The sequence below is a fragment of the Schistocerca serialis genome, chromosome 9 (genome assembly GCF_023864345.2).
Source record: "Schistocerca serialis cubense isolate TAMUIC-IGC-003099 chromosome 9, iqSchSeri2.2, whole genome shotgun sequence".
Classification (NCBI taxonomy): Eukaryota; Metazoa; Arthropoda; class Insecta; order Orthoptera; family Acrididae; genus Schistocerca; species Schistocerca serialis.
Genome location: NC_064646.1, coordinates 292,346,355 through 292,490,533, shown reverse-complemented (window position 1 = coordinate 292,490,533; position 144,179 = coordinate 292,346,355). Strand labels below are relative to the sequence as shown.

At 45.1% G+C, this 144,179-nt stretch overlaps 1 protein-coding gene across 1 annotated transcript; it reads right to left on the bottom strand.

The window, feature by feature from the left end:
• Positions 1-27,501: 27,501 nt before the first annotated feature.
• LOC126419560 (fibroin heavy chain-like) lies at positions 27,502-118,875 on the bottom strand. Its single transcript, XM_050086748.1, has 6 exons — positions 118,842-118,875; positions 47,152-47,397; positions 46,211-46,577; positions 43,401-43,751; positions 38,693-39,000; positions 27,502-30,047 (listed from the first exon to the last, which is right to left on the bottom strand). Exons 1-6 carry the CDS (start codon positions 118,860-118,862, stop codon positions 29,832-29,834), a joined length of 1,509 nt encoding a protein of 502 aa, XP_049942705.1. The 5' UTR covers positions 118,863-118,875; the 3' UTR covers positions 27,502-29,831.
• Between the last annotated feature and the right edge of the window lie 25,304 nt (positions 118,876-144,179).

Sequence of the window (144,179 nt, the reverse complement as noted above, 5' to 3'; positions counted from 1 at the left end):
GTTCCCGAGGCGAATTTAGTTGATAATGTCTTGGAAGATTTTCGACCTGAAGATAGGTCTCGTATCGCACTCTTTCCTCGCCTGGTCACTCTTCGTGAGCTGTAAATCTTGTTAACTCCGTTATGAAATCGTCTTTTGCCGACAACCAGCGAAATGAGTTAACGGGGTGGGGGGCATCAAAACTTAACTACGGTCCAGAGGGTAGTATGACAGGTAGAGCACATGGATCAATGGAATCAGGGGCTCTTTTTAGATGCAGCGCACGTGACCATTTAGTACGATGATGTCCGTTTCCAAGGACGCCTCGCGCTGAGAAATGACGCCAGGCGGGGGCGGCGTCGCATCCGCATCCTCGTCCTGAAGTGTCGTTGCACTGTTATGACTGACTGATGTGAGTGCATTTCAAGCACGACATACGCTTTCTCGGCTCCTGTCGCCATTTTGTCTCACTGTGCTCTCGAGCGCTCTGGCGGCAGAAACCTGAAGTGCGGCGTCAGCCGAACAAAACTTTATGAGTTTTTCTACGTATCTGTAGTGTGCCGTGACCATATGTCAATGAATGGAGCTACAGTGAATTTATGAAATCGCTTCAATCATTTGTAATAGCCCTGTATGTATCTATACAGCTAATCAGAATAATTATTATTGTAAAAATCTTTGTTATTGGGGCTGTTAAATTAGTTTCTAAGTGTGCACAGTCCATCAGAGTCATTGTAAAAGCTATGCTACTGGAACTGTGGAATGTAGTTGTAATAAGAGTATCACCACATTAGTTTTTACCGTAGATTTATAAAAGATTGTAAACATTCTCATCCAGTGCTACTGGAAAAAAACTTAAAAAAGTATTCTGGACCAGTGTTATTGTTGTAGCGTGCAAGTTAAAAGTCTCTCTGCATTGAAACAACAGAGTGAAATTGTACCTCAAGAACTATTTTGTAATCTCAAGAACTAAATTGTAATCCCTTTGTTGTTAAGTGAAATTCGCACACTCAGGCTTCACAGTGCGACTCCTCACAGGACAACAATAAAAAATGTCTGTCACAAAATTTCTTCCGGTGAGTACATCCAGCAGAAAAACGACGTTAAAGAGTGGCAATCTGGCAACACTGTAACCACATGTATTGTAACTATCTCTGTCGGAATGTACCACTTGTGCTATACAGTTGGTGCAGTGGACAGAGTTTTGTGTTAGCATGCAGGAGGTCGATGGTTCGATCCTGTGTTAGGGTACTTTCTTTTTAAATTTGCTAATTTCATTCTGACATTTCCTTCTGTAATATACCCAGTTTCTTAGGTCACATGTATCCTAAATTTTGTACCGCTGAACATAACAAATATGTGGTTAGAGAAATAAGAAACAGACAATTGAAACAAATAATCTGTCATACGACTGAATAACTACAAAATCAATATCTGTTTCGAGATGTTAAAGATGATAGCACAATACAGTAACATAACATCTACTTAATATTTATAGTCTACTAAGTGTAATAAGAGCGCTCAGATATTGTACATTAGCAACCAGTGACAATAATAATGTCCATATTAATGGCCGCATGACCTTCACAACAGAATACGTTGTCCTCAGAACAACAGATGCTCAAAGCGATCTCCCTGCACATCCAAACATTGCGCAACCCGCCGAATCATACAGCTCTGGACCCTTTGCAGCAAAGCTGCGGCCACAGGAACAAGAGCAGCCTGAACACACCCTACCAATTCTTCCACATTCGTAGGCGGAGTAGAGCACACATGCTCGTTCAGGAGTCCCCACAGGAAGAAACCCAGGTAATTTAGGCCACGTGAACGTGGTGGTCATACAACTGGACCTCCATGTCTGAGCCATTTTCCTCGGAAATGTTCTGTCCAAATACTGTCGCACACTAAATCCAGAGTGTGGAGGTGTAAATTGTCATATGGCTAGAATTCTGAATTCGAGTAGACCCTGACATCAGTTAACTTGCAGCTGTCGAATACAGTGGAATCATTTGCTATATTCCCTCTTCTGTCAGTCTGAAACGCAAATATTATGAATCTAGGCGTCTCTAGCCGCGAAAAGGTTTTTATAGCCCTCGGTAGCACTGGGCACTCGAAAATCTCCCATGAGTGGAATGTTAGCGATAGATATATACCGGAATTCAGAACGTTTGAAAGCTTCAAACGCTCCTAGTCTAATACACTGATATGAGGCATTTTTCATATTATCTTGCTGATTGTGATCATATTCTTCTCTTGGGCTCCTTGAATGCATGAGTTATTATCCATCGCACTCTGTACAAGAATGGGTTCCTATTTAGCATTGATAATAATCTGCCTCATGTCATTAAACTGGCCCATAAGCATTTTTAGAGGTGTGCACGCAGTAAATCGTTTGTACTCTGCAACTGTTCTGTCCACCGGATCGCCTATGACCATCGCGCATTTTATAAACCATTCAGATCCGTGGGTGATGCAGAGACATATTTTTCAAGGGTTGATGTTATGCCGACATTGCGTGTGTGATCGATCTCAGACCCACTGAGTTCATAGCGTATCTCTTGAAACAGGAATGCTAAAGCATTAGTATAAGCTTGGATCCCAGTATAGCGCTGCCTTCGGTTTTCTTGAATGACCCCTCTAAATATAAGAAGCTATTGCATGGAAGTGTCAGCGTGACCCCTCCAAATATAAGAAGGTCTTGCATGGAAGTGTCAGCGTGACCCCTCCAAATATAAGAAGGTCTTGCATGGAAGTGTCAGCGTGACCCCTCCAAATATAAGAAGGTCTTGCATGGAAGTGTCAGCGTGACCCCTCCAAATATAAGAAGGTCTTGCATGGAAGTGTCAGCGTGACCCCTCCAAATATAAGAAGGTCTTGCATGGAAGTGTCAGTGTGACCCCTCCAAATATAAGGTCTTGCATGGAAGTGTCAGCGTGACCCCTCCAAATATAAGAAGGTCTTGCATGGAAGTGTCAGCGTGACCCCTCCAAATATAAGTAGGTCTTGCATGGAAGTGTCAGCGTGACCCCTCCAAATATAAGAAGGTCTTGCATGGAAGTGTCAGCGTGACCCCTCCAAATATAAGAAGGTCTTGCATGGAAGTGTCAGCGTGACCCCTCCAAATATAAGAAGGTCTTGCATGGAAGTGTCAGCGTGACCCCTCCAAATATAAGAAGGTCTTGCATGGAAGTGTCAGCGTGACCTCTCCAAATATAAGAAGGTCTTGCATGGAAGTGTCAGCGTGACCCCTCCAAATATAAGAAGGTCTTGCATGGAAGTGTCAGCGTGACCCCTCCAAATATAAGAAGGTCTTGCATGGAAGTGTCAACGTGACTTGGTGCTGGATGACAAACTTAATTTCATCTTTCTTGTTAAATGTGGTTGAAACGTAAGGTTTATGTGAGAAGTATTCCTGACGTATAATTCGCTCGGTTATATTGAGTGAGAACGTCGTTGCATGGTTTCAAGCCAACGGAGTTAAGAAACTCGTAGTTCGTACGAATTATGACTTTGGGGCTTATCAACGAAGTGATGTGCTGTGAATTGCATGCACTGGTTTTATACCGTACGCCCTTCCTGCTTTAGATGTAATCATATAATGATTTCCTCATCACGAAAATCGATTGATTATTCTGGTCCACAATACGCAACTGCAAATAATCCAATGTCTGAACTGTCACTGGAAGGTATATTGAATTAATGGGAGGCTCAACAATTTTATACCCTGTTACAACTGCGGGGGAGGAATCCATAAATAGTATGAATCAGACTGTCGTTGAGATAGGAGTTCGTTGCAATGTTACACTCGACTCGGATTGTGCTGACTGGCAGTACGTCCACAGTCTGATCTGACGTGTAAAATTTACTATAATCTTTCTTCAAAACCAGTCCTTTTGTGAAACCCAGCCCAGTAGGTGTCCTACTGAACCATTCTGGTTACTCAGAAGTTTCATTCACAGCTCGTATTTCTGATTTAAGTGTATTGATGTTTGCAGGTAGCTCAATACCCTTTCCATACTATTTTAAGACTTGGTTTAAATCGTGGATATCGTATGCACCAGTTCTATTTCCACATGTCTTTTTCACCATTAATAAGCAGATGCAGTTTGATGTTAGCCTCGGTGGCATTGCGATGCTGTTGTATGTCTCCAGTCCAATCAATGCAATACTCCATTCACCAGTGCTCAAATCAATTGGTGGGAAGTAATTTGCACGTATACTGATGATTTTTTTTGTTTAAGTCAGTGTATGATATTGCATCTGAACCTCAACTGATGAAGGAATGTTTAAAGCTCCTCCTTATATATTCTTCGTCTTTGTAAACGTCAAGAGAAGCATGATACATAGGTGTCTGCAGAGCTGTGCATTAAAGTCCCGATAGCGCCGAAAATTGTAGCACACGTGTCTTCAGCGAGTGAAGTATCGTTGCAATTGTTCTGGCTGTTGCAGGTCATCAAATGAGTATTTGCATTTATCATAAAAAATGCCACCCAGTGGATGCCGGGACCTTCAGCAACATCTAAATTCACAATACCACGTTCACCAGTTTTCCACATAGTCTTCGGTATGCCGCGTAAACACACACGGAATCTTGGAAAATTGAATTTTTTTCTAACAAACTTAAGAAGCTCTCTATTTTTGAGTGGCCGTTCTGTTAGGACTGATAATGTTTTTTTTTATTTATGAGTAGACCATATGGTTTCGGGTACAGTCCTTTTCCGGTGGCTGCTATGTCCAGCGCGGTAGTAAACACCGCGCTTTCACCAGATAACGGGCGGGCTGCAAATCTGGACATCTTGTAACCATTGTCATGTTGTTTGCTGTTTTGATTTATTTTGCAATAGCGTATTTAACTTACGGTTTAAGGTCAAAAGAATTTTACAAATTTATTTATTTTGTTAAAGAAAATTTTATGGTTGTATATTGTTAAATAAGTAAGTTGTGTGAAAAGAAAGTCATATTGGTGGGCCCTCCCTTCCACGTTTTTCTTAATTTCAGTAAGTACCACGTGTCATTGGTAGCAGAGTGTGGTCTTCGACCTGTTAGCGAGCGGTTGTCACGAGTTTCATTTCACGCAACCTGCTGGAGTTTAAATTCTGTACTTTATTCTTTTTGGACATTGTTGAATTATTTTCTTTTATCGACAGCCGCACCATGGATCCACGTCAGTTTCCCGGTATTTCGTACCTAAAACGGGATCAGCTCCAGTATGAACTGAGCATTAGGCAAGAAAATGTTCACGGTACAGTGGGGGAACTGGCAGCCAGGTTATGGGCAGCGTTGTCAACACCACTCTCCATTTCTGTCAGCACGGTTGGCGCGAGGTGAGCCAAAATTTACAGACTATCATGCTAGGATTGAATCAGTTACAAGAGAATCTCTCCTTTCTCCAAAATAACCAACCAACCGTGAGGCAGGTGAAGCGCATTCATTCACAATTAGTCCACCTGGGCAGTAGAGTAAAGGATCTTAAACTTCTAAAGCCGAGCCCTGAGCAGCTAGCACCTGTCATTCAGTTAAATAATCTTTCGTTTGATTTGCAAATCCAAACTGCTGCTTTAGAATTAGAAAGTGGGGCTGATACAAATAATATAGAATCTGTTTCTGACAATCCAATAGCTGAATGTGGATCTATCGCCCGAGGTCCAAGTGATCGATTAGGGGAATATTTTGCCCACCTCCCTAACCTGATGATGTGTCTCTTAAATACCATTCCGAAATTGTCAATTGAAACCTTAGAAAATATACAACAGTTATTGTGGATGCCTGTTTGAGTGGCATGATGAGACATTAAGGACTCCCCATCACATAGTACTTATAGCACTCTACCCGTTATCATGTGCTGGCTTACCTGTAAGTAATCTGCTATCTGAAACCTTACAGTAGGGTAAGACGATCGGGCAACTGAGGCAATCGGTTGTGGAGGGTAAGCTATCAGACAGTATGCGCAAAGAGCCATCATCATCATCATCATCATTTAAGACTGATTATGCCTTTCAGCGTTCAGTCTGGAGCATAGACCCCTTATACAGTTCCTCCATGATCCCCTGTTCAGTGCTAACATTGGTGCCTCTTCTGATGTTAAACCTATTACTTCAAAATCATTCTTAACCGAATCCAGGTACCTTCTCCTCGGTCTGCCCCGACTCCTCTTACCCTCTACTGCTGAATCCATGCGTATCAAAGAGCCAGAGTGTAGATATTATTGGCACATGCAGGACTCCCACGAATCGTTGTTTGAATACGCAGAGCAGGTTCGTGAGGCAGTATCGACGCTACGTATGGATGTTCCCGAGGCGAATTTAGTTGATAATGTCTTGGAAGATTTTCGACCTGAAGATAGGTCTCGTATCGCACTCTTTCCTCGCCTGGTCACTCTTCGTGAGCTGTAAATCTTGTTAACTCCGTTATGAAATCGTCTTTTGCCGACAACCAGCGAAATGAGTTAACGGGGTGGGGGGCATCAAAACTTAACTACGGTCCAGAGGGTAGTATGACAGGTAGAGCACATGGATCAATGGAATCAGGGGCTCTTTTTAGATGCAGCGCACGTGACCATTTAGTACGATGATGTCCGTTTCCAAGGACGCCTCGCGCTGAGAAATGACGCCAGGCGGGGGCGGCGTCGCATCCGCATCCTCGTCCTGAAGTGTCGTTGCACTGTTATGACTGACTGATGTGAGTGCATTTCAAGCACGACATACGCTTTCTCGGCTCCTGTCGCCATTTTGTCTCACTGTGCTCTCGAGCGCTCTGGCGGCAGAAACCTGAAGTGCGGCGTCAGCCGAACAAAACTTTATGAGTTTTTCTACGTATCTGTAGTGTGCCGTGACCATATGTCAATGAATGGAGCTACAGTGAATTTATGAAATCGCTTCAATCATTTGTAATAGCCCTGTATGTATCTATACAGCTAATCAGAATAATTATTATTGTAAAAATCTTTGTTATTGGGGCTGTTAAATTAGTTTCTAAGTGTGCACAGTCCATCAGAGTCATTGTAAAAGCTATGCTACTGGAACTGTGGAATGTAGTTGTAATAAGAGTATCACCACATTAGTTTTTACCGTAGATTTATAAAAGATTGTAAACATTCTCATCCAGTGCTACTGGAAAAAAACTTAAAAAAGTATTCTGGACCAGTGTTATTGTTGTAGCGTGCAAGTTAAAAGTCTCTCTGCATTGAAACAACAGAGTGAAATTGTACCTCAAGAACTATTTTGTAATCTCAAGAACTAAATTGTAATCCCTTTGTTGTTAAGTGAAATTCGCACACTCAGGCTTCACAGTGCGACTCCTCACAGGACAACAATAAAAAATGTCTGTCACAAAATTTCTTCCGGTGAGTACATCCAGCAGAAAAACGACGTTAAAGAGTGGCAATCTGGCAACACTGTAACCACATGTATTGTAACTATCTCTGTCGGAATGTACCACTTGTGCTATACAGTTGGTGCAGTGGACAGAGTTTTGTGTTAGCATGCAGGAGGTCGATGGTTCGATCCTGTGTTAGGGTACTTTCTTTTTAAATTTGCTAATTTCATTCTGACATTTCCTTCTGTAATATACCCAGTTTCTTAGGTCACATGTATCCTAAATTTTGTACCGCTGAACATAACAAATACGTGGTTAGAGAAATAAGAAACAGACAATTGAAACAAATAATCTGTCATACGACTGAATAACTACAAAATCAATATCTGTTTCGAGATGTTAAAGATGATAGCACAATACAGTAACATAACATCTACTTAATATTTATAGTCTACTAAGTGTAATAAGAGCGCTCAGATATTGTACATTAGCAACCAGTGACAATAATAATGTCCATATTAATGGCCGCATGACCTTCACAACAGAATACGTTGTCCTCAGAACAACAGATGCTCAAAGCGATCTCCCTGCACATCCAAACATTGCGCAACCCGCCGAATCATACAGCTCTGGACCCTTTGCAGCAAAGCTGCGGCCACAGGAACAAGAGCAGCCTGAACACACCCTACCAATTCTTCCACATTCGTAGGCGGAGTAGAGCACACATGCTCGTTCAGGAGTCCCCACAGGAAGAAACCCAGGTAATTTAGGCCACGTGAACGTGGTGGTCATACAACTGGACCTCCATGTCTGAGCCATTTTCCTCGGAAATGTTCTGTCCAAATACTGTCGCACACTAAATCCAGAGTGTGGAGGTGTAAATTGTCATATGGCTAGAATTCTGAATTCGAGTAGACCCTGACATCAGTTAACTTGCAGCTGTCGAATACAGTGGAATCATTTGCTATATTCCCTCTTCTGTCAGTCTGAAACGCAAATATTATGAATCTAGGCGTCTCTAGCCGCGAAAAGGTTTTTATAGCCCTCGGTAGCACTGGGCACTCGAAAATCTCCCATGAGTGGAATGTTAGCGATAGATACATACCGGAATTCAGAACGTTTGAAAGCTTCAAACGCTCCTAGTCTAATACACTGATATGAGGCATTTTTCATATTATCTTGCTGATTGTGATCATATTCTTCTCTTGAGCTCCTTGAATGCATGAGTTATTATCCATCGCACTCTGTACAAGAATGGGTTCCTATTTAGCATTGATAATAATCTGCCTCATGTCATTAAACTGGCCCATAAGCATTTTTAGAGGTGTGCACGCAGTAAATCGTTTGTACTCTGCAACTGTTCTGTCCACCGGATCGCCTATGACCATCGCGCATTTTATAAACCATTCAGATCCGTGGGTGATGCAGAGACATATTTTTCAAGGGTTGATGTTATGCCGACATTGCGTGTGTGATCGATCTCAGACCCACTGAGTTCATAGCGTATCTCTTGAAACAGGAATGCTAAAGCATTAGTATAAGCTTGGATCCCAGTATAGCGCTGCCTTCGGTTTTCTTGAATGACCCCTCTAAATATAAGAAGCTATTGCATGGAAGTGTCAGCGTGACCCCTCCAAATATAAGAAGGTCTTGCATGGAAGTGTCAGCGTGACCCCTCCAAATATAAGAAGGTCTTGCATGGAAGTGTCAGCGTGACCCCTCCAAATATAAGAAGGTCTTGCATGGAAGTGTCAGCGTGACCCCTCCAAATATAAGAAGGTCTTGCATGGAAGTGTCAGCGTGACCCCTCCAAATATAAGAAGGTCTTGCATGGAAGTGTCAGCGTGACCTCTCCAAATATAAGAAGGTCTTGCATGGAAGTGTCAGCGTGACCTCTCCAAATATAAGAAGGTCTTGCATGGAAGTGTCAGCGTGACCCCTCCAAATATAAGAAGGTCTTGCATGGAAGTGTCAGCGTGACCCCTCCAAATATAAGAAGGTCTTGCATGGAAGTGTCAGCGTGACCCCTCCAAATATAAGAAGGTCTTGCATGGAAGTGTCAGCGTGACCCCTCCAAATATAAGAAGGTCTTGCATGGAAGTGTCAGCGTGACCCCTCCAAATATAAGAAGGTCTTGCATGGAAGTGTCAGTGTGACCCCTCCAAATATAAGGTCTTGCATGGAAGTGTCAGCGTGACCCCTCCAAATATAAGAAGGTCTTGCATGGAAGTGTCAGCGTGACCCCTCCAAATATAAGTAGGTCTTGCATGGAAGTGTCAGCGTGACCCCTCCAAATATAAGAAGGTCTTGCATGGAAGTGTCAGCGTGACCCCTCCAAATATAAGAAGGTCTTGCATGGAAGTGTCAGCGTGACCCCTCCAAATATAAGAAGGTCTTGCATGGAAGTGTCAGCGTGACCCCTCCAAATATAAGAAGGTCTTGCATGGAAGTGTCAGCGTGACCTCTCCAAATATAAGAAGGTCTTGCATGGAAGTGTCAGCGTGACCCCTCCAAATATAAGAAGGTCTTGCATGGAAGTGTCAGCGTGACCCCTCCAAATATAAGAAGGTCTTGCATGGAAGTGTCAACGTGACTTGGTGCTGGATGACAAACTTAATTTCATCTTTCTTGTTAAATGTGGTTGAAACGTAAGGTTTATGTGAGAAGTATTCCTGACGTATAATTCGCTCGGTTATATTGAGTGAGAACGTCGTTGCATGGTTTCAAGCCAACGGAGTTAAGAAACTCGTAGTTCGTACGAATTATGACTTTGGGGCTTATCAACGAAGTGATGTGCTGTGAATTGCATGCACTGGTTTTATACCGTACGCCCTTCCTGCTTTAGATGTAATCATATAATGATTTCCTCATCACGAAAATCGATTGATTATTCTGGTCCACAATACGCAACTGCAAATAATCCAATGTCTGAACTGTCACTGGAAGGTATATTGAATTAATGGGAGGCTCAACAATTTTATACCCTGTTACAACTGCGGGGGAGGAATCCATAAATAGTATGAATCAGACTGTCGTTGAGATAGGAGTTCGTTGCAATGTTACACTCGACTCGGATTGTGCTGACTGGCAGTACGTCCACAGTCTGATCTGACGTGTAAAATTTACTATAATCTTTCTTCAAAACCAGTCCTTTTGTGAAACCCAGCCCAGTAGGTGTCCTACTGAACCATTCTGGTTACTCAGAAGTTTCATTCACAGCTCGTATTTCTGATTTAAGTGTATTGATGTTTGCAGGTAGCTCAATACCCTTTCCATACTATTTTAAGACTTGGTTTAAATCGTGGATATCGTATGCACCAGTTCTATTTCCACATGTCTTTTTCACCATTAATAAGCAGATGCAGTTTGATGTTAGCCTCGGTGGCATTGCGATGCTGTTGTATGTCTCCAGTCCAATCAATGCAATACTCCATTCACCAGTGCTCAAATCACATTTTACCCCAACGATCGAATAGCCTACTGTTCACATACCCATGTGGGGATGGGACGTGACACCAGTAGCAACACATGCGTGCTTGGGATAGACCACCTCTCTAATCTACAAGGGAACCAGTTAAGTGAACTGTTGGGAGTATTTCCTGATGTACCTTTTGACAGGTTCAGGGTCACAGACGTCATTAGATACCACGTTCGTGTTATGGATGACGTGCCAGTTCGCCAGTCTCCACATCGCTTGTCACCACCTAAGATAAAGATATTGCGGCACAAAATTGAGGGCTTGTTAAAAGACGGAGTCATAAGACTGTCTACCACCCCTTATGCTTCCCCTATGATTCCCCCATTTTCTTAGTACCCAAAGATCAGGGGCAGAATTTCCGTCCTGTGATTGATTACAGGCTTCTCAATAAAAAAGTGATCTTGGAATCGGTGCCACTGCCTGATCTGCATAACTGTTTCACCTGGTTTTCTGGAGCATCCTGGTTTATGGTGCTAGATCTTTATCAGGCGTATTAACAGATACCCTTAACGGATGGATCTAAGCATGTCACCATCTTCACCACAGAGTGTAATTTATATGAGTTTATCCGGGTTCTGTTTGGTTTGTCAACCGGTTCATCAGTTTTATCCCGTTTATTGGATAAAATTTTAGGTGATTTAAAGTTTAATTGCGTCTTCAATTGTTTGGACGACATGGTCATATTTAGTACCTCCTTTGAAGAGCTGTTAGAGCACATCCAGACTCACGGATGCGGGGCTCACTATGAAACCCTCAAAGATAACCTTGGCTAAGCGCCAGGTGTCATTTTCAGGTCACTTGGTGTCTGGGGACGGAATTAGTATTGATCAGGAACGCAATAAGGCGCTGAGAATTTTTCCGCAGCCGCGAAATAAGAGGAGGTTACCCAATTTGTAGGGATGGCTAATTATTTCGTCAGATTTGTCCCAAACTTTGCCCAACTTGCAGCTCGATTAAATCTGTTATGCAGAAATAATGAGAAATTCGTTTGGGCTGAAAGTCAGCAGGCAGCCTTTGAAGGAATTAAAACTGCGATTGCTAACCGACTGGTTTTAGCCGTACCTGACTTTAAGAAAAGATTTGTGGTCCAGACTGATTCTTGCAATACTAGTGTGGCTGCAGTTCTTTTACAGGAAGATCAAGATATCAGGTGTCAGTTAACATTTGCTTCCCGGCGTCTGGAGGGGCCTGATTACAATTATTTGGTATATGAGTGCGATGCGTTAGCTGTGTTATTTGCCCTGGAAAAATTTCGGTGACCTAGAGATGGATAACCAGGCCCTTAGTTGGGTCCTAGCTCGTGTTGGAAGAGAGGACGTATCGCCAGATGGGCGGTCAGCATTTTGGCTTTCCATTTTAAGGTTCGGCACGTTAAGGAATCTGATAACCAGGCTGCTGACACCCTTCCCAGGATCTTCCAACAGCACGAGCTTGATGAGGAAACGCCGGACAGTCACCTAGTATCTACGATCCTTACCAAGGATTTTGAAAACTGAACGAGAACAAGACCCATTGTGAGGGTGCTCAGGAAGCAAATACTAGATGGACAGGAATCCAGTGACTATTTTCTGATGAATGGCATTCTGTGTAACCACAGGGGTGCGTCTGGGGAAGCTAGAATTTGTCTCCCACGAACCTTAGTTATTCGTGTCTTCCGGTACTTCAGTGACTCTCCAGTATGAGGGCATTTAGGTCATTATAAAACCTCAGAGAAGGTCAGGGAGCAGCTGACCTTGCCGACCCTATATAAAGACATTAGAGGTTTAGTCAAAGAATACCGAGATTGTAAGAAGGGAAAACCAAGTAACTCTCCGGCGAGGGGATTGCTGCAGTCGGAACGGGAAGAGCATCCATTGGAAAAATTGTTTGTAAATTATGTGGGCCCACTACCCCGGATGAAAGAGGCAATTTGTATTTTCTCGTAGCGGTGGACGCTTTCACCATGTTCGTTTGGTTGATATCTAGCGGGGGTGTGACCTCTCTTAACACCATCTCTTATCTTACTAATATATTTAGGTAGTTTGGGCCACTGCGGGCGTTGGTTACGGATAACGCTCCTGGCTCTCTGGTAAGGTCGTTTAGACAATTCTGTTTTGACAGTGGGATGAAACATGTTACCACCACACCTTATTATTCTCAGGCTTCCTTTGCCGAAAGTATTAACCGCAACTTGAAGTCAGTGATGATTATTTACCACCATAAATCGCTCAAGAAGTGGGATACCACTTTGCCCTGGTTAAGCTTAGTGTTTAACTCCGCATGGCATGAAGCATCCTAGGCCACCCCAGCTAGCCTAATGCTCGCATATCCCATGAATTCCCGCTCTCAAATCTATGGGAGATAAATGATCTTTTACCTCCATCTGTCACTGTGGAGGTTTTTAGGAAGAAGTGGGGGCGAGGTCAGGCAAATATTAGGATGGCTTACGATCGTCAGGTCTGTCGCTATAATAGAAACAAGCGCCCCTTGCAAAGGAAGATAGCGGATCTTGTCTACATCAGGAACGTTTCTGGGCGTTTTCTGTTTTGTGTAAACTCGGCCGGCTCTTTGGTCGTAAAAATAGGCCTTAGTTTTGTACTAAGACACTAGTTGTCGTTTGAAAATTTGTCCCGCTATTATATTGCCTTTCCTTCTGGTTTGTACCTGATCATTAATGTTCTAATAGATCAGCTCCTGGTCCCTGGATAAACGCTTATTGAAGCTCGCCCCACGTTTCCTAGGACCATATTTCGTTGTCAAAATTTTAAGCCCGGTCAACCTTCTGGTCAGGGACACGGGAAGGGGGAAGCTCATAAGGGTTCGCCTCAGTCAGATTAAACATTCCAGCAGAGTGAGGGGTTCTTATCCCCAGGGGAGGCCAGGTTTGAGAGGGGGAGGTCGAGCTGTCTGTCTGACACAACCGGCTCACGTGTAGTACTGACTACCTCTCTTGCGGCCCCGTTGCCAATATCTATGAGGAAGAGTGGGTATCTGTGGGTTGTGCCCTTAGAAGGTTCTTGGTTTCCGATATATGTATACAGGGTTTACTGGCTCGAGAGAGAGGAACGCAGTTTGAGCATTGGTGGTACCGACGCAACAAGAGGTGGTCATGAGGTCCGAGTGGCCGAAGCCACGAGCTGCACAAGGAGGGCCTGCGCAGAGCGGAGATATCGCAGTACTTCACCGAGGGTAGCATCGACTACAAGCAGCAGGCCGACATCCCTTCGGTTGGTTGGCAATATTCGTGTCGGACGACCGTTCGTGACCAAGCTACCCTCTTCTACCTGGCTTTCATCGGCACCGTGGATCCATGGAACTGCTTGATGATAAAGGGGAATAAGATTCTGTAATCCTCATGGTTAGTTAGATAGTTAGAGAACCAACTCGTGAAGCTAACGTTTTAGACCTCATAGCAACAAATAGACCGGAACTTTTCGACTCCGTGAATGTAGAAGAGGGTATCAGTGATCATAAGTCAGTGGTTGCATCAATGACTACAAGTGTAATAAGAAATGCCAAGAAAGGAAGGAAAATATATTTGCTTAACAAGAGTGATAGGGCACAAATCGCAGAATATCTGAGTGACCACCATCAAACGTTCATTTCTGAGGAAGAGGATGTGGAACAAAAATGGAAAAAATTCAGAAACATCGTCCAGTACGCCTTAGATAAGTTCGTACCGACTAAGGTCCAAAGCGAGGGGAAAGATCCACCGTGGTATAACAATCATGTACGAAAGGTACTACGGAAACAAAGAAAGCTTCATCATAGGTTTAAGAGTAGTCGAATCATAGCTGATAAGGAAAAGCTGAACGAAGCGAAAAAGAGCGTAAAGAGAGCAATGAGAGAAGCATTCAACGAATTCGAACATAAAACATTGGCAAACAATCTAAACAAGAACCCTAAAAAGTTTTGGTCATATGTAAAATCGGTAAGCGGATCTAAATCCCCTATTCAGTCACTCGTTGACCACGATGGCACCGAAACAGAGGACGACCGAAGAAAGGCAGAAATACTGAATTCAGTGTTCCGAAACTGTTTCACTGCGGAAAATCGTAACACGGTCCCTGACTTCAGCCGTCGCACGGACGCCAAAATGGAAAATATTGAAATAAACGATATCGGAATTGAAAAACAACTGCTATCACTTAGTAGCGGAAAAGCATCCGGACCAGACGAGATACCCTTAAGATTCTACAGTGATTATGCTAAAGAACTTGCCCCCTTTCTATCAGCAATTTATCGTAGATCGCTGGAAGAACGTAAAGTACCTAGCGACTGGAAGAAAGCGCAGGTCGTTCCCATTTTCAAGAAGGGTCATAAATCAGATGCGAATAATTATAGGCCTATTTCGCTTACGTCAATCTGTTGTAGAATAATGGAACATGTTTTGTGTTCTCGTATTATGACGTTCTTAGATAATACAAATCTCCTTCATCATAACCAACATGGATTCCGCAAACAGAGATCATGTGAAACTCAGCTCGCCCTATTTGCCCAAGAAATTCACAGTGCCGTAGACACTGGCGAGCAGATTGATGCCGTATTCCTGGACTTCAGGAAGGCATTTGATACGGTTCCGCACTTACGTTTAGTGAAAAAAATACGAGCTTACGGAATATCGGACCAGGTTTGTGATTGGATTCAGGATTTCCTAGAAGAAAGAACACAACATGTCATTCTTAACGGTTCAAAATCTGCAGATGTAGAGGTAATTTCGGGAGTACCGCAAGGAAGCGTGATAGGACCTTTATTGTTTACAATATACATAAATGACTTAGTTGACAACATCGGTAGCTCCGTGAGGCTATTTGCAGATGACACGGTTGTCTACAAGAAAGTAGCAACATCAGAAGACTCGTACGTACTCCAGGAGGACCTGCAGAGGATTAATGCATGGTGCGACAGCTGGCAGCTTTCCCTAAACGTAGATAAATGTAATATAATGCGCATACATAGGGGCAGAAATCCATTCCAGTACGATTATGCCATAGGTGGTAAATCATTGGAAGCGGTAACGACCGTAAAATACTTAGGAGTTACTATCCGGAGCGATCTGAAGTGGAATGATCACATAAAACAAATAGTGGGAAAAGCAGGCGCCAGGTTGAGATTCATAGGAAGAATTCTAAGAAAATGTGACTCATCGACGAAAGAAGTAGCTTACAAAACGCTTGTTCGTCCGATTCTTGAGTATTGCTCATCAGTATGGGACCCTTACCAGGTTGGATTAATAGAAGACATAGACATGATCCAGCGAAAAGCAGCGCGATTCGTCATGGGGACATTTAGTCAGCGCGAGAGCGTTACGGAGATGCTGAACAAACTCCAGTGGCGGACACTTCAAGAAAGGCGTTACGCAATACGGAGAGGTTTATTATCGAAATTACGAGAGAGCACATTCCGGGAAGAGATGGGCAACATATTACTACCGCCCACATATATCTCGCGTAATGATCACAACGAAAAGATCCGAGAAATTAGAGCAAATACGGAGACTTACAAGCAGTCGTTCTTCCCACGCACAATTCGTGAATGGAACAGGGAAGGGGGGATCAGATAGTGGTACAATAAGTACCCTCCGCCACACACCGTAAGGTGGCTCGCGGAGTATAGATGTAGATGTAGATGTAGATTTGTGTCACTGTCTATCTGCCCTCCTTATTATTTTCTGTTTTGTGTAAACTCAGTCGGTTCGTTGGTCATAAAAATAGGCCGTAGTTTTGTACAAAAACACTAGTTGTCATTTGAAAATTTGTGCCGCTATTATATTGCCTTTCCTTCTGGATTGTACCCAATTGTACTAGTGCACGGTTGCCGTTAAACAAAAGAGAGAGTTTGAGGTTAGATTTAGATGTTAACCGTTCAATTCTTGGTTGTAATTACATTTCTCAGTCATTAGTTATATTCTGAACAACCTGTTGTACTAAGCTGTTCGTCGCTGTGTTTGAAAGACTGTGTCACAATTGATGTATTTTAGTGGATCTTATGGTTCCGCCGAATGAGTTCTCTTGTAATAAGTGTTCACAAGTAATGTTTTAAGATGTGATTCTTGAGTTTCTCCCGGCGTATTTGATAATCAAAATATCCACCGGTGTACTGCCAGTCTACAGTGTCCAACGGGCACAATATTTCGGCGATCATACATGTCGCCATCATCAGGGGAACTGACGGACTGAGCTCCTGTGAACGTGCCGGCACGGAGATCCGTACGCTATGGCTGCTCAGAGGGAACTGGGTTCGGTCGCGGCGTCGGCCAATTTAGATACCCTCCGCCCGCGGCGCGCTCCCGCCGTTGTCCGCGCCCCGCGCCACGGTCGAGCGGTGGAACAGATTGCGACGGCGTCTGAGATGACGTCGGTGTGATGGCTCTGTCCGCCGTGGTCGTCATAACTATACGTTTGCTCGATTTACTCTTGGTTAACCCATTCGCTGGTTACCAAGCCTTGCTAAAATTATAGCCACAGTCACGGTTTATGAGGTCGTCATTGGTGCGAATTTCGATGGCCTCGCTAACAACGCTGTCCCAGTATCTCGACGTCTGTACCAGAATCCTCGTGCGTTCATACTCCATAGCGTGATTTTCCGACAAACAATGCTCAGCGACCGCCGACTTGCTCGGATACATCAGTCGAGTGTGCCTCTGGTGCTCACGGCATCGATCCTCGACGGTACGCATCGTCTGACCAATATACGACTTGCCACATTGACACGGAATATGGTACACGCCGGCCTTCTTCAAACCGAGGTCATCTTTGGCGCTCCCCACCAGTGCACGAGTTTTATTCGGAGGACAAAACACAGTTCCGACCCGGTGTTTCTTCAAAATGCGTGCAATTTTCCCCGAGAGTGCGCCTGTATATGGAATAAACGCAGTGCCTACCTCCTCCCTCGTGATTTCATCCATCTCCACAGGTTGTGCTGTAATGGTTGGGCGGAGAGCACGTTGAATCTGCCACTTTGAGTACCCATTTTTTTCGAAATACAGTTCTCAGATGTTCCAATTCCTGGGGTAGATTCCCTGCGTCATAGGTAGTGCGCGCCCTATGTACTAGAGTTTTAAGTACCCCATTCCTCTGTGAAGGGTGGTGGCAGCAGTCTGCGTGCAAATACAGATGAGTGTGCGTTGTCTTCCGATACACCCCATGACCTAGGGTGCCGTCAGCCCTTCTCTTGACCAAGACGTCAAGGAAAGGTAATTTACCCTCCGTTTCAGTCTCCATAGTGAATTTGATGTTGGGTGTATGAAGTTTAGATGTGTAAGGAAGTCAAGGAGTTTATCCATACCATGTGACCAGATGACGAACGTGTCGTCCACGTAACGGAAAAAGCAAGTAGGTTTCCATTCGGATGGCGACAGGGCTTCCTCCTCGAAGTTCTCCACGTACAAATTCGCTACCACCGGTGAGAGTGGGCTACCCATGGCGACTCCCTCCGTTTGTTCGTAGTATTCTCCATTAAAAAGAAAATACGTGGATATTTTGATTAATGTTTTAAGATGTTCCTTCAGAACGGTCTTAATAACTGAAATCAGCTTAACTTTGAAAATATTAACAACAACTCTCACCGGGGATTTAGTCAAAATAAGATTGTCAGAAGGGACAGGTTGGGATCCAGTCGTACATAGGTTTCCGATTGAAATTAAGAGGTGAGGTTGGTTGCTTTGAACTAAGGCTTATCATTGTCGCATTGTTTCCTAATCTGTTTAACCAGTAAGCACCGGTGCGCATCTTAACTCCGCACTTTTCGATATACAGTTTTTGAATTAAAAGTTACTTCATCTGTTTTGAGTAATTGAATGATTCTTGTCATCAGTGGTGCTTGTATAGTTCTCATGCATTGCAGAAGGGAATTTAATAAGACACACTGTGTCCAGCGGGGTAGTAAACACCGTTTTTTCACCCGATAATGGGCGGGCTGCAGATCCAGACATCTTGTAACCATTGTCATATTGTTTGCTGTTTTGATTTATTTTGCAAAAGCTTAAGGTTTAAGGTGAAAAGAATTTTGCAAATTTGTTCATTTTGTTAAAGAAAATATTACGGTTATATATTGTTAAATAAACAGGTTGTGTGAAAATAAAGTTACATTGGTGGGTCCTCCATTCCACGTTCTCCTTAATTCCAGTAAGTACCACGTATCACCTATTATATAGCAAATCATCAGCAACAATCTAGCTGTTTTGCACTGCAGGAATTCCGAGCCATTTAACTAGTGCTCTACTTCAGCATGTATTTCACTCAAATTTCTACTTTTGACACCATATTTATGTACTGTTCTATATCATCTGCATGCACACTATATGTATGGAAATAGTTCATGATGTCTTTATACATAGTTTGAACACACAGCAGCCCGCAGCTGAATCTTTCCAACACAAGGGACAGCACCATCTTTTGTATCCCGGCTGGAAGACGGCGCGTGAGTCTGCTCCTGTAAGCTGAAGGGTAGGCCGAATGTAGGAAGCGAATAGGAGCAGGAAAAGGTGAAGTACTGCTGTACTGCGTATAAGTTAAAACTCTTTTACTTGTATATGAACATGTACAAATTATAATATTACTTAACTTTGGCTGAGAAGAGCACGTAGGTGCGAAGCCGTACATTAAGCTATAAAGGCAAAATCTGTAGTGGCTCGCCCACTATGAAATAGAAACAATGTTGCTTGGTCGTCTACTCGAAATCAAATGGTAGAATCTGGAGCGGCGCTCGTAGAGCTGCACAGGGCCGGCTAGAGGGCGCTGTCTTCGGTGTCTGTGTCGTAGTGCCAACCTAAGAACTTGCACCTACGCCGTGGCATTGTAGCTGTCGATACCACACCATCCATAGACCAAAAAAATCTGTAATACTGGAGTGTTGCAGATAAATGGATCGACCTCCTGATCTCCCCATGAATGTCACGCCATCGTAAAATGATCTTACAGAAAGCATCAAACGTGCACAGTAAACGTCTGGAGATGAAGAATACTCAGAGGTCATCTGTTGGTTGATGCAGTGTCCTTCATGGCACAGTTACTCCCATTCCATCTCTGGAAAGAGCAGTTTAACACTTCTTATGCATTTTCAATCTCTAACACAACACACCAGTCACTGTCCACTGACGCTTCTTTATCAATATTTGAGCACATTGAACACTAGCTGTTAAAATATAAACTGAAGTGAAAATCAGTAGAGCACTGGGAGGAATCGGCAGTTTCTCATCCACCACACTAACACTCTGCTCTGGGATGGTGCGTACTGACCCATAGATATAGGTGTAGGTGTAGGCCCCCTACACAGTTCTTCTGAGAGTTGGGGACTTGCTGGGTGTCTAAATCAATGAGTGGAATGGATAATAGCAGTTTGCTGCCCTGCCGCAACTTGCTGGTCGGGTGCGCTACAGGCTCCCATGGAGCTGCTACTGCAGCTGATCCTGACAGGCCAGAGTTTGCCGCAAGTCCCGACGAGGCGATGATGGCTGCTGCTGGCCCAGACACCCCAGAGATCGCTGAACAAAGAAGGAGAAGGAGATACACTAAGAACCCACAGATAATGACATAGAGTTGAACAAATAAGAGGAACTGCTACATAGTAATAGTAGCAACGAAATGTAATGAGTACTTACTTGTACACTTCTTCTGCGATGGAGGGGCAGATGAGGATCTCGACTGCTGGTGACACTCCATTGTCCTTCTTTTTCCAGAAACTGGCTGTGAGCGGCAGTGGTGAGCTATCACACTCACCTTACCTGCTATGTCAAGAACATGTGACCAGAAATTAATTATTTATTGACTTCAGCAGTATATCTGGAACGATTCCCAATCAGGCATTTGCCTTGACGGAAGTTCTCACATGTGTCAGTAATCCACAGGGGATTACTGGGTAAATGCTGCTTTGTTTGTGGTTTGGTCCAGCAGTGGGACCTCACAGGAGGAGAAACAGAGACAGCACAAGTTTTGACAATACTTTCTTGGGTGCTTTTGCTCAGGGTTAGCGTGGCATATAGTCCGTCTGTTGTGAGGCCTGAGCACCCACCTCTTAGATCCCTGCACATGGCGCGGCCACTGACAGTCATGTGTCTTTATGGAGGTCCCCAGTACTCTCCGCCTCCCAGCAGCCTATGCAGATGGCATTCTGTGTGGGACAGTGGATAGCACATGTTTCGTGATCGAAAGATTTGTAACAGTGTAATTACTTGTGGTGGGTGTTTCGTATGGTATTCCTTGTGCGATCGGGATAAAAAAAAGAGCGATCGATGTATTTTACAAGACCTTCAACTCCCCAGGCAGCAGAGAATGATGAGCAAGAGAGATACAACCAATGCTATGTAACTGAATTTCCTGTTGTGAGAGCCTTCCTCTCTAGCACAGAGCCACCAATTTCCAGGTAGGTGAGGGGGGTGGGGGGCAGGGGAAAGTGGAGTTTGGGGGTTTACCAGCGGGGGAGGGGTTAATTAATTGTTCAGTTAAGTAGTAAAGTTGATAGAGTGAGAGTGGGCTAACTCAAGCTTGAAAATGTACCTGTACCAGCGAGGGGGTGGGGGAGGGTTGGAGGTTTCCTTGAGAGGTTGGGAGGAGGAGTGGGAGAGGGGTTGGGGAAGGTTTCTTGGGACAGATTATGCCCAGTGGGTAATAATCCTCTTAGCAGAACAATAAGTTAAGGACCTGTCAATTAAAGGAGAACAATAGGTTTGCCCCTAAGTGTATACTTGCCTCGATGTAGACAACAAATTGTCCTATGCCCCTCTTGTCCCACTACTGCTGTTTATCTTGATGATGGCGCTTGTGGGGAAGGCCATTGACGCAGTGTAGCAAAAATGTGATTCACCCAAAGAGCAGACAAGTTTCCATTAATAGACAGTCGAATCCCGATGCTCCCGTGTCCACTGCAATAGTAACTGACAATGTCATTGGGACAGCACGTGAACACGAAGACACTGTCTGCTGTGGAACCCCATGTTCAACAATGTACAAAGAACGGTGTGCTTCAAAAAATTGTGCATGCACCAGAATTGTGCCCTTTCGGTAGTGATGTCACAGATCACCATCTATCCTACTTTAAGCAGCAGATAAGCCTTCAAACCCTACATTCTGTGAAGAGTCGTCGACGTCCAACCATTCAGCGCATAGTGGAAGTGTCACTGTCTTTCTGCCTGTTTCTGTAGATGCTAACAACAGTAGCACGTGAACATTCGACCAGCTGCTCCATTTTCGACAGACTCGTTCATGGACTCTGCTTAATAATAATCTCCTCTTTGTCAAAGTCGCTTATCTCAAAGGATTTCCCCATTTTATGCCTATATCTTCGCTAGTGTGATCCCAATCCACGTCTGCTCCACTTACATATGAATAATTCTGTTACCGCCTCATGTGCGCGCAAGTCCATCAGGCGATAGCCAACGTCACGGTGGGCAGTGGTCATAATGTTTTGGCTGATCAGTGTATTTTATCACCTTAATTTTCATCATAGCTGACGTAAAGTAAATGAACGAAGATAAAGTTAAGATAAAGTTAACAGGTGATATCAGTAACTCTTATGAAGTAGATACAGCTTCCTTAAGTCTATCACTCGCCAGATCTGGAATAATTCCAGGTCGCCGGCCGAAGTGGCCGTGCGGTTAAAGGCGCTGGAGTCTGGAACCGCAAGACCGCTACGGTCGCAGGTTCGAATCCTGCCTCGGGCATGGATGTTTGTGATGTCCTTAGGTTAGTTAGGTTTAACTAGTTCTAAGTTCTAGGGGACTAATGACCTCAGCAGTTGAGTCCCATAGTGCTCAGAGCCATTTGAACCAATAATTCCAGACCTTGCGAATGATTATTCATGGTAAGAACGGGTGGAGAGTGGGGTGTAGTAAAAAGCTGTAAAGAAAGTGCTGTCACTGCAGAGTATTCATTCTCCCCCCACCCCTCTCTGTCTCTCTCTCCCTCACTATATAACTTGCCATGCACCTGTCTTGTTACGAGTGCATCACGTCACGTGAGAAGCAGTGATTTGGTTGACTGGGTGGAAGTAGAAGACAAGACCATTGGTCGAGACAACCCTTCTGCAGTTATGTCTTGCTGCGGATGTAGAATATTACAAAAGCGCACTGACGAAAAAAAAACTGCAGCACCAAAAAATAATTAATGTATAGTAACGAAATTTTGGGAATACATTTGTCTACGTAACTTACGTAAGTGATTAGCATTGCAAGAACATAGGTTATAATGTAAGCGTGAGATGAATCATTGAATGTGAAATGCTGGTACATTAATAACCGGTGTAGCCGCCTGACTGTTGGAAGCAAGCCAGCAAACGTGAATACATTGTGTTGTACAGATGCCGGAAGTCAGTTTGTGGAATGGGAAAAAAAAAACGTTCAAACGTGTGTGAAATCTTCTGGGACTTAACTGCTAAGGTCATCAGTCCGTAAGCTTACACACTACTTAATCTAAATTATCCTAAAGACAGACAACCCATGCCCGAGGGAGGACTCGAACCTCCGCCGGGACCAGCCGCACAGTCCATGACTGCAGCGGCTTAGACCGATCCGCTAATCCCGCGCGGCTTGTGGAATGGAGTTCCACGCCAGTTGCACTTGGTCCGTCAGTACAGGGTAGATTAATGCTGTTTGTGGATGATGCTGGAAGTGTCATCCGAAGATGCTCCATATATGCTCGGTTGTAGACAGATTTGATGACTGATCAGGACAAGGCAGCATGTCAAGCTTGTTGGCTTACAATAGCGGTATGTGGATGAGCGGTATTCTGTTGGAAAATACCTCCTGGAATGCTGTTTATGAATGGCAGCAGGACAGGTAGAAGCACCGGACTGACGTACAAATTCGCTGTCAGGATGTGGGGGATAACCATGAGAATGCTGCATGTGTCATACGAAATCGCACCTCAGACCATAGCTACAGGTTGTAGGTCCAGTGTGTCTAGCATGCTGACAGGTTGGTTGCAAACCCTCAACTGGCCTCCTTCTAACCAACACACGACCGTCAAATGCACCGAGGCAGAACCAGCCTTCCTCAGACAACATAACAGACCTCCACTCTGTCCTCCAAAGAGCACTCGCTCGACACCACTGAAGTCGCTTATAGCGGCGGTTTGGGGTTACAGGGCATTTGGCTCAGAGCAGTCCTTGAAGTAAGGAATTTGTAACAGTTTGTTGTATCACTTGGTGCTAACCGCTGCTCAAATGATGCAGATGCAGTACGATGCGATAGAGCCTTACGCCAAACACGATGATCTTCTTTCTCGGTAGGGCCACGTGGCTGTTTGATGCCCTGTCTTTCTGCAACTGTACATTTTCGTGACCTCAGGTGCCAGCAATCATGTACTGAGACTACATTCCTGCCAAGTCTTCCTACACTATGGCAGGCGGAACATCCAGCTTCTCGTAGCCGTTACACGACCTCATTCAAACTCAGTTAGATGCTGATAATGCCGTCTTTGTCGCCTTAAAGGCCCTGCTGTCTAACACCAATTCCGCACGTCCAATCTCAAAGATAACTAACGCTCACGACCGTTACAGCCTGTATTTAAATTAAACCTGATCTGAATCCTCACAGTGGCGCTTCTAGCACTTTTATGCGATTGGTGCGGATCATGAACGGTCACCGTCTTTCAGATGTGGCGATGTGGCGTTGTGGCCGAGTGGTTCTAGGCGCTACAGTCTGGAACCGCGCGACCGCTACGGTCGCAGGTTCGAATCCTGCCTCGGGCATGGATGTGTGTGATGTCCTTAGGTTGGTTAGGTTTAAGTAGTTCTAAGTTCTAGTGGGCTGATGACCTCAGCTGTTAAGTCCCATAGTGCTCAGAGCCATTTGAACCATTTTTGAGCAGCCGTTCGATCATGAAATCCAAGTTTTCCCACCTCCCGCCTAACTGTCATAGTACTTGCAGTGGGTTGTGATGCAGTGTGGAATTCCTGTGTTATGGTCTGGACAGATGTCTGTTTATTACAGTCCGCAGCTCGTGGTCGTGCGGTAGCGTTCTCGCTTCCCACGCCCGGGTTCCCGGGTTCAATTCCCGGCGGGGTCAGGGATTTTCTCTGCCTAGTGATGACTGGGTGTTGTGTGCTGTCTTTAGGTTAGTTAGGTTTAAGTAGTTCTAAGTTCTAGGGGACTGATGACCATAGATGTTAAGTCCCATACTGCTCAGAGCCATTTTGTCTATTACACATTACGACCTCTTTAACTGTCTGCAGTCTCTGTCAGTCAACAGACGATGTCGGCCGGTACGTTTTTGTGCTTTACGTGTCCTTTCACGTTTCCACTTCACTATCGCATCGGAAAAGTGGACGTAGGGATCTTGAGGAGTGTGGAAATCTCGCGCACAGACGTATGACACAAGTGACACCCAATCATCTCACCACGTTCGACATCCGTGAGTTCCGCGGAGCGCCCCATTCTCCTCCCTCACGATGTCTAATGACTACTGAGGTCGCTGATATGGAGTGCCTGGCAGTAGGTGGTAGCACAATGCACCAATTAAGAAAAACGTATGTTTTTGGAGGTGTTCAAAAATGGTTCAAATGGCTCTGAGCACTATGCGACTTAACTTCTGAGGCCATCAGTCGCCTAGAACTTAGAACTAATTAAACCTAACTAACCTAAGGACATCACACACATCCATGCCCGAGGCAGGATTCGAACCTGCGACCGTAGCGGTCACGCGGTTCCAGACTGAAGCGCCTTTAACCGCACGGTCACACCGGCCGGCTTTTGGAGATGTCCGGACAGTTTTGATCACATAGTGTATGTCCCTACCAAATAACGGACTCTTGCGACATTTTGTATCATGCCACAACATCGGTCGGAAACTAGTAGCAGCCGGGCTAGGGAATTACCTTTCCACGTGTAGGCTGCTGTTAACACCACAACATACACAACTGCGTCTGGAACAGTGCCGTGACCAGGAAGCGTGGACAGCGGACGAGTGGCGTCACATTGTGCTCAGCAACTACACAGGATGACCGTCGGCCTGTGTCGCGGCGACTTGGGCAGAGACCTTATAATTCCAATGTTTTTGAGAGAGACAGCGGTATTACTCTTGGCGGCCTTGTGTGAAGAGCCATCGGGTATGACCTCAGGTCACGGCTGGTAGCATTTGAGGGAATCTGAGGGCACAACGGTACGCCATAGACATCCTGCTTCCTCACGTGTTACCCGTTATGCGACCGTATCGTGATGCCACGTTTCAGCAGGACAATGCACGTGTCTGTATGAATTGTATGCGTGAAACTGAGGATCTCTCGTGGGCAGCAAGATCCCCAGATGCGTCCCCGAAAGAACATGTGTGGAACCAGTGTTGGTACACAGGATGTTAAGGACCAATTATTACAGCAGCCTTGGGCCAGCTTGCCTTAGGAGAAGATACAAAGACTTTATGCCACCACTCCTGAGGGACAAGCGAATCCACGCATCATCAATCCGGGTCAGAGTCGTGTGGGGGAGGGGGGACGACGTCATTCTGATAAGTGAGTGGGTTCATATTGCCAACTTCATCATAAATTTGACTCGATTTTTTTCATAACTGTAATAATATCACAGACCTTCTCAATTCCAGGATTTTCGTTTTCTTTTCTTCTCCTCTTTTGGATGCTTCACTTTTTTGTCAGTTAGAATATTATTTTTTGAGCAGTAGTTTTACTGACAACATGACTCGTGCATGTGATGTGATTTATATGTATTTGACGATGCTGGTGCTGATTCCGCATCTAACAGTTGACTATGCCACTATGGCTGCAGTGCATTAGGACTTTGCTCTTATGAGACAGATCTGATGATGGTCATTAAAGACCGAAACCTGTAATATGTTAAACAGAAAAGATTGTGACCATAGACGTAAATTAAAGGAAACTTATTACATATACGGGTCACTGTGTTTTTTCGCGACGATGTCGCAACTTGTGAGTATATTATTTTATTTCCTAACGAGCTTGTCAAAGCTGCAGAACAAAAGACAGCCTCTAGAAAGCTGTCTCCCTTCAATGATCACTATAGCAAAGTGTAATTTGAAAATTCCCATTCGTATGGCTTTCAAAAGAAAACTTTCTGTTAGTATGAACATACTCTTAATTAAAAATATGCTTCAGTTTTGTAATTTTCTACCCTTAATAGAAAGACCTGGAGTACAGATTATCAACGAGCATCGAATTTGCATTCTTGAGAAGTCTTTTAATTTAAATTTTTCCATTTGAGTACGCATCCATGAAATAATTTCCGCCAATATTTAGAGTTCCTGAATTATGATTGACAGTATAGTGTCTAATCTTGCACTATAGCTTCTCACCTCGTCTAATTATATTCCATAGAGAAGCAGCTCTCTCGTCAGAGTTATTAATTTTTTTATAATACTCTTACGAATAGACATTTTAATGCCTTTTCTTATTACAGTTTTCTCTGTGAGCAACAACTAAAGAACATTCCATGTTTTGTGTCTGGGAGACTCGAAGAGGTACTCCTTCAAGAATTCATAATAGTCCTGAAAAACTCTTTGTCTTATACGAACGTCTTCAGGAGTAGGAAAGAGAATATTAGGCATCTTCTTAACTGAAAAATGTGATTACAGCTTCAGTGCAGTGTTTATTGTCTGTATGTGTTTGTCGCAGAGCCCTTCTGTTTATTCTGATACAAGATAAATCATTCTCAAAAAAGCAAGTATGGTAATCGACACGAGGGTAGAGAAGAAATAATGCAATATCATTTCAAAAATTTATTTGACGCATGTACTTACATACATTTATATAAGTACACATAATATGTACAGTTATATGTCATTTACATTTCAAATTGTACTTATTATACAAGCATATTGTGTTACAAGCTTGTTCGCTGTGAAGCTGAATTATTACTTACAAATGATATCGCTAATGAACAGCACCATGGTATAAAAAAACTACATACGATAGAAAATGATATGTGCACATCCTGGAACAACACCAGTGTGAGTAAAATTGATATATGAATGTACTCTGTGTGTATGGGTATATAAATGTATTTGGATTGCACGTGAAAGCGATAAGAGCACAGTATATACAAAAATTAGGACTAGCGCTTCGAAGTTCCTGCTGTGAAAAGAACCACTTAATAAACATAAAGTATTTTCCATCGACCAAATACACCTCGAATGAAATGCAGCAATACTATTAGCTGGCTTTAAGCTGACAGCGAGCTCTATACTATGCGGCAGTTCTCGAAAAACGCTGCAGAGAAATATTTTCTGCAGCCGAGAAAAATATAATACTGTCTAGAACATTATTCTTGATGTCTGATGACGCAAAACGTAGTCCAGAAAATAATGAAGTGAATATAAATATATACATGTAATACAATGATATGATTTAGACTGTATGTTGAATCTTTAGGTTCGTTCTCTGCTCAAAAGGAAGACCCACAAATCGTTTGCAACGGAAGATATGCGGGAATTGTGAGGTGAATGGTGCTGAATAGGGGAAATTTCCGTGAAGAAGAGTTTGTGGGAATAATGAATAAGATTTCAAGACAAAAAGCATTGGCAGACTGGTAATCTACATTCGTATAGTAAAAAATTTATCGTTTGCTACCTCCAGAGGCTATAGGAAGAGAGAATATCAAAATGAGAATTTTACATATTCTCTTGTGCATTCATCTTGTACCACACAGTAAAGGTTTCTCTCAGCAAAATAAGGCACGCTCTGTGAAAAGTGAAGATGTTCCTCATCGTGAAATGAAGCCAAGTTCCCATCATACGAACATCTTTCCCACGACGTTAGAAATGTGGAGAATTGTTGGGTAATAATAATGCTGAGAATGAGCTTTTACTTTGTGCGGCAGAAGCTCACATCATTTACAGCGTCTGATTATACACAGTATGTGGAGCAATAAAATAGTACAAAGTGCTCAAGAAATGAGAAAGGCGCTTCGAAACAAAGAGTGTATATACATTCGAACACGCTGAGAGGTTGGAGGTAAGACATCCAAAGAAGGGAGAACGCCACTTCAACATTACAGTCATAGTTATTTACACATTTCTCTTTCCTGCATTGAATAGCATGTCAAAGGTTTCACGTTTGTCAGCACTGATAAACAAGTTGCAGCGGAACGCATTATATTTTGTGTTGCTTCGCTGCTTCCCTCTCTGTACGCCACTTTTTAAAGTTAAGAATACATTATTTCCAGAACCCGAACAGTATGGAAATCGGGGCGACATTTCGCATTCTAAATGTTCTGGGAGTAACGATAACGGAAATTACTATTTTTCGGGCAGATACCACAGTCGTGCAAAATTTCTGAAACATTTCCATTATTGTCCAGTTTCTGCTATTATACCATTTTCAAGCGGTCTTCGTGTTGACACGATCGAAAATAATGACTCAATGTGCACTCTGTTATTGATGTCGTCACTGGTGATCGCTGCTACGACAAGTTAATTTATTACAGTTGGCTTGCAGTGTGCAGTGCTCTATTTCTGCCACTACTTTTAAACGTTTTGCACACCACTTGTTTGCCCGACTACTTGTCCAAAGTTTCATGCTTGTCCGCTATATGCAGATGGCTGGACTGCTTGGTGGCTTATCCTCACGCACGTTAACTATCGCTTGAAAATGGCGTATAGTGGAAAATAAACAATAATTACAGCCGAAAGAGGAAACATTGCTGTTTTAAATATAGCAGAAATATTTCATGGCGCGAGGTTAGTGGCTTAGTTGATACGATGGATCTGGGGTAACATTCATGAATTATTTCCAGTGTCAGAAAGAGGAGTAGTTACCCAAGGCTACTATCTACAGGTATTTGCACCATGCAGGCAAAGAATGATCATAAATACTTTTTGAGCCACATGTGCACCTGGAATCTGGCCTTACGAACAACTTGTAGACTGAGATATGATAGTCGATGCCACGAAAAGAGGCCGGCCAGGCAAGAGTTGTCTCAAGATTTTGGACGACCGAAGGTGGGCAGAAAGAAGGTTCCGGGTGTCAGTAGACTTGATTTAGACACGAGAAAGTCACCTGGTCAAAAATACACCAGGAATTTGGAGAGAGTAGTGGAACAACGGAGAACATGACGTGCACGGCTGTGGCAGACACGTGACCAGAGAGGGTGAGCGAGGCTCGTGGTAGTCCGGCGGCGACCTTAGGGGTGCGCCTGCGGCCTGTCCTTGTGGACCGTGGCGTGGAAGCCGGTCTCCCAGTCTGCGACGTAGTCCACGGTGCGGACCGAGCCGTCGGGCTCGACCAGCGAGTACTGTCCCTTCACGACGTCTCCGTCGCGCTGCTCCCACTGATGCTTGATGTCTCCGGTGTGGGCGTCGTGCACGCTGTACTCGAACGCGTAGCGGGGGTGGTCGTCCTGCGGGCAGAGTGCAAGTGGGAGGGTGAGTCAAACAGCTATGTGTGCACAATAGCTGTTGAGGAAGACAGGGTAGAAAAACGATGTTTTGGAATACTGGAAGGAAAATAACGTGTGGAAAGGTACTGTTGTACTCTCCTCTTTCCTTTTCCCGTTTGTCAGTAATAACAATTCCCTCTCTGCCTGCTTATCGTCGTGGTCTTGCAACTCTCCACCCTAGCCTATCCTCTGCAAGCCATTCATCTCTGCAGAACTATTGCAACCTATACCCACTTGACCTGCTTACTGTATTGGTCTCCCCCTACAATTGTTAGCCCCCGACACTGGTCCCCACCGATAGCTCAGTGGTCAGCATGACGGATTGCCGTCGTACCGGCCCGGGTTCGATTCCCGGCTGGGCCGGGGATTTTCTCCGCTCAGGGACTGGGTGTTGTGTTGTCTTCATCATCATTTCATCCCCATCCGGCGCGCAGGTCGCCCAATGTGGTGTCGAATGTAATAAGACCAGCACCAAGGCGGCCGGACCTGCCCCGTAAGGGGCCTCCCGGCCAACGACGCCAAACGCTCATTTCCATTTTCCCCCACACTTCTCTCCATTACCAAATTGATCATTCCTTGATGTTTCAGAATATGTCTTATCAGCCGGCCCCTTCTTTTTTTTGTCCAAGTGTGCCATAATTTTTTTTCTCCCCAGTTTAATATAATACCTCTTCGTTACTTACAGCATAGACCCATATGGTCTTCTGTTTTGTTCTGTTACACCACATTTAGAAAAGCTTCTATTGTCCCCTCGCCTGTAATCTTTATAGTAAACATTTCATTTCGGTAGAAGGCTTCACTGCAGACAAAGAACCTCAGGAAAGACTTCCTGTCACTTAACTTTATATTCTATGTATGTATGTTAACTGGGGGCCTAGAAATGACGGAGAGGCTCCTTCTCCACCGCAGCCGCAGTGGTCCACAACCCCACGACGACTACTGCAGTCCACTTCACCCCTCCGTCGCCCCACACCGAACCCAGGGTTATTGTGCGGTTCGGCCCCCGGTGGACCTGCCCCCCCCCCCCCCCACCCCAGGGAACGACTCACACCAGACGAGTGTAACCCCTATGTTTGCGTGGTAGAGTAATGGTGGTGTGCGCGCACGTGGATAACTTGTTTGTGCAGCAATCGCCTACATAGTGTAGCCGAGGCGGAATAAGGGGAACCAGCCCGCATTTGCCGAGGCAGATGGAAAACAGCCTAAAAAACATCCACAGACTGGCCGGTTCACCAGACCTCGACACAAGTCTGCCGAGCGAATTCGTGCCGGGGACCAGGCGCTCCTTCCCACTCCGGAAGGCCATGTTTTAGACTCCTCGGCTAACCGGGTGGGCTTAACTTTATATTAATTGTTAACAATTTTGTGTTTTTCAGAAACACTGTTCTTATTACTTGCCAAATTTATATAAATTCTGAATCGGTTGTCGTCAGTTATTCTGCAGCATATTTCCTAATCCAGTTTCCTGAGTATCGCCTGATGTAATTTCGACCACATTCCATTACCCTGGTGTAATTTTTATTTGTTTTCGTCCTATAACCTCTTTACAAGAGACTTTTCTCTCAGTAGCAAAAATAATGTAAGAGAAAAATAACAAAACATGGAACTCCATTATTTTAAAAAGAATGAAATCTATATACATAATTGAAAAGTATTAAAATGGTTGTAAAATTATGACTATGTGTTTTGAGTGGTGACGGAAGTGAGTTGTTGCTTTAAAATGATATCGATAAATCAGATAACTTGTAGAGTAAATGCTGCAATATAAGAAAGGAAGCGCCTTGGTGATGGATAATTTGGAAGAGAAGTGGCTGTAGGGTATGGACTAGTAACCGAGCAGATCGATATGGGTATCGTGTTAGGTGGAGCGTTTGAGATCCATGACTACTCTGGGAAGGAAGTGGGTGAGAAATATATATATAGGGATACATTAGAAATGACAGCAAGAAAAGATGTGAGTCAAGGGAGACAGGAAGAGGGGAGTAGCGTGGTAGACCACAGGTAATGTAGGCAGGGAAAAGGAAGCGACTGAGAGACGAAAAGAGAAGAAAGCGTAACTCGTCGAACATGACAACATTTGCTCTACTGTTTCGCTGAGAAACTGGCTATTATAAATTAGCAGTTTAGGGAAAGAAGTTCATCTTTTAGTTTAATACTACAGGGAACCGAATTGTGCGTAGAGTGCACGTCAGCTTGTACGAGACGCGGATAGCTATAGGGAGGAATTTAATGTGCCTTTGTTTTGTGAATGAGTGCGGCTAGAATGTTAGGTAAGTGAGATCGCGCCTTGCGATTATGACGACACGAGGAGTATTTGATTTTTGGTGCGAGGTACTCGGGAACATGCGCAGTGTGCAGCTGATGAAGGCGCAGCGTGTTTTACTCACGTAACCACCACGCAGCCATCCTAATTGCGTGTATTAAGCACTGGCACGGTCAAGTAGACGGATGTTGCAGAAATAGAGCACACAAGTATTCATTGTGAGTTCTAGCAGTGTAGAGTTTTTGCTACTCGTGCCGTTTTGGATCACGAGTGCTTGCTCTAAAAAAATGTGTGTGAAATCATATGGGACTTAACTGCTAAGGTCATCAGTCCCTAAGCTTACACACTACTTAACCGAAATTATCCTAAGAACAAACACACACACCCATGCCCGAAGGAGGACTCGAACCTCCGCCGGGACCAGCCGCACAGTGCATGACTGCAGCGCCTGAGACCGCTCGGCTAATCCCGCGCGGCTGCTTGTTCTAGTTTACGTCCCTCACCATATGGAAATATGTTTCGAAACTTCTGGAGGGCATAGAGACAAGCGAATATCTTGGTACATTGACGAAATTATTTTCTACTTAGTTGAGGTGCTCATTAAAAGCTACAAACAAGTTCTTCGTCGTTACCGTATATGGTACTGCGATTCCTTCGAAGAAAATAGAAGGCAACTGTTCGACGAATTTAATTTTGATACAATTATTATGATGCACAGATTTATATATTTGATCTCTTAGACTACCTGAATACGCTCTGTGATGGCAACAACGTAAATCCTGAAAGTGCTGTAGCAGTACGATGTCCGGACAGGGGAGCGAGTTAATCTGGTAGCTAGTGGGCTGTTAGATGAGACGGACAGAGCTATGAATCACGGGTGATATTCCCTCACGACTTGTGGACCGTGCCTCTGCCGCGCAACTGCTGTGTTATTTACAGTTTTTAAATGGAGCTCTTAATTACTGCGGCAGAGCCCGTGGCGTCGCGCGCCCTTTGAATTAGCGGCCGCGCGGCTCTTCTGGATGTTTATTACGCGCGTTCAAAGAGCGGCGGCCTCCTCTTCCAAACAAATGTGCGCTGCTGGAGCGGCGCTCAGGCTTTTTCCTCGTTTAGTGAGCCATATTTTTGCTTTACAACTGGCCGCGTCGGATTATGAGAATTATGCCCGGTGTAAATTGAAAAGAACACGCGCCGTCCATTTCTGTATGATCAGGCGAACAAAGTTGCGCAGGGCTGTTTTTTTGAAAGCCGAAAGAATAAGACGACAAAGATATGGTCGGACATGGAAACCTGAAGTATGACGTTGTTTTACAGAACGATTCCATAAAGCAAGCTGCCCAAGATTGGATTATTTTCTAAGGAACTAACTTGCTGCTGGATTATGACAGATGTCGTGCTCTCTTGCTCCAGCCTCGTATTCATTCGCGAGAGTTCGTTAAATTGTGTAGTTACTTAAAATCCCGTACAGAAACCGAAGCTTTATTCTTCGTTTCCTGTAGTGTAGAGGGCTGACTCGATTTCATCAGTGGCGCTTCATCCCTAACACGTCACTGTCATTCGGAAAACTCATTAGCCATTTGCTACACGTTTTGCTGAAGTAATGGCAAGTTATTGCTTTCGGCATCAGTCCACAGTTCTTTTTCTTGCTCTGACGATTGTGTAATACTGCTGCGACCTTGGAAAGGTTACACATGCAAATGCCTTGATATTTCATTTTTCTGGTACTTTTTAGAAACCGCCTCCATAGCCGAGATCGCTCACGCAGGCCTTTGCAGTGACGTTCGACTCGGAGATGAACCGATCAGAACCATGGTGGGAGAAAATTTTCACTGCCAGTATTTGGCTAGGAAGGGGAGAGGAGATGGTGGCGTTAAGTTCCTGATCACCACTATTTGCGCCAAAGTCTTGGATTAAATTCCACATTGCCTTGCAGGAAGCGAGCTCACGTGACATCTTTGACGGTGAGGACGATAAGTTCGGCAGCCCACTTGGTGCTACTGGAGAGGATTAGGTTATGTGCTGGCACTGGGTTTCACACTCTACTGTCCCCTTATCCACAACAACGCGAACGCAACACTACACTGTACAGTCAGACACATGACACAGATATACATTTGACACCTCGTAGAATGTTGGAGGAAGGCGACGGCAAACCACCTCCGCTTGGACTTCGTCTAGAACGGCGATACAGGATTCCCACATCTACTCGCCTATGCTCAGTTCCTGAATGTAGGACTACTTTGAACTGATAATTTTATAGCATCGTCCCTATCGGGAATTGCTCTGAGGTCACTTTATTTATCAGGCAAGCAGTTAAAACAGGATCGTGTTGTAATGATGGATACGATTTTCTTCTCAGTGTCTTAGGATTACCGCAACTCCGTGTTTCTCGGGACTCTAAATGATTCTCATCCCTTTGGAGAGCGATATTTTTCAAGAAAGATAATGCGCCTTGCAATTTAGCGTTCTCCCAATGGTTTATTTAAAATAATCAAGTTTCCTAAGTATTTTTCTCCCCCCTAAGTATTTTTCTCTTCCCCTTCTCCTCCAACCTTAACCCAGACGTACGTCTGTGGAATTGCCTGAATCATTTTAACTGTATTACTCCTTTATCTCGCTATGAGCAGCATTGCAAGCAGACACCCATGCAGGTACGTAGCGGCCTGTCAACACCAGATACTGATCTCATCTGTTTGATATGTGTATTCTACAGGGTGATTTCTCGGTATACCAGCGTCAGCATCATCGTCGCCATAAAAAATGGTTCAAATGGCTCTAAGCACTATGGGACTTGACATCTGAGGTCATCAGTCCCCTAGACTTAGAACTACTTAATCCTAACTAACCTGACATCACAGGCCGGCCGAAGTGGCCGTGCGGTTAAAGGCGCTGCAGTCTGGAACCGCAAGACCGCTACGGTCGCAGGTTCGAATCCTGCCTCGGGCATGAATGTTTGTGATGTCCTTAGGTTAGTTAGGTTTAACTAGTTCTAAGTTCTAGACGACTAATGACCTCAGCAGTTGAGTCCCATAGTGCTCAGAGCCATTTGAACCATTTTGAACCTGACATCACACACAGCCATGCCCGAGGCAGGATTCGAAACTGCGACCGTAGTAGCAGCGCGGACCAGGACTGAAATGCCTAGAACCGCTCGGCCACAACGGCCGGCATCGTCACCATCAGCCACTTCTAAGAGGCTGAGAAGTCCTCTCACTGCCATAAAAAGTTATCACCATCACTGTAGATCTGGAGGCGCTTCCTTCCATCTTCTACGACGTGCATCTGGCTTAGATTGTTTTACACATCTCCCTGCTAACGGGCCAAGCAGGTCGAAAGTTTTCTGTGGATTTGCCTCCGATAGACTTCTCAGCCACATACTTGAGGTCTTCCTGTGGCTATTGTGGCAGAAGGAGGTCGTTTGTGATCTCCAGGGGAAGATAGCCTTGTCCACTGCAGAGATAGTACGCCAGACTCTTCGTACTTCTAAATGAGCCAGACATACTAGGCTGACATAAGGGTTTGCGCCTTTCCATCATGGAGGTCGTTTTCCTGCACATCTTGGAAATAAACTTTTGATAATTTCTGGCACGGTGCAGTACCTCCCAGAGAAATACTGTTAGCGGGAATAGCATATGCGTTTTCATTCTGTGGTATGTGTGCAAACCCTGTGGACACAGCTGTTGTCATCTGGGACACGGGAGTGAAAAGGCCCAACACTTGGCCATCGAGAAACAGAGGATGACACGCGTAAAGCTGAAATACTAAACACCTTTTTCCAAAGTTGTTTCACAGAGGAAGACCGCACTGCAGTTCCTTCTCTAAATCCTCGCACAAACGAAAAAATGGCTGACATCGAAATAAGTGTCCAAGGAATAGAAAAGCAACTGGAATCACTCAATAGAGGAAAGTCCACTGGACCTGACGGGATACCAGTTCGATTCTACACAGAGTACGCGAAAGAATTTGCCCCCCTTCTAACAGCAGTATACCGCAAGTCTCTAGAGGAACGGAGGGTTCCAAATGATTGGAAAAGAGCACAGGTAGTCCCAGTCTTCAAGAAGGGTCGTCGAGCAGATGCGCAAAACTATAGACCTATATCTCTGACGTCGATCTGTTGTAGAATTTTAGAACATGTTTTTTGTTCGAGTATCATGTCGTTTTTGGAAACCCAGAATCTACTACGTAGGAATCAACATGGATTCCGGAAACAGCGATCGTGTGAGACCCAACTCGCTTTATTTGTTCATGAGACCCAGAAAATATTAGATACAGGCTCCCAGGTGGATGCTATTTTTCTTGACTTCCGGAAGGCGTTCGATACAGTTCCGCACTGTCGCCTGATAAACAAAGTAAGAGCCTACGGAATATCAGATCAGCTGTGTGGCTGGATTGAAGAGTTTTTAGCAAACAGAACACAGCATGTTGTTATCAATGGAGAGACGTCTACAGACGTTAAAGTAACCTCTGGCGTGCCACAGGGGAGTGTTATGGGACCATTGCTTTTCACAATATATATAAATGACCTAGTAGATAGTGTCGGAAGTTCCATGCGGCTTTTCGCGGATGATGCTGTAGTATACAGAGAAGTTGCAGCATCAGAAAATTGTAGCGAAATACAGGAAGATCTGCAGCGGATAGGCACTTGGTGCAGGGAGTGGCAACTGTCCCTTAACATAGACAAATGTAATGTATTGCGAATACATAGAAAGAAGGATCCTTTATTGATGATTATATGATAGCGGAACAAACACTGGTAGCAGTTACTTCTGTAAAATATCTGGGAGTATGAGTGCGGAACGATTTGAAGTGGAATGATCATATAAAATTAATTGTTGGTAAGGCGGGTACCAGGTTGAGATTCATTGGGAGAGTGCTTAGAAAATGTAGTCCATCAACAAAGGAGGTGACTTACAAAACTCTCGTTCGACCTATGCTTGAGTATTGCTCATCAGTGTGGGATCCGTACCAGATCGGTTTGACGGAGGAGATAGAGAAGATCCAAAGAAGAGCAGCGCGTTTCGTCACAGGGTTATTTGGTAACCGTGATAGCGTTACGGAGATGTTTAATAAACTCAAGTGGCAGACTCTGCAAGAGAGGCGCTCTGCATCGCGGTGTAGATTGCTCGCCAGGTTTCGAGAGGGTGCGTTTCTCGATGAGGTATCGAATATATTGCTTCCCCCTGCTTATACCTCCCGAGGAGATCACGAATGTAAAATTAGAGAGATTAGAGCGCGCACGGAGGCTTTCAGACAGTCGTTCTTCCCGCGAACCATACGCGACTGGAACAGGAAAGGGAGGTAATGACAGTGGCATGTAAAATGCCCTCCGCCACACACCTTTGGGTGGCTTGCGGAGTATAAATGTAGATGTAGATGTAGAGAATTTTGAAATAACCTTGTTCATGTATACGGTAATTGAATAAGTGGGATCTATTCATGGGGCGCAAAACGTTCCAACAACATGACAGAATCACCTCTGGCTTGAACTACACCCTCCACACACACTGAGTGGTAAAAATTCAGTGGGACGCCGGTGCACTCCACTCCTTGAATCGTTTCCAAAGGAACAAAATTGCGATACGTTAGAGTGGTAAAAATTCAGTGGGACGCCGGTTCACTCCACTCCTTGAATCGTTTCCAAAGGAACAAAATTGCGATACGTTAGACAGCACTGCATGCCTACAGGCAGCTACTGTTGAATTTCTATGTCATTTGAATCACTGAAGACGTGTAGCTACATGTGCCAATGTGAGAAATGTTCTTTTGCGAGATACTGAACTCCGAATGTCAGTCGTATCAAATTACGAAAATGGTTGAGATGGATCTGCGTTGACTGACAGCACAAATTCCTGTCTAGTCTGAAAATGTTTGTGAGTGACAAGGTATGACAGTGGTCTGTGGCCCCTGCCGCTTTTCTTTTCACAACTGTACTTCGGCCGAGTTACATGACTGCGAGCAGTATACCTTTCCTCATAGACCCGATGGAGAATCTGTATTGGCACACCCACAAATCGGGCCGACGTCATTCACGATATGGTCACGGGCACATGTCCATTCGCGGTAGCTCCTTTCTGCCATTCTGTCAAGTCACCCTGTTAACCTGTCTTAATGCAACGACCACATACGATTGTCTGTCACATACGCACTACTCCACCACCACCACGACTTGCGTCAGCGACGGAGGGTCGACGACCGCCTGGGGCCAGTTCTACACCGTTTACAGTGTTCCAAGGTGACCAGTGTGCACAAATATTTTGTGTGGTGCATCGACACAAGAAAAGTCTACAGTATAAATGCTCGAGGGCACGAGCAAATTAAGAGCTGGGCTTGCGACGGTACTCACGTATTCCTTGACGATGGGCTTGACGACGGCGGCGGCCACGGGCACCTTAGCGACGGCGGCTACTGGCGCCGTGGCGACGTAGGCGGGGGCGGCGGCGGCGGCGTAGCGCACGGCTCCCCCCTGGCCGGAGTAGCCGGCGTAGCCGCTGGCCGCATAGCCGCTGGAAGCATAGCCCAGGCCGCCCGCGGCGGACGAGTACCTCACGCCGACTGCGGGGGCGGCGGCCACCACGGGGGCGGCGGCGACGTACTTCTGCACGGCGATGGCGGGCGCCGCGCGGTACGCCGACGCGGCACTCAGGCTGGAAGCTGCAGAAACAGGCACTGTCAGACGCCAACAGTCGGCTGCTGATGGGAACTGCACCTCCACACGTGAAGGGCTGCCACAATAATCGCGTTACGGAAATCAAGTTACTGGCGCATATTGAGAATCCGTCTCCTCCACTATCCTTCAGATGAAATTCGCTGACACAGGGGCATCTATGCCTTCGCTGGGGCATTTTATGTATATCTGTTGCTTGTTGACAATGTCCTGTGCGAATTCTCAGGTTTGTGCGGGTAGCAGGGGAAGCAAGGTGTTTTGGACTGACTCCCAGCATATGACCTGGCAAGTGGCTTGACCGGGTATTGGGGGGGGGGGGGGGGGGGGGAGGGCGAGGAACAGATCGCGCTTTCGTCATGCAGTGCTGGCATTATATATGTACTTACAGTCACTACTTGAAGGTTAAGGTACACGCAGCCGCTGTCCTTTTCAAAGAGTGTCAAATTGTGTAAAAGTAACCACGAGAGGCGTTTGAAAAGTCAAGTCCGAGAGATGGCACCACCGGCGCGTATCGAGGTCATGTTTAGTTAGTAGCATCTTTGGAAAGAACGCACACCAAATTTCAGCCATATTGGTCTATTTCTTTGTGTTTGACATTCGTGTGAATCAAGGAAGCTGAGTGATTGTTAAACAATGGACGAAGAAGAATTTCGTGTGGTGATTATACATTACTGTATGAAAGGCAAAACGCCTCAGGAAACTAAAGAGAAGCTTGATACACATTAAGGTGACTCTGCACTTTCGATTAGAACAGTTTATAAGTGGTTTCAAAATTTTCGGAGTATCCATATGGGCACAAATACTGAACGTTCTAGACGCCCTGTGGAGGTTACGACTCTAGATATCGTTGATAAAATCCATGATGTGGTGATGGATCACAGAAAAGTTAAGGTGCGTGAGATTGCTAGCGCTGTGGGCATCTCGAATGAACGGGTACATAATATTTTGCACAAATATTTGGACATAAGAAAGCTGTCCGCAAGATGGGTTCCGCGATTGATCACGCTTGACCAAAAACGGAATCGTGTGAAGTGTTAGAAGGATGGTTTTCAGCTGTTCAGGAAGAATCCGCAAGACTTTAAGCGTCGTTTCGTCACTGTGGATGAAACATGGATACATTACTATACTCCTGAGACCAAACAATAATTTAAACAATGGGCTACCAAGGGAGAATCTGCAGCAAAAAAGGCGAAGACCAGTCCTTCGGCCGGAAAGGTTATGGTGCCTGTCCTTTGGTATTCGCAATGGATAATCCTCGTCGACTATCTGGAAAAGGGTAAAACTATTACAGGTGCATATTATTCATCGTTATTGGACTGTATGAAAACCGATCTGCAAGAAAAACGCCGGCGATTGGACCGCAAAAAAATTCTTTTTCCATCGCGACAATGCACCAGCACACACCTCAGCAGTTGTGATCGCAAAATGAATGAAAATAGGATTCCAACTCGTTTCAGAACTGAAAATGAATGATTAAATAATCTCACTATACGCTACCTGATAAGATTCATGCAACTAATTTGAATGGATAACTTGCCGAATTTGGCTCCTACTAAAGGATCGCTATATTCTTGAATAGATATCTATAACTTCGTGTTTTTTGATTCCGACCTAATACAGAAAGCTAAGAAACTAGGTTCATTCAAGAATAACAGACAGACGTCATTGCTCAGTAAGAGTTGTGAAGAAAACATCCTTTTATTTTGTTCTTTCTTTTCATTTCGTTGTCTCTCATACATTTCAAACCGCTAGGTCAGTAATTATATTCGTCCCTATAAATAGAGGATCAATTCGTGAACACTTGCATCACTTCTCTGTTACGGCGTGGTAGGAGCTTGGTAGTGTTGGGGTGACTATGTTGGCAGTAGCCGGATACAAAATATTACCAGGCGGAAGCCGACTGACTTCCACTGATTTGTGCCGATTCAGAACTATGGAGCCCTGGTTCAGGAAGTTCTGAACGAACTCTGCACTGTCGACCATTAACATTGCAACACCGGGAAGGATCGAAGATCGAAATTTTAATTACTAAGTGCATACAGTATACTAATAAGAATACATGATTAAATTTTGTAGGTGAGTTTGTGTTTTATATTTTGCGGATAAGGCCAACAAATGTTCTGGGTGCACTTGTAGCGTTATTTATCGATAAAAATACGAACTTTCGACAGTATCCATCATAGTCATAGTAAAAGAAGCAACTGACTGACGAAGAAGTAAAGAAATTACTCAGATGTAACTGGAGCAGTAGTGCCCGCTGCGAGCAAGGTGTTCATTGCTGCCTACGATGAAACCTCACTCGCAACCTCTTAGTTTCGATCACGATGTATAATGCAGCACGTACTCAGGAGTAGCAACGAGACTGACCAACATGGAAAGTGTCGATGTTGTCGGTTCCTTGTTAGCCAGCACGTCCAGGCTGTCCGTGGCAGCGGCATCAACAGCAAAGAAATTCGGAACTCAATTTCTTCGTACTTCTCGCTGTAACCTGTGCTACTGAGTTCGCCTTACAGAATCGTAGAAGCCTCACCACCTTTCTCCTTAATTTGCTGTTTACTGCGTCCATTGAGCATTAAAGTAATAAGCGGAATGAAACAAAGAACATGAAGAAAATGAATTAAGAGGTACTTTAACGGTCGGAAATGTAGCCCATAGATCGACATGGCAACGATGAAAAAACAGAAGGCGCTTCCTACCTTGTTTTCTGGTTAGTTGTTGCTACGGAAACACTTTCGTAAACGCCTAGCTCCTAATCAGTTTGTTATTCTGATTCACGCATCGATACAAAGTGCACGTCCACAAGGACTACTGAGCCACAAACACAAACCTTAATAAAAATTGTTCAACCACATTCTAATTCCCTTAGACTCGTAGGACTCGAAGTCATTTATGACTGTGGAAATAAGACCGAGAGTGAAGTAGTGTGTAAGGCGTGTACTTTGTACCTCGAGACTGCACCTACCCCTAAGAGTAGAGCAGGGTTATCTGAGCAAGTAATGGCCCACTGAAGAGCCAGCAATTTTCAGTCAAATGCCAGGCAAACTGGTGGAGAGCCATAGGGAGTACCAGTTGGGAATACTTGGGAGAGGATGTTCAGTCCCATCCTTTGCCTTCAGCTAAGGACAAGCTCCAAAAAATCTTGGTGAGATCTGAAAGGTGGGGAACTATTTTCGATTTAATACTCTGAAAATACGTTCCAGATGAAGAATATGAATGCTTAGTACATGCATAGGCGTGTTTTTTAAACTGAGTGCACAGTGATGTCGATAACCTACTTGACATAATGCAGTGTACCTGTGACCACACAGGATTATGTCCCGTATTATACATCGTGATGGGAACAAAGATACTGTGTGAGGCTTCATCGTTGACCCAATGTAATCTTGATCGCAGTGAGCACTGCTACATCTGTTACATCTGAGAAATTCATTTATTTCTTCAACAGTCAGTAGCTTTCCTGACGATGACATTGGCGGGTACTGTCAAAGCTAGGATTTTCATAGGTTATTTACGCTACAAGTGGACCGAGAACGTCTAATACAAAAGGTCTATCACACAAGGTTTAAATGTCCTGTTTGCACCTATTGTGTACCAAGCAAGAGGCAACAAAAAATACTGTGAGAGACTGCCAACACACAGGCACAACAATTCACCTAGTGCTGCTTAGGACCGTGCAGCACTACTTCTGTACCAGTTCCTTCACTAAGTCGTGTACGTCCATCAACAGTGTTGACAATCTGTAGGGAACACTGTCATCAAGACTATTTCGCTTCCGTCTTGTGCTGTCAGACATGTAAATCATTCCTCTGACTGACTTAAAACACGATGTGCTGCAGACCCTTACACAGTTAAGAACCAGACTGCACTGTTTAGTGCGTGCAGTCAGCTCAGTACAATACTCTCAAGACGACCTTCCGACTTATTAGTCACTGTTTACAGAGAACTTGGACCAACCCAGAGTTAAGATCAAAGACTGTGAAGAGAGAGCGAAATTATTTTAGATATCACGGTGGTAGGTTGGGACATCAAGTGCCACAAATCAAACTTCATCAGAGTTAAGAATCATTTACAACATATTCTTAATAAATATTATTTGTTGTTTCGTATTGTGTTACCACTATCGCTTGTTATAGTGCTGCCCTATCTAACAAGTGTTTATTTCCAAATCTGCAAATCAGCTACCATTAAGGAACTATAGAAGAGGAACAGTTTTCTCTACCGTGGGTGTTTTGGGCTGAATTAATAGTAGAATTCAGTTACTACATTCGCATCAGTATCATTACGTCATATAAACGTATCTGGTCAATAGCGCCTTAGTTGAACCTAACAACAAAAAAGTTATAAAGTGCGACGTCTGTAGCGGCGAAAGTGCTCAGTGTCGTCATACCTGCAGAGTATGAGGCCAGCCTGGAAGCGGCGTAGCCACCAGCGGCGTATCCACCAGCTGCGTAGGCGGGGGCGGCGACGGTGGCGACAGCGGGGGCGACGGCGACGGCGGGGGCGGCAGCGACGGCGACTGCGGGGGCAGAGTACCTGGCGGCGGCGCCCAGGCGTGCTGCGGAGTAGGAGCTGCCGCTGGAGTAGCCGGAGTATCCGGAGTAGCCACCGGCCGAGTAGGCGGCCACTGCCGGGGCGACCGCCTTCACAGCGACTGCGGGGGCGATGGCCTTGTAGGCGATGGCGGGGGCGGCAGTGGCGACTACTGCGGGGGCGGATATCACTGCGGCGGACTTGATTCCTGCAGCAGGCGAGGGATCCCCTCAGTGACAGAACAACCTCTCGCTCTTATTTGAGACTCACAGGGTAAGTACCCCAGTTAGGATGGCTACACTGAACAACACATGATGAAAAACGTGTCTATTCCACCACCTACCCAGGTCTTATGTCTGTATGAGGGGTAGTCATAAAGTTTCATCACCTCTAAAAATCCAACTGTGTACTTCGCTATGTATTCACATTTCAAAGTGAAACATTTTTCCCAATGACGGATGACTTAATTACGACTTTGGTTGCAGAAGTATCAGTGTAACCAACAACACAAACGCGATGTTACATCGTGTGAAATTTCACCATGATTACAATATATAATGACGGAAGTAATACGTCTAATTCCATATGTCTTATTTGTCCACTTGTTTAAATTCACCTTCAAAACATCCAAGGTTGCGTTCGGTGACCCACTGGCGAGAGAACTACCGAAGTTAATGTCTGAACAATGGTTTTTATGTCATCCTTGATTCGCCAATTCTCACCTAGTCTGTTACTTTGAAATGTTTTATTTTATACATTTTATTAATGTGTTTTAATTTACGGTTTATTTTCGTGCTAGTCTTCCCAGTATACTCCCTTGTGAAATGTTCCCTCCTTGTAGCTTTACCAACGACAGTCATAAAGTTTTAACTGTCACCTCAAAAACTGAAGCTGTGACCATGAAGCTTGGCGACGGCGTTCACAGTCTTCCCCACATATTCACCCTGTAATGCAACACATATCTCCCAACGATGGATGACCTGACAGAGACATTTTAACTGTTCAGACAATGTTATTCCTCGAAAAATCATCTCATAATTCGGACGCTTCTGTCACTCAATGGATTCTTCATACAAGGAAAGGGGAAAAATTCACTCAGTAGCTTGTTAGGAGAATGTTGTGTGGGTGGAGGGGTGGGGTGGGGTGGGTACAAAATTTGATAGCCCACAGAAGCAAGTGTGACTGTGAACTGTGCAGATTTGGCAGGCACCTTGTCATGGCGCCAACCCACCTCCTTTGACACCTTCTCGTCATCCCACCATGATATTTCTTGATAGTACTCATAACGTCATCAGGAGATTTCAGTAATATGCTGCTCTGACAGTTTGCCCTTTATGAATATAATCTGTTAGCTCCAAACCATGCCAGTCCCAAAACAGGTTCAGCATCTCCTTGCCTGATGATGGATTGCTCTTTGCCTTTTCTCGATGCTGGTGTGAATCCAAGTGTTTCCACAGTCCTTTCTCTCGGGGTCATAGTGATACACCCAGCACTCCATAGTGATTTGGCGACTGGCGAAGTCATCTGGTTGACCTGACGCAACTGCTCTCGTTGCTGACTCAGTTTGGAGGGCTTTTTATATGGGTAAGCAGATGTAGGGGTGGTAAGAACAAACATTTAGTAATGCATACTTTATTCATAGCATCTTTTTATAATTTTGGTGAGTTCGTTGCATGCCCTGTTTCTTACATTCCTGTTGCAATGGGATTTGGTTTCTCCTTCCCATAAACATGGCAATTCTGAGTAAATATTTCTAAAAGCCTCCTAACGTTCTTTTACTGTTAAGTGAAGATGATCGACGGAATGACAAGCCTGGTGTGCAGTGAACGTCAAAACGTGTGACTCTGCTAGTCATCTGTGACTCGTCAGCAACTACACCTACATACTCTACAAGTCACTTTACTGTATATTATGGATAGTACCTTGTACTTATATTATCAACTTGCTTTCCTATTCCATTCGTGTAATAAGCTACAGAAAAAATACTGTATCTCTCGTACATACATCTGCATATCCTCTAATCTCTCTTGTCATATTCTCGTTATAAGTATATGAGATATTCGATGGTGACTGCATAATGGTCGCACAGTCTTCTTCGAATACAGGATCTATAAATTTACCGAGGAGAGTTTTGAGAGACGCCCATTAAAGTTTCCTGAGCATTTCTATTACACTTTCATATGGAGGATACCGACCTGTTACAATCTTAGCAGCTTGTCTCTCAATTCGTTCAAAGTCTGTAGTCATGACTACTTGCTAATGACTCCAAACACCGGAACAATAATTTATAATTGGTTGAAATAGTGTTTTGTATGTGATTTCCTTTACAGAGGCACTGAATTTTCCCAGAATTCTTCCAACAAATCCAAGTCTTCCATCTGCCTTCCTTAATATTAATTTTGTGTAATCGTCCCATTCCATCTTGCTTCTTGGTATTACCACCAAATACTTATAGAGTGTGATACAATGAAGTTCCTAGAATTGGGAGACATTCAGTCCAGCTGCAAGACTGACTCTGGACACTTTTGGACATGTCCAGGCCACTATGATCACAGACAAGACTGAGTGTGTGGTCTACTCGTGAATAAACGGGTAGTGATATCAAAGGCCTTAATGTATAAGCTCGAATACGGCAAACGAAAACTTTTCTTGTTGCTGCACTCCCACCTGAACTGTAAGATGATCCTGAATAGCCAGCAGAGTAGCCAGACGAATAGCCCCCAGAGTATCCTCCAGAGTAGCCAGTGGCGACGACGGCAGGTGCAGCGGCGACTACAGGAGCGGCGGCGACCACAGGGGCGGCGGCGACTGCGGGGGCGGCCACCACGGACTTAATGGCCGAGGTGTAGGAGGTGGCAGCAGATCCCCCATAGGCCCTGCTGGCGCCGGAGTAGCCAGAGTAGCCCGCACTCACCACAGCCGGTGCAGAGTAGGAGGCCACTGCCGGTGCCGAGTAGGCGGCCAACGCAGGTGCTGCGTAGCTCGCCACTGCCGGCGCCGAGTAGGCTACTGCAGGGGCTGCTAGAGCTGCCGTCTGCACACAGATGTGCATTGGGTAAGAAGGGGAGGTGTCCATCACCTAAGTTACTATAGTTAATAAAGGCAAGAACTACAATGTTCACTAATGGTCGTTCAGGCTGTTTGCTACACAGTTTTACATACATTGCCATGAGAATATAATTATGATGATCAAAGTGGATTATTCAGTTGCTACCTGTAACTAATTGGGGCGCAATTGATAATGTCTGATGCAGTCATATACTTTCTTTATGATCTGTTGCTGGGGAGAGAGACAGACAGTAAGATGCTGAGTTAGAGGTTGGGAACTTGCTTGTCCTGTAATTTGCAGCTGGTGTTCGTTTTACTCTTGAAATTGCAATAAAGTTGTAACATCACCTAACTACACAAAAGTCAGTGCAGCCACTGTCAGCACGGGAAAATAGATGAGTGGTGCCTCTAATAGAAGCTGACACAAAGTAACGACAGCTGTGCTGCCGAGACAATAAAGACGTAAACTGTAGCTCTTCTTAGTACATAATGAGGATGACTGATATCTGTCAGGTGGGATCTATTAGAGTGTTGAACAGGTGCAGTGGAACTGAGCTCACCCTGAGAGCGGCGCCGGCCGAGTAGGCTGCGCCGGCGGAGTAGGCGGACCCAGCCGAATAGGAGGAGCCTGCCGAGTAGCTGGCCACTGCGGGAGCGGCGACGGCGGCGACTGCGGGGGCGGCGACAGCGGCGACTGCGGGGGCGGCGGCCAGCGGCAGGTGTCCACACTGTGTCGTGTGCGTGTGGTGCGCGAGGTCGTGGTCGTAGTAGGCCGAGGCCAGCGCCAGGGCGCAGCTGAGCATCACCTGCAACAGCCACGATGCAGACAGAGGTCAGCGATCGCCACCAGAGCCGTAGCAGCAGTGCTGGCTTACTACACACTACAAGATGTATGCGCTGGAGCTAACTCGTGTTACACAGGACTGTATATCTTGCCCACATAGAAAACGCCTCCATTTTTCTCACAGTCGACGAACATTCGAGCTCGCCTTGTCGTGTGTTAAGCTTCAATAGAGTCTATAGGAGTCTTCCTCCATAACTAAGCTTGACTGACTGGCATCCAGAGGACTGCAGTTCGATTCCTGGTACTGTCTCTTTCGTAGGAAGACTGGAATGTTGCGCACTCAGCCTCATGATGCCAACTGATGAGCTATTTGAATGAAAAATAGCGGTTCTCAGGTCTGCAAATCCGATGCTGGCCGAGAGAATAGTGTGCTTACCCTGTGTACCTCCATACCTCGTGCAAATGATAACATTCGCAGAGTATAACACGTCGGTCGGTCGGTACCTATTGGGTCGTCTGACGCCAGAACGGTGGTGCTACAACACTAAAACACTGTACGCAGGGAGAGCTTCGAAGATTCTATAATTCGTGCAGAGACTTGCAGCTGACTCTGCACGTAAAGAAACTCAACACAGTCCTTATAAATAGGCGAAGAGACGCGTTACTTATCGATTACGCTGTTGCCGACAAACCTCTGGAAACAGTAAGGTACCTAGATTGACCACGTAAAATTAATTGTATTATAAGCAGATGCGAGACTACGAGCGATTCTTGAGTATTATTTTTTAGCCTGAGACCCTTCATAGGTGAATTAACAGAAAGAGAAAATCGAACGAGAAACGGAGTGTTTCGTCACGGGATCGATTGCTAAGCGATACCGGGATGCTTAAAAATTCCAGTGGCAGACCTTCAAGACAGAAATTTATGTAGCACTGAGAGATTTACCGTTGAATTTCTAAGAGCATGTGTAAGAAGGAGAGTCGGGCCGGGCAGCATGTTACTTTCTCCTACATGTCTCACGAAATGAGCACGACGGCAAAATCAGAGAGTTAGAGGTCATACGGAGATTTATTAACAACCATCCTCCCCACGCAACACTAGTCTATGGATCTGGGAAGGGTGGGAACTGATAGTGATGCCGGAAGTTCCCTCTGCCGCACACCGTAAAGTCTCTTGAAAAGTATTGATCTAGATGTAAAGTAATTTGAAGGGTGTGTGCACTACAGGATTTAAATTAGACGTAACAATTTTAGTTAATATACGAGGGACGTTCCAAAAGTAAGTTTCGTCCTTGTTTTTGAAAAAAACAAAAAGATGGTACACTAGGTGACAAACAAACGCCATATGAATCCTCACCCATTGTTGATTCAGCAACGGAAGGGGCGTCAGCTGGGGAGGAGTGACGCATGCTCAAAGCGCTGAAGAAGAGAGAGCAGCAGCAGACCGCCGTGTCCGAGACTATTCGAGGACAAATCTTGATGGTATACCGATGTATGCCGACAACACTTGTCACTAGTGGAAGTGCGTACTATTATCCAATATGACTGGGCATGTGGGACTAATGTATTCATCATCTATGCACGCCTACAGACTGTGTATGGTGAAGAGGTCATGTCTCTTCAAATGGCTTGTCACTGGTATTGCATGTTCAGAGAAAGAAGGTAGAGTGCGGAGGATAAAAGTCGAAGTGGGCGTCCGTCCACATCCACGAATGAAAGCAACATTGCTGCAGTAGCAGTGGTGTTAGCCGATAGGCTCATAACGGTGTCAGACGTATTGGCCGTGCCCATCACATGGTCCATGATGTTTTGGGTTACCTAAAAGCATCTGCAAGATGGCTGCTGAGGCCTCCTGAACCCAGATCACAAGGATGCAAGAATAGGGCTCAGCCTCGATATTTTGAAGCGGTACGTGGGAGAGGGAAATGAGTTGCTTTTCGGTATCATCACAGGGGATGAGACGAGGGTGCACCACTTTACCCCAGAATCCAAGGTCCCTCCGACGATGTGAAAGCATCTCACTTCACCAGCGAGGAAAAAATTCAAATAGTTATCCTCCACTGGAAAGGTTGGTGTGATTCTCCAGCACTGGACCATCAATGCGGCACGCTACTGTGACAAGCTCACCAAACTTGGATCCAACATTCGACGAAAGAGACGAGGGCTCTCGAGTGAATGTGTTGTGCTCTTGCATGACAACGCAATACCACACACAGGAAGGCATACAGAGGACCAGATTCGACGCTATTTACGGAAGAGACTGGATCGCCCACCCTACAGTCCCGATATTACCCCATAGGAATTTTACCTGTTCCATGTACTGAAAGCTGCACTTTCGGAGTGTCATCTGCGAAACAGTGCTGAGGTTGTGCGGCAATTCCTTGCATGGCAGGGCGTCCGATCTTACCAGAGCGGTTTCTTCAAACTGATTGCGCGCTACGATAAACGTCCCAATGTCGGTGGCAACTGTGTCGGAAAAATTGTGCAAGGTTTATAGTTCGTGGTGCCACGGCGTGTTTGTTTTTGGAAATAACGTTTCCATATGAAAAACCAAGGCGAAACTTACTTTCGTAACGTCTCTCGTACTTGGGGAACTTTTGGATACCACCTCGTGGCAGAGCGTCGGTAGCTTTGCTATCGTTTACGGTCCGTTCGACCTCCAGCGACAATCAGCCTTGACAGCCAGCTGCCACAGCACGTCAGCGTGGAGTAAGCGAGCACATTGGCCTTGCCTCGCGACTTCTCAATTCATTTGCGCGTGTGCTGGCGGTGACGGCGCAGGTGCGCCCACCACCGGCGGCCACAGTGGACAGTCGGCGTCTCTGGAATGTCGCTCCAGTCTCGCCGCCGCATTCCGGCTCGCCGCACACCACCTGTCTTTCCGCCTATGACAGACCACCGCCTGCGATGTACTGCCCTATCCCCACTCCCTTTCCTAATGCGCCTACGTGGTCTAAAGGGGAAATTCCTTCTCCACAAAGTACGTTTCTCTGGGGCAGTAAACAGAATGAAAATATATATGATCAAATGTATTCAAACACTTGGATGTAATGCAAAATTGATCACTAGATGTCTCGATAGGTGGACCCACCAGTACGAGGAGTACTGTGTTGCCATTAGAGGAGCAGTAATACCAAAATGGGCCGGTCAGTTGAGTTCAGTAACTTCGAACGTGGAGTAGTTATTGGAGAGCTCCTGAGATACAAATCCATCAGGCACATTTCAACCCTTCTAGAGTTATTTAAATCGACTGTTGGTAACGTGACTGTGAAGTGGAAACACGAAGGAAGAAGCACAACTAAACCGACATCTGGCAGTCCTCAGGCACTGGCGCACAGGGACCGTCTAGCAGTGGAGAGGGTGTCTGTAAAAAATGATGCCACGAAATGAGCGAAAGGAATCACCCGTGACTTCCAAAGTGCTACCAGCGGACCAGCTAGCACGACGACTGTGCATTAAAGAATACGTTAAAGGAATGTGGTAGAGTGGTGCAACAGCTCGTCATAAGTCGTACATTCTGTAGTCAGAGCTGGTGTATAGCGCTACACCACTGGACAGAAGTCTTTGCAGTGGTAAAGCACGCTATAGCCTGTGGTAATCACATGGAAGGGTTTGGGTTTGGTGAATTCCTTGAGAACGCTACCTGCCACCATGTGTAGTATCAGTAGTGAAGAATGCATTGTGTTACGGTATGGCGGTGTTTCTCGTGGTTAGGGTGTGATCGCATTATCGCGCTTAAGCAAACGCTAAATCAGGAAGAATATGAACACATTTTAAAGCACGGTGCACTGCTTGCAGTAGAGAAGCAGTTCGGAGACGATTATTGTTTGTATCAGCAAGACAGTGTACTTGTCATGAAACAGTATCTGTGAGGCAGAATGTGGAGAGCAACATCCCTGAAATGGACTGGCCTGCCCAAAATTCCGACCTGAACCCAATGGAACATCTTTGGGAGGAATCAGAATGTTGACCTCGCTCCAGACCCCAGTGTCTAATACCGCTACCTTCTCTGCTTTCGACTCTTGAGGAAGAATGTACTGTCATTCTCCAGAGACATCAGACGCATCATTGAAGGTTACGCCAGCAGAGTTCAAGCCATCACAAAAGCGAAGAGTGCACACGCCCCATGTCAATGTCCACTAATAGCTGTACAATTACTTTCGATCATATAGCGCACTTTCCTGGACAAATAAATATTGGAACAGATACAGCAACCGTTAAACACGAAGGAAGAAGCACGACTAAACCAACACCTGTCAGACCTCATGTAATGGTGGACAGGGACTGTCTAACAGTGGAGAGTGTTGACATCGCCAATGTCAACATCTTTTCATGTCCACAGCTAGATAAATGCCTTTTTATACTTTTCCGTGTTGTGCAGTTTCCAGCTACACCCATCCATGTTGGTCTTGTATGTTTTCTACTGTCAGCTACCCACATTCCAATGAGACGTTTTTTCTCATTTTCTGGAGTCCAGCAAGGACCTACCTTGCTCCATTTACTATCCATTTCCCAGGCTACACGTGACACTCACCGTAGTTTTTTATCAGTGGTCATATTTACTTTGGATATAAAGTGGAACGACCTCGTAAAACAAATCTCTGGGAAAGGAGATTCACTGGAAGAATCCTCAGGAAGTGTAGTGCTCCCACGAAGGAGGTACTTTACAAAATCCTCGTTCGACCGATACTGGAATTTTTCCCGTCAGGATGGGACCTGAACGACTTAAGATTGATGGAAGAAACAGCGAAGATTCAAAGTAGTGCAGCACGTTTCGACACAGATTCATTTATTGAACGCGAAACCATCCCGGAGATTCTCAACCAACTCGACTGACAGACGCGATAAGAAAGGCATTGTGCATTTACTATTAAAATTTCGGGAGTGTATGTTCCCAGAAGTGTGAATCAATATATTGTTTTCTCCTGCGTATATCTCGCGAAAAGTGCATGAAGACAAAATCAGGAAGATTCGAACCCACTCAGAGACTTATCAGCAATCATTCTCCCCTCGCACCATTCGCGCAGTCTGTGTCCTGTTCCACCTTTTTCCCCAGGCTCTCTCTGCAACTGCCAACCTAGATCTCACGATTCCTCACTGATCAGTCCTCGGGTCTCAGTGTTTGTTTGGTTTTCACACGGGATGTCCATGTCACACTGCTGTAAGTAAGAGCCGGTAACACGCATTCATTGCAAACTTCCCCTTTCAGCCACATCGGAAGTGCAGTTTTCGAAACTCTATTTACTTTCCCCAAAAGCGCTCCAAGGCAATCTTTACATTTCTGTTTATTTATTTTACTGCCTACCTACTTGCTCTCTTCAACTGCCCTAAATACAAAACCTCACCAACTGTTTCTGTGGTTTTACTCTTAATTTACAGAATTTTCCTTTTTGATACGATGATTACACACTATTTTAGTCTTATCATAATTGATTTTTCACGCTTACTTTGAAGCTTGATGTACTTTATTTGTTCCATTAGTTTTTGAAGTTCACCTATACTAAAGGCAAATAGAAGGAGATTATCACCAGCAAAATTTGCACCATGACAACTTCTGTTTAGCGGCACATGCCCAGAACGTCAGCTCTAATGCATTTTCACCAATAGTAATCTATATGTAGCACATATTCTACAATCTATTCTAATATCAGCCACTCCCTGTACGATTGTATTCCCTTATTGAGCGGGTAAAATGTAATTGCTTACATTGCTGTACATGCTCCGTCACTTCTCCTATTATATTTGTCATGATTGTCTCGTGAGATATAGATGACACTGTATAATTCTTAAAGAGGCCACCTCGAATTCCTCTCTGAGTAGTTGCATGAGCACAACTTTCTTATCGTTCCAGGTATTTCAGTTTAAGTTTTCCGACCATCTGTGTCGCAATTTTATATAGGTTCTATGACCGCTTTACGGTGTTAAAGTGCGCCTTTTGAGTCCATCAAGCACAGCAGGCAGGCTACTTAATGAGAACCGCAGATGGTGGAGCAACAATGGTACTGCAAAATTTTCTACACAGTCTGCACTTTCTCAGATTCCTCCCAACAAATCTATGTCTCTCATCGGCAGCTACTGGCCTCACATGTTAGCTCGTTTCATACCGTTTCGTTTATTGCATCCAGGTAAGACGAGAAAACCTTTCCATTAGTGCTATAATGTGATTGTAGAACATAATTTCTCTTGTTCATAGGAATTGTCTTGCATTTATATACATTTAAGGAGAGGTGCCATTTAGAGTGGAAAGAGTGGATACGTTTACATGTCCCTGCTGTCATCCAATGGTATTGCAACCTACGAAATTGACCGATACTGTGATAATAACTTTATGAGAACACATGTGGTCTTAAATGTATCCTTGGGACACAGTTGATACTTATGTAGAACACTATGTTTCTATTACGGCGCGCTAGGAGGTCCTGTCAATCGAAACCGGAAGTTTTCACATTTGAGTTACTGGAAACAACAGAATGAAGATTAAGAATTTAACCTGCTGCCGACGTCAAGGGCATTAGAAACCAGGCACAAGTTTGGATTAGAGACGGATGAAGAAGTAAACTGGCGGTGCCCTTTCAAAAAAAGCATCCCAGCACTTACACTGAGAGATTTTGGACGATAATGGGGAACCTAAATCTGACTGGCTGGACAGGGAGAATTTTAAACTGCCGTCCTGCAAAATATGGGGACTGCCAAATGAAAAACTATATGGTTCCAGAGACCTTTGCAAGTCTCAGAGACTTCTGTGATGTATATATATAGACTGAAGCGACGAAAGCCGGCCGCTGTGGCCGAGCGGTCCGGAGCCATGCAGCTGCTACGGTCACAGCTTCGAATCTTGTCTCGGGCATGGATGTGTGTGATGTATTTAGGTTATATATGTTATGTTAACCGGGCACCTAGAAACGACGGAGAGGCTCCGTCCCCGCCGTAGCCGCAGTGGTCCGCAACACCACGACGACTGACGCAGTCCACTTCACCCCTCCGCCGCTCCATACCGATCCCAGGGTTATTGAGCAGTTCGGCCACCAGTGGACCCCCCAGGGAACGTCTCACACCAGACGAGTGTAACCCTCTGTTTGCCTGGTAGAGCAATGGTGGTGTACGCGGACGTGGAGAACTTTTTTGCGCAGCAATCGCCGACATAGTGTAGCTGAGGCGGAATAAGGAGAACCAGCCCGCATTTGCCGAGGCAGATAGAAAACCGCCTAAGAACCATCCTCAGACTGGCCGGCTCACAGGAACAAATCACAAATCCGCCGGGCGGATTCATGCCGGAGACCAGGCGCTCATTCCCGCCTGGAAAGCCGTGCCTTAGACCGCACGGCCAACCGGGCGGGCTTAGGTTAGTTAGGTTTACTTTGTTCTAAGTCTAGCGGACTGATGACCTCAGATGTTAAGTCCCATAGTGCTCAGAGCCATTTGACCATTTTTGAAGCGACGAACGAAAATTTACACCGATAGCAAGATTCGAACCCGGGTCTCCCGCTCGACAGGTAGGTGCACTAACCATTGTTCCCTGTTGGAGTTTAAGGGGAATACCAAGTGGGCTGAAACGTGAATGGGAATTTTGATTGAGGAGGGGGTTATGCAAGGCCACTGTGCCAGGGCTGCATAGTGGTTAGCACATCTGTCTAGTGAGTAGGGACCTGGGTTCCAATCCCGGCCTTTGTACAAATTTTCATTCGTCACTTCAGTCTGCATAAACACATAAGGACTACATCTACATTTATACTCCGCAAGCCACCCATCGGTGTGTGGCGGAGGGCACTTTACGTGCCACTGTCATTACCTCCTTTCCTGTTCCAGTCGCGTAAGGTTCGTGGGAAGAACGATTGCCGGAAAGCCTCCGTGCGCGCTCGAATCTCTGTAATTTCACATTCGTGATCTCCTCGGGAGGTGTAAATAGGGGGAAGCAATATATTCGATACCTCATCCAGAAACGCACCCTCTCGAAACCTGGACAGCAAGCTACATCGCGATGCAGAGCGCCTCTCTTGCAGAGTCTGCCACTTGAGTTTGCTAAACATCTCTGTAACGCTATCACGCTTACCAAATAACCCTGTGACGAAACGCGCCGCTCTTCTTTGGATCTTCTCTATCTCCTCGGCCAACCCGACCTGGTACGGATCCCACACTGATGAGCAATACTCAAGCATAGGTCGAACGAGTGTTTTGTAAGCCACCTCCTTTGTTGATGGACCACATTTTCTAAGGACTCTCCCAATGCATCTCAACCTGGTACCCGCCTTACCAACAATTAATTTTATATGATCATTCCACTTCAAATCGTTCCGTACGCATACTCCCAGATATTTTACAGAAGTAACTGCTACCAGTGTTTGTTCCGCTATCATATAATCGTACAATAAAGGATCCTTCTTTCTATATATTCGCAATACATTACATTTGTCTATGTTAATGGTCAGTTGCCACTCCCCGCACCAAGTGCCTATCCGCTGCAGATCTTCCTGCATTTCGCTACAATTTTTTAATGCTGCAACTTCTCTGTATACTACAGCATCATCCGTGAAGAGCCACATGGAACTTCCGACACTATCTACTAGGTCGTTTATATATATTGTGAAAAGCAATGGTCCCATAACACTCCCCTCTGGCACGCCAGAGGTTACTTTAACGTCTGTAGACGTCTCTCCATTGAGAACAACATGCTGTGTTGTGTATGCTAAAAACAGGACTGTGTCTTACGGCATAGCCAAGCCGCTCGGTCGGCAGAAAGTGGCGAGAGGAATTTAGCAACAAGTAGGGACGCGCGAAGGAAAGCCAACCAGCTAATGACACGGACCCGCACTAGAGGCATGGGACCCACTCGGCCCTTTTTTGCTCGTTTGTAGCGGACGGGCCCTTCTCTGTGAAGGGGGTAATTAGAGTAATTAGGCCCTGTAGATCAGCGCCAGCAGCGGTAGCAGCTGCGGCTATAAATATGAATTAGCCGGCGAGCGGCGGCGCCGCGACCGCTGGCTCCGTGGCCGCGACCTTGCCGCTCTGGTCACTGACTCTCTGGGCGAAGGGGAAGGCCGCGCCCGGGCCGGTACGGCCCTCGTGCGCATGCGCAGGGCGCGCGGCCTTGGCGGCGGCACCTGCTCCACGCTCCACTCCGCTGTCCGCAGACGCGTAACCACAAACTGGGGCTGCCGGCAGAGGCTGCGCCGCTCAACTTGCGATTGGTATGGCACCACAAAGCGATGAGAAAAGTGGCAGCATTTCTGAATGGGTAAATGACTCAGAACTTGTTAGTCAAAGCGAACACGTTTCTGGGAACAGCAATACGCCTTTATTATTCATCTTTTTGATCTGCAGCTGTTGTGTTTCCTGTTCCGCCTTTTTGCAAACACACAAAAATGTGTGAAATCTTATGGGACTTAACTGCTAAGGTCATCAGTCCCTAAGCTTACACGCTACTTAATCTAAACTATCCTGAGGACAAACACACACACCCATGCCCGAGGGAGGACTCGAGCCTCCGCCGGGATAAGCAGCACAGTCCATAACTCCAGCGCCTTAGACCGCTCGGCTAATCCCGCGCGGCTGCAAACACACAGTTTTTACTGAAGTAGAGAAATTTGTTAACATCGAGTATAGATTTAAGTGTCAGGAAGTCGTTTCTGAAAGTATTTGTATGGAGTGTAGCCATGTATGGAAGTGAAACATGGACGATAAACAGTTCGGACAAGAAGAGAATAGAAGCTTTCGAAACGTGGTGCTACAGGAGAATGCTGAAGATTTGGTGGGTAGATCACATAACTAATGAGGAGGTATTGAACAGAATTGGGGAGAAGAGGAGTTTGTGGCACAACTTGACAAGAAGAAGGGACCGGTTGGTAGGACATGTTCTGAGGCATTAATGGATCACAAACTTAGCATTGGAGGGCAGCGTGGAGGGTAAAAACCGTAAAGGGAGACCAAGAGTTGAATACACTAAGCAGATTCGGAAGGATATAGGTTGCAGTAAGTACTGGGAGATGAAGAAGCTTGCACAGGATAGAGTAGCATGGAGAGCTGCATCAAACCAGTCTCAGGACTGAAGACCACAACAGCAACATGTTTCAGCACCTCTGTGCCATCATCAATGGGTTTTTGTTTATTGAAAACTTCAAAAAGCGAACAAATTTTTGATAGACTAACAAAGTGAGGCCCAAAGAAAGTTTTTTGTTCGTTTTGCTTCTTACCGTGATTTTACACTAAGTGGTTTCGGAGGACTAACTGCATGGTGTACTGCATTCACAGCTTGTCATCCCCAAACCAAACGATGTACGTGTGAATTTCATCATCGAGTTAACACATCCCTTGATTAAAACAAATAAATAAATAAAATAAAATAAAATAGCTGGAGATATGCAGTAGGATTGTTTCTGGACTAAATTTACGTCTGCTGACGTCGTTCTTCGTAATGTACATTCTATGCACTAGGAACGTAGAGGCCGAGCATGATTCCCTTTTAATGCATCATAGCGTGTCATATTCTTAATACCTTCCGTACCCGCCAGGGTAGCCGAGAGCACTAACGCGCTGCCCGCATCTCGTGGTCGTGCGGTAGCGTTCTCGCTTCCCACGCCCGGGTTCCCGGGTTCGATTCCTGGCGGGGTCAGGGATTTTCTCTGCCTCGTGATGGCAGTCCTTAGGCTAGTTAGGTTTAAGTAGTTCTAAGTTCTAGGGGACTGATGACCATAGATGTTAAGTCCCATAGTGCTCAGAGCCATTTGAACCATTTGAACCGCTAACGCGCTGCTTCCTGGACTCGGGTAGGCGCACCGGCCCCGGATCGAATCCGCCCGGCGGATTAACGACGAGGGCCGATGTGCCGGCCAGCCTGGATGTGGTTTTTAGGTGGTTTCCCACATCCCGCTAGGTGAATACAGGGCTGGTCCCCACGTTCCGCCTCAGTTACAAGGCTGGCAGACATCTGAACACATTCGCACTATTCCATGGATTACACTCGACGCAGACAGTTGGGGTACACTCATTCCGTCCTGGGGAGTACGGGGTGGCGGCAGGAAGGGCATCCGGCCACCCCTTAACCATTAACATGCCAAATCCGATTAACGATGGCTGACCCTGCGTAACTGCGGGACAAGGCTCAAGCGACAGAATTCTTAATACCTTCCGTAAGTTACAAATTTCTGCTGTAATTACTGAAACGGGTTTTATCAACTTATTTGCGGAACAGTACTGTAGTATTGTGAAGACGAATGAAGTCGTGTTACAAACTGTAGTCACTTGTTGCATATTGTTAAATGTTCGTTTATCAAATGTACGTCCATTCATCACAGTGTTGAATCGTGTCAATGTGCCACACTTCTCAGTGTATTACACGCTGCACTGTGCATTTCTAAATAAGTTTAAGAGAAAGTTGATAATTCACTAATTTTACAGCGAACTTTATTTATTATTACCGGTATTTATATCGAATGTGGTATGCAAACGTGAGTCCTACCATGGTTCCAACGGGCGAAGAATTGTAGAACAGCATGGCATTTTGTGGCGGTTTTCGATAATTGCACTAATGACCGCTGTTATTTTTAAGGATACAGATATCGTTACACCTACGCTACATCTCTGCTGGACCCAAGAGCACTGGTAGCGCGAGTTGGGGCATGGAAACTCACGCGCGAATAAGGATGCCAAATATTTACACTATAATTAGTATTGTGCCGTATAGAATAGTATAGTTTTCTTTACGGCGACCGAACGGAATTGAAAAGGCGATGGTTAGCTGTAGTGGAGAAAATGAGTAGGTGCTCGTGGTACACTCTTCAAGAACTCAGTACAAACAACTTTAAGATTCCTTTTCTAGCATAATTAGTCTTTTACCGACGGCTCTGCCCCCGCATGCGTATGTCACAAATATTGCTCACATATCTCTCTGTCAATCTCCTCTTTTGATGACTCAAACAAACCTGTCCACTTTTGTGGCTATTATCTATAAACCGCACTTTTTGATATTGGTCCCGTACACTTGAGGAATCTCTGTAGAGTGGGTCACATGAGTAGGAAATCTCATTCGTATATTGATTGCGTTTTCCCAGTATCCTAGCAAAGAATCGAAATTTGCCCTCTGCTTTACCTACAACTGTGCCTCTGTGATCATCCCATTTCATATTCATAAAAACTGCTAAACCCACGCATTTGTATGAGTTGCCTGATTCTAATCGTGAATCACTGATATTGTTGTCATAGTAAACTTCGATTTTTCGCTGTTTGAATTGCACAGTTTTAAGTATATGTGTATTTAAAACGAGTTGCTATTCGTTGGTCATACACATTTAAGATTCCCTTGATTTCCCTTGATAGGGTAAATTAAGTAAATATAAATTACCTTCATTAAACAAATTACATAAGATAGAATTAAACTGCCTCCTTTAGTATCAAAAACTAACGTGCATCATACACCTTAATGTAAAAAGGTAAGCTAATCAAGCTAATGGGTTCATACCCCTTTTATAGAGGTATCAATCCTCTCCTTTTTAATGACCAACAACTCTACAAAACTTCTCTTCCTATGAACATTGGGCTGAAGGCTAATGCCGCGATAGTTCCTTTGGTAAGGCACAGCTGACTTTCTTCACCAACTCCCTGTCCAGAACTGTGCTCCATCTTCAATAATCTCGTGTCAAGGTGACGTGGAACCCCAAACTCTGAATTCAGAGGCATAGATGGTGGTAACAAAGGCGCAGTGGGAGGTTTCGGTGCTGTCCTCTTCCCTCGCTGCCGAGGATGCGTGTCGGGGCTCTGTGGTGACGGAACCGGTTCGCGCCCAGTCCTCAGACGCTGGCGCCCGTGTTGCGTTCCGGAATATCGTGGCGCTGCCGCGGCGGCTGTCAGCGCTGACAAATAGTTGGCGCTACCGCAGGTCCTCCTCCTTTTTTTGCCCGTTCTCTGCACCAACCTGGGGGCTGCCGTGACGGGACCGACAGCCGATTACCGACGGCGGACCTCCTGCGATAGACCTACGGCGAAGCGTGACCGTTTCTGCGCCGCGACTTGCTCCTCAGGGCGCGGTCAGCAAGTTCAGCATTCCTTTACTTCTGAGCTGCATCACGACAATTTGGCTGATAGTTGCAATGAAGCACTCGAGATACGCTACTGGCCATTAACATTGCTACGCCACGAAAATGACGTGCTACAGACGTGAAATTTAACCGACAGGAAGAAGATGCTGTGATATGCAAATGATTAGCTTTTTAGGGCATTCACACAAGGTTGGCGCCGGTGGCGACACCTACAACGAGCTGACATGAGGAAAGTTTCCAACCGATTTCTCATACACAAACAGCAGTTGACCGGCGTTGGTTGGTGAAACGTTGTTGTGATGCCTCGTGTAAGGAGGAGAAATGCGTACCATCACGTTTCCGACTTTGATAAAGGGCTGAGTGTAGCCTATCGCAATTGCGGTTTATCGTATCGCGACATTGCTGCTCGCGTTGATCGAGATCCAATGACTGTTAGCAGAATATGGAATCGGTGGGTTCAGAAGGATAATACGGAACGCCGTGCAGGATCCCAACGGCCTCGTGTCACTAGCAGTCGAGGTGACAGGCATCTTATCCACATGGCTGTAACGGATCGTGCAGCCACGGCTCGATTCCTGAGTCAATAGATGGGGACGTTTGCAAGACAACAACCATCTGCACGAACAGTTCGACGACGTTTGCAGCAGCATGGGCTACCAGCTCGGAGACCATGGCTGCGGTTACCCTTGACGCTGCATCACAGACAGGAGCGCCTGCGATGGAATACTCGACGACGAACTTGGGCGCACAAATGGCAAAACGTCATTTTTCGGATGAATCCAGGATCTGTTTACAGCATCATGATGGTGGCATCCGTGTTTGGCGACATCGCGGTAAACGCAGATTGGAAGCGTGTATTCGTCGTCGCAATACTGACGTATCACCCGGCGTGATGGTATGGGGTGCCATTGGTTCCACGTATCGGTCACCTCTTGTTCGCACTGACGGCACTTTGAACAGTGGACGTTCCATTTCACATGTGTTACGACCCATGGCTCTACCCTTCATCGATGCCTGCGAAACCCTACATTTCTGCAGGTTCATGCATGACCGCATGTTGCAGGTCCTGTACGGGCCTTTCTGGATACATAAAATGTTCGACTGCTGCCCTGGCCAGCACATTCTCCAGATCTCTGACCAATTGAAAGCGTCTGGTCAATGGTGGCCGAGCAACTGGCTCGTCACAATACGCCAGTCACTACTCTTGATGAACTGTGGTATCGTGTTGAAGCTGCATGGGCAGCTGTACCTGTACACGCCATCCAAGCTCCGTTTGACTCAATGCCCAGGCGTTTCATGGCCGTTATTACGGCCAGAGGTGGTTGTTATGTGTACTGATTTCTCAGGATCTATGCACCCAAATTGGGTGAAAATGTAATCACATGTCAGTTCTAGTATAATATATTTGTGGAATGAATACCCGTTTATCATCTGCATTTCTTCTTGGTGTAGCAATTTTAATGGCCAGTAGTGTAATTTACTGTTTATGACGGAGACCGCCGATGGCAGACATCCTGCGAAGCGCGAGAATTACTGCACCGCAACTTGATCTCCAGGGCACTGTCAGCAGATTGTCATTGCTTCACAAGTCCAGCTTTCCGTTACTTCCGAGCTTCGTAACGACGATTTCGCTGGTAGTTGCCATGAAGCACTCGAGGCAGTTTACTGATTAAGGCACTGGATTCGTTAGTCGCGATGTACTGAACACCATTTCAAGGACTTCAGCAGGAAGAGAAATAGGGTGTTTTCCAATGTGATGGTTACCAGGTTGTGTGCGAATCTGTGCGAAACGCAGGCCTGTAGGGTACATGACGTGGCACAAGGCGCGATTTCGATGCTGGCTGTCATTTCGCTGATCAGTCAGGAAGACATGTAACTGCGGGAGGACTGGCTGGCCGTGAAGCACAAGAAAGTGGGGGCGGTGAAGACAACTATCCCGCCATGGCGTTCCTCTTACTGGTCACTGCGAGGAACGAAGCAAGCGTGACTGCGCCACTGCGAATAGGGCACTGTTCCCAGCACATGTCTTCATATTTCGGCGACAGGGCCTTCTCCTCACAGTCCCCGCGGCCTGTGATTCCTGGGAGATGCAGCTCACTATACGCCTCAGTTTATTTGTGCAAGCAGTTTCTGCGTTACATTACGGCATCTTCTTCAGGCAGGTCATGATCGAAAGGATCACTGCGTTAAAAATGAATCTGCGGATACCAGTGACTGAATGTTGGCCTCTATTTCGACCGTACAAGCGGTGGGATTCTACCTAAAAGTGCCGGCTGGGGTGGCCGAGCGGTTCTAGGCGCTACAGTCTGGAACCGCGCTACCACTACGGTCGTAGGTTCGAATCCTGCCTCGGGCACGGGTGTGTCTGATGTCCTTAGGTTAGTTAGGTTTAAGTAGTTCTAAGTTCTAGGGGACTGATGGCCTCAGATGTTGTCTCATACTGCTCAGAGCCATTTGAACCATTTTTTTTCTTCCTACAAGTCCGTCAAGGGGCATAAAGGTGGTGTAATGTAAAGCTGAAACTGGAAGCACAAATAAACTAAAACTGGAAACTTAGACGGTTGGAGGTGCTTTTATTTAAGTGCATCTGAGGCGCAAAGTTGACTCTAGGAAGACCTGCTCACTAAGGATAAAAGTAAGCTTTCGGATTCGTATGGCCTAACCGATAGAGGGCTTTCAAGCGAACAAAACCTGAAACTTTCGACTAAAAGTTCCACACTCCTAAATAGAGCGAAAGATTCAGACGCAATATTTGGTCTGAAGACCACATGGCCCTACTGGAAACGTACACCCTCAACTTCCTACGGTCGGAGGACCAGCTCACATTGCCAGATACAGGAAACCTGCAATTCAACGTAGAGCCCGAAGCACAGTGCATTACCAGAGCTGGAAATTACAGTAACATTCCAGCACCTGCTGACAGTCAAACCTCGGAGTTTAGAATTTGGCGTATTACGCTCCCCCGGCTACGAACAATATAGCATTGGACAGAGAGTACTAAGTCGTTGGATATGATGAAATGGTATAAAATGTTCAAATGTGTGTCGAATCTTATGGGAGTTAACTGCTAAGGTCATCAGTCCCTAAGCTTACACACTACTTAACCTAAATTATCCTAAGGACAAACACACACACCCATATCCGAGGGAGGACTCGAACCTCCGCCGGGACCAGCCGCACAGTCCATGACTGCAGCGCCCTTAGATCGCTCGGCTAACACCGCGCGGCCCGTCAAAATAACACAAGAAGCCACATATGCAATAGAAATCTACCAATTGGAGACTAACAAGCTAGGAGAAAGGAATAGCAAGCTCATATAATTGCATGCTATCCTCCACGACGCGGGATTACTATGGGTTTGTGGCAGGCTATGAAAGGCTGATCTGTCATATGAGGAGAAGCATCAGCTCATACTGTCACCTGATCATCATCTCACAAGGCTAATAGTCGTCGTCTTTCCCATGGTGGGTGTCAATTGTTGCTTACATGGCTGTTGATATACTTTCCGGGATGTGAGGTCGTGGACCAAGAACTTTTCTGCTCCTTACGTTTCGTCCAGAACTGAGCTGGACTTCCTCAGAGGCGCTGCTCCGCTGAGTCTCGCCGACTGACTGTTGCTTACATCTCTCAGGAGGCAATACTGGATAGCTAATGGACGAAACGCAGTCCGGCACGTTCTGTATCAGTGCTTGACTCGTCAGTGATTAAAGGCAAAACTTGAACATTAGCTCATGGGAGACTTGCCACACCCACGTGTAGAAGATGTGAGGCCTTTCTTCAGCTGTGGAGTTGATTACGCAGGATCGTTCCATGTGAAAACTGGCTCATTGCGATCCATATCAAAGGAAAAGTTCTACATTGCTCTGTTTGTGTGACTAGCGACACAAGCCTTAGACCGCTCGGTGAAAGGGTATACTGGGGGGGGGGGGGGGGGGGGGGGGGAGGGAGGCTGTGCTGTGAGGAACCAGTCCAGCGTTCGCGATCCAGAAAAAGCTAAAGAAAATCCAATCAGGATGACCGAAAATTGTTTTCAAAAAAAGTCAGTGTCCTAACCAATGGAACGAGTGAGTTCGCGCAGTGCCAAGTCACTGGAGTCGCATTCGGGAGAACGACGGCCATCCAGACGTGGGTTTAATATGTTTTACCCAAATAGCTTAGGGAAAATATTGGGACAAGCTCACCAAAAAGAATTTTTTCCCATCTTTTCCCAATCCGAGATCGTTCTCCAGTAACGTCATCGTCGACGTTATATTACACTCCTATCTTCATTCCTGACTAGGCAATGAAATGTGAGGAGAGAGAGAGAGAGAGAGAGAGAGAGAGAGAGAGGGGGGGGGGCAGAGAGAGAGAGAGAGAGAGAGAGAGAGAGGGGGGGGCAGAGAGAGAGAGAGAGAGAGAGAGAGAGAGAGTGGGTTTGGAAGGTGGGAGCAGGCGGAACTTGAACTTACTTGCTAGATAGCTGTGGTAGTTAATATTCTAAAGCGCTCCCCAGTGATGAAGACAGTGAAAGAGCATTCACGTACATGCATCCAAATGCGAGTACACGAGATAAATGGTCGACAGCTGGTTGACACATTATGCATTAGCGCGCTATCTGTAACTTCTCAATAACCGCGTCGGTTACTTGTCTTCTGCGATGCAATTTCCCGGCGCATTAAAAGAAATGACTCTGCTTCTCTGCAGCGGGAAATCGTCTTAGCTGCAGCGGGGGCAAGGGAAGGAAAAAAAAGGAGGTGTCGTTGAGAATGGGCGGCATATCGCGTGTGGCGGACAGCGGATAAATGGAGCGCAGTTATAGCTGACACGGTCGCAGCGAGGCGCGCGCCGTAACGGGCGCTGAGAAACGACCGCCCGTGCGATATTAAGCGCCGCTCGTGGCCGAAGCTGCGTTTCTGGAGATGGCGATAACGCGGAGGTGAGAAATACGGCGGACCCGGGCGGCAGGGGTCGGCGACACGTCTCGCGGGGAGCGAGGCCTCTCGTGTCCCGGCACTCTGCCGCACCAAACCTCGTGGGGTGGTATTTCCGAAACCAGCAAAGTAGCTCACTGCACTCGAGAATGTTAGACGCATCTCTCTTCTCTGATGCTGACCTGACAGTATTAAGAGTAACGTCTGACTCTTCGCACATGACGCAGTTAGTGAAAAAAGCCGCGGATATATTCAAATTTTGATCAGGTTTCAAAGTGGTACAAATATGGTCAACTTGCTTTAAATGTCCAGAAATGAAAAATTGTGCGCATCAAAAAACGAAAACAAACGTAGTAGCCTGGTGACTGCAATACTAATGATTCACGTTGTAATGGTATTTACGTGAGCATTACGGCACTCCAACCCCAGTTCTCGATACCAGTAATATCGTACTACTTTTCTGCGAAGTAACACACATATTTTTGTCACAATATTCACATTTGGTTTTATTAATGTATAGGTACTCCGATGTATCGATATATTACAGTGATATGGTTCATGTGTGTATCCATTTCTGTGAGACTGTCATAATCGTTGACTTACTTGAAACCGTTTTGGCGCGAATGCGCACAGAGCAGTCTTTGTTTCACTTTGCAGAAGTTAAGTTGTTATTTCGCTTTGTAAAAGAACCGGCTGGTCCCGGCGGAGGTTCGAGTCCTCCCACGGGCATGGGTGTGTGTGTTTGTCCTTAGGATAATTTAGGTTAAATAGTGTGTAAGCTTAGGGACGGATGACCTTAGCAGTTAAGTCCCATAAGATTTCACACACATTTGAACATTTTTTTGTAAAAGAACAGTCAAGTCTTGTGTTTGGTTAAAGTGGAAATTAAATATATCAAGATTGATACAAAACTGTTTTCTTAATGACGTGACAATTAAGAAGAAGTATATGTGAATTTACAAGAAGTTTAATAGAAATGTGGATCGTGAACACAAAGTCAAAAATTATTTCTACCATACCATTGTTCTGATCTGGGATTGTTTCATCATTAAGAATTTCCTGCAAAACGCATTTGTTAGGCCTTCAAATATTGCTTAAATACAGATCTGGACCTTCTAGCAGTCAAAGTGGAATCACCCTAGAATCAACAAGATGAGTCATAACAACTTCGACGAAATCTACGTGGGAATCCATTCAAGTGCCAAAATTAATGACTTTTTTACAGTGACTTCATTATTTCCATTCTGACGATACCATCCAGAGTCAATAACTTTGTTTTCGCCCGATAAAGCGAACATATGCCGCGTGAGCAACATTATTAATCTAATTTCTAACCCACTTTGCAAGTGGTGGGCCGGCCGGTGTGGCCGTGCGGTTAAAGGCGCTTCAGTCTGGAACCGCGTGACCACTACGGTCGCAGGTTCGAATCCTGCTTCGGGCATGGATGTGTGTGATGTCCTTATGTTAGGTTAGGTTTAAGTAGTTCTAAGTTCTAGGGGACTGATGACCACAGAAGTTAAGATCCATAGTGCTCAGAGCCATTTGAACCATTTTTTTTTGCAAGTGGTGGTATTGTTAGAAAGTACACAATCAATCAACTCGTACAAAGACCTGGCTGTAACAATGTGTAGTGATATGAAATGGAATGATCACTAGCTCATTTGTAGATAAGGTTAGATAAATTTCTGAAGATACCCAGACCTCATGTACTCACCAGCTGTAAGCCATAGCTTCATTACTTAGTTAAAGAAAGTCCTGTGCAAACTGTCGCTTTTTGTGGGAAATGGTTGATAGAGTTATATGGGGTGGTGCATTATCAACAGAGAGTGAGGAAGGGAGTATGTATGGAAATATGAAAAACTGCTGCTAGCGAAACTGGCGCCAAGTATTTCTGGAAATCAGCTGCTCACTAAGTCACGGCCTACTTGCACCCTGAGAGTCCTGGTCCTGTGCGGCTGGTCCCGGTGGAGGTTCGAGTCCTCCCTCGGGCATGGATGTGTGTGTGTGTGTGTGTGTGGTGCGCATACTGTAAGACCTTCGGTACACACACCATCAGATTATTTGACTTGTCGCTCTAGCGAAGTAGGCGAGTGTCAGCAATATGTCTCGTGGTCTTATCGTGGGGTGTTTATCTTCTGCCGTTAGGTCAGACGATAGAAATGCCACTTGCACGCTTAGAGTAGCAGATTGACGGTGACCAACTTTAAACAGAACTTCATTAATCTTCACACACATTTATTAAAATGGTTCAAATGGCTCTGAGCACTATGGGACTTAATATCTGTGGTCATCAGTCCCCTAGAACTTAGAACTACTTAAACCTAACTAACCTAAGGACATCACACACATCCATGCCCGAGGCAGGATGCGAACCTGCGACCGTAGCAGTCCCGCGGTTCCGGACTGAGCTCCTAGAACCGCTAGACCACCACGGCCGGCATTTATTAAAATAATAACAATCGTAAACCTTATTTAACTTGATTCTGGATGCTATTTACAATTGACAATCTGAAGTTCCTTTGGTCTTGGTACGTTAATCTTATTCTCACATCTCTGATACTTGACAAAGTGTCTATTCATTTATCTTCATGGCTATGTACAGGAATATGATAATCTTATTAGGTGCAGACTGAAACTTGACTATAGACTGGTACAGACTAATGCAGACAAATGAAGACTGACTAATCGGAGGTCTGTACACTCGTTATAATACCTAGTGCGTTCATGTATCACTGCGCGAGTGGGATCAGGGAGGAGAAAAGGTTCTACATTAGCAGCAATCTCATTGGCTGCTTTACATATTAATACGCGGATCGGCGGAAGCAGAATTTGGTCCGTCTCTAAGATAGCGCCATCTCGTAGTGCGGAGACAGACGAGCGCTGCGCCTGCGCTGTTGTGCTTAGCGGGGCGCGCTCTATTGGGAAAGTTGTGTACGCGCGGAACTATGTACACAACAGTGTGTTTGTCCTTAAGATAATTTAGGTTAAGTAGTGTGTAAGCTTAGGAACTGATGACCTTAGCCGTTAAGTCCCACAAGATTTAACACACATTTGAACAGTTTTGAGTCCTGGTCCACCGCAAATGCTCCCTCCCAGAGACCTCGTTCAGCCAGTGCTTGACCACTTGAACAGTCTCTCCGGGCTATGGGTACGACTCTGAACTTCTGTAGGGTTCATTTCGTAACTGTTGTGTATTTTTCGGCTTATGGGTTTGATAAGAAGAGCCAACGACCATCTGCAGTAAGCCATGTGCCCACCATTAAGGTTAATGGTGTGTCTGAAAGAGTGCCAAAGTAGACGGGGTCGTCATTTCTTGCTACTTGAAAAAAAAATCAAAGTATTGATGTGGACTGCTAAAGAATAAAGGTTGTAAGGCGCTTACTTCGAACGAACGTTAATGTGAAGCGTTACAAGACCGTACACCGAATCAGGCGAAGATGATGCTGCGAGATGAAGACAACCCAACTTCTAGTATATATTTGGAAAGAAGACCGAAGCGATGAATGAAAATATGTACTAAGGCGGGATTCTAACCTGGGTTTCCCGTTCACTACTGTCTGTGCAGTTGTGCAAAGCCGCTGTATCAGGGAGGCGTAGTGGTTAGCGCATCTGCCTACTGAGCAATAAATCCGTGTTCGGGTCCGTACCTTGGTACAAATTTTCATTCACCGCTTCAGTCTGCATGTGTACATCATAGATATTTGAGATTTGTAAATATCTCTGGAACCATATAATTCCTTTCGACATTTCGAACAATTTCGTGACCTGCACGATCAAGGGCATGATTTACTGAAATGGAAGAACAGAAAGCAACAAAAAGCATGTTATAAAAAGGCCGTGCCAAACCGCACAGATATCAGAAAAATCTGTGATTGCCTCATATAGAATACAACACATTATCATCGTTTCCGATTCTAATAATTCTGGCATCACAGTTTTTGTTCGAGTATCTCAGTCCTCTTCATCAAGCATAAGGAGCTTGCACCTGCCGGATAAGTTACAAAATTCGGACAGAGGGGCTGGCAAACATTCCCTCGACTTTTCCTGGGAGCAAATTTCACTAGGTGCAGATTTAACTAGGAGCAGTTTACAGGAAATTGTATGTATCTGTGTAGATCCACGTATGTCAAAAGCGGAATTTAAATTTATGACTTACGATCTTTGTCTTTTCGCTGAACCACTTAAAGAGAATGTTAGGATGGATCTTTAAATACAGCTTCGGTCGATTACCTTCTCAGTCCTACACCAGGTTGACAGTGTTTTCTGTTACCAACGACCCCAACGTCGCGGTTTCAACGTCCCTTCCCCCTACCGATCGCTCCTCCGTAAACGGACGAACGATCGGTGGAAGGAAGACAGTAAACTCTGCAGCCGATAATTAACGGGTAGTAGGCGGAGCTTGGGCCCTTTGTTATCTACGTTACGCAACCACTTTCTAGGCGCCCGGGCCAGCGATCTAGACTGCGGAAAGTCGAAGTACGCCTTGCGTCTACAGCGGGAGTGACGCTAACTGCGACGGCGCGATACCGACCGCCAGCTACGTCATGATCTTGCAGAGAACGCGCTTAGAGTGACAGGGTCAAATGTTCGCCGGAAACTATGGCAGTGCGCCACATAGCTTGGCCACGGTGGCTCGATTTTATCCCTCACTTCTTTGCGGAATGCGAGCCACAACTTTCCTGTGTTTAAAGACGGTTCCTGCATTGCATCTTTTACTAATTACTGAAAACCACGGGTTACTGTGAACTGCATTTATGCGCTGGCTGTTACCATTACAAATTTGTATCTAGAACAATACTGGATACAAAAGACGCAAAGAAGAGCAGTGCGTTCCGACACTGCTAGAGCAGCACAGAGTTCTCATCTACTGCCAGCATCAGACGCTGCTGAATAGGCATATTGGTACGGAATAGCTTGCTGTTGACATTCGTGATGGTACGCATTTCTCCTCCTTACATGACGCATCACAACAGAGTTTCACCAAGCAACGCCGGTCATCTGCTGTTTGTGTATGAGAAATCGGTTGGAAACTTTCCTCATGTCAGCACGTTGTAGGTGTCGCCACCGGCTCCAACCTTGTGTGAATGCTATGAAAAGCTAATCATTTGCATATCACAGCATCTTCTTCCAGTCGGTTAAATTCCGTGTCTGTAGCACGTCATCTTCGTGGTGAAGCAATTTTAATGGCTGGTAGCAGTTACTTCTGTAAAATATCTGGGAGTATGCGTATAGAACGATTTGAAGTGGAATGATCATATAAAGTTAATTGTTGGTAAGGCGGGTGCCAGGTTGAGATTCATTCGGACAGTCCTTAGAAAATGTAGTCCTCAACAAAGGAGGTGGCTTACAAAACACTCATTCGACCTATACTTGAGTATTGCTCATCAGTGTGGGATGCATACCAGGTCGGGTTGACAGAGGAGATAGAGAAGATCCAAAGAAGAGTGGTGCGTTTCGTCACAGGGTTATTTGGTAAGCGTGATAGCGTTACGGAGAAGTATAGCAAACTCAAGTGGCAGACTCTTCAAGAGAGGCGCTCTCCGTCGCGGTGTAGCTTGCTGTCCAGGTTTCGAGAGAGTGCGTTTCTGGATGAGGTATCGACTATATTGCTTCCCCCTACTTATACCTCCCGAGGAGATCACGAATGTAAAATTAGAGGGATTCGAGCGCGCACGGAGGCTTTGCGGCAGTCGTTCTTCCTCACGAACCATACGCGACTGGAACAGGAAAGGGAGGTAATGACAGTGGCACGTAAAGTGCCTTCCGCCACACACCGTTGGGTGGCTTGCTAAGTATAAATGTATATCTTGAAAACTAGGATTTTGCATACACGAGTGTGGGGAATAATATTGTGTATTGGTAGCCTGAATAAAACCAACCTGATTTTAGAAAATAATGTGTCGCGTCACTTATTGAACGACCCGCGTAGAATTGCCCACGTTGGATGTATTCCAAATGCAAATACGTGGCTTGTGAAATTCTGATATGTTATATTCTTATTAGTGACCTTTTCCGGGTTGCATACGTCTTTCCTGTAGCGCATCCCACTACTGACCGCTGAGCACTACCTTAAAGCTCGCTCGCCCACTAGAGAAGCATGCGACGGGTACCCCGGAATCAGGAAACCACCCATGCCGACGCCACAGAACTGCTCCGCCACGTAAGCGGCCGCGGACGCCGTGGCCCCGCCCACGGGCCAGCAGCCTGCGGCAGGTTCGTCTCGCGGACTGGAGCGCAGCGCGGCGCGGCGCGGCGCCCGTCCCCGGCTGCATCTCATTAGGCGGCGGCGGGCTTTCGCTGCTGCTGCTGCTGCTGCTGCTCCTACAGTGGAGCGCGGCCTCCGCGTCCAAATAATAACGCCTCCCCGCGGCTGCGCTTACGCAAGCGCGCGCACTCGCCTCCTTTTTTAGAAGCGGGCCCGGCCACTGGAGTCACCGTTGGCGTCACCTATCTCGCGGGGAAATGTATCCCGCTTTCTCCCACAGCACGTATCGGACCAGTTCTCCAGCTCCTGTTCTTGCCTCTCTGTTTCTAATCTTTTTTTAAAAATTTTATTTCAGTGACATACTGCAAAATTCTCCAACATTTGAAGCCATACCAGTATTCTATCCTCCCTCCCATCCCAAAGTCCATTCCTTAAGCAATCGAGCTTATATGTATTAAATGTCACATCTCTCGAACTATGTTTCGTACAATGATGTAAACTGAACAGCCAAAGAAACAGGTACACCTGCCTGACATCGTCTAGCGCCCCCTCAGAAGTGCCGCAACTCAACTAATGTCTGAACTAGTGTTGGAGGGAGCTGATACCATGAATGCCGCAGGGCTGTCCATAAATCCGTAAGACTACGAGGGGTTGTACAGAAACCAGATGGCAGTTATAAGAGTCGAGGGACATGAAAGGGGAGCAGTGGTTGGGAAGGGAGTGAGACAGGGTTGTAGCCTATCCCCGATGTTATTCAATCTGTATATTGAGCAAGCAGTAAAGGAAACAAAAGAAAAATTCGGAGTAGGTATTAAAATCCACGGAGAAGAAATAAAAAACTTTGAGGTTCGCTGATGACATTGTAATTCTGTCAGAGACAGCGAAGGACTTGGAAGAGCAGTTGAACGGAATGGACAGTGTCTTGAAAGGAGGATATAAGATATCAACAAAAGCAAAACGAGGATCATGGAATGTAGTCGAATTAAATCGGGTGATGCTGCGGGAATTAGATTAGGAAATGAGACAAAGTAGTAAATGAGTTTTGCTATTTGGGGAGCAAAATAACTGATGATGGTCGAAGTAGAGAGGATAAAAAAATGTAGACTGGCAATGGCAAGGAAAGCGTTTCTGAAGAAGAGAAATTTATTAACATCGAGTATAGATTTAAGTGTCAGGAAGTCGTTTCTGAAAGTATTTGTATGGAGTGTTGCCTTGTATGGAAGTGAAACGTGGACTACAAATACTTTAGACAAGAAGAAAATAGAACCTTTCGAAATGTGGTGCTACAGAAGAATGCCGAAGATTAGATGGGTAGATCACATAACTAACGGGGAGGTATTGAATAGAATTGGAGAGAAGAGAAATTTGTGGCGCAATTTGACTAGAAGAAGGGATAGGTTGGTAGGGTACATTCTGAGGCATCCAGGGATCATCAATTTAGTATTGGAGGGCAGCGTGAAGGGTAAAAATCGTAGAGGGAGAGCGAGAAATGAGTACACTAAACAGATTCAGAAGGATGTAGCTTGCCGTAGGTACTGGGAGATGAAGAAGTTTGCACAGGATGGAGTATCATGGAGAGCTGCATCAAATCAGTCTCTAGACTTAAGACAACAACAACAACAAAAACAACTGCAAAATTATACAATATTTGAAGCCATATCAGTATTCCATCCTCCCTCCCATCCCAAAGTCTATTCGTTAAGGAATCGAGCTGACATATATTAAATGTCACATCTCTCGAGCTATGTTTCGTACTATGATATAAACTGAACAGCCAAAGAAACTGGTACACCTGCCTAACATCGTGTAGCACCCTCACGTGCCGAAGCACGACATGGCATGGACTCGACTGATGTCTGAAGTAGTGCTGGAGGGAACTGATACCATGAATGCTGCAGGGCTGTCCATAAATCCGTAAGAGTACAAGGGGGTGGAGATCTCTTCTGAACAGCATGTTGCAAGGCGTCCCAGATATGCTCAATAATGTTCAATTCTGGAGACTTTGGTAGCTAGCGAAAGTGTTTAAACTCACAAGAGTGTTCCTGGAGCCACTCTGTAGCAATTATCGATATGGGGGGTGTAACATTGTTCTACTGCAATTGCCCAAGTCCGTCGGAATGCACATTGGACATGAATGGATGCAGATGATCTGACAGGATCCTTACGTACGTGTCACCTGTCAGAACAGTATGTAGATGTATCAGGTGTCTCGTATCAGCCAACTGTACACGCTCCACATCATTACAGAACCTCCGCCAGCTTCAACAGCTCCCTGCTGACATGCAGGGTCGATGGATTCATCAGATCGCCTCCATACCCGTACACGTCCATCAGATCGATATAATTTGAAACGAAACTCATCCGACCAGGCAACATGTATCCAGTTATCAGCAGTCCAATGTCGGTGTTGATGGGCCCAGGCGAGGTATAAAGCTTTGTGTCGTGCAGTCATCAAAGGTACACGAGTGGGCCTTCGGCTCCGAAAGCCCATATCGATGATGTTTCGTTGAATGGTTCGCACCCTGACACTTGTTGATGGCCCAGCATTGAAATCTGCAGCGCCGCGAGGGGTTAGCCGAGCTGTCTAAGGCGCTGCAGTCATGGACTGTGCGGCTGGTCCTCGGCGGAGGTTCGAGTCCTCCCTCGGACATGGGTGTGTGTGTTTGTCTTAGGATAATTTAGGTTAAGTAGTGTGTAAGCTTAGGGACTGATGACCTTAGCAGTTAAGTCCCATAAGATTTCACACACATTTTAACATTTTTTTGAAATCTGCAGCAATTTGCAGAAGAGTTGTACAACTGTCTAACTGAACGAATCTGTTAAGTCGTCTTTGGTCCTGTTGTTGCAGGATGTTTTTCCGGCCTCGGCGACGTCGGAGATTTGATGTTTTACCGGATTCCTGATATCCACGGTACACTCGTGAAATGGTCGTACGGGAAAGTCCTTACTTCATCGCTGCCTCGGAGATGCTGTGTCCCATCGCTCGTGCGCCGACTGTAACACCAGTTTAAAACTCACTTAAATCTTGATAACCTGCCATTGTAGCAGAGTAACAGATCTAGCAACTGCGCTGTTCCCGAAGGGGCGGGCCGGCAGCAGCTTAGTACTCCTCTCTTCAGCCAACAGAATTTTTAAAACATAAGAAGATAAAAAAAATAAAAACAGGCGATAAAACGGTGATGTAAAATGTAAAACAGCGGAAAATTGTGAAAATTTAAAGCATAAAAAAAATGGTGGGCGATGATAATAAAATACACAGGAAGCAGACAGGGAAAATAGTAGACAGGCAATTAAAAAACACGGCGACAGTCTGGATTCTGTTCGCAAGAGATATAAGTATCACGCCCTGCGACAGCATGATGTCCGTAACTGCGTCAGACGCTTGTTGTCTTATATAGGGCCGGCCGGTGTGGCCTTGCGGTTCTAGGCGCTTCAGTCTGGAACCGCGTGACCGCTACAGTCGCAGGTTCGAATCCTGCCTCGGGCATGAATGTGTGTGATGTCCTTAGGCTAGTTAGGTTTAAGTAGTTCTAAGTTCTAGGGGACTGATGACCTCAGATGTTGAGTCTCATAGTGCTCAGAGCCATTTGAACCATTCTTATATAGGCGTTGCCGACGGCAACACCATATTCTGCTTGTTTACATATGTTCGTATCTGAATACGCCTGCCTATACGTTTCTTTGGCGCTTCAGTGTAATTTTGCAAGTACATCCAGTGATTTATGTGGACACTGTCTGCAAAATGTGTTACGAATAGAGCCACTACTAAAGTAGTAAAAAAGTTATGCATGACGCTGGAGTTTTATTGTATGAACAGCAAAAATGTAGTAGGCTACAAACTTTTTGCCTTTCATCATATTTTGAAGCATGTCAGCGAGAAAAATGTTGATAAAATGTGTAAAGGTTGTCGGAAGTCACTAACTACTCACGTAAAGCGGGAAACCCGGGTTCGAGTCTCAGTCGGACACAAATTTTCACTGCCATCATTCCTATACACAGCCGTTAGTGGATCATATTCGCAACTGCGAATACTTTTCCTGTATCACTTAACAGTGCCGACCCCACAGAGAAACGGGACAAGGCAAAAGAAGATAAAGATAACCAACAATTTAGTAATTTTTTCCCGCATTCTAAATTTAGTTGAACAGGAAGTGGGAAGAGATATGATTGAAGGTGTCTGTTGTCAAATACTAGACAATCGCTTCCGGACTTTTTATGTACACTGGACGTGAAGAAGTGAACAAACGTTTTGCATTCGCCCAATTGTGAACTGACCCCGTACAGGGTTCAGTCATTGTGATTTAGATATCTGCAAACTCTTGTGTTAACCTAAGAAAATGAGACATAAATGAGAAGACGGTAACGTGACTTACACCAATGTATCGATTGGCAAATGGGCTTTATCTTTCAGGACGCCGTAAACTTAGAAAAGAGCTAGCCCTGAGTTAAATGGATGGATGGGTATGGTGTTATGGGCGCTCAACTGTGTAGTCTTTAGCGCCCGCTGAGTTAAAGAGACGTGCACTAGACGGGAAGCTTGATGTGGCATTACTTGTTTGTAAAGTGGCAGTCAGCACATCATCGGGTAATTGAAACGAAAGCACGGGCCCACGGGCGCTGTGCAGTGTGTAGCCGGAGTGCCGCTACTGGCTGCCGCGGTAGCCGGTCGCCGTACATCATTGGCCGTTCCGCGTACGCCGACAGCAGCCGTGATTACACACGGTACGGGGACCACTGCGAGAGACCTGGCAATCGTACGCTACAGGTAACGAACCGTCAGTTGTGTTGCAAATCTTATTCTTGCCAAACATGGATGTTGTGTACCAATGTGTGACTAAGTCACGGACGTGATACATGAACAAAAGTGCGCATAGAGTTCAAAAATGGAAGGCTGCTCAACGAACAATGGTAAGATCTTCGTACGTAACGAGGAGGATCAGAGAAACATATAAACGTGTAAGACAAATGACATTAGTTAGACACGTAATACTCTTCTTCCTGGTCTTATCCAGTATTTCATGGGGTTGTCAAATTTGTGTACCCCCAGCTATCTGCGTCTAGTGTTACCCCATTGTAAAAGTGTGATAACGTTTTCGAGATGTTTGTGAGTAGTGTAAGTGAGTCGGGATGTGGGTAGCAGCCCGATATTCACCTAGCCAGACTTTGAAAACCACCTAAAAGCCACATCCTGGCTGGCCAGCACACCTACCCACGTGGAATCCTGGATCCAAGAGTCTCAGGGGGATCTGGAGGAAATGGGAATACAGGAAACATAGAGCTACAACAGGGTTACTTCCAAATAATATAATCAGACTATCGTAAATTTCCAGGACAGTTTATACCCAGGACAAAATCGTTATGGACAGGAAACTGAAGATGGTTTGCGAAGTATGAGAATGAAATAATATTAGCCAAGGTTACAGTTCAGAAGAAAGGAAGCTGACCGGAATTAACAAGCTCTTGGGAGACCAAAATGGAAAAAAAGGAAAAAAGGGTAAACATTTTTTTACAAAAAGGAAATTTTTTAACTGTGCAGAAGTTTCTTACGGTTATCTCTTTGTCTTTTTAATGTAATTTGGCATGTTTGTTAACATTAGACATTTTACTGTGATTAATCCAAAATTGAATTACGCATCATGTTGTGCCATCTGTACTCATTCTAGGACACGGAGTAGCGTTTCATGATATAAAGAAATGTTAACAATTTCTTATACGTAAAAATCTTTTATCTTTTATATTACTGGCGTAACAAATTTTTTCTTCTTTTTTAGTAGTGAGCATGGGAACAAACTTCCCGAAATCGGCCCTCAAAGGAAGGTCGGGAAAAAAGATTGTGGCTGTGTGGTGGATTCCTTTCCAACACAATATCGGTAACACAGCTGCGGACCCAACCAAGGAATCCATCACGTGGAAATCCATCAAGAAGAAGCAGTTCTGTTCCGCATCACCATTCTGCCTTAGTGCTGAAGCATTCCCAGTTTCCGCAGACGAGGGCACCCAGTGTGAAGAGTCGAGACACACACCCGGTTACCAGCAGTCCCCGCGTTCAGCGCGAGCTGAGCATCGCAGCACGTACACCCAGCTCGCCAGCTCTGTCGCCTCCGAGAAATAAATTGCTACTCAGTTGGGAACCCGTTCCGGAATCTACATCTCATTTAGGAAAGTCGTATTTCACCAATAACAAACTGCCGCATTTTTCGGGACTGTATTTGCGTGTAAATACCATGTCGGAGTCAGCCATAATTTAGGCACCGCCACGACAGGCGGGCGCGCGGGGAACAGTCGAGTTAAAATTCCCCGGCTACCAGTACGCCGCGCTGCGGAGCGATCCTCGGTACGAACCGGTCAGTACGACAGGCAGACGGCGAACACCGCCCGAGAGCGGCGCGGACTAGCTTTCCTTAAGCCAATTTGTCACGGGGCTAAGGCCGGAGCTGCGTTCACATGCTGCAAGTCTAGATGATCGGGCAAGTCCTCAGTTTACGCAAACTACTTCGAAACCGTACGTAGCTACAATTAGTTAACGGGCACATATAGTCGAGGTCTGATTTACAGACAGCAGCACTCTAATCGACAGACTTTGACGTCCCCCCTCCCCCATAAAGCCCCCTTGGTTTTCGACCTTCGGCGTTTTTAATTTCCAGACATACACAGAGTAAGTTTCATCTTTGGCAGAGGAATCGTAGTGCCCCGTTGCCCTACAAGCTTAAGATTCCATCGCGTTAACTGATTCTTCCGTCCCTGCTTGGTAGCAAATAAATGAAAAGCACTAAATTGTGTATGTTCTGCAGTATTAACTTATTTCGTTAATTGGTTTTAGGTTTACAAAGCCATCACCAGACTTTACCTGGTTATCATCGCCAAAGGAGGTACAATGACGATGCACAAAATTGCAAGAGATATTACACACGGAGAGTGATATGCAAACTCTGACTAAATTTCATCTTTGACAGTGTAATAGTAACGTAATTGAAAATGTCGAGGAAGTTAAACAGTAGATGAGTGTAAAGCGAACAAACCAGAAAAAATTAACACTAAATGACGAAGAGACACATACACACTGTTTTCTTTCTTTTTTTCTTTTTTTTTCGAAAGAAAGAAGAAGTGTTATCTGACGTCATTACCGACGAAACCAAACGCTCGTACGTAGGAAAGCTAACGCGACCTTAGCGGTAAGTACTACGGCATGTGGCTGGAGTAGCTTGAGAAAACCACGGAAAAGCTGAATCTGGATGTGTCAGTGGGGAACTGAACCCCGCGCCTCCAAATGCTAGTCCAGTGTGGTAACCACTGCGTCACATCGCTCGGTGGTACAAAAAACAGTTCTTGCTCCTAATTAACATAAAGACGTTTCACAATTTATTCAAAATTCCACTTGGGCAAGTTGATCACATAGACAGCATGTGGACTAAAAAGTAATTGGGAGTTCAACTCTGCTTGCCGGATACTAATTAGCCTTAATGTTCATATTGGCAAGCTTTACTGTGGGATAGCTACAATAGATCGTCAGCCAGCTTCGTGACATGGACGCCTCAGATTTATCAGGTCACCGTGACCAAAATCTCCTAACTGGCGGTTGTCCAGAGGATGAAACCTTCGCAACTCAGACTTGACTTCAGTGTCATTATTTGTGTAGTCAGAATGGCGATGGTAATAAGTAGAAGTGAAGAGGCTTGAAATAGTTAAAGAAATAAAAGAGGTCTACGTTAAAGAACAGAGTTGTGGAACATTGACTAAGGAATCTAGGCACAGTTCACCAGCAAAGGCTGTGGCAACAGCAGGGGACACTTCTAGGGAAGACGAAGTTGAGTTATATGTATCACCCATTGAGAAGTAGAAACTGCTGTTTTTTGGAAGTACGCTGCAGTAATTATAAGTGAAACATTAAAGCTGTGTGGCCGGACAGTGTTTCGAAACTGGTGGTGCGCCGTCAGCTGCGCTAACATAGCATACTCGAAGTTTCAACCTGCCACAGAGCTCTCCCTGTTCCTTCCACAATGCACTGCGATTTTTCCAGGGCACTGTAGATGTAGTAGCAACTCCAGAAAAAAAAGACTTTAGGTTTTTCACGACTTGAGTTTCTGGGCCCTGTACTCAAGATTCATCAGAATTATTCAGCTCTCACCTGTCTGTGATGATACCGCAAATCGCAAGTACTCATGTACGCGGCGTTGTATAGACGTATCACCTACGAAGAAATACAGTTTGAAGCCGAGCTCACCACATTGTTACCTACCGTTTCTTTCCCATCCATGTACTGAAGTCCCCAATGCTGCGTGGCACGCAGTAGTTCTCTTGGCCAGGCAAGCTGTGCATGAGTGGACCCCATAATCATAGTTCCTAAGAATCATCCAGCTGTAGCCATTAATTCCGACAGAAAATATGTCTGTGATGATAACGCGAACTGCAGTTACTCATGTACCCCGTGCTGTATGGGCGCATCGCCTATGAAGAAAAACAGTTTCAAGACGAGCTCCTACAGTTTGTTTTCTGTCCGTGCATTGAAGTCTCCAATGCCTGGCAGTGCACAGTGTTGCTCTTGGACGACTCGGCGCCCTCTGGCGGGTGCTAGTTGAGCGCTGCGGTCAGAGCATTTGTCAGAGCCGCGGCCCCGAATCATAATTACGGGCCACGGCCGCCCCAATGTGTGGGAGCAGGCGCTGAGGGCGCTGGCAGCCTCTCATTATTCGCAAGACCGGCGATTAACGCGACGCCCAGCTGTGTTTACCAACAGCGGCGCTGCCGACTTCGACGAAACAGGCTGCTCTTGCAACACTCGTGTCAATTATAGCGGCGCCAGCTACTGCAATTTTATATGTTACTGCGGAAGTCAACGTCTGGAAGTACACGCACACATGAAGTTTGCTATCTACACGGGTTGAAATAGAAACAGTTACACCAGAAAAATTTGAGCGAACGTTATCATATCTGTGGGATGAGCCGATTAAAATTTCGTCGTTGTAGGAGCTTATTTTCAATATTTTCCGTACGGAAATATGTAATTTCTACAGATGAATAATGGTGTGCGTACGTAAAGGCTATTCAATGTGTCTAAGGTTGCGGCAACACAGCACGCTCAGATTACCGCTATGTGCAGCTTATCTTTTGGTCTTTGGAGAAGATCGAATCATTAGCATGACGGACATGGGAGCATCATCTAGACAGATCGCACAGATGGTCGACTATAGTGTGATGACTTCAGAAGGGAATGAATACAGAACAACAGAGAAGCAAGAAAAGTAGGCACGGGTCCTTATTGTTCGATGGTTATCATGAACAGATGGATGACAACTACTTAAAACCGGAAACACTGTCACCACGAATCGTAGGGAGCAGTTTACTGGAATCTGGGTTGAGATCTCCAGTTGCCATTCGGCGTTTGTCGCTGACAGCACACCACAGACAATGTAGACTTACATCATGTGGATACAAAGTCAATTGGTACATCGAGTAGCATTGTAAGGTTTTGAGCGACAAGTCTCATTTCTGTTTCTGGTGGTCTGATCGATGACAACGTGTCCTTGGCAATCGTGTGAAAATTCATAGGAAACGGTGATTCTCGAGAGCCATATCTCTCCAACTCCTGGAATAATGGTGTGTGGAGCTGTTGGATATGGCAGTAGGACTTCAAATCAAATGAGTCTAAGCACTATGGGACTTAACATCTGAACTCATCAGTCCCCTAGACTTAGAACTACTTAAATCTAACTTAGTAACCTAAGGACATCACACACATCCACGCCTGGTGGCAGCAGCAGCGCGGTTCCGAACTGAAGCGCCTAGAACCGCTGGGCCACAGCGGCCGTCCAATAGGACTGATCTGGTAATTGTTGAAGGGGAGTTGAATACTCGTCATAATGTAAGAGGAACGTTAGAGCTTGTTGTTATATCCTTTATGATCAGAGTACCAAATGGCATACTGTAGCGCACCACACTACGGTTCGTACTGCAGATGCCTTGATGGATGTACGGATCCTTGATTGTTTCTCCGGCAATCTGATTTGTCACCCATAGAGCATGTCTATGATGCAATGGGAAGACGTATACTTTCATACCTCCTTTCAGCAGACACAGCATTTGTCCCAGGCACGGTAATAAATTCCTCAACATGATTTTCGGAGGCTGTGTGCTTCCATGCCACATTGAATAATAAAGTGTATTTTTGCCCACAGGAGTCACACATACTGATCTTTCTGTTGTGTATCAGTTCAGAATGGCATGGGGATTCTTGCTTCCACTTCTACCAGAACAGTTTAATTCGTCCTAAAACTCTTCCGCCGAATGGTGCAATGGTTCCTTTGAAGAAGTTCGGCCAATTCCTTTCTGCATGCTCAACCAAGTGAACTAGTGGTTCTCCTCTGTTGATTGTGATGTCGATAAAATCCTAACCACTGGTATGCTTTCCAGGTTACTCTGAGCCGTCTCAGGAGACTCAGAAAAGAAGCCAATTAAGTTTTTTCTGTAGCTACTCGCTTTCGTAGCGTATGCAGGTCATTTTAACTATTGTCTCGCCTAGAGGTCCTTCGTGCTTGTGGAGTGACCATCCAACTTACGTAACTGTACAGCGCAGATGATGGATGATCACGTGTTATGTGTGGTGCTATATATTTAGTTCACAAGTACCATTTTTTGAGGAGAACAGTCAGGGCAGATGAACCGAGAAGTCTGAAATACGAGCATTGAACTAGCTTAAGATTCTGTAGTACTTATTGAAGAGGCTAGGGTAACACACAGAACTCCGGACGGCGAACGGCGTGGGGATAAAGACTTAAATCACCACTCCTATTTTTGCGACAAATATCTTTCAAAATGTGATGATATCCGGTATCCGAAGTGGCCGACCTTCCAATAAGTGCCGGTATTAACGCGCACGTTAGCCGTTCCGGTTTTGAAGACTATTATGAAGACCATAACGGTAATTCAAGCTGTATTCACATTTTTTACGGACGAAACTGCGCGATAATTTAAGTCGAACACCTGAAATTGCGACCGCTGGTTACATCTGCATGGGAACCCTGCTGCGAGTGTAATGAACGACTGCTTCAACACCTCTTTTCCCCGTTATAACCTATTCCCTGAAGTCAGTTCCCACAAAAAACACGACACCTACATGCTACACAGCTCTGGGGATATTTACCTCGATATGACAGTAATAGTGAGCCGTATGCATGTATTTCACGCCGTAATGGGGCGAATACCAACGGTACTGATATACTGCCGAAACATTCACCAAATGAATGTCTTTACTTTAAATAAACTGGTGTCATAAAACTCACAATAATATTACAACTCATACCATGTACAGACCGAAATATCATATTCTCTACACAAAACGAGAGCAATGCCTGAAAATATAAACAATCTTTACAGTGCAGACGGGATTTATCTGCTACCTGTTTTACTTGAGGTTTAGAAAACTGTTTTCAGTAAATGCCGTGGATAACTTGTGTTAGTTCTTCTAACTTCGTACAGCTGAAACTGACAAGGTTTGGCAAAGCTCTTTGCTGTTTCATCCAGGCTATAATTATTAGCTTCGTAACATTTTTAAAAAAATGAGTGCTGCTACGAGATTTACAGAACGCAAGCTACTTTGAATCTACACAGGTTCGTATCTTCCGAATAACTTTGTTACAGTGTAATTGGACGAGATGGAGCAATAGGTTGTATTTTGGAGAATCTAAGTTCAAACCCCACTCTGCGTATCCTGATTTAAATATCTAGCGGTTTCCCTAAGCATCTAGGAAATATTGCTGGGATGGTTGTCAAGAATATCACTGTAAATTATCTTCCCCATTCTTGTTCAAAAAAGCTAGTACTTCACCTCTAATGGGTTAGTCGTCCACGGGATGTCAGATTGTAAGCTTATTTTCTTCTAAATCGCAAGAATATATGCTCTAAGTCGCCTAATGTGGGGTACTAAAATGACTTGGAGAAATACAGCACAGTTGCGATTGACTTCTTCCGGTGGGCACCACAGCCTGGATATATTTAACGAAAGACTTCATTTCCACCGGGCTGTTTTATTTCTGGAGCTCATGGTATCATGCTAGCCAAAACTACTTGTACGTAGTTTACAGAAAGACGATTAGAAAATATATCAACAAAATGTTTAAAGGATGAAGAAAAAATGTGAGAGTATCCGAATAAATATAGCATTACAGAGAAGATTCGGCCAGAGTGGTAAGCACCATCGAAGTTATAAACTACTGCGAGGAACTTTTGAACAAAAAAAGTGTATGGTACAAGTGATAGATTTCAATTTTGTGATTTGATCCATTATAAATGGTTTCTGAAAGCCTGCGACTGTAGATACAATAGGTTTGTGTATAAATAAATAAATCTTCTGCTACCAGTCACGATTTTTTGTTTATTTTACTATTCGCACGACGCGTTTCGAGAAATAATTCCCATTTTCAAGTGCGTTTTTTGTGTGTTTTAAGCCATTTCTTTTGATGTTGTCAGTGTGTGTGAGTCTGCTTCATTTTGTTGACTTCTACTGTAATACATAAGAAGCGCGATTTTTAGTTGGGTATCAATTCTTTTTGTGAGGTTCGTGGCTAAAATTTAGAACAATTTGTACTTACAGTTTTCTAATGGTCCATTTGTGTAGAGTATCACACACTTAGCATCACACACAACTTGTTGTACACTTTACACATATATTTTCGATGTGAAAGACGAGTGCAGAGACGACAGAGCTAGAAATCCGAGACACCTGAACAACGGCCTACATGAACTGACACCTCAGCTCACTCCGGTCGCCCTTTTCTCTCCTGGGAATAGCCTTGTTGAGTGTACAGAATTGGCTCAAAATGTAACATCGTACCAGATGATAGAGTGAAAGCAAGCAAAGGAAACCAGCCTTGGAATTTCAGAGCCGGTGACACTAGAGATCATTCCTACAGTAAAGTGAGCAGAGTTCAGTTTCTGGACAAGATCTCGAATGTGACACTTCCAGAAAGGTTTCCGTCATTTCAAAGTAGTGCTACCGTTCAGTTTCGCGCTTTGGCTCATTTTCAAATGCATAAATTGATGTGCATACAATATCCTCGTAGATATATATCAGGAGTAAAATGTAACCCACAGTTATACACGGCCTGATGCTCAGTGGGCACAACCGCGAAATAAATAGACGTAGTCATACACAACTGTTTGCAATCGAGCCTCATGTATTTACAGTTATACGACGAAAAATATGCGTGCTGTGTGTCTTTTGATATATACCTTCGAGGAGGATGTATCCAAGTTTATTTGCGAATTTGAAAATGAGGTAGTGTTCGGAATTGGCCGGTAGTGTTTCACAAAGCACTTATTTTAACCTCGTGGAAATGTCTTTCTCTCTAAGTACTGTTCGTTTAAATGTAGCAGTTGCAAACGGCACAGTAGATAGAGCTAACCGCAAGGGTCAATGTGACAACGTCTAGATTGAATTTCTATATTGCTTTTCACGTAGCCTAGCAGGAGAGGCGGCAACTCTGAGCCTCGTTACCTGATCGGCCAGTCTCTCAAATCCCGGCTCGCACGAACACTAATTTAGAACTACGCACGTTATTTTCGTCACGACCTTCAAGCCTGTTGTCCTTGGCAGTTAGGAACAAGTTCGAGCAAAAAAAAAAAAAAAAAAAAAACATAAAAGAAGAGGTGCAGCGCCGTTTAGATGATGGGACGAGAAGACGCCGCGAAAAAGCGGACGGGCTAGGGCGTTCCTGGCTGGCGAGGACCTGTTCTTGCCTGGCAACAGCACTCCGAAGTCCTGGCTCCTCCACATTCAGCTGCGGACGTGCCCGCACTCCAGGGTCAGCTGTCTGTGGCAGGATTCGTTGCGCACGCGTGTATTACTGCCGTAATCATCGACAGAAACAAGTATGAAGGTACTCATATTCACAGTGTTTCTTCACACGAGCTATGTGCAAACACACGCAAGCAGTGGATAAATCACTTATTTTGTTTAACCATCTAGTTACGATAGTGAATCCGTTTTAATACATCTCTTTAGACGATCGCTAAAGTTTGTAGCGTTGTTGCGGATTAGACATAACCATTACAATACATTCGAATGCTGGAGACTTCAACGCACGGACAGGAAAGAAACTGTAACTATCGACGACTTGAGCTCGGTTTCAATGATGACGCAACGGAAGTAGGATGTTGATCGCGTTATTACCATCTGGAGACGATAGTGAATTAACACGCTTAACGTCTGCCATCAAAAGTTTAAGCGAACGTCTGAGGGAGCTGAAAAATTTGCTATCAGTATTCAGTACTTATAAATGGAGACTTCAGTGCATGGATAGAAAAGAAACTGTAGGTTAAAATTATCTGTCTCAGAGCATTTGTTTCCTATCCGCCTCCTGAAATATCGAAATCGATTACTTTCAATGACGCTTTAAAAATCGATATTTAGCCATCTCGTTTCTACAGAAAACTAGTCGAAAAAACTTCCAACTTTCACGAAACATAATACAGTTCGCGGCTGAAATTAGAACAGAGGATGGAGGGGAATATCTGGAGGTAGTACACGGCTGGTATGCTCGGTATTTAGTTCATATAGCTTTCGGCATATGTAAGGAATCTCTAATACTGTGGATTAAATTCACTGTTACCTAGAAACTGCATATATTTTGACGTGAATGCAGAAAGGTAGCAAGGTTCTTAATTCTTCAAAACTTTTCTTGATGAGTACCAGTAATTAAGCGTGGAACTCAAAATACGAGAAAGCTGAACAGAATTCCGATAATAACGTTTTGTTATGTAGAAGTCTAATATCTGTTATATGCTTTAACCGAGTACGTTAACTTCCTGCTTTCGTGCCGAAATTTGTAATTTGCTATTTTTGTCTTTGTTGAAGCTGTAACAACAATAATTACTGCAGGTGAACATTTCTAACTGGAACTGTTCGTCAATGTCTGGGGAATTCTAAGCTTTCAGACTGTACAATGTCGTCTGCTTCACTGTTTGCAGAAAATACGTGCGTGGAGAAAAAGGCAGTTCCCTTGCCAAAACGATCTTTTAGACAAAGTTGAATTTTATATTTATTCCTGCACAGCGGGCGTATGAGGTTAATCTGAGATTTCAGCACCGTACTAAAATTTTGTCCAGCCAGTAGTGATGTCTCAGACAACTCTGGAAAAAATAATTTTTCGGTCAGGTCCACGGGAACACGCTATGCTTTCTACAGAACGCTATATCTTTCTCTGTGTGACAGCTGTATAGCACCTTTAATAGTGACTCTCGTAACCGAAGCCGTTGCTTCTCTTTTGAATGGTTTCTAAGTTGTCTTCAGAATCCCAAGTGAATACCGTTTTGGTTTCTGTCGAAGCAAGAACCGTCAAAAAGTATCTGCAATCGAAACAGAGGCCTTCGTATAACGATCAGATACTATGACAGATACGCTATGAATGCGGTTCACGTAAACACAGTCACTTACAGACAGACTCTGCAGTAAATTGATACGAAGGATCATTTTACTAACTTTCGATTTATTTCATTTTAGCATATGTTGGGATTCACTACAAGAATGTCAACTAGCAGTTGTGATTAAGAAAAAAAGGAGAAAAATAAATCGATTTGTGGACGTTCATTGACATGAGCGTCTAACCAATTTCATTTTGCTTCCTTGAACCACGAGAAATAAGATTGGCATACGTATTGTTCATCGATAACTATTACAAGCGCGGGTTATTCTTTAATATTGTAGAACTGCGGTGCGTTTGTTAAACATCCCTGGGTGACGTAAGGAAACGATGTACATGAAGTCGAGCATTGCAATTATTCTCCGTAAGCAGATGTTAGTGGCTCGCCTGCGCTAAGTGCATGCAGTTTTCCCGACTAAGTCCAGTCGTGTAGTAATCTGTCAAGGGTATACATGAGAAGAAGGGTTCAAATGGCCGACCGATCTTTCCGATTTACACGAAATATTCTAAGTGAATGCCGAGATCGTTCCGACAGAAGTCGTTCTCCATGTTTTCCCTAGTTGAGCTAGTGCATCCCGAATGACCATGACGTCGACTGGACACTAAATCTGACCTTATTTATGAAAGGAAATGGGCTACTAAGTTGTGGAAGGAGTTAAGGGGAAGCCCTCAGAATCTGTAGCCTTTAATCAGTATCATACCACGTGGCACGACACAACAGAAGATTTCCTGGGCGAGCTAAATACAACTACCGAATTAGGAAGAAAGTCATATCCTACCTGAAACAGTGTTTAGCAATGGGAAAAACGACTGCGTTGAAGCTTTAGCGAAAGGAAATTTCTCCGAGAAGAAACCAACACGATACTTGGAAAGTGCAGTTCCGACAGGCGACAGTCATCATAAATCTATGCCGGCAGCCCAGGGCTGGGGGAGCATGCGTTTGTATCAGCCGGCGTCCGAGCAACGAGGAGTAAAACGTGTCCGGAAGTGAATGCGATCGTTAAGGCTTCATTCGCCCTTTTATTTTATTTGCAGACGTCGCCATTTCTTAGCCGACCTGGTTTTCACTGTTACATAAAACGAGCCAAAAGCTGCTTCCGCAAGAAAACGGCTGGCTCGTTACTACGTCGGCACATCTGGATCGGATGGTCGCCGTTTTTGCAACGTCGATCCTCTCCGCGCAGCAAACGTTCGCTCTCGTGCAGGAGCGATGCCGTAAAATATTACTTTGCACTCTCCGCGACTTTTACGACCCGGTCCGTTTCCGTTTCCTCCGAGGGCGATCAGTTACGCAAGGGGTCGCAGTTTATTCCGCATCCATTTTCGCTGCCTCTTTCAGCTGTCGCGGTTGGATAGGTGGAGTACGTAATCACCGATTTCCGGCAACTGGTCGTACGGGCCACATATACGGACACAACGTGATGCGCGCGCTCCAGCTGCACGAGCAGCGCTCACTGACCCTTCCGGGGTGGGAGAACGTTGTAAAAGCTCGCCGTCTAACGCCGAGGTGGCACGCAAAATACGAGTCTTCAGATGGCGCGCCGTGCAGTTACACAGAGATGTTACCCTGCAAAGCGAGCTGAAGAACTGGTCAGAGTTGTAAGTGACGGTGCATTTACGCACCAGAAACAGGGGAGGTAACACGACTGTCACTGCAGTATTGTTACAAGAGGAGCGCTGGCACACGCTACGTGTCTATATGCCGATGTCCTACATAGAACAACAAGTAACATCTCGCACATTATGACTGTGACAAAATTTCCTCATAATGAAATGACATAAAATCTGAGATCGGCCGCAGCTGGGCACTGAAATAATTTCAATGGCGAAAAATGAAAATCTGTGTCGGACCGGGATTCGAACCCGGATTTTCCGCTTTATACAAGCGGTCGCCTTAACAGATTCGGCTATCCGAGCACGCTTTCAATTTGCCCCAAGCTCCCGTCTTGTCACAAATTACTGTAGTTACCCCCCCCCCCCCGCCCCCCTCATCCAGCAAGCGTTCAGGAGGGAGAGTGCATCCGCACTGAAATCAATACGTATACAGTTCTTTCGGACATGTCAGAAAGAACAGGCACTAAACATATATAAACATTTATTCAGTGTAATGAGTACGAATCCATGTTTCGTTTGAATAATCTGCTAGACTTATTAATTATGATCTTCGATTTTTTGGTGAAAAATTGGAGTTGTATGCCTTTTCTGAAACGGTACAGTCTCGTTCGCACAAGATGGCTCGGGTATCTTGCAAGATTCCATCAATCGTAGCGGCTGGCAAGTGGCGGCGTGCCGGCCTATCGCCAACCTGAGACAAGATGCGGATGAGAGGTCTGGAGAACGTGCTGGTCAGGACAACAGTCGAACACCCCAGTGGCGAGATAGGTCAGAGCAGTATAGCAACATGCGGCTTTGTGTTATCTTGTTGAAAGGTAACGTCATGGAGAAGGTGAAGAAATAGGGGAGGGCAGTCAGCCAGTCAGACCGCTGCGAACGCACATTCAAGCGGTCCGCGAGAGACGGTGTCTCAGTTCGTTTGGTTTGCTAAAACCGAACGAGAGAGCGATCGAAACCGAGCCAAAGGTTGAACAGTCCCGTGCCCTATGATCTGTGCTATGAGAAAAACTGTCACTAATTGTGTCTACGGGCTGCTTGAATTTGCTCGCGCAACGGCCCGAGTGACTATATTCTGTGCTAAATAATTCGGAAATGACGCAGCGTATAGATTTTTTTTTCTTGACATTATTTCTCAGCACAACCTACACTGAGACACCCTTTTTTGTGGGAAATTTAATGTAGTTTAAGTTTGTTCTACGACACATTTTCGCTAGAAGTGCGGTTTTCGTGTTATTCAAGAAAAACGTACACAAGTGATATTACATGTGTTCTCTCTCGGATAACATTCGGCATAGCGTATATGTCCATATGAAGTTTTTTTTGGTTCAGAATCACTAATAATGTCACCACTCAAACCATGTACCTGACTCATCCTGTATGCATACGCAGCTAGCCATCATACGGTGCGTGGCTGAGACAACCTTGTACCATTAGTAGTGATTACCTATCCTGTTCCACTCACAAATGGAGCCGCGCGGGATTAGCCGAGCGGTCTGAGGCGCTGCAGTCATGGATTGTGCGGCTTGTCCCGGCGGAAGTTCGAGTCCTCCCTCACGCATGGGTGTGTGTGTTTGTCCTTAGGATAATTTAGGTTAAGTAGTGTGTAAGTTTAGGGACTAATGACCTTAGCAGTTAAGTCCCATAAGATTTCACACACATTTGAACATTTTTGGCAAATGGAGTAAGGGATAAACAACTGCCTGTTTGCCTTCTTTCGAGCCCCAGTTCCACTCACCTTGTCTTCTCGGTCCTTATACAAAATGTATGTTGGTGGCAGTAAAACCGTTCTGCAGACAGCCGCAAATGCTGGTTCTCTAAATTTTCGCACTTGTGTTTTGGGAAAAAACGTCATCTTCGTTTGAGGAATTCCCATTTGAGTTCACGAACACTTGCTTGTTGTTCGAACCTACCATTAACGGATCTAGCCTCTCGCTTTCGAACTGATTCAATGTCTTCCTTTGTACGAGCAGGTGGTGATTCAAAATTCTCGAGCAATAGTCAAGAACGGATTGTGCTACTGTTGTATAAGCGGTCGCTTTTATAGATTAGCTACACTTTCGCAGAATTCTCCCCAAAAACCGAAGTCTTCCATTTGCCTTCCTTGTTACCGACCTAACGCGCTCGTTCGTTTTCTTGTCGTTTTGCAACGTTATGCATAGATATCTAATCAACGCGACTTTTTCAAGCAGTACGTCACAAATACCGTATTCGAAGATTACAGGATTGTCTTTCCTACTCATACGCATCAACTTACGTTTTTCTTCATTTTATTCACCAAACAGAAATTCTGCCTAAGTCATCCTGTATCCTCCTGCAGCCAGGAAACGATGACACTTTCCCTCACACCACAGCGTCGTCAGCAAACAGTCGCAGATTATGTTCACCCTGTCACTCAGATTGGGTAAACAGAATCAATCAGATTGTCCCGGTATACATATCGGCAGGTTTCACATCCAAGTAGTAGCGTAACGACAGATGTAGTGTTGGTCCTGCTAGGCTCGGAGACAAACACGGCGCTACCCTAGCAAATAACTCTCCTGCGGACACAGAAAGCGGAGGGCAGACAGGCGGCGCGCGGCAGCGGCTGCTGTGGGATTGTGCTGTGGCGGTTAATTGACAGTTGTAGGCGACGTGGGAACCAGTTGCAGAGCCGCAGGAAGCCGCTGAATTAGTGGCGCGCAGTCCACTTCCTGATGGCGGGACTCGAAGCCGCGCCGCCCTGCATACTAATGCCGCGCTCCACTGTTCGCCACTGCAGACCCTCGCCTACGTGGCAAGTGTTTTAATGCCGCCCAGTACAGGTTTCGCGAACTCCTCGCGGACCCTTGGCCGCCGAAAACAGGATTCGCTGTTTTTATTTCACGTCTCCACTGGACCAATTTTACTTCTCTCAGTTCCAGCTTTTTGTCGTCCAGTCAGTTTATTTATTCAATTATCCCTGTCCAGCTTTCGGAATGCTGCTCGGTACTTGCTGTCAGCCGTCTTCCAGCGACGTCGGCAGTGTCGTTGTGTTTGGTGCCGCAGAACGTAGCGAGCTGCTGCATTTACGTCATGTCTGCTGCTTAACATCGGACGTGGCTCAAACGACAGTGCGTGGTATCACTCCTTTATCCTCCACCCAATGCGTCGTAGGACGGGTGTAAAGGAAGGGATATTAATGGCTGTGATTCATTGACCCATCTCTTAATGCGTAATCGGAACCTACTTCTACTTCTCCTTTCAGCAACTTCACAGCTATCTTCACGAGGCTGTGTGAAATCCATTCCAGACCTCGACAGTATCGAGTATGATACTCCCCAACGGGTCATAGATTTTGTCATTTTTCACAGGACTGCAGTAACTACTTAGATATATCGAACACTACTGTAGTACGATGTGCTTCTTAACAGTTTTCACAGTTTTGCGAGCCTTTTGAATACGACATGAGGAGCGGTCTTAAAGCACAGTTACTCACGGAGTTCCAGTGTGGGCTGTAATTATCGCATGGCTGCGAAACTTGTAAATATGCTAATGCGTTAAAGTGGAACCGATTTACGCTGGAAAAAAGTTAGTTCCAATTTTAGTCACCAGGTGCAAATCTGGCGCTGTACACTGTTTGTATGACAGTTTGACATCCACGCTGTAATTTGACAAGCTATAACGGTTAATAATGAAGTTAATATTATGTGTTTCTCACTTGTTTGACTTTTTCTGCGCATGTCCCGTTACTAATCCATCACATATGAAAACATTTCTGTGTGCCTTTCTTGCATTCACAGTGCTGCAGACCAAAATTTTTTCCGGTGTAAATTGGTTACACATTAATGAATTAGCGTATGCACCAAATTTCGCTGACTTATAATCACAGCCAACACTGGACCTCTGCGAATAGTCGCACTTCTATTATAACCATCCGTAGGTTCGGATAGATACAGGATGAAGGTTGCAGTTGTTATGCAGAGGTGAAAAGACTTGCACAAGGTAGACTAGTGTAGAGACATGCATCATACCATTCTGCCTGAAAACCACAGAGAAAAGATGGTTTTAGACGTATTACTTGATAGTGTAGAACGCTGACCTGGTCGTAGCGGGAAATAATCAAAGTTATTGGTTACAGCCACGTTCCAGTTCAAAGCAGTGCGCATTGCTATCTGGCTATGCTGGGTTATCCGGCAGCCCCTACCTATGGGTTTAATGCAACCCGTAACGCCTTCAGATAACACGAGCAAGATTTTCATACTGTCTCCCTCGCTGCCTGCTAACTGTTAGCCCTACTCCCCGCGGCGTAAATGTATCCCAGTATAAAATTCATCTAGGTATGTTAAATTTCCTACAAAAGGGTTCCGTTCTTTTTTTTTTGTAGGACTAACAGTTTGCGCTTAGCAAGCGAGAGAATATGAAAATCTCGCGCATGATTTGTGAAGGCGTTGCGGGTTGCGTAAAAGCCATAAGTAAGGAGACCTGACTCACCCTGTTTAAGCACAGCAAGTGATCACAGAAAATGTCATCTCGGATGCCAGGACGGCTTGGTGTTAACGTCACTAAATTTATTGGCAATGAGAAAGAGTGCAGACTGAAAACGTGACGGAACATCCAAGAAAAATGTCAAGCTCAGTGAATCGACAGTGTTCAAAAATGTGTATTAAAGAAACGATGGAAAACGGAGCGGGATTCAGGTGTATACAAGCAAAGTTCGCTCAATATATGTGATGTCCATTAAGTGCCTCTATTATTTTTAAAAAAAAGCGTAACTTGGAAACAGTTAAGAGAGAGAGAATTTTGGTTTGTTATAGAATGTTTTCAGCTCCCAAAAGTTTTTCCTTTGTGCTTTGTTGTAGTATTGACTTGGTGCGCATCAAAATGAAAACAAATACAAGGAAGGTGCAATATGTCATTTGGTACGCAGACTCCAAATCTGTGACAACGGTACTGTAGCCGCAAATCGTCTTCTGACGCGACTGTGCACCCCCTTATTTCAGTCTGAACGTGCGGTATTTGCTGAACGAGACATTTCCAGACAGATAGGTGGGTCATGATGGTCCGATCGTATGGGACTTTACCAGACGGTAAATGAAAACACCTGCAAACAATCTAAGAAGCGGAGGTGAAGGCTGCTCAGTTTTTCTCCTAAATCATTAATATAGATTAGGAACAGCAGAGGACCTTACTTGGGGAACGCCACATATCACTTCTGTTTTACTCAACGACTACTACGAACTGTGACCTTTCTGACTAGAAATCACGAAACCAGTCGCACAACTGAGACGATATACCGTAGGTCCACAGTTCTGGTAGTCTAGAAGTATTCGCGCACTTATCAAATTGTTCGAATGGCTCTAAGCACTACGGGACTTATCATGTGAGCTCATCAGTCCCCTACTAAAAATTACGTAAACCTAACTAACCTAAGGACTTCACACATATCCATGTCCGAGGCAGGATTCGAACCTGCGACCATAGCAGCAGCGCGGTTCCGGACTGGAACCGCTCGGCCACAGCGGCCGGTGCGCACTTATCAGTGGAGCAGTTAGAGTTGTTGATGTTGCGGTGAAGATGCGCACGTGGGCAGAACGGGAGTATAGCGTCTGTGTTCCACGAATGACGGACGGGGCAACAATTGAAATTTAGGCATAACAGAAAAAGACAGTGCCGCTAAACGTTTTGCAACAGACCACGATACTCTAACAGTTTCCAAATTATGACTTTTTGAAACGATAGAGGAGTGATATGAACTTTCTGCATGTATTGTAGTAGAGATATGTATAAATGTGCTGCTACGTACCGGCAGCAGTTTTGTGAACAACACAAAGAAATAGAAAATTAGTGAGTTCTTCACAGTTTTTGTCTCACAGAAGAATATTAGCAAAGAAACTCGCAGATAAATGGTTCTGTCAATGGAATTTGCTTTAAAATTATTCCAAAATAAATGAGTTGTCGTGTGTGAATGAGATTATAATTTTTAGAAGAACTGTACTGCATCAGGTTCTCACCAAGAAAACGAAACGTCACTCAAGAGGTCAGTGGTTTATTCAAATGGAACGTGGATTCATACGCATTGCATTGCGAATAAAAATCACAGTGATAGTGCGTGCGAGGTTATGCAAACAAAAGTGCTAGTCAGTATTTAACTGTTGCAGTATGAAGGGGATCGGTGTAAAGACACACAGCGCGTGATACTTGTAAGGAGATGGAGTGTACACTGTTACTGGCTCCCTGCCCCCTCCTCCCACCTGTCTCTCGGGTGTAAAAACGACGCTGGCGCCAGAAAGGACAGGTCTTCAGTCCGCTTTATCGGGTAATATAGAACACCAGTGGATGCAGCTCGAGCTCCTCCGTCCTAACACTACAGCAAGTTCGCGACTCAGGAGCAAGTAAAGTGTAAGTGACTTCGAAGTGTCTTCGTTACGTTGTTGGATGTGAGGCTGTGAAGGTTTTTAGGTACGCCAATCTACACTGCTGGCCAGTAAAATTGCTACACCACGAAGATGACGTGCTACAGACGCGAAATTTAACCTACAGGAAGAAGATGCAAATGATTAGCTTTTCAGAGCATTCAGACATGGTTGGCACCGGTAGCGACACCTACAACGTGCTGACACGAGGTAAATTTCCAACCGATTTCTCATACGCAAACAGCAGTTGACCGGCGTTGTCTGATGAAACGTTGTTGTGATGCCTCGTGTAAGGAGGAGAAATGCGTACCATCACGTTTCCGACTTTGACAAAGGTCGAATTGTAGCCTATCGCCATTGCGGTTTATCGTATTGCGACATTGCTGCTCGCGTTGGTCGAGATCCAATGGCTGTTAGTAGAATACGGAATTGGTGGGTTCAGGAGGGTAATACGGAACGCCGTGCTGGATCCCAACGACCTCGTATCACTAGCAGTCGAGATGACAGGCATCTTATCAGCATGGCTGTACGGATCGCGCAGACACATCTCGATCCCTGAGTCAACAGATGTGGACGTTTGCAAGACAACAACCATCTGCAAGAACAGTTCGACGACGTTTGCAGCAGCATGGACTATCAGCTCGGAGACCATGGCTGCGGTTACCATTGACGCTGCATCACAGACGGGAACGCCTGCGATTGTGTACTCAACGACGAACCTGGGTGCACGAATGGCAAAACGTCATTTTTTCGGATGAATCCAGGTTCTGTTTTGCCGGCCGGAGTGGTCGTGCGGTTCTAGGCGCTACAGTCTGGAGCCGAGCGATCGCTACGGTCGCAGGTTCGAATCCTGCCTCGGGCATGGCTGTGTGTGATGTCCTTAGGTTGGTTAGGTTTAATTAGTTCTAAGTTCTAGGCGACTGATGACCTCAGAAGTTAAGTCGCATAGTGCTCAGAGCCATTTGAACCAGGTTCTGTTTACAGCATCATGATGGTCGCATCCGTGTTTGGCGACGTCGCGGTGAACGCACATTGGAAGCACGTATTCGTCATCGCCATACTGGCTTATCACCCGGCGTGATGGTATGGGGTGCCATTGGTTACACGTCTCGGTCACCTATTGTTCGCATTGACGGGACTTTGAGCAGTGGATTTCAGATGCGTTACGACCCATGGCTCTAACCTTCATTCGATCCCTGCGAAACCCTACATTTAAGCGGGATAATGCACGACCGCATGATGCAGGCCCTGTACGGGCTTTTCTGGATACAGAAAATGTTCGACTGCTGCCCTGGCCAGCACATTCTCCAGATCTCTCACCAATTGAAAACGTCTGATCAAGGGTGGCCGAGCAACTGGTTCGTCACAATACGTCAGTCACTACTCTTGATGTGGTATCGTGTTGAAGCTGTACGGGCAGCTGTACCTGTACACGCCATCCAAGCTCTGTTTGACTCAATGCCCAGGCGTATAAAGGCCATTATTACGGCCAGAGGTGGTTGCTCTTGGTACTGATTTCTCAGGATCTATGCACCCAAATTTCGTGAGAATGTAATCGCATATCAGTTCTAGAATAATAAATTTGTCCAATGAATACCCGTTTGTCATCTGCATTTCTTCTTGGTGTAGCAATTTTAATGACCAGTAGTGTAGTTCATACGTTAGGGGTAGTGCGAAAGCTGTGAAGAGGTGCCCTGGTGTGCAGTGGGAGTGCGTGGCTGCGTTTCGCAGCCGCGACTTAGGCTGGTTGCAGTCTAATGGCGGACCAGACCAGGGGAGTGGTCTCCTCGGCTGGGAGGAGGAGAGGTAAGGAAGGGGGAGTAGGAGGACAGCAGACAGGCAGACAGCAGACAGCGCCGCTACCGCGTTACGTACGGCGTCAGCGATTACACGAACGGCAATTAGCGCCCGGCCGGCTGCGGCAGTGGCCGGGGCTGGCGGCTTGCGACACGGCGCGGGCAGCCGTCTGCCCGCTTCCTGGAGCGCCCGCGGCTCCTCCGTGGCCCGACAGCTGGCTGTCTAGCTACGCCGCGGCGCCACGCGAGCCAGCCAGAGCTCTGGCGGAGCGGGGGTCGCCGGTTCCGGACTAGCTCTGGGTTCTTAGAGGCCCCACGCAGCGTGTCTAGGATCACTAGCTGCTGTAACATTCACAGAAATGCCTATTTACGCTGATCAGCCAGAACACTATAACCACATACTTAGCAGCCGGAATGTCAACCTTTGCCGCGAGTAACAGAGGCGATGCGTCGTGGCACGGAAGAATGAAGCCTTGGTAGGTCGCTGGTGGGAGTTGGCACCAACTCTGCTTACACAAGTCACTTAATTCCCGTAAGATGCAGGGGTGGGGGCATGAGCTTTGACGTCACGTTCAAATACATCCCAGACGTGCTCGATCGGGTCCAGATCTGGCGAGTTGGGGAGCCAGCACGTCAACTGAAACTCGCCACTGTGTTCCTCGAACCATTCGATCACACTCCTGGCCTTGTGACATGGCGCATTATCTTGTTGAAAAATGCCACTGTCGTCGGGCAACCTGATCGTCATGAGAGGGTGTACGTGGTCTGCAACCAGTGTACGACACACCTAGGATATCACGGCGCTTTGAACGAGTCCCAGTGGACCCATGGATGACCACGTGAATCATAGAATGCAGGCTTTCACGGCAGGTGTTGTCATCACTTAACACTTCCGGGCTGAGATGCTGTGGTCCATACATAAAACTCTCCCCTGACGTTTCGCCTTCGACTGCGGAAGGCATCCTCCGAGGACAAGAGGCGAACTGCGCAGTTCGCAGCTTGTCCTCGGAGGATGCCTTCCGCAGTCGAAGGTGAAACGTCAGGGGAGAGTTTTATGTATGGACCACGGCATCTCAGCCCGGAAGTGTTAAGTGATGACCACATGAATGTTCCACATAGCATAATGGAGCCGCTGCCAGCTTGTCTGCACCCCGCAGTAGAGGTGTCAGGGAGCTATTCACCTGTAAGACGACGGATTGGCGCCCTCCCATCGGCATGGCGAAGAAGTTATCGGGATTTATCAGACCGTGTAACGCTCCGCCACTGCGCCAACGTCCAGTGTCGATGGTCACGTGCCCATTTCAGTCGTAGTTGCCGATGTCGTGGTCTTAACAGTCGGCCGCGGAGGCTCACCGTTAATCTTCGGACACACTTGTACCCTGCCTAGCATTAAAGTCTGATGCTAGTTCCACCACAGTTCGCCGCCTGTCCTTCCAGTCTGCCCAGCCCACGATGTGCGGAGGGGTGGCTGCCCAACACCAGGATGTCTGGACGTGGTTTCACCACGTCTTGAAGACACCACAGCAGTCCTCACACACCCGAGAAGTCGTGCAGTTTCAGAAACTGCAGCCTTCGGGCCATCACAGTCTGCCCTCGGTCAAATTAAGATCGACCGCACGCCTTCCCCTTTATACACGCGGACAGCGTAATCACTGATACTAAATGCAGCGTGCGTGTGCCTGACTAGCAGTCATTTCTCGCCAGGTGACGCTGCTATCGCCAAGATGCGTTTGTATCGATAGTAGATCGGTGGTCATAGTGTTCTGGCTGATCAGTATATGGGTGTAGGATTCTACATGTTGCTTCAGTGAGATTCATCTACATCCATACTCCGTAAGCCGCCTTATGGTGTGTGGCCCTTTCCGTTGCGTTCGTAAATTTTATGTTGGAAGAATAAAGTCGCATGGCGTGAATGGCTTGAGACCCAGAAGGGCAGCTTCTGCTGCCTAACTGGAAAGGTTTTCCCTATCCCCCGGTCCGCAGGCACCTTTCCTTCCCGAAGTATGAGAGTTGTATGTGGCAGCGTATCTGTTAAGTGTATATCATTGTAATGGTATATGTGTGTAGTGTTAAGTGTTGGAGATGGTGAGAGAAGCGAGAAGGTGAAACCGGATGCCTACAAGACCACCAAGGGGGCCGTCGAGCTTAGTGTCCGTGGACGGACGGATCACGATCAGCAGTGTCGCATGCCCTCACTCCAAGAAATGCTGCTGATGGGTTTGGAATTCAATCTAGGGCACCGGCACAAAGACTGGTGATAAGGGACCTGTTGCCACCACTCTTCCTGTCCCCTCCGCCGTACAGGCAAAAGGAAGATTGTAAACACTACGCAGCGTATCCAGACGGTTACCCATCCGACTACTGTCGACACCCGACCTTACATAACTTCGGTGATGTGACGCGAAGCGAAGTAACCACCGTATCGTGGCCATTAACCTCTGGAGGAATAATTATCGGTGAATCGTATAAGCTGTAATTTCTCTGATTTTCTCAATATGCTCATTTCGTGAGACGTATATGTGTGAAGAAGTAATATCCATCCCGACTCTTCCCGGACCGTACTCTCTGGAATTCCAATAATAAACCTCTCAGTCATGCACAAAGCCTCTTTTGTACCGTTTGCCACTCGAGTTTGTTGAACAAGTCCATCATAACGCTCTCGCACCGAATAAACTACCCCGTGATGAAACGGCCCGCTGTTCCTTGCATCTTCCGCATCTCATGCAGGAATCCAGTCTGGTAAGGGTCCCAAGACTGATAAATCGTACTTCTGAGTAGAACCAGCCATTTCTTTCGGGGGAAGATTATGTTTTCTTAAGATGCTTCCGATGAGTAGCCTGGCATCTGCTTTTCCTGGTTTTATGTGGTTAATCTACTTTCGGCCTCCCCGATTTCATGACACTCTATTTTTTACATGAAAGAAGAGAGAAACGTGGGGTGAATATAACTTAAGAACTGATACTAAAAATTTATATTGGCGTCAGCTCTAAGTCAGTAAACTTCCGTAGCTCTTCAGCGAGCCTGGCTACTATGCGAAAGACCCGGGTTCTATTCCTGGTTTTACTAAAGATTTTTCCTTGGTGGGAGGACTGGAACGAGCTGAATCCAGCCTTATGATGCCAATTGAGGAGCCACTTGAAGCAGTGGCTCCAAGGTCTAGGAAGCCGGCAACGGCCAGGAGATGTGTGTACTCGCCCCATGCTCCTCAATACTGCATCCAAATGACGCCATTGGCAGAGGGTTACATGGCGGTAGGTCGGTCACGATTGGTGCTTCTGGATAACAGTGCTGAGGATGTAGCCAGCTGTTTAGGTTTTTCGTTGCATATCTCATTAATTACCCAGTGGGTATCGAGCCGAGAGGATAACAACACAGCAAGTCAAGGGGTGTTGCGTCTCCGTTTCAGCAGGGGAAAGTTATGGCTCTGCGATGTCACATTCGTCGGGAGTACCACAGTGCACTTCGCGTAGCTCGTAGCAATAGATATTGTTATCAACAGTTTCAAGAGAATGGTTGTCTTTGTAAAGAGAGATCAACAGGTCGCACTCGTTCATGACATGTAGTGCGTTCATCGGAGTTTTGCACGTGGTCCACGGAAGTGTACATGCGGTGCCAGCCGAGATTTAGCCTTTCATAATGTGTCTGTGTGGCGAGTTTGTCACCGGCGTTGTGTTTCAAGCCATAAAGGATTCACTTGCTATTTACAAGCCCGCCCTTCATTATGCTGATAAACAACTGATCGATCTTATAACATCGCATTTTTTGACGAAGTTTGTGACGGATTCTGGCGTCTTTTATCCAACAAAAATGGATGAACTGCGAAGCTGCCTAGTAACAGAAATGAATGGGGAACGTGATGTTGGTCTCTTAGCTTGCCTGATCTTACAGTACGCGATTTTTTTAATGAGGTTTGTGACAGACTCCTCTGTCTTTTTTCCAACAACAATACCAATGATGACAATGGACGAACTGCGAAGCTGCCTATACATTAACTCGGCACATACTCTCGTGTTTTCGGGGCTTGTTTGAGTATCATCTGGTTGTTTTATGTGCGTTCGGTGGAGGGTACAGTGAACTTTTGTGAAACGTAATTGAGAACTACGATTCAACCACAAGGATGCATGTAAAACATATACCCTTGTAAAATCGGACAGTTTTATTGAACACAAGGCCGAAAACAATGCATCACCCTCATGTACAAGTTTGTTTTATTGATAAATGAGGTGAAAGGTGGTGTATCATTGTAGAAGTATATGATAACAAATTCAGACATAAAACACACATGTCAGAGTAAAGGTGCCAAAACAGACGCATAAGTATACAGCGGTCCCCTCCTGGTGACAATAGAAGCGTGTATTTTCACGTACAAGCGATGATAATGGTGCGGAATGGTCTTTTTGAGTAGACTGTCCATAGTATTTTAGACCTTTTGCTACAATTTGGCAATGATTCTTGTAGGCCCTGGAGGACGAGTAAGTTTCCGCTATATCACGTCCTATATGTGTTAAATGGCGAGAGATCTGGTGATCTTCTTGGCCAGGGCAGTTGTTGTACACCACGATGAGCACATTCCGTCTAGGCAGTCGTATGTGGTCGTGCATTGTCCTGCTGAAAAAGCGCATCACTCTCATGTCGAAGAAAGGTCCGAGGCACGGGGATAGTAGCCTGTGCAACGTAGCGCACAGTGATTATTTTACCCTGCACAAAAAAAGTCCACTCGTCCCCCCCCCCCCAACCCCCGTGACGTTTTTCTCTGAGAAAGTTCAATGGATAGTTATTTTTGTATTATCGGGAAAGAGAGAGAGAGAGAGAGAGAGAGAGACAGAGAGTCACAGATATGGCAATCGAGTTGGGGTGGCAATCATTTTCGTTGGGGCAAGATCTTTTCACCAAATTTTAATCATTAACTTTCTCCTCCGAATTCCAAAATATTTTATTGACTTCCACCTGATAGGGAGAAATGGCGATCGCAATAAAATAAAGGAAATCAGAGCTCACACAGAGTTTTAATTCTCCCCATATGCTGTTCGAGAGTGAAACGGTCGAGAAACAGTATTACGATGTTCTATGAACCCACTAGCAAACACGTAAGTATGAGTTGCAGAGTAATTTTTTAGATGAAATTGTAGATCAGATTTCAAACCTTTTGACCATCCTTCTCTCGAGTGTCTCTCGTGGTGTTAGCGCCAAGTGAAATGGTGGAAATTAAAAAGTTGATGGGATTGGCCGAACGGGTATCTGAACACCGCTCCTCCAGAATATGAGTGTAGCGTTGCAGATATTTCGCCATCTTGCTCAGTGGGGAATGAGCTGAGGAGAGAACAAAAGCAGCAGAGAATGAAAGCGATATGTTTCGAGAAAATTGCGGAGAAGATAGAACCTAGAGTCATGAGCGTAAATCGTTTCCCCAAACACGGTCTCTGGGGCGAGGCAATCTCTTTAGCTGAGCGGCAGCGTCGTCTGCTATGATATCTTTACGCTAATGCAGGCCGCAGGAACGGTGATCAGGCGTGTCAGGAAAACACAGAAACTACTTAGCGGAGCTCCCCAAATATGGGCACGGAGCAGGGCGCCGGCCGCTGAAATGTGTTTAGGGCCCTGGGGCAAAGAGCGGTCATTTCGTAACAGGCCTGCGTTATCTCGCACGCCGCATACCGATGCCGCTTTCACCGGCACATTCGTGATTTCCTGTTCGCACATCGCGGCGCACACTTTGCCTCGCAACGCGCGCGGACGCGAATGGTCACACGGGACACATTTGTAGCTCAACAGACCGGTCGACGCTCTGCTGGCGTGAGTTCACTGTCTTCATCATGTACTACAGTGGAAGCTCCTGCACTCTGCTGGTGGGACCTCTGTGCCGTCCAAAATCAACCACGGATCAGAGCTGTTGGTGGAGGATGCCACCTTCCTTGGTAACTTCTGGAGAATGCTCACTTTAGGAACACGCTACTTTGCCGGTGAATACTGAATGGTAACACCAGGGTGACGAGAAAGGGAATGTAACGCCCCTCTGGAAAGCGGTTCTTAAATCGTGTTCCTCCGAACCCTAGAGTTCACTGAAGCGTTCTATGAAATTAACGTTCTGTTTTTAATAACGTTCAAGAAAATAGCTTAAAGAAAACAATAGAAATGGGCGTTTCTCTGGAACTGTAAAAATGAAATAACAGTTGTCTCGCCTCCATTTACCGATCAGGATAGTTTTTAGGAATCCGTAGTGGCAACTTAAACTAACAATGCCAAATCTGATTACAATCATGTCCACCCCGCGTAGATGCGGGACAAAGGCCCTACACCCAACCCAACAATGCGTTGAAGAGAGAACGCTCTACTCATCAAGTTGTCAAACTCAGATCTTGAGCTGAATTAGACACCCTGATGACGAAATCTTTGTCTCTCGAAACGCGTTGTTGAGTTGTGTGTTGGACACAAAACAGCTGAACGCTACCAGTCATTACTGTTAACCAGTTCTTTGTTTTCGTTCCACCGTAAATCGCCCCGAATGCATGATTTGACTATTTACATAGATTGATAACTAGCGTAATAATGAAACAAAAAGCAGTTCTGTCTATTTACGACGAGACTCAACTGCCAGTCGATGTTCTGTTGGTAGCAGAAATGAGTATGATACACTGAATTCTATGTATGCATGCTGTACAGATGTCATATGTAAGATTATATTTCGAAACAAGACTTATTTTCGTAAATTATATTAATGAAATTACTTACTTAATTTCCCTGAGGGCAACGGCCTTGCCGCAGTAGGTATACAGCTTCCCGTGAGATCACCGAAGTTAAGCGCTATCGGGCGTGGCCGGCATTTGTCCGGGTCGCCATGCGCTGTTGCCATTTTTAGGGGTGCACTCAGCCTCGTGATGCCAATTGAGGAGCTACTCGACTGAATAGTAGCGGCTCCAGTCAAAGAAAACCATCATAACGACCGGGAGAGCGGTGTGTTGACCCCACGGCCCTCCTATCCGCATTCTCCACTGAGGATGACGCGGCGGTCGGGTGGTCACGGTAGGCCACTCGTGGCCTGAAGATGGAGTGAGTACTTAATTTCCCTGATGCAGGTAACAAAAGCATTCAGTTCTGAGATACACCTCACATGTTCCACATAGTGATATGGTTTCAGCGGGGCTGCCGGCCGGGGTGGCTGAGCGGTTCTAGGCGCTACAGTTTGGAACCGCGCGACCACTACGGTCGCAGGTTCGAATTCTGCCTCGGGCATGGGTGTGTGTGATGTCCTTAGATTTGTTAGGTTTAATTAGTTCGAAGTTCTAGGGGACTGATGACCTCAGAGATTAAGTCCCATAGTGCTCAGAGCCATTTCAGTGGGGCATGGTTTTGGAATGAGAGGAACCGGCCAGTTAACCTGAGAGGCCATTCGTGAAGCGTGATCAGCCTACTCGATTTGCAAAACACCTACTGCGCTTCATTTTTCGTGCTGCGCACGCTTTCAGCCTGTCATGAGGCAACTTTCAATAAACTACACCCTCGTGTTCGACATCGACAACTTCCTAGAACATAATGGCGACCAATTTGGACCTAGCCCACGGTATTACTGTCATTGTAAAGAAATTTTCATACCCAGAATCTGCCTGGCAGGAAGAGAAGAGCTAGTAGCCTGCAGTTTCAACCTTCACATTAGTGATTCAGCTGTTGATTGTCAGTTCTTTAATGTCGACTGAAGGGGCATGGTGGTTTCTTTTTCCCTCCTCTACGAGCGCTTCCTAGACACGAATCGCCGTGCTGTGCCAATTAATGATGGGGTACCATTCTCAATTGGACTAGCACCACAACTGGTTCCTGGAATCACATTTATCTCGCGAAGGCACTCCAGATGTCGATACGTGGCATAAATCTCGGCGCGTAATTAGATCGCCGGCCGTTAGCAGCCGGGTCCCTATTACTTTGCTGATTTGTGGCCCGCCTCTGGGACGTATCGCTAATCTCAGCATCGAGGTTTGTAAGTTGCCGGTCTACGTATCGATCATTTCCTCCTCTTGCAGCAGTTGTTTGACAACGGAAATCGTAAACACGATTTCCAGTCCTGTATACGTGTGTCCCGCTTAGCATACTTGCAGATACTGGGAGTATCTCTGTTTTGATAGTAGAAAATGATTACATGAGAAATGGAGACAAGATTGGAAGTACGCAGTTACAGTGTTGAGTTCGTTAAGTGTTTTTTTATATGTTATTTGGACGAATACCGCGATGTAAAAGCTGTACGGAGAATGATACAGTGACTAAATGCACGTAAAATGGGCTGATATACATCTGAAGCGGAGTACAAGTAGGGATAGATAGATGAAGCTTAACACCCCTCAAGCGAACGTTGCGAAGCGTTATATTCAGCTTCCGTGTTTGGCATCGATAGTTTAAAAACCAACAGCAGAAATTTAATATTGCCTTACGCGTTGGACTGTATGAGTAACATCGTACGAATTAACTACCGTCATTATTTGATATGATTAATACTTTTGGTGAAAAAAGAAGATCATTTTATTTTTGTCTAGGTAAACCGCTCTATAGTATTGAACTTTAAGAATTTTCCTGGTGATTGATGTTACTACCAATAGGTAAACGTGTGGTCATTGCTCTGATCTACGAGAACAAGTCGAAACTCTAGTTCAGTTTCAACATCCCCCGGACTGCGTAATAATTCCAAGTATAACTACTTTAAATCGATATTATACACAGGGCTTGTGCTTCCGCGGGTTTGTTATATTTGCTATTTTTCTAAATAGTAAAGTTAGGTCGGAACGTAAAGATAAGACGAGAGTTCGGGTGGATCAATATGAAAAACACTCAAAATGAATATTCCTGATGGCTTAGTCGGTACTAACGATCTTCGGCAAACTGGAACGAAATAAATCTTTCCATATCTCACACTTTAGGATACATTTTTCGCTAACATGAATCTGACTGCGTATGTCCTATGTGACGCTGGTACGCATGCCTCAAAACTGCTTAAAACTGGATTGTTCTCTGGTGGCCCACAAGAAGAGAAAAATCATTTCAACCCTATTGAAAAGTGGTATTACGTGTCATTCGACCCAAGACAGTGGTAAGAGCATGTAAATGAAAGTGCATGACAGGGAATAAGAATACAGAACGAAACAACGGTATCAGACAAGGATTCTGGTTCAATGTCAAAGAAAATCTACTTGAACAAAGTCACCCCAGTTCGCGAAGGGCTGCAAGTTGGTAATTTGAATGCTACACAGACTGTGGATCTCTACAGGCCTGACAGTTTCATTTGGTTTACTTGTATACGGCAGGTAACGATTAAAGTAAAAAAGAACGATAGAATATTATTTTGTTAAATGTATTATTAGTGAGTTTCCACATAACTCTCGCTTGTATGAGAGCTGTTACATTATGTTCACTGATTTCTAAATTTGAAAATGAAGCCCTCACACTCAGCGACGTGATACTAAGCAGAACTATTTAAATCGAAAGGTTATGATATGGAAATTTTTGTGAAACTGGTTTGGGCGAACTCCGTCGCGGTCAAGCTGAGTGGGACACGCGTTCCAAGTTAGACAGGTGCACCCACTTACCCACCTCGAAAAATTATAAAACGTTTCACTTTCATCTGCACCCCATTCAGCGTGTTAAACGAGGAGTGAGCTGGAGAAAAAAAAATGGTTCAAATGGCTCTGAGCACTATGGGACTTAACATCTATGGTCATCAGTCCCCTAGAACTTAGAACTACTTAAACCTAACCAACCTAAGGACATCACACAACACCCAGTCATCACAAGGCAGGGAAAATCCCTGACCCCGCCGGGAATCGAACCCGGGAACCCGGGCGTGGGAAGCGAGAACGCTACCTCACGACCACGAGCATCTCACGCCATATTATATAGGGAAATACCACTGCTGCCACCTGCAATGATGTTATGACCATCAATCATATAAATACCGGCAAATGGAATGATCATATAAAGTTGATCGTCGGTAAAGCAGATGCCACTCCGAGATTCATTGGAAGAATCCTACGGAGATGCAGTCTTAAAACAAAGGAAGTAGGTTACAGTACACTTGTTCGCCCACTGACTGAGTATTGCTCACCAGAGTGGGATCCGTACCAGATAGGGTTGATAGAAGAGATAGAGAAGATCGAAGGGAGAGCAGCGCGCTTCGTTACGGGATCATTTAGCAATCGCGAAAGCATTACGGTGATGATAGATAAACTCCAGTGGAAGACTCTGCAGGAGAGACGCTCAGTAGCTCGGTACGAGCTTTTGTTGAAGTTTCGAGAACATACCTTCACCGAGGAGTCAAGCAGCATATTGCTCTCTCCTACGTATATCTCGCGAAGAGACCATGAGGATAAAATCAGAGAGAGCCCACACAGAGGCATACCGACAATCTTTCTTTCCACGAACAATACGAGACTGGAATAGAAGGGAGAACCGATAGAAGTACTCAAAGTACCCTCCGCCACACACCGTCAGGTGGCTTGCAGAGTATGGATGTAGATGTAGATGTAGAAATCTAGAAAATATTTGAGAGTGGATACAGAAGGAGAAGAGTGTTAAATTAACGAAGGAAGGAAACTTACAGAAAATCCCTACCAAAAGCACTCCGTCTTCAGGCCACGACCGCCGTGTCATCCTCAGTGGAGGATGCGGATAGGAGGAGCGTGTGGTCAGCACACCGCTCTCCCGGTCGTTACGATGGTATTCTTGACCGAAGCCACTACTATTCGGTCGAGTAGCTCCTCAATTGACATGACGAGGCTGGGTGATCCCCGAAAAATGGCAACAGTGCAAAGGAGGCACAAGGGGGAACCAATTTTCGGGTATGGCAGAAAACGACAAAGACTGGGGTGGATATCGCTTTTTACTCCCAGATTTTCTCTCGTGTACGTCTGTAATGAGGAACTTCGGCTGTGAGTCACGGCTAATTGGAGAGGTAACAGGTAGGTAGGAGGTGAGGATATTGGCACTGGATGGACAGACACGGAAGCGGCGGTGAACCAATCGAAAGAGTGCAGACTTGGAGGGTGAAGTAGATGGTGGCGTGTGCACGCGAGAGGGAGAGTGTTTGATTTGTTTTCCGGGCTGTGGTGACGCAGAAGCTCGCGTCGGCTGTGACGCAACGCGGTGTGGACAAGACGGTCAGTGGGCCGGCGAACGGCGGACGGCGAGTGAGGTCGACGCCGCATTAGGAGCAACCGCCACCTGCCATCGCCGCTCATTACGGCAGACGGCGTCGCTACCCATTACGAGTGCATGTCGTTGCTACACTTTCGGGCAGTTACCACCAGTAGCTATTAGGTGTATGTTCCGTTGGTACTCATTAGGAGTATGTCTCACTGATAATCGTTAGTAGCCTATACACTTGTGTGCAAAACTTCAGAACAAAAGTAGCTGTCGCAAGATGTGTCACTGCCAAGTAACATAGCTCGAAGAAACTTGGACCATACATACACTATGTGATGAAAAGTATCCGGACACCTCCAAAAACATACGTTTTTCATATTAGGTGCATTGTGCTGCCACCTACTGACAGGTACCCCATATCACCGACCTCAGTGGTCATTAGATATCGCGAGGGAGCAGAATGGGGCGCTCCGCGGAACTCAAAGGACTTCGAACGTGGCCAGGTGATCGGCTGTCACTTGTGTCATACGTCTGTAAGCGAGACTTCCACACTCCTAAACATTACTAGGTCCACTATTTCCGATGTGATAGTGAAGTGGAAACGTGAAGGGGCACGTACAGCACAAAAGCGTATAGGCCGATCTCGTCTGTTGACTGACAGAGACCGCCGACAGGTGAAGAGGGTCGTAATATCTAATAGACAAACATCTATGCAGACCATTATATAGGAGTTCCAACATCAGAATCCACTGCAAATACTATGACAATTAGGTAGGAGGTGAGAAAACTTGGATTTCATGGTGGAGCTGCTGCTCATAAGCCACACAACACGCCGGTAAATGCCAAACGACTTGGTGTAAGGAGCGTAAACATTGGACGATTGAACAGCGCAAAAACTTTGTGTGGAGTGACGGATCACGGTACACAATGTGGCGGTCCGATGGTAGGGTGTGGGTATGGCGCATGCCCGGTGAACGTCATCTGTCAACGTTTGTAGTGCCAACAGTAAAATTCGGAGCGGTGGTGTTATCGTGTAGTCGTGTTTTTCATGGAGGGGCCTTGCACCCCTTGTTGTTTTGCGTGGCACTATCACAGCACAGGCCTACACCGATGTTTTAAGCACCTACTTGCCTCCCACTGTTGAAGAGCAATTCGGGGATGGCGATTGCATCTTTCAACATGATTGAGCACCTGTTCATTAGGCACGGCCTGTGGCGGAGTGGTTTCACAACAATAACATCCCTGTAAAGGACTAGCCTGCACAGAGTCGTGACCCGAATCCTACAGAGCACCTTTGGGATGTTTTGGAATGTCGACTTCGTTCCAGGCCTCACCGACCGACATTGATACCTCTCCCCAGTGCAGCGCTACGTGAAGAATAGGCTGCCATTCCTCAAGAAACCTTCCAGCACCTGATTGAACGTATGCCTGTGAGAGTGGAAGCTGTCATCAAGGCTAAGGGTGCGCCAACACCATATCGAATTCCAGCAGTACCGATGGAGGGCTCCACGAACTTATAAATCATTTTCAGCCGGGTGTGCGGATACTTTCGATCACATAGTGTAGAGAGAATTTCTACAGTATAGTACAGAGGGCAAATGAAAGAAATACGCAATGATACGAACAGAAATGACACTTTCATTCAAAGACATTAATTACTCTTAAGTCATTCCTTGGGCATTACAAACTGCAACATATGGTTCTTAATAAGATGTTAGATGACCTCGGACGGCAATACGTGTTCTGCTAATTGCTCCCACGCTGGTCACAAAGCTGATAAGGAGTTGTGGTTGTGTGGCGTTCTATTCCTCCACTAGCGTGGTTGTAAACTGTTGTAAACTGCTGAATGGTAGTTAATGTAGGTGGACGAGATACAATACGTTTCCCCAACGCATCCTACACGCGGGACTTCAGTCGGGAAAACGGTACGCCAGTGCGTTCGCCGAATATCCTGTCCTTCCAAGAACTCCTTCACCTGCGCTGTCCGATGCGGCCGCGTATTGTCATCCATAAAAATGAAGTCAAGACCGTGAAAAGTCGCACATAGGGAAGGAGTTCAGTGACGCAGCAACGTTGACCGCTGAGTGTATTGTGTTCAGAGATCTGGAGGTCGATACGCCCATGCAGTATTATGCTTCCCCACACCACAGCACCTGGACCACCAGAACTGTCGTTTTCGGCAGTGCTGGACGCACTCTCATATGGTGAGAGGTGGGAACACGAAATGCTCCCAGGAGCATTGTCGAACATGATTGTTTTGGTTGTCAGAGTGTTACCATGTAGGGAAGCTTAACATTGCACTAGCATGGTGACTTAGAAATCTTTGAACAAGGTACACTCAGCGGTCAACGTTACTGGACACTGCACTCCCATGTGCATCCTTTCGCTGGTTCATTCTGACTGGACTTCACTTTACGGATGAATACATGCGACCGCATCGAGCAGCATGAGAGGAGGATCTCTTGGAACGGGAGAATATTGGGAGAATGGACTGGCCTGCTCGTTTACACGACTTAAATCCCATACAGCACGTGTCGGGTGCGCTGGGGAGATATACTGCACCACGTCTACATCATCAGTTGTTATCTGCGCTGTTGGAGGAATGGGATGTCCTACCACAAGGACTCCTTACCGAACTTGTGAGCAGCACGGGGGCACGTTGCAGAGCATGTATTGCCGTCCGTGATGATCACACATCCTATTAAGAACCATGTCCCGTCTAGGGGACCATCACAAACCGCGGTGAGTTCAGTGTAATTACTGCATTTTAACAAAAGTGTCATTTCTGTCCGCCTCAACCTTCTTAACTATACTGAAGCAGTTCTTTCTACGTGTCGTCCAGTTTCATCGACCTGTGTTACCTGGCAGTGACATCACGCATAAGTTACTTTAGTTCTTAATTATGCAGTCCAGTGTTCCATTCGTACTCATTAGGAACACGTAAAGTCACCGGGCAAAACATTGATCACCTCCTTAGAGGAATACACTGATGGATTTGGATCGGAGTAGATGGTGTACTGGATATGACTGGGCATTTGTGTTGTCCTCACCATTTCATCGTGATTCATGTAAGTGGTGAGACTGGACTGAGCAAAGGTTGGGAATTTTTACGGGCGCTGATAACCGCGCAGTTGAGCGCCCCACAAACCAAACACCATCTAGATGGAGTTGAAATGATTCCGGGTGGACTCGTGACCCTGCACCGCTGACGTAAGTGAAGGCAGTGCAGTGATGTGTACGTGCCAGTTGCTTTTATGGAAGCAGAAAAAGATGAGTCGGCGTGGAGAAGTGACAGTACAGAGAGGAGCTATCGGCTTTGCAAGCGCCCATGACCGCACCGTGAATAACGTTCTCGATCTGTTGATGGGTCATCGCAGACGGTCCAACGAGTCTACAAAGGATGATGTACCACTGGCAGCAATGAAACACAGCGAAAGAACAGCGGTCTGCAAAAGATCCTAACCGACAGAGCCAGCACATTTGTATCACACTTTGTGAATGATCGTCGATTTGAAATCCAACAGAAGGTGTTGCTTTCAGTAAATACAGGTGCATCTCAACCAGTTTCCTTGCCACCACTGTAAAGAGAACTGTATGCAATGGACGTTTGGAGTCGGGTTCCTTGTGAAAGACCGTTGCTCACGGGCGCACCTAAAGCTGTACGTTTCAACGCTCCAGACAGCACAAGACACTATAGCGGACTGGAGGCATGTGTTTTAGTGCGACGAATCGATATTTTGCCGCTTTTTAAATGATGCGAGGCCATCAGGATGAGTATCTCGTGGACACTCCCATCTTCCAGGATTTCTGCAGAAATGCTCACAGAGTTACACGCATTCGTTCCTGGGTCGACGAGTATTCAAGCACCCTTCCGCACTTCGACTGGCCCGCTAAGCCATCCGATCTTAATCCCGTACAAAAGTCTGGCACTCTGGGAGCAGCAGGTCAAACGTAGCTGTCCACATCCCCGTAATCTGATACTTCTACAGGACCTGGTCACCAATGAGTGGTTTCCTCGCCGAATTCGGATAATTACAAAGGCTAGATCCGCTGTTAGACAATACTGGCCAAATGTCTTCATAGCTTGACAAATTTTTTTGTCTAGTGTGCTTGTCTTTGGTATCTATTAGAAGCGTGTTCAGTTGGTACCCACGGTCATGGACTGACAACTTTCGTCGACCTTCGACACGGTACCATAGCCAGTACTTTACAGAATCTGCTCATACACATCCGTATAAAATACCTGCAAGAGTCCAGCAAATGATATTCCGAGATATAATACCGATATTTGAAGAAAACTGGAAAGATGTGCATTTCTAGAGGCGTTCCATACATCAGACAAACAATCGTATGGCACTGTCAGTACTCACAGTTTACTATTCTTGAAAAAGAAAAAAAAAAAAAAGAAAAAGCTGAGTAAATTGCTAAATGTGAAACTGCAAGCTGCTAGCACAGCATGACGTCAGTCCTATTAGGCTACATTATTTATGTAGGAGTTGAAACTGTGCTGTACTCCAGACCCTTTCCTCAGATTTACAATATTTTCCGACTTTTTGTGATAAAGCTCATTGCGAATTTTGACATATGCTACATTACTGCAGGTACCTTTTCGCGACCTGTTTAATGCTGCTCTAAAATTATATTTACTTCAATGTTTTGGTAGATAAGCAATTTAACGATGCCAAAGACCCTCATCTCCCCCCCCCCCCCCCCTCTTCCCTGCGTTCTGTTACTCAACGTGAAATTTTTCTAGTGCCGCCATTTTGTGCAACACCATGTTGAGAAGCTAGAAGCTGTTATTAATACGAACGATTGTTGTTTTATTGTGGCCATTCAATCGCAGACTGCCAGCCTAGCGTTGGAGCACTCATGTCCGTAGCAAAGAGAGAGATTTGTAGCTCCATTGACTCATCTGATAATGAACCATGCATGCAAAACACTATGTTTGATGCCATTCCATACCTCGTACACTGATAGGGATGCTTTGTCATCAGCAGCCTATTATAACTTTGACTGAGTCAATTTTGGTAAACATTTTTGGAATACAGTGATCAAGTAATTGTTATATTTAGATTAAAGTTCAGTCTTGATCACGTTATGTCTGTTTTAATGAGTAACCGGTTTCGGTTTTTTTTATAAAACCATCATCAGACCCATTGGCTCCCTTGGGTTGGTAGGTGGAGCTCTCCTTGCTGCTGTGCAGTTGACTGCACAGCAGCAAGGAGAGCTCCACCTACCAACCCAAGGGAGCCAATGGGTCTGATGATGGTTTTATACAAAAAACCGAAACCGGTTACTCATTAAAACAGACATAACGTGATCAAGACTGAACTTTAATCTAAATTTGACTGAGTCATCTGGCCCTGCCACTTACGTCTCAATTCTGCGCAGGCGCTCTATATTATGTGTACCGTCGCCACAATAGTATTGTTCTAGAGACAAGACGGTATGTGCTACTGTATGAAAATATTGGTACCTGCATCTAATTACAAGCTCCACAAGCCACCGTGCAGAGCTTGACGGAGGGGCGTTCGTACCAGTATTGCGATATCCGTTCTACACCTTTCGCGTATTGAGTGACGGAAAGATAGTATGTCGCTTAGGCCCTACCGTCTCTCTTATCTTATTGTCATTATCACTATGGGAGATATACAACGATGGCAGCAAAAACATTGCACAGTCTTCTTCGAACGTGGTTTCTCTAAATTTATCCAACTGGGTTTCGCGGCAACTATGTCAGCTTTCTTTCAAAGATTTCCATTTAAGATCCCCCTAACGCCCCTACGGCACTTTCTTAAGTAAATATCGATATGTTACGATCCTAGCAGCTCGTCTTTGAATTTTTTCGGATTCTGTTATCATAACTATTTCATAAGGACTCCAAACGGCCGGCCGAAATGGCCGTGCGGTTAAAGGCGCTGCAGTCTGGAACCGCAAGACCGCTACGGTCGCAAGTTCGAATCCTGCCTCGGGCATGGATGTTTGTGATGTCCTTAGGTTAGTTAGGTTTAACTAGTTCTAAGTTCTAGGGGACTAATGACCTCAGCAGTTGAGTCCCATAGTGCTCAGAGCCATTTGAACCATTTGTATTGACTCCAAACGCTGATTTCCTTTAGAGGTCCACCACGCTTTCCAGGAAGCGTTCCTACAAATCTAAGTCTTGCATTTGCCTTTCCTAATACTGATTATACGTGATCGTTCCATTTCATGTAACTTCTTAGGATTACACCAAACATGCGTCATGACGTGCTCCATACTTTTATGACTAATCTTGTCGGATGTCCGCTCTTTATTGAGTTCATTACTTTATCTTAATCCACATGTAAAGGGAGATGTTATTCGTTGCGAGTCGAAATATTATTGACTCTCTCAGCGGGTGGAAGTATACGGTCAAGCAAAATAAACTAGCCGACTTGTTTAACGGATCTGTTATTAAAAACGAACATCCAATGGACTAGCGATGGGGCACAAAAGTCAAGCGGCTCCATTTTAGTCTGTGAGATTTCAAAACTGCACTCTTACGTTACTTTCTGTAGCTCGAGCTCCTTGCAAAGCGTGTTCGGAGCTTCAAATTGTTCCTTGACGTTCTGCAAACAATACTAAGGTGGCAGTACGGTACTTAAGAATGCTTCTCGCTTTTTCGCAACTGAATTGTGTTTTCCCTCAGCGGCAAATGGTCTTATGAGCTTGAGACATTTTCTTACGTTCACGACACGGAACACGAACGGCTTACAGCGTCGCTTCCTTCTCTAGTCCCCGCGTGTATATTAACATAATGCGTCAGTTTATGCTTCATTTTAGAGACGCTGCTATCTTCGGACAGCTGTGTAGCAATAATTGTCGCTAGTGACTTGTACTTAGGCGTTATTACTACGGACCGTATGTTAGCTGTTTTTTTGTGAAGTAACCACTATCATTACTGAACGGAGATTTAAAATTACAATTACGATTGCTATTGCCACCAGGAATTGCGCATCTGCATGTTTTACATTACGTATACGAATTATCGTGCAGGATTTCAGGTGGCGCTGTGTACATGACTATGCGTAACCGAAAACTCAATCTTTCCCCCTCTTTTTGTCTGTCGAGGAAACCATGTGTGATGGCAATACAAAGATTTTTCCAGTATGGAAATCCGACTTAAGGTGTAGTCACAGTTACAAATATTTGCTCTCTACCACTTATGGCTGTGAAAAGCCGATCAATAATGACGACTACAGGGCATATCCCATTTGCGCCGTAGATAATGGAGCCAGTATCGGGCAAGGCGGATTCTTCCCGAGCTCCAGGTACGTTCTTTTCTCACCGCTATAACAACAGTTCCTGTAAGCCAAGTACGGCGGATAACAATAAAGCCTGGGTGTAGGAGATACAGAGTCTATAAGCGAATGACTAAAACTGAAACAGCAATGCGAGAAAGGGCAACTGTTATAACGGACCCCACTGACAGGCTCTGTAGTATAGGGAGTACGCAACTGATGTCGATAAGCTGTGGGCAGAACTTGTTAGAGTCTTGAAAAGAGTACGCTCTGTAACAAAACTTCTGTGTGTTTGGTCCACGCTGTGTAAACAGTGTTTTGTTTTACGTTCTCCCAAACTTTTCACGTGATTGCAGCTGCATTATCCGGAGCTGTTTACTATTTATTCTGAAATTAATGTTAACACTTTTTTGATAAATTGTAAAATTTCTTTTTATTTGTACAAAAAATTCTCATTGCACTTTTTATCTGGCACACTATATTATGAAGTGAAGAATTACCTTCAGATTCGCAAGTATTCTACGTATACTTAACATACGAGTATAACATCTGCGATTGATGTAGGCGCAACACTAATGACGTTCGAAAGTTTTTCTCACTTACTTTTGTTATAAAAATCTTTATACTAGCCGTGCTAGCTGTATTACATGAAACATTGTTGTTACTTTCTTTGGCTCTTCCGTATGTATCGTTTGTACAATGTAAATTGGTTTCTCCTAACTGATGAAATGAAACAGAAAAGAGGAGAAACTCTCTAAAGTAAAATGTATCCCTTTTTCCTTGATGGGTGAATTGCATATTCGAGAAGTACGTACAACAAACTGTTTTCAGATAGACAACAATAGAAATTAGATGAATACGCAAATGTACCGAGATATAATGTAATAATACCAACGAACGCCAATTTTAGAATAATACTGAATTTTGGGAGACGCCACACAGGTAACGAAAAACATTTTATATTTAAATGAAACAACTGTAAGTAGGCACAGCTACTCAAGGTTCCTTTGTTTCATAATTTAGTTTAAGTTATACTCAGCTGTATGTTATTATTCGCCATCTGACTTTTTCCCATTTTCAGCGGCGAAATATTGAGTTTCGTGGAATGTCATCGGCTGCATAGTAAAATGTAGTATGTTGTAGTGATATTTCTGTAAGTTCCGTGAGGCTGGGATAGCTCTTGCAGAGGACATGGTCCATTTGGTACCTCTTTTTGAGCAATCCCATCTTGTGCTCTGTCTCTAATTATCTCGACGTCGACGGGACACGAAACACTAACCGCCTTCTCTTTTGACAATTCTTCAGTTTTGCTCTATCACGCGTTTACAGAAATAATGAAAATACTGCATTTTACATAGTGCAGTGCAATACTTAGCGGGTTCAAGTGCGGCATAAAAAAAAGAACTGTGTTCGTCTTACTATGTTTCAACGAAGGACAGTGTACGTGAGAGCACAACAGCGAAATAAAGTATGAAAATCTACCTTGAATAAAAATGAATTTCAGCTAAGATATGAGAGAGAAATCCACTGAAGACGGTACAAAAGTGCTGAAAAGTGTTTCCGTGAAGGAATCAAGGTAAATTTCCTGAGGAAATTGTGTGCTGAACTGAGACACGATAGTGTACCCTTGGCTATCGCGGTGAAAGCTTTTACTGCCTGAGCTATCCAAGACACTTCGATCCCGCTGCTATCTCTTTGCCAGTTTCCCAACACCACAGAAGCTGCTCGTATTGCTGGAGTGGCTCTCCTGGGAACAAGGGTATCGTGGAACGTTGCTTACCCACAGCCTAAGGGGCCGTTTCCAGAAAGAATCTGTCACCTAGCAGCGGAATGTGCGCTGTAATGAAACCGAGGTACCAAGCAGGCACCGATCCACGTTCTGGTCCTGTCAGTCTGTCTGGCACAGTTTTAACGCCCAGAAAATTTTGCAACGACGAAATTCACTCTAGAAGAAGAATCTGCAGTCTGAGATACAAAAACAGGAGGATTCAATTCATACTAATTCTTGAAGTTTCCCCTTATGGTCCTTCAGCTGATTTCCTTGAAGGTAAATTTGGACCACTGTAGTACTCGTTTCTGCCTTTTCGCTTCTGCATCTACGTATGAAGGGTGTCCCAGGAGCCATGATTAGTATTCGGAGATATGGCAGGAACGCAGAAAACTTCTTATGGATACATGCCCTGTTACACGTGTAATGTACATTTGTTTTGGGCTAGTGGTGTGCAAGCATGTGTCTTACGTACCCAGCGTCCTTGATGTTCTGTTCTAGTCCAACATACCTCGTTGCTTTCAACCTCTTTTCTCCCGATGTCTGTCTGCTATAAGAATAGAAGTGTATCCAATACTGAGCCCTGTAGGACTCCCTTTGTGATTTATCCCCAATCAGTATTTTTTTTTATATATTTCGAACGTTATTTGAATTATTGCGCACAACTTTCTGAATTCTGTTTTGAAGCATGATTTAACCAGCTGTTTTCCATACAAAAATAATGTACATTAAATGTGTTCTATCTCAGAAATCATTCGAAATAGGTCATATATCCATGCAAAATTTGTTGCTTCAGAGGAGTGATTTTGTCATATCCCTGAATATATTGATCATTCCACCTGCGACACACAGTATTTGTTGCAAGCCTGTGCACAGTGCATGATGGAGGGTACATACTACCAGTATTATAGATTTCCTTTCCCGACTTATTCGCGCGTTGAGCTAGAGAAAAGCTGTCTGCGCGCCTCTGTAGGTACCATAATTTCTCTCATGATACCTACGCGAGACATACGATGGTCGTCCGGTCTTCTCGAAATACAGGTCTCCTAAATCAATCCAAAAGGGTTTGGTGAGAACTGTGCCGTTTTCTTCTAGGCGATGGCATTTTAAGTTCTATAAAAAGCAGTTCCATTAAATTTTTATATGGTGTATACCGACCTGTCACGATCTTAGCAGCGCGCCTTTGAATTCATTCACTGTTTGTTTGAGAAGAACTCCAAACGCTGGAACAATGCTTTAGAACCGATGGCAATAGCGTCTTATATGTAATTTAATTTACAGATATACTGATTTTTTCCAAAATTTTTCTAACAAATTAAAGTCTTCCGTTCACCGTCGCTAATACTGAATTTACGTGATCGTCCCATTTCATAACCTGTCTTCAACCAGAGGGTTGCATTGAACAGTATTGTGCTTTACTAGGCACGATATGCTGTTGCCTTCCTATAACGTTTAAGTTATAGGACTCATTTTATTTCCAATCGCACCGATTTTTTTGTTTATTTGTCGCACTTTACTATTTCTGATTACCCTTTTCGGCACTTAGTCATCCTCAGGTCAAAATAGTTGACGTAATACATTTGTAATTATTATCATTCGACTCGTAGTGTATACGAAAAAAATTACATCCGCTGTACTGAACCGGCATCTAACGGGAGATGGATGCACGATGTCAGGGTACGTGGTCTGGCACTTAACCACTACGACATCGAGCAACACCTCTGATTTGCTCTTAATACTTGGCTACGATTTGACGATATTCACTACTAATGCTGTGATCAGGTACTACTCAGGTTGTTTCTCCTCCACATGGGAAAGAGCGGGCAGCTTCCTGTTACGCGTGGAACTGCCCCCTACGCGGCAGATCGGTTTGGCGCCGTCGGAACCAGTCCCGGCGGCGAATTTGGGTCAGCGCGGCGGCCTTGCGCTGTGGCCGCGTGGTGCGCACGTGGGGCCGGTGGACGGCGGGGGCTGGTGCTACTCACCGTGAGAAGAGCGGCCTTCATCTTGCTGTGCGGCGGTCACTGAACACACTGGCCGCTGCCCGGCCCCGCCCCGCTTTATAGAGCCGCCACTGCCCCACTATCCGCCGGCTTTCAAATTCCAACCCCCCGGTCCGCGCCGCCAGTCGCCAGCGCCGGCCGCGCCGTGGACCACATCTCCCCTCCAGGGGCCGCATTACGTCACGGCGCACCTCACCACACCCCACTGCGGCCCGTGTCGCGAGCCACCTTGAGGCTGGCCAGTAACGTACTGCACCTTGTCATTACAACAGCTCGTTCTGCCACGTCTGCGTCTAATCCCCGTCCTAATGGCACTGCTCGAGTCGTTTCTACTCACGTAGACCCTGGAGCTGCACTAATTCCCTGTCAGGCTGTCAGAGCCTGCAGTACCGCACGTAGGCACAAGTTAATCCAGACCTGCAGGACAGAAAACCAAATACAAAGCCACATAAAAAAATGGCTCTGAGCACTATGGGACTTAACTTCTGAGGTCATCAGTCTCCTGGAAATTAGAACTACTTAAACCTAACTAACCTAAGGACATCACACACATCCATGCCCGAGGCAGGATTCGAACTTGCGACCGCAGCGTCGCGCGTATCCAGACTGTAGCGCCTACAACCGTTCGGCCACCGCGTCCGGCAAAGGCACATACACAGAGAAAACCTTGTACCAGAAGATAACAAAATAAATTTTTAACACGTGGCAATAACTAGCGTACACCAGACCTGGAACATCAATGTATACAGAAAACCAACAAAGGTAGAAGCTGTCATTGCTAAGCCCCCCACACATCCCAACTCACGTATGCAAGCTGCATCTGAAGCTTTCTTAAAGAGAGCACAGAAATTACCACTTAGCACTACTGACACTGTAATTCCGTCAGAGACAGCAGAGGACTTGGAGCAGCAGTTGAACGGAATGGGCAATGTCTTTAAAGGAGGATATAAGGTGAATACCAACAAAAGCAAAACAAGGATGACGGAATGTAGTCGAATTAAATCAGATGCTGAGGGAATTGGGTTCAAATGGCTCTGAGCACTATGGGACTCAACATCTGAGGTCACCAGTCCCCTAGAACTTAGAACTACTTAAACCTAACGAACCTAAGGACATCACCCACATTCATGACCGAGGCAGGATTCGAACCTGCGACCGAAGCGGTCGTGCGGTTACAGACTGAAGCGCCTAGAACCGCTCGGCCACACCAGCTGGCAGGGAATTAGGTTAGGAAACGAGGCAACTAAAGCAGTAGATGAGTTTTGTTATTCGGGCAGCAAAGTAGCTAATGATGGCCGAAGAAGAGACGGTATAAAACGTACACTGACAATGGGAAGAAAAGGATTTCTGAAGAAAATAATTTGTTAACTTCGAGTATAGATTTAAGTGTTAATCTTTTCCGAAAATGTTTGTATGGAGTGTAGCCATGTATGGAAGAGAAACATGGATGATCAATAACTTAGACAAAAACAGAATAGATGATTTTGAAATATGGTGCTACAGAAGAATGTTGAAAATTAGATGGGTAGATCAAATAACTAATGAGGAGGCACTGAATAGAGTTGGTGAGACAAGTAATACGTGTCGAAACCCGACTAGAAGAAAGGATCGTTTCATAGGACACATTCTGAGACATCAATGGATCACGAATTGAGTATTAGAGGGAAGGGTGTGTGTGTGGAGGGGGGAGGGAGGGTAAAAATTGTAGAGGGGTATCAAGAGATGAATACAGAAGCAGATGCAAGAGGATTTAAGTTGCAACAGTTATTCGGAGATAGAGTAGCATGGGGATACACATCAAGCCAGTCTTCGGACTGGAGACCACCACCACCACCACCACCACCACAACAACAACAACAACAACTATCAGACAGAAATGAATGCAGTCCAGTACATTGCACATTACAATAGCTATCATAAACATGAAACAGATACAGTTACACTACATATAACAAGAAGTAAAAACTAACAAACTGACATGGCCACCGCTGAGAACAACATACAAAGATCTAGGTGTGTAACTATACCGCATTTAGGAGTCACTACAGACAAAATAGGTTAGCAGATATCAGGATCACTTTTGCCACGACAGACACTTTTAAGAAACCGGCGCCTGACGTCTCACAACCAGCTGAGAAACTGAACAAATCAGGTATTTATAAAATACCTCGTGATCATTGCAACAAATTATAACATTCATCTAAGGGGAGAAATTTTAAAATCCGTTAAAAAACCGTCGACTGTTTCAGACTTGATAAAACTAATCAGTTATCTAGCGAAAAACATATAGACGACAGAGGGTACAGAGTTGTAATAGTCAACTGACGGAAAAAAATAGCAGCACCAAAAAAAAAAAAAAAAAAAAAAAAAAAAAAAAAAAAAAAAAAAAAAAATGTAGAGTAGCGAAATTTCTGAAATATATTTGTCTATGAAATTTATGTAACTCATTAACGTTGCAAGGTCACAGGTAAGCGTTAGATAAATCATTGCAAATATGAAATGCTAGAACTTTAATATCAGATATAGCCGCCAGAATGTTGAATTCAAGCATACAAACTGGTATCCATTGCCTTGCGCATGTGCCAGATGTCAGCTTCTTGGAGGGAGTTCCGTGCATGTTGCATTTGCTCGGTCAACACCAGGGACGGAAATTTTGAAAATTTGTGGTAAGGACTTATGGGACCAAACAGCTGAGGTCATCGGTCCCTAAGCTTTACACACACCCATGCCCGAGGGGTCACAGTCTTTCATATTGGAATATATTTCGCCAACTAACATCAGAGATGCGACAGCGATGTGTGCAGAAAGAAACTGCAAGTGACTGAAACGCTAGGATCAGGATTGCCAGATTTTATAAAATAATAAGAGAACATAGTGACGACTCATTATTTGTTTATAATAATATTTTCAGAAGTAAAATACACGCATCGAGCGCATAAAAAATACATAGCCCTTCCGTATATTTGATAGAGGTTACAAAATAGCAATAGTGCCGAAGTTTGCATCTAAAGAACAAAAAAGTACAAATTTATGATTTTGAAGGTCTAGTTAATCAGATTCAAACTGCCAGAGGTTGAAAATGCCCCTTAAGTTGTAAATTTATTTTATTATCACGATCGGTTTCGGGCTCTCACAAGCCCATCCTCAGGTGTCGCACTGGAAATAGCAAGAGGCAGGAGATAATTTTCACACACCGCAATACATACAAAAAAAAAAAAAAAAAATCATAAAAAGTTTTAGAAAACTTTCAAAAAGCTTTCGAAACAGCTCTTCGGGCTAGGTGCTGTGAAACCTGTGTCAATGCGAAAGTGACACCAGACAGTACTACGGACGACTGCCTGGGTAGGGAAATATACAAAAAATACCAGGACATATAATAATGTTACATCGCAGCTTCCATTCAGTTTTACCATAGTTCTGTACTGACCTGTTCAATACGATCCTTTACTACGCATAATGCCCTTTTAACTTATTTCGTGTATTTTTTATGTAATTTTTTTTTTGCTTTTTTCTTCATTTTAAATGTAAACCACTAATTCAAATTGTGTATGGCTGGGCTAGTGGCCTACGTTCTTCTCTCGGTTAATAGATCGCAGCACTTTTGCCACTCTGGTTTACCAATTTGCTTCCTCGTTGGCATCCGCTGCTTCCTGTTCTGCGCTCATAGGCAGCACACCGCGCCTAGTAAACGTCCACCGCGGCGCTTGGGGGCCGCAGCACAGTGTAAGGGTCCTGGTGTTATTTGTATATTTCCCTACCCAGGCAGTCGTCCGTAGTACTGTCTGATGTCACTTTCGCATTGGCATAGGTTCCACAGCACCTAGCCCGATCAGCTGTTTCGAAAGCTTTTTGAAAGTTTTTTAAAACATTTTTTGAAATTTTTTGTGTGTGTTGTGGCGTGTTAAAATTATCTCCAGCCTTTTGCTATTTCCGGTGCGATCCTGAGGATGGGCATATGAGAACCCGAAACCGGTCGTGATAATATTAGAAATTTACAACTGAAGGGGTACTTTCAACCTCTGGTATAATGCTCAGTTGCGGATGTTCTTCCAACAGGATTGTTTGGAGATTCAAAATGATTGTAATTTATGTCGCTGAACTTCTGGAACTTTTTAATAATTGGCTATCACTCTTTCGCAGAGGAGTCTTTGATGATCTCGTTCACCATCACACATTTCTAGTTTCAAACTAATTTTCAGGCGAAGACAAACGAATTAACAACGCACTCCGAAACATGCTTGAATCAGACAAGAGTTGCTCGAGAATGCAATGTGAATTGGTATCGCTGGTTGTTACTTCGGTTTGGAAGTTTAAGCTTGACCAATATCCATGTAATTCAGTGTAGCTAAAGAAATTATAACAAAGACTTTCAAGAAGATGCATTTTAAGGTTATATATATATATATATATATATATATATATATATATATATATATATATATTTCCATAAAATACTCTGGGGAAAAAAATAAACGGAGAAAGAAAACTTGGGCGAAAAAAACAGAACAAAACAAAACAAAACAAAAGGGTAGAATCTGTTGATAACGTTGTATCTGGTAAACCTAGCGAGGATCGAGATATCGATAGTTAAATCGAATCAAGCTTTGTTTTTACCGCCATCTGGTTTTTGCTGCATAGGGTGATAGACTGTGATTCCATGTGTTAAGAATCCTTTGCATGTTTATGGACACTGGTTAAACAAGATCCAAGGAGGAAAAACAATGGCGATGACTGAACACATCACAAGAAGATAACCACATTATATAAACAACGTGAGTGATTTTAAATATAAACGACAGACCGACATATGAGGTGCATATTCCCTCATATTAAGTTATCCTCCTCCTTCTCCACAGAATGACTGCGTCACACATACCAAGAGTCTCAGGAACAACTTTAATATCTACGCATACATTTGTTAAATACACTCCTGGAAATGGAAAAAAGAACACATTGACACCGGTGTGTCAGACCCACCATACTTGCTCCGGACACTGCGAGAGGGCTGTACAAGCAATGATCACACGCACGGCACAGCGGACACACCAGGAACCGCGGTGTTGGCCGTCGAATGGCGCTAGCTGCGCAGCATTTGTGCACCGCCGCCGTCAGTGTCAGCCAGTTTGCCGTGGCATACGGAGCTGCATCGCAGTCTTTAACACTGGTAGCATGCCGCGACAGCGTGGACGTGAACCGTATGTGCAGTTGACGGACTTTGAGCGAGGGCGTATAGTGGGTATGCGGGAGGCTGGGTGGACGTACCGCCGAATTGCTCAACACGTGGGGCGTGAGGTCTCCACAGTACATCGATGTTGTCGCCAGTGGTCGGCGGAAGGTGCACGTGCCCGTCGACCTGGGACCGGACCGCAGCGACGCACGGATGCACGCCAGGACCGTAGGATCCTACGCAGTGCCGTAGGGGACCGCACCGCCACTTCCCAGCAAATTAGGGACACTGTTGCTCCTGGGGTATCGGCGAGGACCATTCACAACCGTCTCCATGAAGCTGGGCTACGGTCCCGCACACCGTTAGGCCGTCTTCCGCTCACGCCCCAACATCGTGCAGCCCGCCTCCAATGGTGTCGCGACAGGCGTGAATGGAGGGACGAATGGAGACGTGTCGTCTTCAGCGATGAGAGTCGCTTCTGCCTTGGTGCCAATGATGGTCGTATGCGTGTTTGGCGCCGTGCAGGTGAGCGCCACAATCAGGACTGCATACGACCGAGGCACACAGGTCCAACACCCGGCATCGTGGTGTGGGGAGCTATCTCCTACACTGGCCGTACACCACTGGTGATCGTCGAGGGGACACTGAATAGTGCACGGTACATCCAAACCGTCATCGAACCCATCGTTCTACCATTCCTAGACTGGCAAGGGAACTTGCTGTTCCAACAGGATAATGCACGTCCGCATATATCCCGTGCCACCCAACGTGCTCTAGAAGGTGTAAGTCAACTACCCTGGCCAGCAAGATCTCCGGATCTGTCCCCCATTGAGCATGTTTGGGACTGGATGAAGCGTCGTCTCACGCGGTCTGCACGTCCAGCACGAACGCTGGTCCAACTGAGGCGCCAGGTGGAAATGGCATGGCAAGCCGTTCCACAGGACTACATCCAGCATCTCTACGATCGTCTCCACGGGAGAATAGCAGCCTGCATTGCTGCGAAAGGTGGATATACACTGTAGTAGTGCCGACATTGTGCATGCTCTGTTGCCTGTGTCTATGTGCCTGTGGTTCTGTCAGTGTGATCATGTGATGTATCTGACCCCAGGAATGTGTCAATAAAGTTTCCCCTTCCTGGGACAATGAATTCACGGTGTTCTTATTTCAATTTCCAGGAGTGTATATCCATATGGCCACTGTAGCTTGAAGATGAGGTTGACAGATGGAAACACGTTGCTACATTAAACCATTTGAGTAGTAAACATATTTTGAAACCGGTAGCGGTCTCTGAAGAACAATTTCATATTTTGAAACAGTCACTGTCCGTTAACAGTCAATATGACTTTCAGACTGACTGTAGCAAGGTAACGGTTTCTGAAAAAGAGAAATTTGCTAACCCGAAATACAAATGCAACTGTTAGGAAGTCTTCTCCAAAGCTATTTGAATGGCGTGTAGTCTTGTACATGTGTGATACTTAGACTATTAGCATTTCAGGTAAAAAGAGAATGGAAGCTTTTGAAACACGGTACGATAGAAGAATGTTGAAGATTAGATGGGTAGATCACGTAACCAGGTGATACTGAATCGTATTACGGAGAAGGAATCATTGACAGTGCACATTCCAGAAGTATCAATAAACCGTCAATTTGGTATTGGAGGTAAGAAGCGTGTGTGTGTGTGTGTGTGTGTGTGTGTGTGTGTGTTTGTGTGTGTGTGTGTGTTTGTGTGTGTGTGTGTGTATTGGCAGGCTGTGAGGGGGGCAGGAGTAAAAATTGTACAATGGGACCAAGAAATGAATGTTGCAAACAAGTTCAAGTGGATGTAGATTGCCATAGTTGCGCAGAGAACATGCTTGCACTAGATAGACTAGCATGAAGTGCTGCAGCAGACTAGTCTGCTGACTGAATCACACAATATGTTCAGTGTCTCTCTGCCCCTCTCTTCAAAATACACACACACACACACACACACACACACACACACACTCACACACAGACATTGAGAAATTATTTTATGGAGGAGAAGGAGATGTCAGGGTGGTACATTTCGATTGAATTTGTTTGAAGTTGATTATTCATCAAATTGCTTATATTGCTGGGTAGGTGGTGAAAGATTGTTACGGTTGAGTACGCTACTCCTTTTTGCGACGTACGAGGACTGAGTGATGGATAGCAGAAATCGTTTCTGCTTCTAATAATGAATTTACGAATGTTACTGTTGTTTAGAATAGGCGATTCATGGTTGACCACTAACTTCATAAGGGGGTAAATTTTCTGTAAGGCTATTGTCAGTATGACCAACTGTTTAAGGAGTTGTCTAAAGGCGGTTCTAGAGTAGACACCACACGTTACCCTTATTGCACGCTTCTGTTCAATAACCACTTTTTTCGCAGTGACAAGTTGCTCCTGTTGATGATGCCATAAGACATTAGTGAATGAAAATAGGAAAAGTAAACCACAATTTTTTTTCCTTTATCATTTCTAAAAGCTGATATTATCCATGACACGAAAGTTGCAAAGCTAAGACGAGTCAGAAGATCTGTATAATGTGACTTCCAGTTCACATTCTTATTAATATAAACACTTAAGAATTAAGAATATTCTCTTTTGTTTATTGATTTGTCCTCATGAGTTATTTATAATCGTGTGACCAAGAAAATCTTATTTACATTTTCGAGTTATTTATTTATTTTCAAGTTGTTTATTTATTTTATAGTTATTCCATGAGACTTGATTATAATACGTGCGCTGTCAGCAAAGATAATTGCTTCGCTTGTTGGCTACACACAGAGGTGACAATACGCACGGGAGAGCGACAGATGGCGGAAGTATCGCGTACATCAGGTAAAAAACGGCAGTGCGTTGGCGGAGCTGTCATTTGTACTCAAGTGATTTATGTGAAAAGGTTTCCGACGTGTTATGAACGCACAAAGGGAATTAACAAATTCTGCACGCGGGATTGTAATTGGAGCTAGGCACAGGCGACGTTCCATTTTGGAAATCGTTAGGGGATTCAGTATTCCGAGATCCACAGCGCCAAGAGTGTGCCGAATACACAAAATTTCTGGATCACCTGTCACCTCGGACATCACAGTGGCTGACGTCCTCGAATTAACGACCGAGAGTAGCGGCGTTTGCGTAGAGTTATAAGTGCTAACAGACAAGCAACAACTCGTGAAAAATCCGCAGAAATCAAAGTGGAACGTACGACGAACGTATCCATCAGGACAGTGTGGCGAAATTTGGCATTAATGGGCTATGGCAGCAGACGACCGACACGAGTGCCTTTGCTAACAGCACGACATCACCTGCAGCTCATGACCATATTGGTTGAACCCTAGACGACTGGAAAACAGTGGCCAGGTCAGATGAGTCCGGGTTTCAGTTGATAAGAGCTGACGATAAGGTTCGAGTGTGGCGCAGATCCCACGAGACCATTGACTGAAGTTGTCAACAAGGCATCGTGGAAGCTGGTGGTGGTTCCATAATGGTGTGGGTTGTGCTGACATGGAATGGACATCACTCAACTCCTCTGGCGCAACTGAATCGATCATTCAGTGGAGTTCACCATTTGCAGCCATTCATGGACTTTATGTTTCCAAACAACTATGGAATTTTTATGGATGACAGTACGGCATGCCAGCAGGCCACAATTGTTCGCGATTAGTTTGAAGAACATTCTGGACAATTCGAACGAATGATTTGGCCACCCAGATCGCTCGACATGGATCACATCAAACATTTATAGGATATAAGCGACAGGTCTGTCCGTGTACAAAATTCTGCACCGAAAATTCTTTCTCATTTAAGGACACCTATAGAGGCAGTATGGCTCAATATTTCTGCAGGGAACTTCCAACGACTTATAGAGTCCATGCCATGTCGAGCTGCTGCACTACGCCTGGCAAAAGGAGGTCCGACACGATATTAGGAGGTATTCCATGACTTTTGCCGAATCAGTGTATGATGGAAGATCACTTACATGTGACACGATGAAGACTAGACCACTAGCGATCCCTGTGGTGATTGTAAGACGTCTCTGAACTGTCATGAAAAAAGAAATCTACACACTTGTATTGACTAATCCCGCGCTCTAGTGATTTTTTTACGACATTAAAGCAATTTAGACAATGGTCTTCTCTAAGACACCGACCAATTGTGTGATTGGATTGAAGAGGTCCTAGATAACAGAACGCAGCATGTCATTCTCAATGAAGGAAAGTTTTCCGAAGTAAGAGTGGTTTCAGGTGTGCCACAGGGGAGTGTCGTAGGGCCGTTGTTATTGACAATATACATAAATGACGTTGTGGATAACATCGGAAGTTCACTGAGGCTTTTTGCGGATGATGCTGTGGTATATCGGGAGGTTGTAACAATGGAAAATTGTACTGAAATGTAGGAGGATCTGCAGCGAATTGACGCATGGTGCAGGGAATGGCAATTGAATCTCAATGTAGACAAGTGTAATGTGCTGCGAATACACAGGAAGAAAGATCCATTATCATTTAGCTACAATATAGCAGGTCAGCAACCGGAAGCAGTTAATTCCATAAATTATCTGGGAGTACGCATTAGGAGTGATTTAAAATGGAATGATCATATGAAGCCCGCATCTCGTGGTCGTGCGGTAGCGTTCTCGCTTCCCACGCCCGGGTTCCCGGGTTCGATTCCCGGCGGGGTCAGGGATTTTCTCTGCCTCGTGATGGCTGGGTGTTGTGTGCTGTCCTTAGGTTAGTTAGGTTTAAGTAGTTCTAAATTCTAGGGGACTTATGACCACAGCAGTTGAGTCCCATAGTGCTCAGAGCCATTTGAACCATTTGATCATATGAAGTTGATCGTCGGTAAAGCAGATGCCAGACTGAGATTCATTGGATGAATGCTAAGGAAATGCAATCCGAAAACAAAGGAAGTAGGTTACAGTACGTTAGTTCGCCCACTGCTTGAATACTGCTCAGCAGTGTGGGATCCGTACCAGATAGGGTTGATAGAAGAGATAGAGAAGATCCAACGGAGAGCAGAGCGCTTCGTTACAGTATCATTTAGTAATCGCGAAAGCTTTACGGAGATGATAGATAAACTCCAGTGGAAGACTCTGCAGGAGAGACGCTCAGTATCTCGGTACGGGCTTTTGTTGAAGTTTCGAGAACATACCTTCACCGAGGAGTCAAGCAATATATCGCTCCCTCCTACGTATATCTCGCGAAGAGACCATGAGGATAAAATCAGAGAGATTAGAGCCCACGCAGAGGCATACCGACAATCGTTCTTTCCACGAACAATACGAGACTGGAATAGAAGGGAGAACCGATAGAGGTACTCAAGGTACCCTCCGCCACACACCGTCAGGTGACTTGTGGAGTATAGATGTAGATGTAGATGTAGATTATTAGGGTACCTCAAAATTTCCTTGTAATGAATCATGCACTTCTTACTCAAAAATTACTCTTAAATATAACATAGGTTATCGACAAAATGGCAAACCGCATGACAAATTAATTTCTGGAAAAAATATAATTCAGCTTAAAATCATTAGTACAATAACAAAAAACATTGCAACTAAAAGACACACTAACAATTGGTATTGCGTATCTTATCGCATATGCTAAAATTGAAACTTGTCATAATACCACGTTAGTATAATATAGTGTAGAATGTTACACACAAAAGACAGAAAATAGTAAATTCATTCGTTCATAGACCCAAAACAATTACATGAAACAATATTACATTTGCCTTATTTTACTTTTAAACTGTAAATAGTTCATTAGAAAGAATACGAGCAGCAATTATCAGGAGCCAGCATTAGACAATAAAGAAATTCAAATACGGCAACAGAAGCTAATTTTACAAATAAGTCAGAGCATCCAAGTTTTTCTGACTGTAAAAGAGGTTGCAGTAACAGTACTGCTTTTACTCAGACCATTTCATACAATTGTTAAATCGGCTTATGAATCACCTTCCATATTCTTTCGCCGCGTCGTCCTCTCGCAGCTCTGGTTTCAAATTGATTCCAGAAATATGTGTCCAATTAATGCTCAGTACTGGCCAACAACTCCATCATTTACACCGGGCATTTTGCATAATGGACTTCTCTCACACCGGGCCTTTTGCATAATGGGCCTCTCCCACACACTCTTCCTTCGTGTGAACCAGATCGCAGCTGCTATGCACGCCGACTGCCCTCCAGCCTGTCTCTCTTGCTACTCCTATTCGCGACTGCCAGTCTAATCTCTGGTTCACGAAGTAATTGTGGCAAGTTTGCATTTATCATATATAACTCTGCCACGCTTGCAAAATGAATTTCATTTTGCCACACAAACAGATTACGAAACGAAAAGAAATTTTTCTTTTCTGTATAAAAACATAATGTGGAGAGATGAGAAGCTGTATGCCCTGGATACCACAGTCGTTTCCCTCTTTTCCGATCCTGTGTCGAAATTTCAGCGAGAAGAACGGTTGTCGGTAAGCCTCCGTGAGATCTCGAATCTCTCTGATTTTGCCATAATGATCTTTTCTTGAGATATACGCAGGAGGAAGCAATGTATATGAATTTTTTAAAATTTGTGGTAAGTTCCTACGGGACCAAACCGCTGAGGTCATCGGTCCCTAGGCTTACAAATTACTTAATCTAACTTACACTAACTTACGCTAAGGACAATACCCACACCCATGCCCAAGGGGAAGCAATGTATCGATTTACTTCTCTAGGCACCTAAGCTCTCAGAGTTCTAACAGTAAACCAAAACTTTATGCACAATGCCATCCCTTGCAGCACCTGCCAGTGGAATTTGTTGAGCATCTCTATGACGCTTTCGCGCTTCCCAAATGAACCTGTGAGGAAACATGTTGCTCTTATTTGGATATTCTCTCTGTATCGTTATTGACGAGCTATATTCAGATAATGGTCCAACGACGGTTTCGTAAGTTAGCTCCTTCTTGGGTGGACTATGCTTCTTGAGGTTTCTTTCAATGAATCTCAAAATATCTGCCTTACAAATGGTTAGTTTTACCTAATCGTTCCACATTAAATCATTTCGTGTACATATTCCCAGTGATTATTTCCGCAATCGTGTAGTCATACAATAATGGCTCTCTCTACATATTTATAAGCAGTAGGTTACTTTTGGCTCTGCTGAGGGTCAACTGCCAACCCTTGCTCCAAGTGCCAATCCTTTTGCCACGGTACCTAACGGTTTTTTGCTGCAGCATCCCATACGAGCAAACCAGTTGCGTCCTTGCCTGTGGTTACTCGTGCATTAGGTACTGGAGCTATGCAAGTCTCTGTTAAAAAAAAAAAAAAAAAAAAAAAAAAAAAGGCTCGAAACAGTCATAGGTTCCAGCTGCGCATGTCTGCTTTCGTGCCCAGAAGTTAATTAGCTCCAAATAACACTCTAACAATCTGTAGCTCTCATCGTGCAGTCAAATAGGCTATGCATTGGCTAGAACTGCGAGTCAATAAAATACACAGAAATAGAAAAATACGACAGAGAATTATGTTGAATAATATTTGTTTAAGAGGAGACATCACAACAGACGAGAAATGGTCCTGTGATATTCAGTTAAAATACAGTCAGAAAATACCCTTATCAAATGCAGTAAAGTTACATTGAGAGCGTTATTAGAATGACAGCAAAGTTCCCAGACTAAATTGTAATCAAAGAGACGCGAAAACTAAGTCCATTTCGTAAACACAATAGACGAAATATTCACCAGCTCAAAGCAGTTCAGAGTTCAACATGATGCTATACAAATTGTCACACATGAGTAGCAACCCATGTTCTGAGTATCTTCAGTTCCACAACACAAGCGGGAAAGCTAAAGTCATACTCTGAAGCATGTTCAGACGTCTTGAAATATAAAGTTCCTTGAGAAGTTCAAATATGGTAACGGCTGTTCATCGGCCATAATTAAACACCTCCATATGGAATACTCCTCCTTATTACAGGCAGGTCTACCTCCTTCCAGAACTAGCGTAAAAGTGCCCAGAACCGTTCACATGAGCTCTTCATTCGAAAAGCCCCAGTCTCCATTTGACTTGTCCGCAGCTCGTGGTCTGGGGACTAGCGTTGCTGCCTCTGGATCACGGGGTCCCGGCTTCGATTCCCGGCAGCGTTGGGGATTTTCTCTGCCCGGGGAGCGGGTGTTTGTGTTGTCCTCATCATTTCGTCATCATCATCATTTGTGACAGTGACAAGATTGGATTGTGAAAAAAATGGACTGTGTAAAAATTGGGACTTTGTACGGGTGATGATGACCGCGCATTTGAGCGCCCCACAAACAAAACATCATCAAACATCATCCACTTGACTCTTGTAGCATTGCTCTATGGTCTACATTCCATTGGCTGATGGCTGTCCCCACGAAAAATATATCGTTCTTGCGTTCTTCGGACAACATCTGACTCAGCTTGAAAACTTCCCTGACTAAACTAATATATTACAACAATATTTAAAAAAGAACTGTTATAAATATTCGGTCACATTCAGACCATTCAAAATAAATTTAAATAAAGGGTTGTCCATAAATAAATAAGCTAGTATTCTTGCACAAGTGTGCTCAAGATAAATGGCAACACATTGTCGTGAAATATTGTTTAAGGAATTATTTATGTCTTCTTGAGAAAATCATCTATTGTTTCTCCTTTCAACTGTAGTGTCCGCTGACACATGCAACTGACCATTTTCCAATTAGCGCAATTTTGAATAGCACTTGCAATTAACGTTTAAATTAAGTTACCGGCAAAATAGTAAACTCTTCATTAAATAATTACACAAGTATGTCAATATGTGAGGTATTCATGCTGGATTCATTTGGTGTGCAATTGTGGAGAATGCAGTTTTTCGACAAATATTTGCAAAATAAAAAAAGATATAAGTCAATAAATATTGAGTGGCTTTCAGGGATGATAGCTGTCGTGCAATTCTGTCACCTGAGATGTCATTTGTTGAACTCGCATGAAGAATTTAGAAGTTGTTAATTTAGAGATTCATTGCGAAAATGTTTAGTCATAGTGAAATATTGACTTCTGTATTTTTAAAGATTTTGAAAAGATTGTCTTGTCATTGGATGCACCTCATTTTGCCGAGATCGCAGATGTATTCAGATTTCCTTTAATACTTGACTGTAAATTAGTAAAGATTCGCAGAGAGCTGTAAAAAGCCATCTTTCAGCTTGTCTGACACTCTACCTTTTTGGTGCATCTTCTGCAGAAAGGCAATGCAAGCAACAGCTGTCAAAATTCCCCATACCGGGATTTACCCATTTGCGGCCACGCACTTCTTAACTCTGCACCTGAGCTCGCCTGGGGTGGCCGTGTGACGTCCTCGTCTCGCCCACTTGTACCCAGCCAGCAAAGCAAATTCGTCTCTCCGCAGTACCGGCCATAAATCTACGAATAGCTCGCCTACATACTCGTGACGGAACACTCTACAGATCATCCTGCATTTAGTTACAATTTTCTAGAACTGTGATTTCTCTGTATAGAACAGCATCGCCGGCTGTCGTGGCCGAGCGGTTCTAGGCTCTTCAGTCTGGAACCGCGCGAGCGCTACGGTCGCAGGTTCGAATCCTGCCTCGGGCATGGATGTGTGTGATATCCTTAGGTTAGTTAAGTTTAAGTACTTCTAAGTTCTACGGGAATGATGACCTCAGATGTTAAGTCCCATAGTGCTCAGAGCCATTTAAACCATTTTTTTGAACAGCATCATCTGCGCTCATCCTCATTCAGCTTCTGACATTATCTAGTAGGTCGTTTATATATAATGTGAAAAGTAATGGTCCTACAACTCTCCTTTGGGGTACGATTGAAACTAGTTTTACTTCTGGGGATTTCTCTCCTTTCATTCTGCCTTTCAATAAGGCAGGTGGCATTCCAATAGAAGGTAGGACCGACCAAGAGCTGGACAGTCTGTTGACTGACTATACCAAGATACTACTCTCCGGCAAAATATGCAAAAATGCATGTGACATATGTTCAGACCCAAAAGAAAATGAGCAATATCATCTTTGGAATTAATTTAATTTCAGGCAAGCAATCGCATTAATCAAAACTGCAAATCTTATCGTTTTTGGGTCTAAGATAGAAAACGAACCTATTGTTTTGTGTTATGCTTTCAGTAATGAAGCGGGACCCCTGCATAAAAATTAATAGTTGTGGAAGTATGACACGATAAAGAAAAGGGAAAAATTTGTATTTGGCAGAAGATGGGTGGTTTTACTTTAATTTTTTAGCTGAGTATACTAGAATTGTTTTTATAAGAATGTTGTTAGCTTTAACAGCTTTAAAAACAGAGAAAAATTGAAAATCAAGTAAAGCCAATCAACAGATTTGTTTTCGTCTAGCCATGAAAGTTGAAATTCCTATGTGCCTTTCATTTAAATAATGTTGTATGTTTTTAGCTCTTGAAGCAAAATGTTCGTAAAGAAAGCATTGAATTAGTATCAGCTTAGGGCTATCTGTTTTTTCAATGAAGTACAGTAGCCGTTGTCACAGTTAATCGTCACACAGCACTTTTCACAGGTAATCTTTAAATACATGGACTTCAGATTGGTTGGATGTTTATCAGAACGTGGAAGAATGAATCGCTTGTTAACCTCTCTTCAAACTTACGTTTTGCGACACTCTTTCCCGCACATTTCGTACAGCTGCTCTCGATGAGCTCAAACACACGACTCTTCGTTATAAATTCTACGTTACTGCTCTATTGTACAAAGATGGGTGTCCATCAAAGCTGGGGGAAAAAAATATCAACCGTATCAAAAAAATGGCTCTGAGCACTACGGGACTTGACATTGAGGTCATCAGTCCTCTAGAACTTAGAACGACTTAAACCTAACTAACCTAAGGACATCACACACATCCATGCCCGAGGCGGGTTCAGATGGCTCTGAGCACTATGGGACTTAACATCTTAGGTCATCAGTCCCCTAGAACTTAGAACTACTTAAACCTAAGGACATCAAACACATCCATGCCCGAGGCAGGATTCGAACCTGCGACCATAGCCGTCGCGCGGTTCCAGACTGAAGCGCCTATAGCCGCTCGGCCACTTCGGCCGGCTCTCAACCGTATCACCTACAGTTTCTTAGACACAACCGATTGACGAAATAAATTGCACTCTTCAATGTAATTGCAAATCTTCCAATTAGATTTTTAGCTTTGCAAAGCGAAATATTTCATTAATTATAGTTAATTTACAATATGGGTGTTACAGAGCCAACACATTTATTAAATATGTAACACATCGCGTAATTTGAAGACTAATAACAATAGCTATTTCAAGTCACATGTTTTTAGGTTGGTTAGTATGTGGCAATGACAAGCCATTAATGCTTACTTTTCCCGGGGCAGCAGTTCAGGTGTTGAAGTGCGGACGTTCTCGCGCAAGACGGTCAGTCCATGCTAAGAGGCGTAGTCAACTTAGTGGTGCAGTACGACCATGCAGAAAACACCAGATCGTAAAAATTGTGACGTGTTCGTTGGAAGACTGTTAGGCCCAGAGAAAAAACAATCAACACACCGAAGTGTGTACATAGTAACGTACCACATATAAAAATATCACATTTATACCCATTGCCCTGATTTATATAGGTGAAGAAAGTCTCGAGAAAGCAATATGCACATATACTGAAGACGGTAGCATGGCGTGCACAAGGTAAAAAGAGCAGTGCATTGGCAGAAATGTCATTTGTATCAGGTGATTGATGTGAGAAGGTTCCAGGCTTGACTATGGCCGCACGACGCGAATTAACAGACTTTGCACGCGGAATTGTAGTTGGAGCTAGGCAGAGGGGACATTTCACTTCGAAAATCGTTAGGGGATTCAATATTTCGAGATCTACAATGTCAAGAGTGTGACGGGAATACCAAATTTCAGGCATCACCTGTCAACACGGACAACACAGTTGCTGATGGCCGCGCATTAACGACTGAGAGCAGCGCCGTTTGCTTAGAGTTATCAGTGGTAACAGACAAGCAACAGCGCGTGAAACACCCGCAGAAATCAATGTGGGACGTACGACGAACGTATCCATTAGTACAGTGCGGGGAAATTTGGCGTTAATAGACTACGGCAGCAGACGACTGACGTCAGTGTGTTTGTCAACAGCACAGCGTGCGTGCAGCGCCTTTTCTGTGCGTGTCACCATATCGGTTATGATCTGTGTGAATTCGTAAGGGACCAAACTGCTGAGGTCATCGGTTCATAGACTTACACACTACTTAAACTAACTTATGCTAAGAACAACACGCACACCCTTGCCGGAGGAAGGACTCGAAGCTCCGGCGGGAGGGGCCGCGCAATCTGTGACGTGGCTTCTCCAACCGCGCGGCCACTCGCCGCGGCTATCTGTTGGACCCTAGCCATATGGAAGACCATTGCTGGTCGGATGAGTCTCGATTTCAGTTGGTAAGAGTTGATGACAGTGTTCGAGTTTGGTGCAGACACTACGCCATGGACCCAAGTTTTCAACAAGATACTGTCCAAGCTGGTGGTGGCTTCATAGGCTGTGTTGAAATGGACTGAGTCCTCTGGTCCCACTGAACCAATCGTTGACTGGAAATGGTTACGTTCGGCTACATGGAGACCATTAGCAGCCGTTTGTCTCTCAGACAACGATGTAATGTTACTGATCCACAAGTTTTCGTGGATGGTTTGAAGTACATTCTGGACAATTCGAGCAAATCATTTGGCAACAGGCCAGCCACTGTGATCGAACTGTTTTAGGCACTTCAGTCCGGAACCACGCGGCTGCTACGGTCGCAGGTTCGAATCCTGCCTCCGGCATGGACACGAGTGATGTCCTTAGGTTAGTTAGGTTTAAGTAGTTCTAAGTCTAGGGGACTGATGACCTCAGATGTTAAGTCCCATAGTGCTTAGAGCCATTTGAAGCATTTTGAATTTTGCCACATGAATCCTACTGAGCGAGACATAATAAAGAGGCCAGTTCGTGCACAAAATCCTGCACCAGCAACGTTTTTGCAATTATGGACGGCTGTATAGGCGGCGTGGTTCAACATTTCTGCAGGAGACTTCCAACGACTTGTTGAGGTCATGCCACTTGAAGCTGCTGCACTGTGCTGGGGAAAAGGAGGGCCGACACTATAGTAGGAAATATGCCATGATTTTTGTTACTTCAGTAAATACTTTTAAATCGGGACCTCTATAAATAGTGTTGTATTATGATTTTACATTTTGCGCTACAGTGTCAGTCAACTTGATCTATGCGTAAATCAATTTGGTGACTCTTCAGTCTATTTCTTCTGATGATGGCAGCGTACTGAAATAGATGGAGTAATAGTACGGCCAGACTCTTGGGACACATCTCGTATACAAAGACGAAGGTATGTGTTATAATGAGATGGGTCTGGAAACGTTTTTCGTGTTAGAACTCATTATCTACAATTCTTCATGGTGGATTAATCATGGGAAAGACACTGATGAGAAACGACTTATAGACACTGCTCACCGCGAAACTGAATGTCGGCTGGTAGCACTGCAGGCACGTGACGCGGTAAGGAAAGTATACAAGCGGATCAGGGAAAATGAGACTCTTCGGGCTGAAAATCGGGAAATCCACGGACATAAGTGACGCTGAAGTTTGTTATGGCTCAGCCTCTGGGGATGAACATCTCTGAAACCGCGAAATTGGTCTACTGTCCGTGTACTACCCTCATATCTGTGGAATATGTCTGAAGAACGACGATACCACGAGTGGGCGAAAAGGTGTTGGACGTGCACGCCACGTCACAAAACATGAATGTCTGAAGCTTGTCCTCGCTCTGTAATGTGGGATAGGTGGCGAACTGCGACAGATCTGATGGCAGGACGAAATGGTGATGCAGACACAAGTATGTCGGAGCACACCTTTGCGCACACGTTGTTGAAGTGGGACTCTTCAGCAGACGACCTCTGCGCGTTCCCATGTTGACCCAACGACATTGTCGATTGCAGTGGGTACGGGAGGACCGAGATTGGAAACATGTCGCTTCATTCGATAAATCGTGTGCCTAGGTCGTGCAGGCGAATGGCTGTTCTAAGCAAGCACTACGCCATAGACGAAGATCCGCGGGGCAGTATTTGGTTCTGAGGCGCAGCCCGCCCTGTTAGCCGTGAGGTCTCACGCACTGCTTTCCGGGTGGGAAGGCGTGCCGGTCACTGGCACGAATCCGCTCGACGGATTAGTGTCGAGGTCGGGTGTTTCGGCCAATCTATGGATGGTTTTTAAGGAGTTTTTCCATCTGCCTCGGCGAATGCGGGCTGGTTCCCCTTATTCCGCCTCAGTTACTTTATGTCGGCGTATGCTGCGCAAACACTTTCTCCAAGTACTCGTACAGCCTAATTACTGTTAAAATGTGTGTGAAATCTTATGGGACTTAACTGCTAAGGTCATCAGTCCCTAAGCTTACACACTACTTAACCCAAATTATCCTAAGGACAAACACACACACCCATGCCCGAGGGAGGATTCCAACCTCCGCCGGGACCAGCCGCACAGTCCATGACTGGAGCGCCCGAGACCGCTCGGCTAATCCCGCGCGGCCCCTAATTACTCTACCACACAAAGAATGGGGTTACACTCGTCTGGTGTTTGACGTTCCCGGGGGGCGGGGTCCACTGAGGCCGATCGCACAATAACCCTGTAAGATGGTTCGATGTGGGCTGGCGGTGGGGTGAGTGGACTGCTGCAGCCTGTTGTGGAGTTGTGTACCACTGCTGCTACGACGAGGGTCCCTAGTTCCATACAATACAATGCTGTGAGGGATACTTGGCTGGGATTTCGAGGGGTCTTCGGTGGCGAACGAAGGGACCACAACAGCAGTGGGTTACGTGAACATTTTTGTGAAGCACCTGAATCTTGAAGCTTGATGTCTCCCCAACCGTGAGGGCGTCTTTCAGCAACTTTGAGTGTCACAAGGCGACAATCGTGATACAGTCATTTGAGAAACATGGTAGTGAAGTTATGTTGTTGTCCTTTTAATTAACTGTACAAAATGTTTGTAGAGTTAATGACAATAGACAAATTGACGGAAGAAAATTGCAATACAAAGAAGGAGTTGTGCGACATAAACGAATGTTGATAGGCGTGTTTCTCCGTCTGAAAGGTGATGTCTATTCAGATTTTACGCCAGTGACATAAGTGTGGCGCTAGTAGCGCCACTATGAGAATGGAAATTATGTTTGCTTTAAATGCGCTCTATAACGCTCTATAACGCTCGTGAGCGTTAGTTACCTTTGAGATTGGACGTGGTGAGTTGATATCAGTCAATAATGCCTTTAAGGCGACAAAGACGCCATTATCAACAGCACACTGAGTTTTAACGAGGTCGTGTTCCTTCTGCGATATTGCAGAAAGACTTGGCACGAATGTAGCCACTGTACTTGATTGCTGGCAGCGGTGGTCACTGGAACTTACGGTCGCCAGAGGACCGGGCTCTGGACGGCCACATAACGCTTCAGAGAGGAAAGACCTTCGTATTCGGCCTATGGCTCTGGCACATCATCCTGCACCTGCAGTAGCAATCTGAACAGCAGTTGGCACCGTAGTGACACAACTAAATGTTGCACATCGGTTATTTCAAGGGCAGTTCCGAGCTAGACGCCCTGTAGCGTGCATTCCACTGACCCCAGACCACTGCCATTTTAGTCTTCAGTGGTGTCAAGGGAGATCACATCGGAGGGTAGAGTGGAGGTCTGTTGTGTGTTCTGATTGAGCCGTGGTAAAAAATTGCTGTTTTGAAGAGCGCGCCGCTGTGGCAATCGCAGCTTTGGTGTCTCACTCTGGTCGGAAAGGGGAAAGGTTGCTTGTTCACGTCCATTTAAGGGGCGCTATGAGCTCTCCAGTGGGTCAGTCCGTGTCAGTCTCTCGTCCACAGCTTGCTAGTCTGTCTCACGTCCGCATTTGTTAGGCAGTTAGTGTCTGTCTGTCGTCCGGAGTGCTAGTATGTCTATCGTTCGGATCAACCTTTAAAGCCGGCAAAATGAGAGTCTTTCCACTCCGCCAGTAAGCGAGTGGTCGCCCGGTTGGTTGGTTGGTTTGGGGGATTAAAGGACCAGACTGCGAGGTCGCCCGGTCGGGGCTTAGTTCCTGCATCTGAGTCTGCGCGTTAGGCCGCCAGTCTGCTCGAGTTTGCTCAGGCAATGGTCATTGGAGGTTGGATCGATTGGTTGGTCGGTCGCGCACTGAGATGCAAGACGACTTGTCTGTCTTGAGCGTCGACGCATGTGGGGTCGCCACGTGAGTTCAGTGGGCCGCAGCGTATAACGAGAGGGTAGTGACTTCGCAGTCGACACGAGAGCAACAGGAGTCAACCCACGACAGCAGTCTGGCCGGTGCGAGCTGCGACGCCGTGAGATGGGAGATCGGCGCGCCTTCCTGCGTCCGTTGAAGCAGCTGGCAGCGGACGGTTCGGGAGAGCGATTTGGGGGTGCTGCGCCAGGTCTTCTCGAGAAATCGCGATTTATTAGAAGTTAAGTGATTGGTGATATTTTGTTTGATTTGTTAAATTCTACTTGTTTTCTTGGTGAGGTCACCAGCCGTTTTGCTTTGCGGTCGTCCCACCATTCTTCTCCGTTTGCCCACCCGCGGGAAGGTGGTTGTTTATAAATTGGGTGGTCCGTTTTTCCCTTGTGGGGTAGGGGCGGGTAAGAGCAACCTGCAGTTCGGGTTGTTCGGTAATCTCCCTATCAATCTACCGTACGTTAGTAGCTGCCTCTGTCATGTTTGTCGGATTTGGCGTGTTAACGAATTTATTGCTTGGAGTGTAACGGCCTAATACCTGAAATATGTTTTCATCTTTGGAATCTTTGATATTATTGCCTAAGATTTTCAGAGGCGGTATCTGTGTACTGTAGAGTATGTTAACTATTGTTTGGCCAACCTTGTAGAATTTTATATAAGATTGCATTTCATGGGATTTTATTTAAATGATCATTTTAGTATATAAGTTGCCACCCTCCCACCGTAAGGCTTTTCTTAGAAGTTAAAATCAAGTTGCACCTTCGGTGGCAAGGTTAATATTTTAATTGTTAGTGTTTTGTACCATTTCCATCCCTCCTACGGGGGGGAGGGGGGGGGGGCCGTGTGCATAGTTTGTGAGCTTGTGTAAATTGTTAAAACTCTTAGTTTAAAGTTATCTGGTGTGTTGTAGATTTGCACCAGTGTAGTCTTTCAGAGGTTGTTGTGAGCGGTCGTAACTACGGCAAGGTTGTCTGATAGTCTGTGGTGTCACCGCCAGACACCACACTTGCTAGGTGGTAGCATTTAAATCGGCCGCGGTCCATTAGTATACGTTGGACCCGCGTGTCGCCACTATCAGTGATTGCAGACCGAGCGCCGCCACACGGCAGGTCTAGAGAGACTTCCTAGCACTCGCCCCAGTTGTACAACCGACTTTGCTAGCGATGGTTCACTGACAAAATACGTTCTCATTTGCCGAGACGATAGTTAGCATAGCCTTCAGCTACGTCATTTGCTACGACCTAGCAAGGCGCCATTATCAGTTGCTATTGATATTGTAAAGAATGTACAGACAAAAGCTACGTTCAACATTAATGGATTAAAGTTAAGTATTCCACCAGTTACATCCTTTTTTCTAGTCTAACTACCTTGTCCTGTTCCAGACCTCACGCCAGCCTGCGTGAGCTTAAACGCGTGCCTTTCGGCTTCCTCCAAACCCCGTGGGTTGGCTCCTGCCAATCCACAACACAGTCAAATCTTGTTTCTTTCTGCCTCTGAATAAACTGTAACTTTGATATTTAGAGGGTGCTCTCTGATAATAATTTTAAATAGGTTTCTTTTAAAAAAATGCTTTTAGGCACTATTAAAGTGAATGAAATTCCCATTTGTTAAAATGAATTTGGTTAAGATTTCATCAGTTACTCCCTGGCAACTACTTCCATGCTTACATAGTGTGATTAAATGTGTTAATGTCCTTGATGAATCGCTAGTAAATAAAATAAATTCTTAAGAATATTCTTTGAAAATAAATCACGGTTCACTGATGAAAGCTAGTTCTGCTTCGGTGCCAGTGATGGCCCTGTGTTGGTTAGAAAGAGACCAGTTGAGCGCCTGCAACCATCCTGTCACTGGCCTTGACACATTGGACCTGCATCTGGAGTTGTGGTCTGGGGAGGGATTGTGTGTGACAGCTGGAGCACTCTCGTGATTATCCGCCTCACCCTGACTGAAAATTTGTGCGTCAGCTTTGTGATTTGACCTGCTGTGTTGCCATTCATGAACAGGATGCCGTGAGTGTTTTCCGACTGGATAACGCTCGCCCACATACCGCTGTTGTAACCCAACATGGTCTACAGAGTGTCGAGATGTTGCCTTAGCCTGCTCGATCTCGTTGCCTATCTCCAGTCGTGCACATATCGGACATCATCGAACGAAAACTCCAGCGTGATCCACAATCGAAATTAATCGTCCCCGTATTGAATGACCAAGTGCAACAGGTATGGAACTCCATCCCACAAACTGATATCCGACACCTGTACAACACAATCGATGCACATTTGCATGCTTGAATTCAACATTCTGGTGGTTACACTAGTTATCAACGTACCAGAATTTCACGTTTGCAGCGGCTCATCTTGCGCTTATATTAACCTGTGTTCGTGGAGTATTAATCACTTAGATATGTTACCTAGGCAAATGTGTTCCCAAAATTCATTACTCTACATTATTTTTTCCGTCAGTGTATAAAAGCGTAAATAACTGTTTACGTACTATACAATACACGGCAACGAGCAAGAGGCTGAATTAAAAAAAAAATACTATGTTACAAGAGCCATGCGTTTCACTATTTATGTATATGTAGACGTAGAGATGGTGCATATGCAGTGCCAGCGACGCATATTCACGCGTCAACGGTACGGCTTGTGCCACGGCACGCTTAATCAATTAAGAGCAGTCATACGACGTGGATCCGTGAAAGCAACAGCTGATACAGCTCGTCGTAGACGCAATATCAACACGTGAGTTTGAATAGACCAGAACAGTCAGTGAGGTTTTCATATAGTAGTGTTCCAGCTTAGATCATGCAGCTACGATACTAATGCTTTTGGGGTGACGTTGAACGCAAGAGTGTCCAGTGCGGTGGTGAGTAACAAATAGACCATAGAGAATGGCCACAGAACAGACTGACTGCCATCTTGTACGAATGGCCACCGCCAACTGTATAACCTCGTCCAAAGTATGTTCCGCTACAGCCAGCTTAACTTCACTGTCCAAGAGGAAGACAGGTGTCTTCCAGTTAAAACGGCTGTCTAATCCTCTCCTACTTTAATGTGTTATTTTTGTCCACGATCTTTGGCGTTTAATATCTGTCTGAAGGAGCAACTGATTGTTTTAAAAATTATTATGAAGCAAGAATTATATATCGTAGAGGTCGAAACATTAAGCAATTACAGTATATATTAATTTACATTTGAGTGTAGCATTTGTGTATTAAAGAAAAGAAATCACAATATATGAAACTGCAGTTAAGTGCAGCATTTGAAAAGTAAATAAAAAGGAATTACAGTACCATAAATTACACTTGTGTGCGGCGTTTGTAAACTATATGAGAGGATTTGGAGCCTCAGCCACACGAGTATAAGGAGATCAGTCACAAATATTTATTTTTAGAAACGAAAGTGCCTAAGGACCTCAGTTATTCAGATGCATATTACAAATTACTTTTACTGATGAAAAAATGAATAAATGATTTGCTCATTGTCAATTACAAGATTATGCAGGTTGTTATTGCGGTACCGGCCGCACTTTCGAATACGCGCGCCGCCAGTTATTCCTCCGCGTTTCCAACAACCGCCGCAGCTTCGCGAGGCGCTGCCACGAACGATTACGCCAGTGAGAAGCAAGGATGCCCTCTCCAGACTCCAGCGGCGGGCGTACTTAAGTTCGAACATTTATGCACTGATCCCATTTGTGAGAGTTTGTCGGTTGAATAACTTTTACAGACTTTCATAGTGGCCAGGGCTCGACCTCTTCTGAATAGACATTGTATTGCAGAGCGCCAGATTTATGAATCCTTTGTATCTGTATATATTTCTACATTCAAATCTACTATAAGCAGCTGACGCTGCAAATACAGGAATAAAGTTATGTATTATTTTTGCTATTTGATATTAGATGTAGAGTAAATTATTATC

Bases quoted from the DNA above. Each gene is read 5' to 3' on its own strand.
- LOC126419560 (XM_050086748.1), bottom strand. From the start codon at position 118,862: ATGAAGGCCGCTCTTCTCACG. The intron at 46,578-47,151 runs GTGAGCTCAGTT...ATCTGTGTGCAG, and splicing joins CGGCCGGCGCCGCTCTCAGG to ACGGCAGCTCTAGCAGCCCC. The intron at 39,001-43,400 runs GTATGACGACAC...CTGTTTCTGCAG, and splicing joins GCTGGCCTCATACTCTGCAG to CTTCCAGCCTGAGTGCCGCG.